Source organism: Drosophila elegans, unplaced genomic scaffold, assembly GCF_018152505.1.
Source record: "Drosophila elegans isolate 14027-0461.03 unplaced genomic scaffold, ASM1815250v1 contig_149, whole genome shotgun sequence".
Taxonomy (NCBI): domain Eukaryota; kingdom Metazoa; phylum Arthropoda; class Insecta; order Diptera; family Drosophilidae; genus Drosophila; species Drosophila elegans.
This window is the reverse complement of record NW_024545513.1, coordinates 2,005,178-2,137,073: the sequence shown is the minus strand read 5'-3', so window position 1 is coordinate 2,137,073 and position 131,896 is coordinate 2,005,178. Positions and strand designations below refer to the sequence as shown.

General features: G+C 35.4%; 2 protein-coding genes across 5 annotated transcripts; both read right to left on the bottom strand.

Annotated features, from left to right (window-relative positions):
* Positions 1-19,773: 19,773 nt before the first annotated feature.
* LOC108137335 (carbonic anhydrase-related protein 10) lies at positions 19,774-102,383 on the bottom strand. Of its 4 annotated transcripts, none has more exons than XM_017258968.2 (10): positions 102,323-102,383; positions 97,196-97,841; positions 69,730-70,016; positions 42,819-42,869; positions 38,323-38,459; positions 38,037-38,249; positions 27,021-27,116; positions 26,362-26,583; positions 23,043-23,226; positions 19,774-21,935 (listed from the first exon to the last, which is right to left on the bottom strand). In XM_017258968.2, the coding sequence occupies exons 3-10, from the start codon at positions 69,785-69,787 to the stop codon at positions 21,913-21,915; spliced, it is 984 nt and encodes a 327-aa protein (XP_017114457.1). In that variant the 5' UTR covers positions 69,788-70,016; positions 97,196-97,841; positions 102,323-102,383; the 3' UTR covers positions 19,774-21,912. The 4 variants fall into 4 exon arrangements, with proteins under 4 accessions (XP_017114457.1, XP_041564259.1, XP_041564258.1 ...); XM_041708325.1 differs by lacking the exon at positions 69,730-70,016 and having other exon boundaries at positions 19,774-21,807; positions 21,866-21,935; XM_041708324.1 differs by lacking the exon at positions 69,730-70,016.
* LOC108137290 (obg-like ATPase 1) lies at positions 99,923-104,501 on the bottom strand. The gene is made up of 6 exons (XM_017258909.2): positions 104,410-104,501; positions 104,300-104,339; positions 103,984-104,183; positions 102,323-102,383; positions 101,358-101,739; positions 99,923-100,720 (listed from the first exon to the last, which is right to left on the bottom strand). Exons 3-6 carry the CDS (start codon positions 104,162-104,164, stop codon positions 100,151-100,153), a joined length of 1,194 nt encoding a protein of 397 aa, XP_017114398.1. The 5' UTR covers positions 104,165-104,183; positions 104,300-104,339; positions 104,410-104,501; the 3' UTR covers positions 99,923-100,150.
* Positions 104,502-131,896: the final 27,395 nt, after the last annotated feature.

Below are 131,896 nucleotides of genomic sequence, written 5' to 3'. Positions count from 1 at the left end.
CAATAATTTCTAAAATCTATAAGGATTCGTACTCTTGTTGCCCCTTAAATTTTACTTTATATTATTTAGCTTAAATATATTTAATATATTCTCTAACAAATCTTTAATTCTGTAAAAATATATCTTAAGGCACAGAAAAATATGTTAGTTTTTAAAAAATTTTGCAATAGCTTAATATTAAATAGATATACTTTTAATTCATAAATTACTATTTATTCTTGCTAAAATGTTACCAAAAAAAAAACTTTTAAAAATTGTAACAATCATTTTTGTAATGCTTTTCCATTTTTTTATAATTTTAGCTTACAACTTATTTTAATGTTATCCCATTTGAATGTTATTTCCTTCTTATACTCAGGCAGATTAATTTCATATTTATTGGACGGTATTCCATGGGAACCTTCCACTTGATTGGAGTTGCCAATTTCCAGGCCACAACTCGAAACGGAAGTTTTCCTGCCCATCGAGATGCGTTTGCTTGGCTTTTCTTTTCTTTTCATTTATTTTATATTATTTTTATTTTCTTTGCCTTCCTGTGCCCTGTTTTGTAGTACTCGGTCTTTTATTATTATTTTTTCACAGCACGCAAAACTTTGTCCAAAGTTGTGACTTAAAAGTGGGCGGTGGATGGGCGTGGCAGGTTAAGTTGTGAGAGGGGGCTTCAGTGATTTCAGTGGCAGGAAGCCAAACTTGAGGCAGAGCAGAAGTATCTGTTGCAATGTCACCGCCGACTTCAAATGGCCAAAAGCAGCGTGGGCGGGGGGCGGTGGGCGGGGCAACTGGTAAACGATAATGAATAATGTTGCTGGAGATAATGTTGCCGCCTCCGTCAGCAACATGAAACTATTCAAAAGGGCCTAGCGATGGCAGCGTGAGTCACTGAAATAAGAAAATAATTTCAATATCTATACACCAAAATGTATTACAAAAAATATTATATTTCCTAAAACTAAAGCTGAATTGAAGCATATTTGCTTAAGTTTTTGATCTCAGAACCTATGAACATTCCTTCATAAATTTAACATAGACAAATGCCTTTCAATATTGTCAACTAGTGCTAAGTATTTTTTTTTCAACTTTAAAAATCAAATAGGTTTTATTTTTGAAAATCCTTTTGTCGCTCTAAAAACGTTTGGGAAAATACACTGGCTCTCACGCTCTCCAACCTGAAGCCCAAACCACAAACCCCAAGCCCCTAACCCTTCACCCAAAAGGGCCAAAGTTAAAGGGAATACTGATAACATTTCAGTGGAATAATTTCAGCTACAATGACTGTCACTTGGCCAGACACTCTTGCACCCCTTCGCACCCCCTAACACCCCCCTTGAACCCCCTCTGGACTTTGGACTTTGGTCTTTTAGCATTGATTCATGGCCCGGCAGCGTGCTTATGAATAACCATTCAGAAATGTCCCCAACTCAACACCCCAATGCAAAGTTTTTTTAATTGAAAATTCAAGTCGTCATCGTTGGGGGAATGGGTATGGGAATGGGTGGCACACTTTTATCACCGCATAAACAAAAATCGAACAAAATGCGCTCGAAATGCGAGAAATAAATAGAATAAAATAAGAATGCGAATGCGAAAAGTAAATAAATAAAAGTTTCCAATTCACTTGAAATCAACGTGTAATATTTATGCCCGAGTGAACAGAAGTCCGGGGGGAGGGAGGATTAAGGACTGCTGGTTGCCAGGGGAGGGTTAAGGTACGTCTGGGATATACCCGATTAAGTAGAATTCGGTGGCAGCATAAAGAAAACAAGCAGCACAAAGGATCCAGCCGAATGTTTATCGCACGCTAATCACAAATCGCGAATCGGAAATGCGATTATTTTTGCACAGGCAAGCACAGTTATTTGGAAGGGGTTTTGGTGTGTTTGGGGAGGGGGGTGTGCCAGGCAGAAGGTCATACACATGCACAGGTGGAACAGCTGGCGCCTGAACAGTGACACCAAAAAAAAGGGTCCATTTACTGAGAACTGTATTTATGGATTTATATAAAAATATAATTAATTACATTTATTAAACAAAATTTAGGACTATATCATCAAAAGACATCAAAAATTCAACGATCAACTAGGCAATTACTATTTACATATATTTCCTTTAGATATTTATAAAAACTCTAAATATTTTAAACAGCTTTAACAAGAAAGAAAGCAAACTTCGGCAAGCCGAAGTTCATATACCCTTGCAGCTATTGCATGAATTAAATACTTTTGAAAACATTTAAATTATGATTTACTTCAGTATATACTGAAAAACAGTGAAGCTATGATGATTTGCAGCTCAATTATTAGATAGTTATTTTATATATTTTTATTAGTTCTATGGGAGCTATATGATATAGACGTCCGATTTTGATAAAATTTAAACCATAATTCTGAAATAATTAAACATTGCCATATGTCGAAGAACTAAACAAAAAATTAAAAAACAGAAAAGTTATAATTTTTTTTCATTTATTTCTCCGATTGTTCCTATGGGAGCTATATGATATAGTCGTCCGACTTTGATGAAATTTAAACCGTAAATCGAAAATATTTAACCATTACTAAATGTCGAAGAACTAAACAAAACATTAAAAAACAGAAAAGTTATAATTTTTTTCATTTATTTTTCCGATTGTTCCTATGGGAGCTATATGCTATAGTCGTCCGATTTTGATGAAATTTAAACCGTAAATCGGAAATATTTAACCATTACTAAATGTCGAAGAACTAAACAAAAAATTAAAAAACAGCAAAGTTATAATTTTTTTTCCTTTATTTTTCCGATTGTTCCTATGGGAGCTATATGCTATAGTCGTCCGATCCGGCTCGTTCCGACTTATATACTACCTGCAATAGAAAGACAACTTTTGGGAAAGTTTCATGCAGATAGCTTTAAAACTGAGAGACTAGTTTGCATATAAACAGACGGACAGACGGACAGACGGACAGACGGACAGACGGACGGACAGACGGACATGGCTAGATCGACTCGCCTAGTGATGCTGATCAAGAATATATATACTTTATAGGGTCGGAGATGTCTCCTTCACTGCGTTGCAAACTTCTGACTGAAATTATAATACCCTCTGCAAGGGTATAAAAATGTTTAAATAAAAAGTTAGAAAAATGTGATTGCCAGTAGTTTTAAACTTTTATCAATTTAAATTTCTTCAAATATCTCAAAAATAAAATTCAACATTTTTTAGTTGTCCTGTTACCGTTTTCGAATTTCTCAAAAATTAAATCCAAAATTTTTTGTAAAACCTGAAATTGAGGTTAAGTTAATGAGCATGCCAATTTTTGTTCCACATAATTGCTTATCATTTTGGAAAGCTTTACAAATTTAAGAAAAAAAATGTATTAGAAAAGGTATTGTTAGTAGATTTTAAGTTTTAATTACGTGACCTTCCTTTAATTTCCAAAAAATTAAACTCAACATTCAGTAGTCTGGAAATTAAGCTTAAATTAATCACCGTAGCAATTTTTGTAATGCATTTTTGATCCCCATTTTAAACACCTTAACAAATTTAGTTTATGTGCAAGTGCCAGAAATTTTTTCTAAAATATAATAGTATTCCTGCCAAGTCCAACCCTTCAAATCAAGTTGTAATTTGGCATGATTATTTGTTTTAAAACTCTATTTATAAAATGCAATATCAAAGACCAAAAGATAGGGGTGCCAAATTTAATTCTGAAATCCAATAGTTCACTCATTCATTTGAGATATATATTTAAGTATTATCCACTACTATTTTTCTTAAATACAATTGTAAGTTTAGCTTGATTATCAGAAGGGTTCCTACCCACTCCCAGCCATCACAATCGAATCCCCCTGGAAACGACGCCCATGTCTGCCGTTAAGCAGTTCAAACACGAGCGCACACACACACACACACACACAGAACACATTTCAATTGTCAACAATGTGCTCAAATGTGAATGCATCAGCTACTGGAACCACTTCAGCCTGCTGTTCCCGCTCCACTTGTTATTTAAGTGGGCTGAGGGGGTGGGAAGAGGGTGGTTTCCAGGGGCAGTCACCCAAAAGGGGGGGTAGAGGGTTCAGAGGGCACAGGTTAAGCTCTCTTCATGCGCGCATTTTATGTTTGCCTTGTGCATAAAACGCGAATGCCGAAATTGATTTCGCTTCGATTTAAATAGACACGACTCCCCACTGATTACCGAGTAAGGGGGTCCTGCATGACGCACACACAAGTGTCGCCAACACACAACCACACACACACACACACACACACACACCCGCACACGCACACGCACACTCGAAGACACAAAGGCAATTGTTGGGGCAAGTAAAAGTAAAAGTGTGCATAAAACGACAGCAGCCAAGGCGAAATAAATAAGCCAAATAAACAAGGTAAAAACGTGGCTTAACATGGGCGGGGTGGGGTGGTTAAAGGGGGGTCTCTCTTTTTTTTTTGGGCTGGGTTGTTGACAATCGAGGCGGAACGCAAAATGTCTCACGGAGCTCATTTAACGGCCTCCTATCCAAGCAAACGATATTTATGTGCTCTCTACGCTTGTGAGTGGGTGTCTTTAGCCCCCAAACCCCCCTCCTGTGCGAGGTGTGCGTGTGTAAAATAATGAGTCATAAAATTAAATTTCATTTTCAACGCCAACTTCGATTTTGCGCCCCAAAGGGCTCTTAAGCATTTTTCTTTCTTCGCAAAAGAGACTTTTCTCCAGGGAAAAGATCTGAAATTTTCCCGCTGACAAAAAAATGCAATTTTTTTTTGTGCCAGGCCCTAATTGTCACACACATCGATTATCGCTGCTTGGCCTGGCAAATAAACACATCAGCCCATTGACACGCACCTTAAGCCAAGCAGCAGCTTTTCCGACTTTTCCGACATTTCCCCCCAAGGTTTTCCCCTTTGTCTTTGCTCATATTTCGAGGTGTGACAAAATGAATATGTTAACTGCGCCGGCAAACGCATAACAACCAACACTCCCTTACTTTTGGCAAACAAAAAAAAAGGTAGAAAGTCTGTGTGCGTGTTTTTCTTTTGAGGGGAAAAGTGTTTAGTAGGCCCTAAACTTTCGCCGTTTTTAATGAGCCGCCCCTGTCGAGGAAAAGCGGAAAGGAAAGTCAAAGCGACAATTGACATGCAACTCGAGGGGGTAACAGAAAGAACAATAGGTATGACAGTCATACTCACGAAAATTCAAAGTTAACTTAAATTAATGCGCTAAAAAAATAATTTAATATATTTACCACACAGACAAAAAAGGAAAATATTTTGTGTTTAGAAATGCACATTTTATTTATGGCTTACCACACCCACAAAATTTATATCTTTTGCGTCTATAATTTTCAATATAGAAAGTGCCAGTACTATAAGTCATAAGTTTTAGTTTATTAAAAATTAATGAGGTTTTAAAAAAAACAATTTTAGAATTCCTTAAAAATTCACTTTTTATTATACTGCAGTAAATAGTACATTTTTAAAAGTTAAGAAAGTTACCATACATCCCTTTCATCTGTCATTGGCAATACAAAAATATTCTTGATAACTGATCGATTTTTGAAATTTAAAATAAAATTTTAAATATGTTTATTATTTAATATATTTTACAATATTATATCCATGAGAAATGTGAATTTGTATATCTGCCTTGTTTTATTTATATTAATAGCTTCACTTTAATAAAAAACAAAACAATTTCAAAAGTTCTTCCTAAATTTATTTTATTGCTGTTTCCATTAAACAAAAAACAACATTTATTTTTTGTTGCGTAACTGTAAGTTTATTAATTATTTGTTATATATTTTTCACGCTATCATCGCTATTGGTGCAGCAAGCGTAACTTGTTTATGGCCTCTTTGTTCCATTTCCTGTGTCAATTTGCGTATGACTGAGTGGCTTGGGCATACTGGATACTGGATACAGGTTAGCAGGGCAGCTAGCAGAGGTCATAATCAAATTTTATGGCAAACACTTGAACACCAAGTGAGTGGAACGGGAAACGAGAGGCAGAAAGCTAGAAGCTAGAAGCGAAAGTTGAGGGAGACAAGTGAGTTTGGGCTTTGCATACTTTGTGGCATCGAAGCGATTGCCAATTGCATAAAAGCCAATTTGCCATGGCTGCAAAATAGCTGCAAGTGGCAATTTATTAACACATTCAACACAAGCATACACACACACCACACACACACACAGCTGCAGTACACAGATACAAAGGATTGTTGCATCAATTGCAAGATGGCAACGCAGCTCGATCGAAACATTTTTACCTGAGAATGGAAAATGGAGAATGGAGAACGTAGAACTTCTCCAGGTGGCAGGCAGCATGTGCCAGTTTTTTCCAACCCCCCCTACCAGTTTTCCCAACCCCCCTCCCCTTCTGTATCCACCATTATTATAAACGCACACAAAATGAGCTATGCAACTCAGACGTGGCTGCTTTTTGCAACTTCTTCACTTGCCACCTGGCAGCCCCGGGTCCGCATACCAGGGGGGTTAAAGGCGGGGGCGTGGCACACGAGACGACCGGCCGCCCCCGTCTGTATGAAATAAGCAAAACTAATATTTCAGCGCCATAAATCATAAAAAGAAATAGAAATTGCTGCAGCCAACGGACTGCTCCTCGATGGAATCATGGGCGTTGGGGCTTAAAGGGGGGGGAGGCGCTTTTAGGGGGCTGAAATGGAACCATAACGCTACAAAAGGGGGCGGGCCCCTCACCTGAAATCAGTTGAAGAGGCACTAAAGTCACACTATGGGTATAGGTCACTTCAAATTGTCTCAAAATATTTTAAATAATTATTACATAGCCCTATAAATGCGTTAAATTTAAAACCTATTTCCCTAACAATTTAAAAATAATTTCAAAACAAACATAATAAAAATGTATTCTTTTTTAAAATATAAAACATTTTTCTTATCGTAACAATTAATTGTAGAAAGTTATTCTTATTTATCTATTTTTATTTGTAAGGTCAATGTAGCTTGTTCTATAAGTTCCTAGGTAAATCTTAATATTTTAAGCAATTTTTTATATCCAAATAATACAAAATAAATTATTTATCAAACATTAAAAGAATAGTATTAATTATACCTAGATTTTTATTTTAAATAAATTGTATAAACTTAAACGGATGCTGGAAAGACCATTTTTATACAAAACTAAAAACGAATTTCAATAATCTCAAATTATCTATAAAATGTAAATTACAAATCAAATATGCATATATGTATACAAATAAAAAAAAGCGATTAAAACCTTAATATACTAAGCTACTTGACTAAGCCATTGAAATTAAGATATTCCAATTAATAAACTTTTTTTTACCTCTTGGCCCTACTTACAAATGAATTCCCGTAATAATTTTGTCAATTATATAAAGACAAAATCAATAAGGCTCACAGCACAATAAACAAACGGCTTGATAATAAATACATTAATAAGTGGCTTTTAAGGACTTCCTTTAAAATCTATTTAAGTCTCCTCCACTTACACTTATTGTAGATCCTTTGAAACGCCGTCCTCTGTCGAGTGCCCACTGTAGCCTGTTTTACACGCAGTTTTGCGAACCTGAACCTTTCTTTTGCTCGACTTCTGCCCCTTGGCATTGCAGGTGGGCGTGACACAGGGGAAGAGGGCGGGGACGGGGGTTGAGGCAACCGGGTCACTTGTTCATTGTCATAAGTGCAGTTTACATTCAATCTAAACACTCACCACTGCCCCACCTCCATTTCCACATGGTTCAATCGATTTCTATCTGGCAGCGCATAAATCGCTTTGCCACATGCCCCTGGTCGGTCGGTCGCCTTTAACCCATAGGCGGGCGCACTGTATCGAAACGACTGCACCCCGAACACCGAACACCGAACATGTGCATAAATCGTGGCGGAATCTGGCCATATATATGTATATGGTAGCAACGGGGTGCAAGGTGGCCGGACTGTGAGGAAATTGTATTTGTGGTAAAATTTAATACCAGAGTCTCAAGTGCTGCAAGTATTACTATACGTATGAAGAGAGAAAGTCATGTTTTATGGGGTCATTTAAACGTATTACTTCAATAAATTGTCCCTTTCCTTTTGCTATTAGATGGCTTTTTAAACTAAGCACTTCATTACTTTAATTATCTTTATTTATATCAAGACAAAAATATAAATTAAAAAACAATAATAATCATAGTTCTTAGACATATTTTTAGTCAAATTGAATTTTGCAATAATTTAATACAAAATATATATATCACAAAATATGCGTGAACCTATATCAAATATTTAAAAACAAAAAGTTATTGATTTTACAATATTAACGAAAATTGTTTTATTTATAAATAGTTTTTTCGCAGAGCTAAATTTGGCAGAAAAATTTTACAAATATTAAAAAAACATAATGGAAAATTTGGAAAATATAATAGTTATAATTGTTTTTAATATTTTAAGGCAAATAGAAATTAGCAATTGAGTTGCCATTATAAAAAGACCAAACAATTTAATAGATTTTGAAGAACAAACCATAAAATTCTTTTTAAGGATAGATTACTTTTGTTTTAACATTACATAAATTTGTTGTTTAATGTACTAAGTGTTGATTGCTTACACGTTTCGTTTGAAGTAATTTTTTTGACTTAACTATTTACTTTTAGAACTTTTTTGTCGAGCAATGTTAATTTCTAAAATGTTTTAAGTCTTTAAGCTTTTCAAAATGTTTGCATGCGTATATTCCTGTTTTTTTGGGTGTTTGGCAATTAAGTCAGTCGTTTAGTGGTTAGTTTAGCAGTTTGCCATGCAGTTGGCCCTACAGGGAATGTATCAGCACTTGTTCCAATCTGCTTCACGGATGTCCAGAAGCACCTGACCCCCTTGACCGACCCCCCATTTACCGACGGACACACCGCCACTGATTAGCCGGGAACGTGACCGATTGGCTGAGTGGGTGGAATGGGCTGGAGCAGTGCTGCCAGCATAGCCTATTTTAGTCTAGATCTAGCATATTTGAATAGCTTATATTATAGTCATAGACCTGGCATTACTTAAAAATGTCCTTAATAATTAAATATGTACACTCAATAGATTTCTTTAATGCTCTTATGTTTGATATCAATAAGCCACACCTGTATCTGTTTGATATATATAGTAAATATGTACAAAGGGAGGACCAAACAAGTATGACAATTTTAAATTTAATTTAAATATTGTATTCATCCGCTTATGAGATGCGCTTTGATGCAATTAAGGAATTCCAAAAGAAATTTGTTGAAAAACAATTGCGTTTAAGGGTCTGCGCCTTGCTTGCAAAATCACTCATACGTACTGTTGCTTGGAGGCGTAGACTTGGGTGAAAAGGAGTTCTAAACTTAGCGCTCCATCCAAAAAAAAATTGCTTAATTGCTCTACATATTTGAACTTCAATTCATTTCATTTGGAAATGGTAAAGACAATTGTTTGCACACAATTCGGACTGGCTTACGTGTGGAATGAGTAATTTTTATGGCAACTTCGAGACCATTAAGCAACGCTTTAAGCTTAAAATAAAACTTTTTGGTTTTGAAACACATTTATTGTGAATCAAACCCTATTATATTGGTTAGAGTAAGGCTTTTTTGTTTGACCAGCGAAATGTGCATATATACTCCTTTTGTTAAATGGATGTTTATTTTTTCTTTTCGTGAAAACCGTCTTAAAAAAATCTGAAAGCCAAATTATTATAAAATTATATTTGTATAAAATTAAGGAAAATTTATATTTATTTAAAATAGTTAATATTTGTTCTTTTTTAAAACTATAAAAAGGTCAAACAATTTAAAACACTTAGGTGTAGCATTATTTTGGGATTAAAATAGATGTATAAAATTAAGGAATAATAATGTTTTAAATTGGATTTATAGCTACTATCATTTAAAACCTTAATGTGTTTTTATGTTTTTTTTTTTTAATTTTAATATAGCTTGATTTCGACAATTATTTTTAGTTTCTAGCCTATTTCAACGATTGGCACCACTGGTTTGGATTTGGACATGCATAAGTATAAATTCCAGCAGCCCGAGGCAATGACTTCTGGCCACCGCACTAGCAGCCGTTGTATTTGGCATTATTTACTGCTGGTAGTAGTTCCTAGGGGCAGGACCCAAAAACAGCAAACAGCGAATGGCAGCACCCGTGACCCCTGACCCGCTGACCTCTGACCCGTAACCTATAGCCCGCAGTCCGTAACCCAAAATCCGAGTCCCAATGTCCGAGATTTGCATATTTTGATGATACATGGCACTCGCGCTCCGCTGATGCTACCTAAAAAGTGGGCGGTGCAAGGCATGGCACAGAAATACTGTATACTGTATACACCCGGAATTTATGCAAAAGTGCGCGGCCCAAAAAACGCGCGAAAATTCAAAACGCGCGGTTTTCGGTCTGCATATTTTAATTTCCTCTTTTGTTTGGCCCCCAAATTTTTGTTGTTTTCTATGGTTCTTTTTTTTTTGTTGTTGTTGCTTTTGGTTTTGTCCACTTCCGGCTGCAGCTGCTGGCCATTAACATCCGGCTTCCGAGGCAGGACTCGGATTTGGACTCGGATTCAGGTTCAGATTCAGTTTCTGGTTCTGGTTGTATCTGGCACCTGGCTGGCACCTGAGTTCGATCGGTTTGTTGATTTGCCACCGCCACCGCCATCGCTACCCACTTTCCAATCCGCAATACCCAATCCCCCAGTTTGCAGTTTTCATATTTCCAATTTGCCGGCCACGCGTTTGACAGCCCTGTGGACCGAAAGCAAAACTGGGGTCCATTTGCTTTGTGGTCTCGGGAGGAAGTGCTCGGTAATCGAAAGTCCGTGTGCTGCTGCTGCAAAGTTGCCAGGCCACACAAACTAATCAGCCAAGAAACAGCGAAACAGGCCTGAAAATACACGCTAGCCATTGAAAATTGCATATAACAAACCAACATAACAATCTTAAACTGGCTAACTATTTTGTGTTGAATTGTCTAATATTGATAAATATTATTTGATAAATTTGAGGAACAACTTGACAAATACAACATCCGTTTAATTTTTAAATTTATTTGTTTTTAATTATATAGTTGGTAATTGTTCTTTTAACTGTATTAATCAATAAACAAAACCCTAACTAAAAACTGAATTAATACCTTTAACAATATATATTGAAATTGTTTTTTGTTTTTAACAGCTAAATAAGTTGCCACTTTTAGCTTAAATGTTGAAATAAAATTTAAGAGTTGCATGTAGCACCTTTAAAAATCTAGAAATTGCTTTGTATATTATTAGATTTGAGTAAATTATTTCTTAAAGCTTTAAAATGAAATTCCAAACTTACTAGCTGCCTTAAAAAAGAAATCTCGTAATTGTGTTATATATTTTAATTTGTAGCTTAAACATTTACATTTTTAGCTAAAATTCAAAATGACTGTAAAAACCTTTAAATTGATTTGTTTATTTTAGATTTAAACAAATAAGCTACCTATTTCTAATTGAAATTCAAAACTCACATGCTGTCGATATAAAAAACTTGTAGATGTAGATTTTAGCTAGCATTTGCAATGAAATTTAGTAAAACTTGGAATTGCTTTGTGTATTTTATATTTAGGCATGAATAAAATTCAAAACTCACATATTTATATATGAATGCTATACACATAATATTGCAGTTTTGCTGTAACTTAGATAAACCAAATGGACTCTTTTGTGAGCTTAAATATGATTTTACACACACATCTCCTTCGACAGAAAGGTCGAGGAAATTCGGTAATCCGATCCAAGTGCATTCAGTAGTTTGGCTCTCCGAAACTTTTCCGCTTTTCCACTTTTCCGCTGGCCAACGATTCGAGTTTCGATTTGATTCTGTGGCGCTTTTTAGTATCGAAATTGAAAATGCAGCTGGACGGGATTCGTTTGTGTTAGTGTTTGTGTTTGTGTTAGTGTTTGTTTTTCCGGGGGGCATTTCCTTTTGGCTCCTTTTTGTTTTGCATGTGTAATCCGATTGCAGGCGAGGAAAAGTGAAATGTCTGGGAACGTCATCATCAAGCGGTTTTTCTTTTTTCACCGATTTTTGTTTTTTGATTTTTTAGATTTTTTTTTAGATTTTTTTGTTGGATTTTTGTTTTTTGTTTTTTTTTTTGGCTTTTGTGTTTGCCCGTGAAATTGAAAACGGCAACCGCAAATTAGAGGGTGAATACGAGGCGGGGTGAGGGTGGGAAATAATCGATAGGCAGACAAAGAATGGCCATTGAACCCGGCCGGAAAAAATCCGGCAAATCTATTAAAGCCAAGACTTGGGATCTCAAGGACTTAGACGGCATCGGAAGCGAAAGCCCCCCGTTTGTTTAACAAATTTGCCGCTGCCCATTAACACGCCTGTTTTCGCTGTCGCATTCTGGGGGCTAAAAAAACAACAACAACAAAAAAACAAAAAATAACAGAGGAGGAAGTTGCGCACCAGAGCCAGGATATCCGGCATTTATTTCGCTACTCCCTGTCGCTTTTCCTCGCCGTTTTTTATGCCTTGATAAGACGGCCAAACACACAGCCTCCCCACAGACAAAAAAAAAACATATGCCAGCAAATTCAAATGGGAAATGAAAGAGATTTTTATCGTCTCGACGGCACTCGGCAGCATAACGCATAAAGTCGGCCAACACGAAAATCCATTTTATCATCTTATTATTATATTTATTTATTTTCCTGGCGGCCCGCCCGCCTTTTGTGCAAAGCAAACTATTAAATAAAATGTTGTTTGTTGTTTGCTGTTTGTTGTTTGGCCTGTGCTCATCGTTTTTGATTACACAACGGAGTCCAGGGATTCACATGGCCCAGTTGGATCATTTTCGAGATCATTCTGGTTTATGGGTACGCTATACGATTCTGCAAATTTTTGTAATCTAATCTGTTATTAAATACAGTATTAAAATGGTTAGATTTTTTTAACTCAAAAATAAATAAACAAGTATGTACAAAAATAATAAATAAATATATGCTCTTAAATAAATGTCCTGAAAATTAAAAGACATATTTGATTATTTGATTGTTGTTGAAGTAAATAAATAAATAGTTACCCTTATAAATATATTTTGAAAGCTTAAAAACAAATGGTATTTTTTTTAAATTTGACCTTAAAAATTGAAGTCTCAGTTGTTTTTCCATAATCTCCACAAAGCAAACACTTACTTACCTTTTTCCTCTTTCTTAACAGCAACTTTCCAGGGCATTTAAAAGTGTCCTTCCTTTTTGCCAATATCGTTTTTAATTTGAGCCTCTTATGAGAAGGACAACAGCGCAGTTTTATTGTTGTTCGGTGGGCGTGGCGGAAATTAGCTTTTTTTTTTTTTTTTTGCGGGACATTGTGTGCCACGCCCCCACATAGCCATTATACTGCGCCTCCTTGGTCCTTTTGTCGTTAAAGGTGAAGGCTTTCGGAAATAAGTAATTGTTGTGCTGTTACAGGTAATTTCCTCCCGTGCCCCCAAATATTAGCCCCCGAGCAGAGAGAAAATAGAAGGAAACGTTTCTATATATATTCGTATATTTGTTGTTCTCATATACACAGATATATATAATTTATATATATATATATATATATATATATATATATAGTTTTACTGACGTATGTATATAATAATTATATATATAATTTGTGGCCTGCAAATCTTTTTACACATGTCGTTATGGTATGTAGCACTATATTCGAGGGATTTCAACACACAACAATGGGGCAAGCTGATTTTAGCTATATAGTAATAATTTGCTTTCCTTTTTTTTACACACTATAGTACACACTTGGTGTTCGCCTTGGTTTTGCTACTTAATTCGTTAAACATACAAAGCAGTTAGTTGGTTTCACTATGTGATGAATATATGCTATATTCGTATATGTTTAATTACGCTATATGCACTATATATAGGATAATTCGGTGGAGTTGCTGTTGCTCCAAAAAAATGTACATGTCTACGCCGCTAAGTGAACTCTTAATTCATTATTTATTTATTCATTTTTGTGTGTATATAAACCTTACAGAGAGTGTGTGCTTTTCTGCCTAGTTACATTTGGGATATCGTCTAGTTCGATAGATTATCATTGGTAATTGGGTGCTTGACCCAAAATTTATCATTTTCCGGCTCGTTTGTGTGTGCGTGTGTGTGTGTTTGGTTTATTTTGAGGCCTACTATATAGGCAAACAAGAAATCAACTGAATTTGCCCAACAATCAGCGAATTGTGAGCACAGTTCGGGTCAAATTTGTTTGTGCGAATTAAACAATTTTTGCCAAATTGAAATCCAGAATTGTGCCCCCTCTTCGCCCTTTACTTTCGGAAGTCTATTATTTATTTACGTGTGAAATGGAAGCCAAACTCTTCACTTCGTACACTTTTCGGTCGGCCCCCTATTTGCTGACCCTTGGCATACAAGGTACACAGAAACATAAATGGTTTTGGAACGAAAAATAACTTATTTATATGAAAAAGAAATATATAAAAACAATACAATTTATTAAAATGTTTAATTTCATTTTTCCCAAATTATTTTAAATTCGCCATTATTTTACATATATTTAGTTATTTAAATTAAATAGTTAAGCGGCATGTCCAAAAAATTATTAATTAAATTATTGAAAACAAAAAAACAAACAACAAACATTTAAATAAAATTTGTATATATATGTGAAGTATGTTACAAGTTAAGTATGTTAAATATTATTTTATGTATATTACTTTTACTACTTGATAAATATATATTTTAATTTTTATTTAAATAAAAGAGTTTTACAGTCTAATCGTAATTCATTATTGAAAACAGAAAAATTGAAATTTTACAAAATTCAAAATAATATAATACATATGCTGCTGCTTGCTTTAACTAATATATGAATGGTTTTTTAAATAAAATAGTTTGGCAGTCTAATTCGAAAAAACGAACTTAAACATTAATTTAAAGTTTCAAATTATTATATTTGTTATATTTCATATTTATTTTATAACTTTTGCAACTTAAAATCTTAGACCACTGTGGTGTTTTATTTTTAGCTGTGTGGGCCAAATATTTGATTTGGCAATCAGGCGCAAATACAACAAATTTGCCACAAGAGTGGGTGTTGGTTGGTGGGTGGTGTTGTTGGATGGATGTGGGCAATTGGTTCCTGGGCAATTGCCTTGTCCAGTTCCTGTGTCAAATGCATGTCACACACACACACACACACACACTCGGGCAAAGTGTGAAATGAAAACACGGCAGCAACCGAAACGCGTTACAAAATGTTAATTTGCAGTGACATTGGCGGGGTGGCGATGCGGTGGGTGGTGGTTGAAATGGGTGGCAAATGGTGATGTTGCGACTGCGGCAGGTGCCTCACTTGACCACAAGGCTGCAGCTTTGTGCACTACAGGCATTAACAAACAACAACATTTGCAATCAGTCGGATGCAGCAGCAACAACAACATCGGCAACAACAACAACAACAGCAGCAACACAGCTTGATGATGACGATGACGAGCAACCGCTAACACCAACCGAGCTGCAACCAAATGACCAATGAGCCAACCACTGCCCACACACACACACTCACACACCCTCACACACATATGTACATGGATAGATGATGAGACAGATAGACAGGCAGACAGAGAGGGAAAGATATGGAGAGTGGGCCATGTGTCAGAGCAAGCTTGTCGCCCGTTATGCCCTCTAAAAAACCACAAAAAGGAGTATAAACTACTGGAGAAAGTCAAAAATTTCTAACAGTTTTAAAACATTTTAAGCTAGTTACAGAGCTTAATATTTTTAAAGGAAAGAAGCAAAAAAAACTAGGCATATCTACAACAACCCAAAACAAGGCATTGAAAAATCGGTTTTTGTATCGAAACCCAAAAAAAAAAAAAAAAAAACACTTTCAAAGTCGGTTTTGTATCAAAACCCTGGGAAATAATGGTCAAATGTTGGAATGTCATACACCGTTGAATTCGTAATAAAATTTCCAATCGAATGGCATTCAAAGTTAAAATATTTTCAGATTGTCAAATTTCTGCAAAAAATGATGATATACCCCCTTACAAAAAAGTCGGAAATTTGGACATAAATAAATTCATCAAAAAACGTTTTTCAAAATTCGTTTTTTTTGTTAAAACTAAATTAATTGTTTTCAATCGATCAGGGATGGATGGCATAGGTTGCCAGCTGTTCAAAATAGCAACTCTTTTGACTTAGGGTCTTATTTTGGCAAAGTTACAACAAAAAGACTCTTCAAAAATAAGTTTGTTTGAAAAATCGCCAAAAATCCCAAAAAACACATTAAAAACTTGGTTTTTTTGTCAAAACCCTGGGAAGTAATAGTCAAAGGTTGGAATGTCATACACCGTTGAATTCGTAATAAAATTTCCAATCGAATGGCATTCACAGCTAAAATGTTTTCCATTTTTCATATTTTCGCCAAAAATGATGAAGTACCCCCTTATTAAAAATGCGAAAATTGGCCATAAAATTAAATTTTCAGAAATTTTCAAAATCGACCACGGATGAATAGAATAGGTCTTCAGCTGCAAAAAACTGTAACTTGTATGTCTGTGCCCATTATTTTGGCCAAGTTACGATAAAAAGACTCTTAAGAAATGTGTCTTTTCTTACAACTCTCGAAAATTAGAAAAACTCTCTAAAAATATCGGTTTTTGTTTAAAAATCCTTGGAAGTAATGGTCAAAGTTGGAATGCCATGCATCGTTGAATTCGTCATAAGATTTCCAATTGAATGGCATTTACAGCTAAAAATGTTCGTTTTTGGTACATTTTTGCAAAATATTATGAGCTATATGAGCTCTTATCGAAAATCGAAATCGAAAACGGTGAAGAAATTGTTTCTTCGACATCCAACAAGAATTAATAGTTTAGGTGCTCAGGTGTATAAAAAATTTGTATTTGGGTGATGTTTCAATAACCAATAAGACATGCTATATAAATTCAAAAAAATTAATCAGTAAACATAACTTTAAATAAAATGTTCATATACTAACAAGCTTTGTTTTAGATAAACTTGCACATTTTGAAGCTTTTGGGAAGTACATATTAATAGGGTTGGTTTACAGGGTATCGCATGGTGCCATCACTGTTTGTGGCGAATGCCGCTGGCTGTTGCTGTCGCTGGGTCAATGTTGATGCTGATAAGTAGCAAAACATGAGGTCGCCTGTAATTATGCGAGTGTTGCAAGTTAATTGCAATTGTGTGCAACTGACGGTAGCGAGATTAATTAAATTCATCCCATGCACGGCACGGCACGGCACTCACCGATTGCAATTGCAGTTGCCCAGCAGCCCCACAGCAACATCCTCGCATCCTCGGGTTGGCTGCCATCAGTCAATGCCAGGACAAGGCAATGGGGACAGTCAATCTGTTTATTTGCTTACCCAGCGATGCCCCTTTTAACCCCCCAATGCCCTCTGATGACCCTTAGCACCCCCTAACACCCCCTCACGCACATGGCATTGTTTAAAGTTTACTAATTTCATGCATATTGCTGGGCGCATTTGTGTTAGTTAAGTGATTTATTGTCGCAAAATTGTCATTATTAAAAATTAATGATGTCATAATTAAGTGTGTTGCTGCCGTGCATGTTGCTGCTGTGCAGTTGCTGTTGCTGCTGTGCTATGCGTTTTATTGTGAAATGATTTACATGCCGTCACGGCCGAAGGGGCGGAACATTAGCTGCTCCGGACATTTTAGCAGCGCAATTTATGAACTGCAAACAACAAATATGCTCGATTCAATTTAATTTCCATAATTTAATTAGTCTTGTGTGGACAGCGGCGATATACGCAATGGGGGTTATGGCTAGGTTGTGTTATTTAAGGGGGGCCATTTGCATAACCAGTCACCGACCGAGGTAAAGTGGTTTGGCCTTGCTCATCTCCCAGGTTCGGGTTTTGAAAACAAGAACGAGAATGAGAACGATGTAGGTCGGAAGCAACTATGGGCAACTATGTTTTGTATCTGTGCAATACTTAATTCCCCATGCAGCTTTAATCCGCTGACACTGCAATTTCAAGGCTTTTGATGGCTGCTCATAAAAATATTGCAACATTTTACACATTTTTTGGGCGTAGAAAAAAAAAGTCGAATTAGATAATGGGAAAATGGCGAATTCATGGAAATTTTCATTCCATATACAATGTATGTATTTATGTAATAGGGAATTCAAATTATTTGTAGATTAAATAAAACACAAAATCAAATATGATAGGGAATTTACAAATATTATTATGATTACAATTTAAATAAAACACACAATCGAAAAGCAGAAAAATAATAATAATAATAATACATACCAATTTGTAGCAAAAATATACATCAACTAATAAAATTCTAATATTAAATCATTAATGTTTATATAGAACACAAAAAGTATTTCAAAATAATATATTGGTTACCCAAATTTAAGCTAGCTACAAAAAAATATTACACTATAAAGTAAAATGATTGTTTTCATTACATAAATCAGTTTAAGTAATTGTTAATCCAAATCACTTAAATTGTCTTCAATATTTTATAGATAAAAATAAATTACTTTAACTGATTTTGGTTGTTTATTTTTTATATATTTATTAAGCACCTATATTTAATGGGCATTTTATGGGCATTTTTTACAGGACAATGCGCGGACGAATTTTCACATATTTTAAAGCTTATTTCCACAGTAAAATAAATGGCAGCGAATTTGTCACTTTTTCAAATTGCAATATTTGCAGGTCTGCTCTGAATGGCTGTCATGATCGATGTTGTCTTTTATCTGGCTCTGGAATAATCCCCCCATCCATCAGTTTACCACCCACTACCCACCACCACAACTTCAATGTATTAAAAATAATCACCAAAATGGCCAATAGCCGAAATGGCCAACTGCAATCGCATACAGAATATGCATGAAAATGAAATGATGTAAACAAATACTCCAGCTTCGAATATATATAAATCTTTTCGCCGCAATTTTTATGGCTGCGAAAAAATGGAATGAAAAATATGCAACAGCGTGTGGATACCCTTTACAGGGGCATTGAAAATAAATTTATTAAAGAGACTTAAGCCACTTGTTATCTTAAAAAATGAGTTAATTTTACCTGCATTTTGCAATCAACATACGGAGTCTGCGGTTGTCACTAGCTCACTGACTGCCAATATATATATGTATATGTGTCGGGTAAGCCCCATCTGGCCAGATTCAGTGGTCATGCCACGCCCCCTCTGCCAGCCGCCCCCTTTGGCTGCAACATAACTTCGTGCAGAACAACTCACCGCAAATCAGTTTGGCCAGAGTTGCACCGCCTCGTTCAAAACCCAAAACCCGAACCCAAACCATTTGATTGATTGAAAGTCAGCCAAAGTTGGAATTGAGTTTGTTGCAAATAAACTGATGGACCGAAGCATGCCCTGGACGGGCTAATTAGGTCACCAGAGTGGCTCTTGGGAATTTTACATACCCTGCAAAAAATGTATCTAAGCAAAAACCCATCTAAAGGTGTGTAAAAGTATTCTAAATTTAGACCAATTTATTAATATTAATAAAATTAAGCCATTTTCAATAAAAAAAAAGAACAAACATGCCCCTAAATAGATTTTTTAAATTTTGTTTTTTTTTGGTTTTTTATGAGAAAGTGTTGAATTATTTTGTACATTTTTAAATAGAGCTTTTTTATTTCAGTCAATAAAAATATACAAATAAATAAGCCCCCTTTAATTTTCAGTATTTTATATACTTTATTCAAAACCCTTTTTTAAGATTTTAGTTGGTTTTAAATTAGTTTTGACCTATTTTTTTAGATTTTTAAATTTAGCTTTTTTATATTTAATCAAAAAAAAAACAATAATAAATTAGCTTTAAAGCCACATATTCTTCAAAGACCCCCCAAAAATTGCAGGGTATCAGACGGCGGCAGCAGCTGCCGCTTGATTCGTTCAAATAAATTACACTTGCCATGTATTAATTTAAGTCATAATTTCCCAATGGCAAATCCCTCGATGCACAAGCCCAAACAAAACAATGAAAAAAAAAAAAAAAAAAAAAAACAATGCATAAACTGAACAGCAACTAAATGAAACAAAGAGCTTGAAAAGTTTCAGTTGAATGCCGGTTTACACAAAAACAACTGCAAAAATGCCAACTTGTGCAAATAATGCAAATATTTATACAAATTATTATGTGATTTTGCTGGGGGAAATTTAGAAGGGTCAGATGAAAAACAAAAAAAACTGATATGCCACAGTTCTCAACTATGTGTCCCTGTGCCACGCGGCGTATACGTAATCATTTTCCTTTCGGCCAGAGAAAAGTTGATTTTTATGCTGGCCAAAATTCGCAAGCGAAGCGAGAGACAGCCAGCACTTTCGCATTTAAACGTGATTTTAAATAACCGCAACAGATTTTGTGGTTTCATGTTGCATTTGCCGTTCGATAAGCGACAGCCCGACATCCCCCTCCTGAATCAGGGGTGAATGGGGGATGAATGGCGGGTGAATCCTGGTTGAGTTGGTTTCGATAAGGTCCCCCGGTTACACAAGCAGTGGATGCTGCGGTCAAGTGCATTTAAAATGCAAAATGCACGCATTTGCGGCAGTGCCTCCACATCGGGATTACCATACGTATTAAAAATGCCCAAATTCATAATTTTAAAATTGCAATTAAATGTGCGAGCATGTTTGTCCCCGGGGAATTTGTTTGACCCAATACAAATTCATCAAGCTTAAATTGTAAAACAAATATGTATATATATAGCTTGCCTTTTGCTTAATAAAAATTCCATTAAAAATTGTAACCTTGCACTTAACATTATAAGTTTAAAAATAAAGCCTGCTCTTATAATGTTTTCCCATAGAAAAATGTAACCATCCATTTGACATTACAGATTGAATCATTGAATCAACAATATAAATATAAATGTATATAAGCAGGTAAAAATTAAGTAATTAGAGCAAAGCATTTTTTCTTCTTTTACCAGTAAATTTAACATCGCCTTGTGCTAAATAGTTTTTTAGTTTTTTGAATCGACAAGATAAATATAATAAAAATATAAATGTTTATCTTGTTGTTGGTGAAAAGCAAATATTTATTTTTTTTGATTAAATGTCAAGAACTAAAAATGCTATAATTATACACGCTCATTATGAGTATTAGACTGAAACTTAAAAACCATGACAAAAATGAATCGTTAATTCGATTCGGCAATAAATATTTATGGAGTTGTGGTAATTTTTTCACATCGATGTGCTCATATAGATTAGCACTTGATTATTGTTAATGTTATTAGCTAATTCACACACAAACACACAAGCTGAGGCCGCTCTATACACATTTTTGGGGGGCATAAGCAAATTTTTTTTATATATCCACCGATATGGTCGTGAATTAAAGTCTGTCTTTTTTGGGTGGGTTTTGCTTAATGCCTCGTATTCTGTATATTATTTTGATCTTTTCACCATCCCAACCTGAAAATATACAGTATTTTTTTGGTTTAACAAATGGCCTTAATGGAATTGTGGGTAATTATAGATACTAGTCATCGCTATTGCTATCGTTATTGTACTTACGCTACGCACACACACAAAAAAAAAGTAACCTCTGATTGATTTTTTTTTGGGGGGAGACAAAAAAATGCACATTTAATGCTAGTTATCGTAATCGTAATCGCTATCCATATTATTTCTTTGTTATTTCTCTGCCTATTTATATGTATATATGTATATGTGTATTTGCGACCGCCAATTTTGGCCACTGCTGCTGCGCTGATTCCAATGTGGTCATGTTCTTTCATGTCCTCCATAATTTCTGCCTTGCAATTTACTGCATCCTTTCCGTGTCCTTTTCGTGTATATGTATGTTTAGTGGAAGCTCCTGTTGCACGCCGCTCGCTACTTACGTCATACGCTTACGATGCGTTACGCTGCGCCATCACGTCACTGACTTTTAGTTTTGTTTCCAACTGGTCGCTGCGAAAGGTCAATAAAAGTAGAAGATTATAAAAGAATTTAGACAATACTTCAAACTAATGCTCTTAAATATAAGTAAAGTCAATTAAATGATTTAGATTAAAATGTAGAATTCATAGCATGAACTTTAGTTTCTAAATACTATAAATGTATGATCTTAAAAATAAGCTAAGTCAATTAAATCATTTATTTTTAAAAACACATTTCAAAGCATTAAAGTTGATTTATAAATTATTAGTCAAACTTTTGTTTTTCTTTTGAAAATCTCTTCTTTAATCAATTATTATTTAATTAATATATTTCTTAAAAAGAGCATGGTTAAGTAAAATGATCCACTTTTATTGATAGCCTAGTTTCATTCTAGTTTAAAGTACGCTTCGAAAGATACCAAATTCTTTTGGATCGGATGTTCCGTTCAAAAGTTATTAGTAAAATACATGTTTCTGGATTTTTAAAAATTAAAATTTAGGCCCCTTTTTGACGGTTTAAATAAAATGTATGGCTGTATTAAGGATCCTTACATTATTTATGATGTGTTTGGTTAGTTCTACGACTTTATGAAAAACTAGCTAGAAAAGGTTAAACTTTGTACAAAAAGTAGCTAGTTTGGCCGAAAATCAGCTGGAAAAGGGTTCATTTTCTACACAAACTAGCTAGTTTGTCGGGAAAGTAGCTAGAAAAAGATCTAATCATTTTTGGTCACAAAATTTGATACCAGAAATTTTCTATGTTTGAATGTGCGATGCTAACGACTTTTTAACCTCGTTAGGAGGTGTTTTTGCTTGATCGTACAATGTCTAGACTTTTTTTAAATACACCATGTCTCTATTTTTATTTTAAAATGGCTTTGTTTTAGTTCTAGCACATGCTATTATTTTGTTATTTTAAATATGGCCTAAAATACCATTTAACCATTCTTTACTAAATATATTTAAATGAAGTATTTCAAATAATGGTATTATAGTACAAGAAATACAAAATAAAAATTATTTGAAAATTCCTATTTCATGCTTCCGTTTACATTGTTTATTTTGTTGCCTTGAAGCTTTAGCTTTAGTTTCTAAGGATTTATTCTTAATATATATTTAAATCATTAGCAATACGCACCTTTGTAGTAGACCTCGCGGTACATGGTGGGGCAGGCGGCCTTGCCGTTCGTCTTCGTCGACTTGAAATCAATGTTGGTACGGATGGGGCGGTGCAGGAGCGGCTGGGGCGGCCGGTAATTGTTGCCCAGGGGCGCCTTCGGGTGGTCGGGACTGCCCTGCATCAGGCGGCGCAGGGCATGCAGCTGTAAACATAAGTCAAAAGGTGTTTACATTTAAATATGTTACATTAATTAAGTTCTGTGTTCCGTTTTTTAAATAAAGTACATGAAACATGTTTTCAAATTAATTATATTAGGCCCTGCAACATGGCTTTCAAGATTCCTCAAAATAATAATTACTCATACGTCACGTATGCTGCCATGTCAAATAACAAATTGCCTACACTGCGTATGAGTAATATACTTTGAAAGTAGTTTGTAGGCATGCAATGACTTAGTTTTATTAAGTTTTTCTTTAAAACAAAAAAAAACAAAGCATTTATATTTATTATTAAATTAAAATCAAACACCAAAAAATGCATAGGCTTAGTTTTCCATTAGTTCTATTATTTTTCCTTCAGAGTATAATATTAAGGGACTTTTGGTATCCATTCTTGTTGCATTCCCTTAAGGGTAATTAGAAGTTGTGAAGTGCTTACTGCCATTCTTTGTACATCCTCGAGACACGGAAGTAGATCAACAATGGCTCGACAATAAGCCAATCCACCGATGTACTATAGATAAGCTGGAGGGCCCAACTATCCATCCATCCGCCTACAGTTAGTCTGTGAAGCCTTTAACGTGCATAATTATAAACTTTTCCGCACACACAACACACAACACAACGTCCATCGATCCGCACTTTGCGAAAAATCAAGCTTGACACAAATTGCAAATCCTAAAAATAAGCACTTGCTAAACAAAAAACAAACTCGAAAATATGAAACCGCAAAGGATACAAACACACACCCACACACACATACAGTTAAAAGTATCGATGAGACGATAGCAACGACAACAACATAAACAACAACAACGAGTCAATAACACTTAATCTACTCAATCTGTTTATCAATTGACTTCCGTCAAAATCGCTTTTCACGACAACGTTGGCCGTGCTGATGTTGATGATTGAAGAGAGCGGGGGGCTTCAGAGGGTTAAGGATTCAATGGGTGGCAAGCAGGAGTGCCCGTTCAAGTGTGAATTAAGTAGGGCATACGTGTGTGTGTGTGTGGCTCTCCCGAAAGTATGCAACACTAAATGGCACTCAAGGATTAAGGCCCCGCTTCCGACTCGATTGTGGTTTTAAAATAAAGATTTTAAGCCAAAAACATGTGATGGTCTTAGCCTGAATTTAAAACAGAAATTAAGAGACACTCAACTGGGAATACAATATATGTTGAAATTGGACTGTTGGCAAATGGAATATTTGACTGATTTTCATTGCACACTAATATTTAAAGTTTTATTTTTTTGATTGATACAAAAATCTCTAGAGGCTGAAAGTCACTCAAAAAAGTGTCTAGAAGTATTATTAAAATAAGATATAAGATATATTCAATTAGAAATATATGCAATAAGATATATGATTATTAACCCAGGGAATATTTAAGATAGATTCCAATTTTAAAGTTAAAGCGAGAGTATTTACTTTACAGATATTTTTAACCAGAAATATATACCATATGTTAAATGACTATTAATCATGAAATATTTGAAAGTGTTTCGTGAAAAACCCATTTTTATGTTGTATAAGTATATTTTGCAATTCTACAAAAATCTCTAGGGATTTTAGGTGTTTAAAAAAGTGTCTAAGTGCCTAAATTTAAAAAAGAAATAAAGATGTATTGATTTAGAAATACTCCAAAAGTTAAATTCCTTTCAAACCATAACCAATTTTAGAGTTGTGCTAGTATATTTGGAAATTCTACAATATAAAGAGATTTCAAAACTTTTAAATAAGTTTATTTAAGTAAAGGTAATAATAATTAATTAAATAATAATTTATTTACTTATTTTATTATTATTTATATTAATTATTCTTTTTAGCTTGCAGCTTTTAAGAGTGATCTTAAACCTAGAAAAACCCTTGTTATAAGCCATTTGAATGCAGTGACTCAGTTTGAATACCCTTAACCCTTTGGTCGCCCATCGTCTTCCCTTTTGCCCTTACGGCCGTGACAGAGCGCACGTTAATGGGTTAATTGCAATTTTTAGCTCATGTCGCGCAGCTTCCTGTGCTTTCAGTTCCCGCCATTTCACCCCTCTTTTTGCCGGTCCGCTGGTGTTACTTTAATTTGGTAAATTATGTTTTGCCAGCAAGGTGCTGTCTGCTCTCTCTCTCACTTCCTCTCTCGCCATCTCTTTCTGCCACTCCTTCGCCGTCTCTTTCTCTCACTGGGTATGCAGTAAATTACGTTACCGGAGAATCGTGGACCGGAGTCCTCCACGGCTGCCACAAGTTGTAATCATGTGCCCATGGGTGCCATTGAGCTTGTTGAAGTTTTTATGAGTCTGCCTGCTGCAGTCGCGTATGCATGTGTATGTTTGTGTATGTTTGTGTATGTGTGTGTATGTGTGTGTATGTGTCCCCTACATTGTTTACACGTATGCCGCTGGCCACCATTCAACCGCTCCAGAGAAACCAAACCAAGCAACCTATAGGTATGGGTTCAAACCCACCCAACCCCCCACATCGCTGGCGTCTTTATTACAGCGCTGCACTTAATAAACATTTGTGTTAAATTTTTTCTCCCTCTGTTTCTGCTCCTCGCCTTTTCCTTTGAGTTATGGACACTATCCACTTTGTTGCTCCTCCAGCAGCAACTCAATTTAAAACTTAAATGAAATTAGCTAATAAAACAGAAGGAGCAGCGGACTACGGACTACGCACTACGAACATCGGAGCACTGTATACTAATTAACAAACATTAAGGTGCTCATCGCTCAAAATGTTTTCTATTTTTCTTTTTTGTTTTTGGGGTCGGTGGGGGGAGCAACTTGATGAATTCGGTTGGAAAAAATGAAAATTACTTACTGACTTTTACTTTGTTCTGGGATTAGTCAACGACTTAGTCTTCTACAAACAAAATAGTTATTTAGGTTAAAAAATAAATGTTTTTGGGTGGAACTGAACCCTAAACAATCTTAAAAATAAAACAAAACAAGTTAGTTTCTCAAGCATAAAATTCAGCCAAGATTATTTGAAATTTAACATTTTTTTTAGCATACTTTTGCGCTATACTAGTTACATTTAAGTAACTTCTTTATGATAATAATAATGTTTTTAGCAAGGTAATAAAATGTTTGTTTCGATTTTTAGATAATGATTTACGAACCTGTTGCTTTGTAATGTAGATGGGCTTGTTGAGCACCACCCAAGTGACTGTTTCGTGGCAGGCCGGCGCCGTTGTCGATCCATCGTAGGTCATATAGTGATCCGTATCCGGCAGCAGTCCGCGAATGGAGAGTCGCTTCACAAAGGCCTCGTCGCCGCCATAGCGAATGCGCTCCAGCTGATCGGTGAGCATGCGCAGCTCCGGGTTCGAAAGGTCACCAAGCTATAGAAATACATTCATATTTAGATATCCATTTATTTAGAAAATAATGTTACAGTAAAATCCTCCAAGAATCTTTTTAAAGCTTCTCAAATTTTATAAACCTTTTAATGTACGTAATAGTAAATACTAAAAATTAATTAAGCAGAAACCATTGTAGTTTGAATATAGAGTTGATTTTTGGAATTTCAAAAGGTATTACTTTAACTCAAATTAAATGGAAACAATTGTAGTTTGAATCAAGGGATGAATTTCTGAATACAAGCATCAAGTTTCCTTTTCAAATAGAAACAAAAAATACCTAAAATACATTTTATATTCGTTCCTATATTAACAGCACTCAAAAGTCCATGATAAAAGTCGTTAAATTATCGTACTTATAATCGCTTTTTGTTTTATTTAATGCTCATAATTTTGGAGTGCCTTTGGGGATTACTTACCTGCAGCAGAATGGAGACGCCCACAATGCCTTGAGCGCGATTGAGGGCATCTGAGAAATTTGCATACAGCTGGGAATTGTATCCGAATATTTGTATCTGCGAAAAGAAAAGGGGAAATAGAGAGATATGGTTTAGGTCTGGAGTATTTCTCTTATTTTCACTGGCTTTTTTTTTTGGGGCTGCTGCCTTCGTTCTTTATTTCTTGTGTGTGTGCTGTGGCCAAAACTTTATTGTTGCTCAATTTAAGCCCAAATGCATACAGAAGCGGTGACAACCAACAACCAACAAGGGGTCAACGAAAGCTTTCGCCTTGTGTTGCATAAATTGCCCCCAAAATAATCCCAACTATCAACAAAATGCGCACAAATCCAAGCACAAACACTAAAACACGTGGGCAAACTAAAACACAAACACACAAACACACATTTGTATAGAAAATCAGGCAACAAAACTGGCAAATATTTTGCTTTTAGCCAAGACACCAAAAGGGCCAGGAATCTTCACTTCCCCCACTTTCTCCTCACACGAACACAACCACACATAACATATATATGCATTTGCACTTTTGTTTCATGTCGACAACAAAACGCCTACAGATGAAGAACAGCCCAAAGAGTGAGAGAGAGAGAGAGGGAGCGGAGAAAGTAGAAAGGGGAAGGAAGGAGTCGACACCACAAAACGAATCCTAAAGCAAATGCTCGAAGCGAGGGTTGCACATAGCGTTTATTGGTTATCGAGAAAGCTTCTTTATAACAAATGTTATCGATAAAACTGGAAAAATAATCAAGGATGTACGATTTTTTTCATTATTCGTTACTGTATACAATAAATAAGGCCTTTTATTATATTCATTGTGCTTGTAGTTTGCTTCTTCATAACAAATGATCTTTTTAAAACTTTAAAAATAAGGATGTAAGTTCTGTTATTATTTGTTTAAAAATAATTATGTAATTTAAAAATAAGGGCTAAGACTAATGATACTAAAAAGTATGGGAGCTATATATTTTACTATTGAATTAATACCTATACTTTTGTAATGTCTGTACTTTATTTTCAAGACACTAACTAAACTTTCAGTCTTTTTTTTTTGTGTTCTTATTTTGGTTAGTATAGTTTATTAAAATTATAACTCTATTGTAATATTTTTAAGTTTTGGCAATCTCTGGGAATTTTTTGTACTAAAACTTCCTTTTTTGTACTAAAACTTACTTTTTAAACATCCCCTGCAATTGTTTGTATGCTTGTGTTCCATGTGTACATGGATTTTCGGTGGGATTTGGGTCTGGGATATGTTTGTTTCTCCGCCTCTGTGTGTGATTCTCAGTGTGTGTGAGTGTGTGTGTGTGTGTCTGTGAGTGTTAGTGTGTGTGTGAGGGAGGGCCTGTAGATGTGAGTGCATTCGCTGGTTGACCAGACCAAACCAGACGCACCGAACGGAAGGAAATGCTGCAGACAATAGTGAAAATAATAATAATAATAATAATAATAGCAGAGAGAGCATACTGATGGGCATGTGGGCGTGGTGGAAGGCGCTGGCCAGTTAATAGTAGTGTATCCCCACCCCCTTCTCCCCTTCTCCCTTAGGACTTGCCACATGTCCTGTGCCGACTTTTAACTCTTATTTTTGCTCTGGAAATTGCACGGTCCAAAGGAGAATGGCTGGTGAAATGAGAAAGGAGCCGGTCTGAAATGATGGGCGGTGAGGCGTGCATTTAAATATTAAAAAACTACATGCTGCAATTTTAATGTGTGCCCAGCAAGGCAAATAAAAATTAAATTAAATTAAAATTTCCCAAAGTTCCTTTTCCCCGAGTGTTTGGTGAAGTTGCAATTGCCAGAGCTGCGCAAAGTGGGCGGCAAAGTGGGCGGGGCAAAATGGCAATGCAACTAATGCAAAGCAGAAGTTTCTATCAAAAATGAAGAACTCGGCAAGTAAGGTGCGTTTCGAAACTAAACATACAGCAAACTAACTAACTAGACAAAAGGATTTTATATACAATTTATATTTTTATGACATTGAAAACTGTTCTTAAGTTCTTCATATCTCTTTATTTTTAAATTTGAAATAAATGAATTGAATTTAAAAATACCAAACAAATTTAACAGCTATTTTTTACAATATTTATGCAGATTATTCAAGACATAAAATTGTATAAAACTTAAAATTAATAAGAGGAATTAATTACAATTAAATTTTTAAAATTAATACAATAAGCCATTCGTTTCTTTTTTTAATATTAAATAAGTATTTATTTATAAAAAATTATATACAAAATTAACATAACATATTTTTTACTATATAAATGCAGATTATTAAAGAGTTAAAACTATTTGGAGGCTTATGTATAAATTATGGGATTTAAGACCTCGAAAACTAAAAAAAAGATAATATGTAAAGAAAATTTACCAATAGGAAAAAAAATGCCATATTATTGTAAAACAAAGGCACAAATATTTAGCAGTTGCGAAACGCACTGTCCCTGCATATATGTACATATACTTAAGTATATTTTAGGAATGCAGATGCAGATGAAATTTTGACGAGACCATGGCAAACTGAAGATGGGGAAGTCCTTATCTTTTTCCCCCTTCTTTTTTCCTTTACAAGGACTGGTCACAGTCCGAGTATAAACTGTGATCATTCACACAAAAAAGTTTATATTTTCTTAAAATCCCAAAAATAGGAGTGAATTCTAGGCGTTAACTGCATGAGCAAACTGAACAACTGATTTAGCCGAGGAGCTTTGCCATTTGAACAGCATATGGCGCACTTGTGTATGTGATTAAAAATGTAAACACAAAAAATAATTTTTAAACTATCAAAATGGGGACAGACTATTTGTGTTGTAATTCTTTTCTCACAACATGGTTATTTATTGTTCAATTAAAGAAGAAATTAGGGAATTAGTTTTTTTATAAAATGTTATCCTTTTCCTACCACAAATTAATTTATTGTTAAATTAAAGAAAAAATTAGAAGATTAGTTGGCCAATAAATTCTGCTCAACTGGACCTTAAAATAAGATTAGTAAATAGATCAATTGAAAGGCCTTCCCGTGCCACAAAGTATAAATTAAATTAACCATTAGTCTGCTCATCTTCTTATGCCTTCACACCTTCGGCCTAATATCTATGAAATTTAATCATAAAGGCAATAAACAACGCCCTCTTTTTCTTGTTGTTGTGTGCTTAGTGGCAAATGCGTAACAACAAGACGAGGAGGAGGGGGAAAATATTATACAATATTTGACCGCAAACTAAAATGTTATATTTCCGTTTCATTAAACAGCCAAGGCCTGTGGCAAAGCAAATAAATGCAAGTTCAGGCACAACAAATACGATACAGGGATAAAGACAACAATACAACAATAGCAACAAAAATAGGAACAACAACAAGGAGAGGAAATAGTGTAAGTACCAGCAAATAGCCGGACAACAAGCTGGCCAAAACGCAAAGAGCCAAAAGCCTAAGCGGTGTTAAGGGGAGTCCCCATTCTCCAATCTCCAATCTCCATTTCCCATTCCCTCATTCTAGTGTTTGTTTGGACAAAGCCAGAGGAGCTGGCATATTTCTTGGCCCACACACACACACACACACACACACATGTCTAGAACAGAATGGCCAACACACACACACACACACACACACACACACACACACACACACACACACACACACAGATACAGACAGAGGCACGCAGAGCAAAGGCAACTTAATCAGATCAATTACACATGTTTTCACTGCATGGATTCCACAGACCGGAGAGCCTAGTCTGTATAGTCCTGTCCACAACCCGTGGTCCTTAGTCCCTAACCCCCTTCCCCTCCTTTTCCCCACCCCTCCACCATCCCTTAACCCCACAGCAGGCAACGGAGTCAAAGAGACCGGCGCGACGCCAGCTGGTGAAACTTTGCCCGGCCAGCCAGTACAGTGGGTCCTACTGCCTCATCAACCTCTCTCATACCACACAAGACCAGTCAATAAGCTGCGCTGCACAGTGGGATTATCGGATCGAAAAGGGATTTATTTTTATAAGAATAAATTTAGATATACATTTACTTAAAAATAAGTATGTTACCAGTGAGCAAATATAAAAAATAATTATAAAACATATAACAAATGAAACAGAAACTGTAAAGTTTTTGAATTAATTTATAAAAGTGTTACTACCCATAATAAACAACCTCAAAAGTTTTGAGATTAAAACCAACTTTAAACCGAATTCACTAGCTTTTTGAATTACTTTATAAAAATTGTTACTTCCCATAATTTGCCTTGGACCTATCAATCTATTTGATAGAACCAACCCACTGTGCACAAATATTTTCCGAGGCAGTGGGCTTATTGGTTTGGCTGGGGCGATGTTGATGTAGATGGAGGTGGAAGGACCAAGGACCACGGACCAAGGACGAAGGACGAAGGCATTCTTGGTCCTTCAGCCGCTTGACTTGACTTTCGTGCTGCACTGACCGGGCACGATAATATTGGCCCTGGCCAGAGAAGCAGGAGCGATATAGTAGCTGGAGCCTGGTCGTTTAGGCCGAGAACATGGCCTCATGTCAACACTTTGCCGCCCATGTCTAGCCCCCAACTACTGCCCCTCTGTGTCAGTTTTCTAGACAAATGAAGCAAATTAGCTTAACAACGCACTGGGGACATTGTCAAACACGCAACAGCAGCAACCAGCAGCAACCAGCAACAGCAGAGCCAAAAACAGAGGCGAAAAAACAGAGGATGGAGCCGATTTACCGGACCCAGATCGCTCCATTTCTGGCCGCAGTTTGCTTGTCATGGTCGTCTGTACTTTACCGGAGCACTTTGCCGATGCACTTGTAGCACTTTCGGCTAATTATGCCCAGCACCAGCAGCAAGGCACAAAAGATAGAGAAGAGCTGCGGAAAAAAGCTGGGAAATGAGCAGGAATTGCTGGCGTTTTGAAAACGCGACCAAACGGAAACGCTGAGAGTGCAAAGGTAGCTTGGCGGGATAACAAGACTGTTAAGTCAGGGTAAACAGCATTCTTCTGCCATATTATATTTTAATGCGTTTCCAAGGGAATAAAGCAGTTTATATTCAATTTTATTGCATCTGCAAGTACTTAAGTAAAAAAAAAAATGCAATTAAGATGTATAATTTTGTTAAACATAATTAATTTATAAAACTCAATAATAATGTAAAAAAAAAAAATACAAATTTTAAAATTTAATAAAATAAAACATAGGTTTTTCTATATTATTTAAACTGCTTTGTTTTGATTTGATGGGGGTTTCTTCAGAAATCACTCGGTTTTTTAAATCACTTATGAAAGTGTCTAAAAGTACGTATTATATAAATTATTAGTATTATATAAATTATAATAATTCAGATAATAGGGAAAAAAATGCAATTTAAATATTAGCAATATATATAATTATATGTTTAGGACTTAACAAACTTTTACTTATTAATTTTAGGCATACTTTTGTGCTATTAAAGCTGTTAAACATTCAAGTCACAGCCAGTTTAAAACATCCAATTAGTTAAAAAGCCACAAAATCAGCTCCGTTTGACCAGGCTAGACATAATTTAAGCCACTTTCGAGATTCCCTTAGCCAGACAGCCGCCTTTAAATGTCGTCTTGGCGCCGTGGCACCTCGGCACCTGACTTGCCTGACTCACCTGGCATCATAATCCAATCAGGAACTTCACCGAACTCATTACCCGCCCGCTGAAAATCCACTCAGGCCCCATTAACGACTTAGTAGCGTTTTAAAAGGTGGAAGCGCCTTTTTTTTTGGCGCGCTTTAATCGCAGCCTGCTGCTGCTGCTGGTTATCCTTTAAATGGATTTTCCGAAAGGGGTTACTATACTATACTATACTACGACATTTTCGTTGAGGGTGGGGTTGTGGTCCTGAAATTACAGCACGACCTCATTAGCAGCAAATATTTTGGCGTTCGTTCGTGCCCAGTCACTCAGTCACTCAGGCATTTGTGGGTGTCTGTGGGCGGATGCACACTGTTTCACTGCCACTTCCACTTCCACAGATAGAGATACAGATACAGATACATTTGTATATTTAAGTACTTCATGGTTAGCGCGTAAATTAATGGTTAAGCCATTGCCGGTTGTTGGTCGTTTGGTTTTGGGTTGTTGCCCCTGGTTGCCAACGGCGATGGGGTTTTGACCATAATGAATGGGGGCTTAAGGGGGTTTAAGGGGGTTAAGAAGGGGGCGCCCACCGATGAGTGCGGTGAAATTCGCTGGCAAATCACGCCCCAAATCAGCGATAGTTGGCCTCACGGAGGCATCGCTAAATCACAGCAAAACCAAAGCAAACACTGATAGAAAAAGGGGTTAGTAAAAATAGATATGTGATAAAAATGGTATAGTACATATAATAACTAACAATTGAGTTCAAAATTTTATATATAATAATTGAAATTAATATTAATGCATATTAAATTGCATGATTAAACATTAAATTTTTTTAATATATATGAAATATATATTAGATTTAAAATAGTTATTATTTGATTTAAATGATTTTTATTGAAGTTTCAATTTTAATTCAATTATTAGATTTTAAACTCTATTGCAAAAATAGTAATGTTTGAATTTAGTAAGTTTTTTTACCAGTGAACCAGTGAAATTTTAGCCACAAGATAAGTGCTAAATTACCGCGGCCCCGAACAAATCAAAATCAGGCAACTGTGCATTGCAAATAGAAATAATGGTCACACCCCAGGAAAATCGCAAGCCCCCTTATTCCACACCTCTCAGGTGTATGTGTGTGTGGGTGGGGGTGTGGCATCCAATGACAACCGGCTAGCGAAATCCAAGACACGGCTGCAATCTTGTGCGGATTTCATGGGGATTAATTAAAATTGCCAATTACGAATTCATTAAGGCAGATCAAATTCCCAAATTCCGAGGCGGGGCCCATTAAGGCGGCTTTCGTTACGGCCGGAATACGCCTTACATTGGCCGGAGACTGGCAACTTCCGGGGAACAGGATACGGCATACCACCTGCCCGTTTCTGTCCCCATTTTCCACACATTAATTGGGGCTATATCGGAATATTGCTCATAGTTTCGGACAGGATTTTGAAAACAATTAACTACGAACTGGGGAAGTTCGGTTGATTCTGGCTTGAGTTGCTAAACAATTTTTCAAATAAAATTCTTAATAAAGTAAGAGACTGTATAAAATAAATTCAAATTAGTTATTTAGTAAAACATTTTATCAAGTGCATTGTATTTATTGTAAATCTTTGTTTTAAATTTATATGGGAAGTCACTAAAATTCTAAAATGTGTGCAATTTTTTATATTTTTTGCTTTTCTTCAAATGTCAAGTTAGTCAAAATACATAGCCATATTAATTTCAATTTGAGACATCAAAGTGTTTATCTTGTATTCATTTAGCATAAAATCAGCATTGATAGTTTACTTTTAGATTTTCTTTTTTTCAGATGCGTTTAAAAACAGCTTTCAAGTGGGTGTCTCAGACATTTCTCCCATTTCGGTTTGTCAATTGTTTGTCACTCTGGTAAAACAGACTGCCAGAATGCGTTTTAATCACCCGATTGTTGGCACAAGCGTGCAAATCGGGGCTGAGCAGTGAATTGTCGGGTTCTCAATGTCCCCAAAGGCGGGGAAAATTGGGGGCAACTTGGGGCAAGAAATGCGGCAGTCGAAGTAATTTAACCGAAATACACGGCATACTTTGTCATCGCGAAAGCAGAGCTCCGTGGCTTCACCCCTGGGCGGGTTTCTAATTAATTTGCGTTGACATTGGCAGTCGGTAGTCGGTAGTCGACAGACGGCATCAGGGGGTTAAAACGGGGGGTCAAAGGTTGCCAGCATCCGCATCCAGACCAACTGCTGACACGCAACAGATTTATAACGTTATTTGTTTGTCGTCTGCAGTCGGTAGTCTGCAGTTTGTTGTGGCAGCTGCGGCTCACTTTTTGATTGCCTGGCAGCAAAAGAAAAAGGAAAAGCAAGAAAATCAGGAAAAGCTGACAAAAGCGCCGCACGACCAAAACGTGAACGCAAATGGAAATGGGACTGAAGCTGCAGCTGCAGCTGCAGCTGCAGCTGAAACTGAAAATGAAAACGAAAACTGTGTCGCACATCACTCAGCCGAAACTCAACTCAACCCGTCTCAACGCAACTCAACTCAACTCGAGTCAACTTGAGTCAAGTCAAGTGGTCCAAGGAGCAGTCAGACGCACGCCGGGATACGGATTAACCCTCCGCAGCGGAGGACTCTTTGCCGGTGAAAGGTTCTTAAAAAAGCGCCAAGAAGTGTTCTTGATTTCGGGAATTTGCTTTGTGGCGGCGGGCCACTTAAGCCCGAAGGCAGCCAAGGCAGATGCAAAAATTGCCCTTAAAGGGCTCAAAGTCTATCAAATATTATAAATGAGAGGTACAATATTCCCCCAAACGAGTTACTTTGCCAATAAAAAATGCACAGTCAAAATAATTGTGTAGCAGAACTAATCTTTTGCGAAAATTCGACAAACTGAAAAATGTTCAGCTGTAAATGACATTCGATTGGATTTTAAAAAGCGTATTTTCAAAAGTTGATTTGATGGCCGATTTTCGCATTTTTGATTAGGGGGTACATCATCATTGTTTTCGAAAATTCGCGAACTAAAAAATTGTTAGTTGTGAATGTCATTTGATCGGATTCAATGGTGTGTGACATTCCAACTTCTGACCATTATTTCTGACTTTTCATTAAAAGTTATTTTGCAGAAATTTGAACATCTGAAATATTTTAACTGTGAATGCCATTCGATTGGAAATTTTATTACGAATTCAACGGTGTATGACATTCCATCGTTTGACTATTACTTCCCAGGGTTTTGACACAAAAACCAAGTTTTTAATGTGTTTTTTGGGATTTTTGGCGATTTTTCAAACAACATTATTTCTGAAGAGTCTTTTTGCTGTAACTTTGCCAAAATAAGACCCAAAGTCAAAAGAGTTGCTATTTAGAACAACCTATGCCATCCATCGCTGTTCGATTGAAAACAATAAATTTAGTTTTGACAAAAAAAACGAATTTTGAAAAACGTGTTTTGTAGAATTTATGATTTTGTTGAGTTTTCGATTCTTAAGTAGAATACCTTAAAAATTCTATTCTCAGTTAATTTGCAATAAAATGTATGCTCAAAAAGTTAGTTTATTTTGGTACTAATTTCTATTTTATATCTTTCTAAGTTTCCAAAAGCTTGTAGAAGGATTTATGAAAACTGAATTTATATACATATCCCAGAATTAATTTACTGTTTTTTTTTTTTTGTTTTAAGATTTTTGTTCAAATTTTGTAAATTGTTGCACGCAGTTGTTGATGGCCAATAAAAGTACTAATTGAGGTATTTGGCCAAACAACAATGTACTGAACTTATATACCCATAAATAACCCAATGGAATTTCTCAATCTGTTCGCTGGCAAAAGTTATGACTCCGTTAACACTAGACATTTATTAATTCGCCTGGGAACAGCTGGGGCCAGAAGAAATGTGTTTTAATTAATGGACATCTGGCCTGTGGAATTTGTCAGGGATTAGGAATGCTGGCCACATCCTACGAAGTCGTAGTCGAAGTCAATGGTGAGCACTAGAGGCAGTTACTTATAAATCTTAGGCCATAAATTACCCACTGAAAAGGAGAACTTCTTCTCCTTCTCTGTTTGATAAAAGAAATCCTTTGTTGAATGTCGCGGCTGTTTACATATTTTTAATAACGTGCTCGCAAATCAACTGAAGCGAGCCTGTGTGTGAACTTGACATCAAAATGAACAAGACAAGGACTCCGAGTGGGAGGTTAAATCATATTTAACAAACAGCAAACAAGGGGGACGGGAGCACGCATGTGTACGTTCCGTTCCGTTGCAGGAGGAAAACCAAAGGGGGTGGAAAACCAGGGGGGGTGAGGGGTTAAACAGACAAGGTGTCTGAGCGAGTCGCAACAACGCCTGCCATCTGACACATAAATATGTCCCTCCTGCTTCCCCAGAAACAATGTACAAATAAAACAATACAAAATCATCAGCCATCAGCAGCAGGCTGCAAAAAGGCGACTGGAAAAACACTTTTCCATATCATTCACACTCATTTAACGGAAGAATAATTATCCCTGAAGTATACCAAAAGTAAGAAATATTAATAATATAATCATTATTTTAATAGAACATATACCTTTGCAAAATAAAGTCTAAATTAAAATTTTTTCTAAAATTTGACATGAAATCTTAAAAGTTCATAAAAGAAATATATTGAAAGCAATTAATATAAATAATAAAATCACTACTGCCTAAGTACCTTTTCTAAACTGAAGTCTTGATTGAATATTTTGTTTCCTCGGAAAAGTGTGAATGATGCGGGAAAGCGGAAAAGTAGAAATGTGGAAAAGCGGAGGCTGGCGGCGTCAAACCAAAGCGCCAGACAAGTGGGGGCAAATATCTCCAACATGTTGAACTCAACCTGGCGACGACATCTTCGCGTTGATGATGATAACTCCAGACAAAGAAGCCGAGCTCTTGACTTTTTTGACTTCTTTTCATTTATTTTATATTCGCCCCTTCTTATGGTTTTTTTCTTATTTTTTTGTGTGTTTGTTTTTTGCCAGCGACAAATCGACATTTGCTGCATTAAATGCTGATCAAATACACTTCCGCTCGTTTATCTGTGTAAATATTTGAGCGGGCGGGCTAACAAGTTTACAGCCACTGGCGCCACTGGGATGGCAATGAAATGACGCAAGAAAAGTTGCAAAGCTCAAGGCCCCCTCCTCAAACAAAAAAAGGCAGACACAATTGAATTGTTAAAGAGGGAAATCTGGAAATCTGGAAATCTGTTGACAGGCAACGAACCGAAATAGCATGGCCCCACAGCAAGTGTCAAAGTGTCCCATGCTAAATTTAGGCCTCACCCAAGGCCGGAAATTGAGAGTGACACACCAGTGGGGGGTATATAAAATATATCAGTGTTCAGTGTATAGTTCTCGAGTGTATATATCTCACCTCCGCGGGGAACGTATACCCCTCGACACTGTGCTCCGATCCGAATTGGTCGTTGAGGCCGTAGTGCATGTGGATCTCGTGGAAGCGGTAGCGGTACGACAGCGGTCCCCCCGAAATATTCACCGGCGTCTGCATGCCGTCGTAGTTGGCCACCGTGTCATTTCCGGCCGTAAAGATGACGCTGTGACCCGTATTAGTGATCAGTCCAGATATCTAGGGGTTAACCGCAATAAAATATTTGTATTTACCACATATTTTTTAGCAGTGTCGCGATCTCTTTACTCACCCTGTGCTTGTCTATGTGCATGGGCCTCAGGTTGGGATCAAAGAGCAGGCGCTGTGGCTCCAGATTGACCGGCGACTGGCGACGACCCTTGTTGCAGAGCGACCATTCCGGATTGATGAGGCCCCAGAAGGCAGGACCTTGGATCGAGGACGAGAACGAAAACGAAACTTTATTAGACAGACTTTCGGATCGATCCCTGTCCAGGATGGTGGCATGGAGATTTATGAACCCACTGCCCCCTCAAACTCCGTTCAAAGTTTCCCAGCCGACCACAATTGTGGATTTTTAGTTGTTTGTTGTTGGTTGTTGGCTGGCAGGCAGAAGGTGTTGCAAAAAGCTGCCACAAATTGCATAATGGCTGAAACAGGGGGCAAAAAGTCAAGGGGGTGACCATTACAATATTTGTCTGCAGATGCATAGGTGCTGGTCTGCGTCGGTTTAGTTTTTTGGTTTCTGCGTCTGTTTGATTCTGGCCACACAACTAAGCCATCTAATACCCCATTGCTGCCTGAATTTCCATGCGGTTTGCTTAGTTTTCCCACCAGCCAAGCCCCACTTTTACGGAGTCAGTCTCAGTCCCTGTCCTTTTGGCTTTGGCCAAACTTTATCTGGCCCGGCAGCTTAATTTATGGCAATATGAAATCAAGCTGAGCTGCCCCCAAAAAAAAAAAAAAAAAAAAAAACAATAGGCCAGCTTTTTTATTGCCAGTTCTCAGGGCAAGTCATTGCTTTTGCCAGCTCGTGTTGCTATTGTTGAGTTGATATAATCTATGGCCCTTGTGTTTTCAGCAATTGAAAGTGTTTCATTTTGGTTTGGCTTGCATCTAAGTTCTCCGACTCAATCGAAAAAAAAAAAAAAAGTTTAGTAGCAGTTCATATAGCAGATTATAAAATTTCATTTCCTTAAAGTATTTTCTATTCCATTTTAATTTACTCTGTGACTGTGTTTATGCAATGACCATTTAAAACCAATAAACAATTTAAAATGAAATTTTTTTTGCTTTCTAAAGGGTGATATATTACTTTTGCTTCACTCAGTTGTATTGTTAAATAGTTATTCTTATCGTAAAATTACTAAAATAATAATACTAGCAGAGCTGCCAGACATGTCAGGCATCTCTGCTTGTTTTTATGCATTCGTCTGTATCGCATAAGAAGGGACTATTGTCTTTAAGAATTCATGAAATAAGATAACTTATTCGATTTGTTTAACTTCTAACAGGTGCTTTCCGCATTTCAAATACCCTCTCCTTAGTTGAGTTTATGGATTTTATTTATATGCTGCGCTTATCCTTTTATTTGCCATGTTTTTCGCTTGCTTGCTCAAGGATCAACCTATTATTTAAACCTCTTCTGGGCGTTTCATTCGAGTCCGTTCCGTTCCAGCCACTAGTAATCCCATTTATGGCACACATTCCCACAGAATTTCGCCCCTCCTCTGTTCTACCATAGAAATGCTTCGCCTGCAGTCGCATTGCGTATACGACACGTAGTCAGCGGAAAAGGGGGGTGGATGAGGCAGAGATGCATGGGAATCAACACGTTCGCTGCGAGGCCGCAATCAGGAGCTTCAATCATAGATATGCCACGTACTCGCGTTTAAGCGATTGTTGACCTCAAACGACGCCATCGCATTAGCCAAAAGAAAAGCCAAAAGAAAAGCGGATAAAATAAAAGGGGATGAGGAACGCGGAAAATAATCCAAAGACTGGGAAAACTAACCAGTGGAGCTGATGATGAAAAACTGGAGATGCCACACGGGCGTGAATGGGTTAAGCAATTAACTCTCTAGAGCGTGGTGATCTAATCAGAAAAAAAGGGGTGTCACAAATATTACTAAAAAAGAAAGTGCCTAGAAGAATGCAATGAAAAATTATGTGTCCGCAAGTCCCTAGGATTTATTCCAAAAGAGGACTTTATTTTTATATGGCATGCTTTAAGACAACCTTTCAAGTTAAATTAAGAACATAGTTAAAATATGACAAGCTTAATTTTTTAAAACACAATTCATTTATTTGTATAATATTTTAAAGCATTCATGAAATTTTAGTATAAAGAAAACTTTATTAATAAAATTGCTGCGTTAAAGTATGCAATTATATATAATGACTCCGAAAATCCTGGGGATTCATTTAATAAGACAACATTCTTTTTATGTTGCATACTTTAAGACACCCTTTTAAGTTGTTTTAAGACCTTTGTTATTTCAACTGATAAGTTCGTAGTTTCAGGTTTTAAAATAAAAAGAAATGTATGCGCATATTTGATTGTGGCAAATAAAGAGATTTTTTAAGGAGACTTTTTCACCCGTGTCACGTGCTCATCACCAGTGCACTTAGCGGAAGGGGAATAAACGTGGGGCAGAAGGCAGAAGTCTTCAGATAGCGCCGAGTAGGATGTTGCAGTCTCGAGTTCGAGTCTATTAAATTGCGGTCTGGCTTCGGTAGTCGAGTCAATGAGGCAATGAGGCAATTGCCAAACGATTTTAGCAGCCATTAACAACATTAGTGGCTTGGCTGACTGGATGTGGATGTGCGATGTGGATGTTGATCCACGATGGGTGGTGTAGCGAAGGTGGTGTTTTTTCAGTGAGCTACTGGTGCTGCCAAAGGCGGTGGCATGAAGCACGCTTCGTTTGATTCCGTTTGGTCGCTTTTATTTGGCTCGTTGCGAGTGCAAATCACGTTAAACAAGTGGCACGTTGCAGCTGCAACTGCAGCTGAGGCTTAGTCGTCTTTTTCGGGGCCTCATCGATTTCCAAATCACCTCCCTTTTAACACACACATCTGCATCTGCGCCCCTGACAAGCGATTTCGGAGTCCTTCAGCCGACATGCATGCAATGCTTATGTAAATTTATTTATGCCAAAAGAGACACAAAGTTCGCCTCGGATTTCGGTTGCAATTTGTTGACAACACGTGTTACAAGACACCCCTGTTTCCAGGCTTTTACACGACGAGAAAAGATGACAAAAATAAAAAAAGGCTCCCTTGGCAGTTCCTTTTTACATAATTATAATCAATTTGAAATTTAGTTCTAAGATATTTCTTTGATATTTCTACTTAATTTTAAATTAGACTCTTACTACAAAATATACACAATTCTTTTTTATATTAAAAAAATGGATTTCAATATAAAATATGATAAACTCAAAATTACTTAAAAGCACTTTATTTTGGTTATATTTTCTATGATAACCTACATAGTACAAACAAAATTCTATCTTTCGTTATTATTTAAAATTCAAAATTGTTTTAAAATTTATTGTTAGCCTACAAATATTTAAGTTCAAGCTGAAAATTATTTTTTAAGTCTTAAAGAACATTTTGGTATCTAAAAAATTTGCAGTTGATATTTTCAATGCATTTAACTAAATCAGTTTGTATAAATATATCTTATAGCACTCTACAGAAATATGTATATCGATAAAACTTTAAGAAACATGTAGAAGTTGGTAAAATATAAGTTGGTTTTCTAACCGCTTTAAAAATTCTCCTAGCAAATCATTTGAAATTCGTGCTGAATTTTGTTTTTGTCACTTTAAATTTGATTTTTTGCCACCTATCTTGCATTTTGCACTTTCTACTTTTCCCTGTTCGCCAAATCCAATTCAAAATTCAAAGCACTTGAACTTATTTATGCATTTGTCTTGTGCAAATGGCGTCGCCGTTGTGTCTCTCTAATAAGATTAAGAAAGATGCTTTTCCACCGAAGTGAGAAGTACAGGGAGAGACGGACAGAGACAGAGAGAGAAGGGGAGAAAGAGAAAGAGAAGGAGCAACGGTTATCGGCTGTCTGCTGTCCTGTCTGGACTTAATCTCCACGGACCTTTGCCCCGATTTCGCCGCTCGTAGTGACACATGGCGAACTGTTCTCCATTTCGGGACTGCCTCTGTCTCTTTCCCCAACTTCTATACCCCTCTCTTTCTCATGCTACTATACCCTTCTCTCTTTCCACGTCTGGACTGCCACTGCTTATCACGTTTCAACGCCAGACAATGGCGAAAAAAGGAAAGTTCTCTATTTCTCCGCTTGGGTCTTTGAATACTTTGTCTGCCTTTCCATTTGACAGCTGCAAATCGGCTTCGTCTCTGCTTTTATTTCCCCACTCCGCTCTTTTTACATTTTCCCAACACATTTTCCCCTTTCCCAACCCATTTTCCCTTTGGCCTTTTTTCCATGCATTTCACGCGTGCAGCTTCAGTCGCTGAGAAAATCGTTTTACACCGGCAACAACAACAACAACAACAACAATCGCCCTGGCTTTTCCCATTTTCCGCGACCCTTTCCTGCTCGATTTTCAAGCCAACTTTGTTGCTGTAGCGACGCGTGCTGCTCGTTGGCTGAAAATTTTACTTTCCGCTTCCGTCCGTGGTTATTGTTGAGCTTTGATTAAAATTTACTTTGTTGTTGGTATTTATGAAACTTAAAGGTGGCCGTGGAAAAATGAGGATGCAGGGGAGGTGAGGGGGGCGGGATTTGACGGAAAAGCTTACCTGAGATGCCATCGTATGTCCACCAATCCTCCCAACTGACGGCGAGCAGAACTGCAAAGAGAAAGCGGTGAAAGTGCATCAGATTTCCACATCGATTTCGAGTTGATGAGTATAAGCCGCGAGAACATGTCAAAGATCCTGATTGGGTCAATATATACTCAGCGGTAATACCTTATAATGTTTGGGGAAAAAACGCAATTAATTATACCGGGAAGTATCTAAAAGATTGCAGGGAATTTCTCACATTTACGACTTAAGACTTGTAAGAAAGTTTAAAAATGGTTTCACTTATTATTTATTGATTATATTCATTAGGATTAAAATTTAATTCTTTTTATATCCAGCGGTATTTTTATTCGACTATTTTGTCATCATCTTTGTTTATAGCTAAAATACTTATTTAATTTGTATATATTCTTATACAAATATTTTAGTTTAATAAACTTTGTTTAATTTTCAAGTCATTAACTGTCTAATCATAACATTGATTTAATTATTGTATAAATATCATTCATACCGTAAACTATCTTGCAACTCTTAGATATTAATATCAAATAGTTATAGACAGCAAGTGGTTTATTTTATAGATTTGTTTGTAAGCACAAATGTATATTTAATATGTATATATATATATGTTTTTTTATTTTTTTTTTTAACGAATATATAATATTTCCCAACAAACAAATCAAAATGTGTAATTTTACAATCATCAAAAGCAACTTATTTATTAAGCTCACAGCTGAAATTTCTTCTATTTTAATGATAGGGCATCAACTGTTTTGGCTGGAAACTTTTTACGGCGAGTCCTTCGTGTCCTGCACTTTGTGGAAATGATTTTTGCTTACTTGCCTTTTAATTTTTTCGTGTTCGAGTTGGTTTTCGCTTTTTGTTCGCCGTTTCACGTTGGCTCGTTTTTGTTTTGCGGCTGCTTTGCTCTTTTTTTGCTCGCCCTGTAAATTCACTTCCGTCACTTGTTAACTTTAACATTCATCGACACTTTTTGCCTTTTTGGCTTTTGGCGTTTTTTTTTTTTGTTGTACCACCTCACTTTTTCTGGCTGGGCGGGAATGCAGCTGAAGTACTTTGTTATTTTGACAGCCGACAAAAAGCGGGCCAATGCCTTTGGCCAGAAGCACTCAACCCCTTCTCGACCAGCAAGCAACCTGCACTCTTTCTTTCCTTCCGCGACTCGAATCAAAGTCAAGAAATGTTGAGTCATTAAAACGCGTTACGAACCCCCTCAAAAAATCTCCTTTTGGTCCTTCGGCTTCCCCACAAAGTGCAGTGCGAAATGCACTGTAGTTTCCGGCGAGAAGTTACTCGTTCTCGGGGAAAAAACCCCAACGAACTCGACTTCCACTCCAGATATTCTTGTGAAACTTTCTGAAGGGTGTTATTAGGTAAAAAGAGGTATATTTGCTAACGAATTTTCGGGGAAAAATAGTTATTGTAGGCACAAATAGGCTAGATTCTGTTGTTATGACAACTATTTAAAAAAAAAATAAATTAAATTTTTAAAAGTGAAAAAAAGGAATCATATTTATAAATATATATAAAAAAAATAGTCCAAATAAAATATTAGTAATTTTTTTCTTTTTAATTTTGATGTTCTATATAATCTAAATAAATTGAAAATAAAGTTTTTTTTTTTAAATGTTATTATTGATTTTGTAACTGAATATATCGCTAGATCTTTCCTAAGCAAATTTCAAAATAAAACTATTTTGTCAAGGCAAACTTTAGGTCATAACAACCCAGAGTTCCCTGCTTTTTTTTACCCCTTTGAAAGTAAAAAAGCATGGATAAAAAAACCTTGAAAACTTGTGACGAGGAAAGAGCGAAAAGTAAAAGGCAACGACAAGAGCAACATCAACGAGAGTAATAACAATAATAATAATAATAATGCAAAGTCATGGGCAATGATTGAAATTAATGGATTTCTAAATGCTCAGCGTCATTGCAGTCGCCCATTCTCGGCTCTTAACCCTTTGACAACCGAAGGGCGGGGCGGTTGGTTTAACCCGCTGTCGATAAATTGTGGCCGGAATGTTGCGCACTGAGATTCATAAAACCCCTTTTGCCATTCGTAATTTTTGTGGCGCACTTGAAGATTTATTTCGTTTTAATGCAGCCAATGCAAACCAAAATGCAGCAAAACCAAAATCCAAAAACCAAAAATGTTGGTTACCCGAATCCTAATAAACTAAACTAAACCATGAAAAACAACAACTTGTTTTAAATAAATAATACTCAAAAAACAAAAAAATAACTAATAACAGCTTTAAGGTATTCTGTGATAAAAATTAACATCTTATCTTGGCGTTTTATGAATTACACCTGTTAAAGCCCATTTAAACTAGAGCTGCGTTTATTTTAACATTCAGTGTCCAAGATTCCGAATTTGCCATTAAGCTTTAGGTGTTTTTAGTCTCCCAAATTTACACACTTTACCAAAAGTTTTTTTTCACCTTTTTTTTCTGCTGAAAAACATTTCGAATAATTTCTATTCAATTCGCTGCTTCTTCCACTCTCCTTTGGTTTTGTTTGTTCATTGAATTCTATTTATAAATTTTCACCTGGCTGCACATCCCCTCCCCTTTCCCCCCTACTACATCTGATCCTTCTGTTGGCTTCTTCTCCATCTCCATCTCCATCTTTTTCTTCTTATTCTTTTTGACCCTCTTCTGTTGGCCTTCTTCCACTCCTCCTTGGCATCGCATTCGCAATCATAAAAGGCAACAAAATGTTGAACAAATTTTTATGGCTGCACAAAGCAACAGAGAGTGACAGGGCAAGAGAGCAGGGCAAAAAGTCACCAGTCCAGAATGCACTACAAAAAAATTCCATTAATTTTTCCTCGGACCAATTAACGTTTATTAAATGTACAAATATATAAAAGTTTTGAATTTTTAAAATATTGATATACATGCCAAATTGTATTTAATAAATAATCAAAATGTATTTATCATTTAATGAGTATTTACTAATATAACTTATGCTAATATTTTTACTTCTTTTTTTTTAAATAATCACTATGGACGGCAGAGCTCCTTTTAAGATAGTTTCATTCTTGTTGAAAATACGCGTCGGAAGAAACCTAACTTGCTTGGATCGTATGCCCCGTTCAATAGTTATTAAAAAGTATTTAATATTTCTATTGATTTTCAAATTGAAAATTGTTGGGTCTTCGTATGTTTAGGCTAATTTTTAGGTCCTCGAATAATTTTATAAAATCGGCTAGAAAAAGCCAAGTTTTTTTTTAGAAAAAGTAGCTCTTTTGGCGGTAAATCAGCTAGAAAAATCTAAGTTTTATACAAAAAATAGCCAGTTTGGCCGGAAATTAGCTAGAAAAAGGCTAAAACGATCCGAATTGCTACTTTGTAAAAGTCTATTTGTTTAGCTGAAAGTTTGTTCATTGTTCATCAAAAAATTTTATATAAAATGTTTTGAATTTTATGAATATTATTAGACAGATAAAAAATATAGATATATATATATAGATAAATATATCATTAATCATTTCTTAGAAACTGAATTAAATGTTCTTAGCTTACTTGTTAAGAAGAGTCAAAAAAATTCTAAATTGAATAAGTAAAATAGACTTTCCATGGATTTGGCATGTTTTTTTCTATTTCTCTCAGTGCAGGCAATGCCATGGCAGCAGAGCCGTCTGAACGCCCCCGCCAGCCCCTCACCCCGCATCCCGCATCCTTTAGCCTTCGTACTCGGCTTGTGGTTGTCGCTTTTGTGGCTACCTCGTATTTTCCCGCCCCGCCTCAGTTTTCCCCCTCTGTTTTCGCAGTCGCGCCTTTTAGTATTAATTACAAATGAAATTTTCTTATCATTTCAGTTGTCGTTGTCGTTGCCGTTGACAACTTTCTGTCTGCTGGCCCGTCTGGGTCCCCCCCTTTTCACCCGTTGGAAGCTCCTCTAGTTTAGGGCCAATAAGCAAAAATAGTTGCTGCTAATTGTTGTTTGCCGTTTATGGTTATGGCCAATGCGTGCTAATTGTCGCCAGCCATCTCCTTTTGGTTTCCTTTTTCGGGGCCTTCAATTTCCATTTCAATTTCAATTTCAGCTTCAGTTTCGATGCTGAGTCTTATTTTGTATTTCGCATTGTGCTTCCTGCAGGAAATTAATGGCGACACTTTAGTTGCGCCCAATATTGTTTGCCTCTCCTGTCAGCCAGTTATTTGCCTTCTTTTCTTTTGATTTCTGATGCTCTAGTTCGGGTTTTATTGGAAAATATTTCTTGTCAAGTCAAGTGGCATTCACTAATGAAAATTTTTAATTTTTGTCAATTTTTTGCAAGAAAATTTGAATAAATACGAAAGTTGGAGAAAAAAAAGCTTAGGATCTAAACTGTACAAAACAATCAATTTAAAGTTAGTAAATTATAACAATGTTAAACAAAATGTTTTGTTTGTTTTGATTTATCGCTTTGATTTTAATTTATTGCTGTTTTTAGTTTTTTTATATATGAAATTTTAAAGTTTTTTATTTGACTATTTTTGGAATGGATTTTAGTAACTGAAGATTTATTTAAATTAAAACTATAATAAAACGCATTTAAATCAAAAATAAAAATTATTTGAAATCTTATACGTTCCACATTAAATAAAATAGTTTAATATTAAAAGCAATTTAATATGCATTGCATTTAATATTTAAATTAAACATTGAATATACAACTTGGAAATTAACAGTCAGATCTTTATTTTTACGATCCCATTTTTTATCAGTGAAGGGACATATTTTAGAAACACTTAGTAATATAATATATATTTATCAGAAGTTTTAAAGTACAACTTATGGGTAAAAGGCTTTAAATTAATAGATATGTATTTCAAAAGTTGGTAACAGAGTATTATACAATTCGATCTATGTAATATATTCCCATTTTCCGGCTTTTTAGTGTCGTATGTTTTCTTTGCATTGCCTTCGTTTTTCGTTGGATATTTGGTATTTGGCATTTTGCGTTTTGCTTTTTTGTTTTTGCCATTTTCTATTTGTTTGCTGTCGTCGTCGTCGCTTGTCTATTTAAAAAGCACGTAAACATGGCCGACTTCTGACGCGCCCAAATCAACAATAACAACAACAACAACTCGAAAAAACATAAACAATAAACAACAACAAGAACAAAGGGGTGGATTAATGGTAGAGGGGAGTGTGTGGGTGGTTGAACCAAAAAAAAAAACAAAAAAAAAATTAAGGCAAAAAAGGATTGACGTGCGCATTTTAGTCACGCTGTCGCGAGTTTTTTTTTGCCATTTTAGCTGACTGTTTTTGTTGTTGTTGTTGTGAGGAGCGTGTTGTAGTTTTGTAGTTGTAAGCGAACGAATACACACGCCATGTGTGAGGGACACGAGAATATCAGGACATCGAGACATGGAGACATGGGGCCATCATCAGGCTCTGCCCGCGGGTAACTTAATATTTTGTTGATGTTTGCCCAACTTGATTATATCTATCACTATCATAATATGTTACAAAGTCCCCCCAAAACCAAACCAAGCCAAACCAAACCTTTCTGGCACTCCCTTTCCAAGACATATGCTAATTTTTCCCAAGACAACCCAAAAAACAAGTGTCAACACAACAGATTGGACGAAAAGGATATGGCTATGGCCACAAAACTGAATTATATGGCCAGCGATATAATGAATATGTGTGGGCTGAGCAAGGTTATGTAAATGTAATCAATGTGGCCTTGAATTATCTTCATGTTAACAAGGCTTTTGGGCATGTAAATTATTTATTTGGATACATTTTTTGTAGGAATTAGGGTTTTACTTTTTGAAAACAGAAAGAATAGTAGTTTTCAACTTCGAAAGTAAGATTTAATAATGTTTTAAAGCTTACTATTTTAGCTCATAAAAACATGAGGTTACTTTACACTAATCTACCTTGTAGTCTGTGCAATTTCGAATATTAAGTATACGCACTGTTTTTGAAGTAAAGCAAATGTACAAAATTAAATACAAATGTTGTTAAAATAAACCATTCAAGTAATCGGTATTAAAATCAATTTAATAAAAATTTTGTAAATTAACATCTATCAAGAGTATGGATTTGATATCACATAAATTCCTTAGGAATTATCAAGTAGACGCACCGTATTTTTACAAGTTCTAGACATCATTAAAAATTCCTATAACTATGGCTTACTATTTAATGATGTTAGTTAAGTTTTAGTTCTTTGACATTATTACGCTTAATTAGTAAGATGTTTATATGTTTTTAAATCACTTTTATAAATTTTTTAAATTCGGTTGTTCTTTCAAGTACTGGAAATCAATAAAAGTTCTACACTATTTAATAGTGTTAGTTAAGAAACCCTTTGATTTAATTAAGCTTAATTAGTAAGATGCATGTATGTTTGCTTTTCAGGAAAGAATATTTAAAAGGAATCGTTTATTTGTGTTTTAATTGATTGTGTTGAACACACTTTTCCTTCTCCACCGCATCTAATTCATTTGATTTTTATGATTTATGGTAAGGAGGGGGGGCTGGGGTAATATGCAAATAGCCCAAGGCGTGTTCGCTGAAATCAGGAGCAAAAAGTTGAAGGATATGGGAAATACAAAAAGGGGAGAGTGATCTGGAGGAACATGACGGTGGTTCCGGTTTTAAAAGCGCAAGCAAGTGAAAGCTTTCAATCAATGTCGCTCGCTCGTCACCACCCCCCCTTTTACCACACCCCCTTTCAAAAGCCCCCCCCCCCCCTCTTTGGGCTGCCTTACACGCCTCTGTTTTTGTGGACAGCTTTGGCTTTTAATTTCTATCGCTACGATTTCATTTTTTAGTTCCGTTCGGTTTGGTTTGGGTTGGCTTGGTTCTTTCGGTCTTCGTTTGGCTTGGCCAAGTAAGCATTTCCATTTGCCACCCACCCACCGACCACCCACCACTCACTGACCACCCCTTTTGCCACACAATACAGAGCCACACCTCGTTCTTTGATTTTTATTAAGTTTTGTCGACTCGGTTTTTGCTTTCGTGTATCCGCATGTCCGCATTGTTCGTTTGTCCGTATCCTGTCCGCTGCCACGCCTTGCTCCGCCTCCTGACCCCTGACCTCCTCTAGCCACTCCCTTTGCCCTTCGCCTGGCTAATGGTAAATGCCATTTCAATTACGTACACAGTACTAAAATTTTATGCGGCCAGTCAACGTGGCCTCCCCACCACACTTGTTCGTCTCTTTTTGCTTTCTCGATTTCCATTTGCGCTTTAAGTGCATTTGCACAATGCGGGTGGGGGGTTTTTACAGGTTTTTGGGGTTGGGGGAATAGGGCATAGCGTAGTCGGGGTGTGGCCATAATCAAACATCAATCGGATGGTAAGGAGGCCGATTTTCTCAACAAAAACCTATTTTCCCTGGAGCAACTACCTGAAATACTACGAGAAATTAAATCAAAAGGACGAAAGAGTACAGATAATATATAATTATATAAAAACTTCTTAGTTTTTATTTTTAAGTGTTTTAAATATACCAACTTTAATTGATTTTTTTCGAAATAAGACTCAGTTATTAAAACAAACATTACAAATTATATCCAAAATAAAGTAGGAAAACTTTCCAATCAAATGAAGCATAATAGCCTCGCTGAAAGAAAAGTAAATATTAGTTTCAAAAAAAAAAAAACATCAACAACAGAGAAAAGAAATCAAAAATGTCCCTAAACCTTTTTTTTTAATATTTTTTTTGTAGGCCCCACGAAATCCCTGTTTTGTTTATTCCCATCTGTTTTTTCTTCGCCCAAGTGACACCTGCATCTTCGGTGAGTGTGTGTTTTTTGTCGGAAACATATGGCACGCAAAACACCTGTCAAAAGAAAAAGAAAATAAGACTGAAAACCAAACGAAGAAAATGCCGGAAAAAAGCGAAAACTTTGTGAGCTCATTTCGGTACCCGTTGTTTTCATTGCCGTTGTAGCTTTTGTCACTACTCTAACTGCCAATAGGCGCGGCAGAAAATCGGAAAGTCCCCAGCGACCACAACGGCAATGGTAACAATAACCGAACACCAAAGTAACTTGAACAAAAAATGAATGCATTCATGTGATCTACGGGGTGGATACCCTGTATCCTGATGTATGACTGAATTGGAAAGTTTTTCTACTTTATTTAGACAATAAGTATGTTATAAATTAATTTATAATTGTCACAAATCTATTTTTAATGTGTAACAAATTATATTATTTAAAACACTTAAAAATAAAAACTTACAATTAAATTATTTGGTCTTTAAAATTTCGGTTCCAAAATATCTTGTTGCATACTTTTGGACACCTTTTTAAAATAATTTTAAGACCCTATCTTTCTATAGACTCAGCTTTTATCGAGTCTGAACACATTCCTAAATAAGGGTATCAAAAAACGAAACAGACTTAACACAATCGTGTTGGGCTGAGCTTTTCGTGCACTCAGCTGACACATGCATTTGTAACCCTACCTTCCCCCCCAATTTTCCAGTCCCATTTTGCACACAGTTTTCCGGGGAAAGAACCAGAATTGCAGAGAGTAACCGCAGTCACTTTGGCTTTGCATTTTTTGTAAGCTTGGGCTTTCCATGGGTTTGTATATATATATATATATATATACATATACATATGTGTGTGTGTGCGGTGATGGAAGAATGTTTTAAACTGGGGAAACACGGAGGAGATGGGGGACTTGCATTTGTCAACAGGTGGTGAGGCTTAGTCCTCGGTGATCTGTTCCACATCCACCTTCTCCGCCGGAGTTTCTCATTCGCTAAGTCCACAAATAAACAAAGAAAATCGCCTGAAAAAAAAAATAAATAGAAAACAGAACAGCAGCAAACGAAAACTCACTTCAAACGAAGAAAAGCTGCGGAAAAATGGAATGGTAGGAGAAGCAAAAAGGTTTCACTTAAATATTAGCAAAAGTTTGGCTGTCGCCACTACAAGAGAGAGAGGGAAAAACAATGTAGAAAGAGAGAATGTCAGGTTTAAGCGTAAATTTTCCACTGACACTGATTTGTTGCCTTTGGCTACAGAGAAACATTTTCGGATAAAAAGGCAGGTGAGATGAGATGGCTACACCACTAGAAAATGTATAGATAACGCTCACAGATCTAAAACTTAACTATATGTACGAAATAACTCAGAAATCACTAGTGTTTTGAAATATTTCCGCAAGGGGTCTAAAAGTATGCAATCAAAAAATAAGGAATCACAGCAAAATTAATGTTTTAGGTAATGTTAGAGCCCCAACAATTTCCAAAGAGTTTGTTAGAATTAGCTTAACTCTTTTAAGTAAGTTATTCAAACACTTTACTTTTGTAATTTACCATTGCAAACTTAATTAGGAGATAATGGAAATTTTAAGTAAGTAAAGTATTCATTATGAAAGACGACGTTCTTTTTTCATTGCATACTTTTAGACACCTTTTTAGGTAATTTAGTTTTTTAGAAAATTTTCCTACTCTCCTAAGGAAGTTTTTCAAACACTCTACCATTGTTATTATTTTTATTTAAGAACATTATTTGTTGGTACATTTTCGCAGTGCCAAAAAATAGCTGAACAACTGACTGACATTGCTTGTTTGCTTCCGAGAGCAGTAAGCTGGCTTCCCCTCCCGTTTCCCACATTTCTTGACTGGCTTTGCACTTAAACTTTGGTAGGTTGTTGTTGCTGCTGCTGCTGTTGCTGCACTCATTATTGTCAAGTTGCCTTTTACACATTCTACTCATTTGGGTTACACAAGACACAGGCACACAACCACACGAGGGGAGAAAGCAGAAAAGCAGTGCCACAATGGAAATCCCCGGGGAAAACGAAGGTGGCTTCTTTGCAGCTGCCTGTCTCGGTAAAAAAAAAAAAATTGTGGTGCATACTTTGGGGCACCTGCATCCATAGATGTGCCCCCGAATTTGTGGATATAGCAATAGCAATCCAAGAGTCCTGCCAGGTGTCCAAGCATGGAGAATCCAGGGGCGATGGCACTCAAATTGTCACTGCCAAATGGCCAGCAAAAGAGCAAACAGTGAAAAGTTAAGCGAGCCCATTTCTGGTGCCATTTTCTTTCCAGCATACCCCCCTTTTTCCCACTTTTCCCAGAGTTTTAATGATGTTGCCCCACAGTCTCCGGCTTCACTTGCAGCTGCACCGCTGAGTGACCGCAACATCAGCAGGGGGTCGAAAGTGACAGGAGAAAGCAGCAGGAGGAAGCAGCACAGTTCCAAATTCCGCCTACTTAAGAGATTTCCAAAATACACCCTCTAAAGAACTCTTTTCATTTTGATTAAAATTAACAAAACTATGTGCTAAAAAGAAGTAGATACTTCTTTTACCACTTTATTTTATTAGATTCAATTACTGATTGTATACAAAAATTTAGTTCAATTATTATAAAAATCCAATTTGGTAATATTGTATAAGATAAAACAATTTAAGGCCCGTTTCCTCGATTTTAAATGTATTTAAAGTTTAAAACTTAATATAAAAGCTTAATAAATATAATTAAGAAATTTAGTTTGACAATTAAATTTTATAGTTTTTTTTTATGAAATATTTTCCTAAGTCAGCACTTTTCAAATTTGATGTAAAATTTAAGAATATGAAGCGTACATTAAAATAATTTTTATAATGGTTTAATATTAATAGTTAAGAAATTTTGGTCCAAATTCAAATAATTTTAATAATGGTTTAATATTAATAGTTAAGAAATTTGGGTTGGCAGCTTAGTTTTTATAAGCGGTATTAGAAAATATTTTCATTTGTCTAATCTTGTTTTACACCAAATGAACTATTTTAAGAAAATTAAGCAGACATTTTAAAGCCAAATCTCCAAATTGTAACCGAGAGCTAAATCTTTATCCCAAGATTTTTGTGAGATTTTGGCCCATGGGCACTTTGGCTTGTCAACGATATAGGGGAGGCGAACATCCGGACAGTTCGACGTGCAGACGGAGGGACAGAAGAACAAACGGTCAAGCGGGCAAACGGACAGGAGGACAAACGGACGGGCAGGCAGCACAGCATCGCAGCAGCCAAGTGACGGCGCAGTTAATTAGTCTAAGTGGAACTGGGTGCACAAACTTCAAGCTCTCCACTCGCCCCCACCAACAGATTTTTGCCTCCAATTGCTACTTTCACTAGCTGCACTTCGCTATTTCTCCGCTCTTTCACCGCCCTTCAGTGCACCCACCCTTCTGTTCGCATTTTGTGAAGCCTTCTCCTCTGGCTGCCAATTGCTGTTCACTTTTTCGGCTGCTGCCATTTAAAATGGGCAGTGAGCGTGTTGCGGCTTCAAATTTGTGCAGGGTGAACTGGTTCAGGAAATTTAGAAATTTATAGGGTAACATGTATAATATGTATTCCAAAAAATCATTTAATCATATAATATTAAGCATATTGGCTTTAAAATAAGTCAGTTCGATGAATGTTGCTGACATAAGAAGCTTAATATTTATATTGATAAAATTCTGAACACAAACTCAAATCGGTATCCGATTGCTTAAATTATGGCTTCTAGAAATGTAAATTTGTATTAGTTTTTGGATGCCATTGAAAATTTAAGAAAAGCTTTAAAGAAAATAGTTTAACAAAATGGAACTTTAATAAATAAAACATTTAATTAAAGCAGATTCATTAAACCTTTTTAGATTTTATTATGCTGTGTTATATAACTATCTAAAACCTATAATAAATTAATCAAAATTTCTAAATTTTTAGTGTTATTTAACTCTAAATTTCCAGGACACCTGCTGTTCGAATACTTATCTAAAACTTTTCCCTATTTTCTCATAATTCATGGCCAGGCAGGCGAACAATCTGAAGTAGATCTCTCGAAAACTCGACCGCTGAAAAGTCGAAGCTGGGGTTATACATTTCTATTCATTTATATTCATTAGACTTGTCTTGCAATTGACTGAATATAAAGGCAAGGAAAACCTCCGAGAAAAGAGTTCATGAACTCACTTCTAGATTTTGAATGTTCCATTTTGAGTAATACAAATGTGATATCTTATTTTATATAAAATCATATAATTTCTAAAAGCCCAAGCTTTTCCATTGGTTTTCTCTCAGTGCCCATAAATTATTATTCACTTGCTGTGTGGGTATTCAAATTACACTCCACACACATGCCCTCGCTTCGATTTAAGCTAATGTTTTCCGAATGAATTTTCACTTTGCACTGCAATTGGATTTTTCCTTCCACCTTGGGGCACTCATAATGCAGTTAACCCCCCGAAACGAATGTGGAATAAACAGCGGGTGTGAGTGGGTTAAACGATGATGGGGGGTTAGACCTTGAATATCTCCACCAGAGAGACCCGCAAAATGTTGGCCAAACATTTGCAATTCTTTTGAAATCATCATTACCAGGGGGGCGGGGGGGCTTAAATTGGTTAAGGGTGGCCTCTGTGGTTGGGTGGTGGGTGGATGGTGGCTTAAGGGTATGGGATGGCAAAGTTTCCCGCAGCGTCGTCGAAGAACACACATTCTTCATTAGCCGCGTGGCACATTTTTCTCCGAGGTTTCCTCCTGCGGCGGGCGCTGCAAAGAATGCTTCCATTTTCAAGGGCCTAAAGGGGCCACTATATACAGTTGCGGGCAAAGAATTGTAGTTACTTTTATCCTAAAGCAATCAAATTTAATAAGCATTTTTTTATAGTTTCGTAAAGCTAATACTATAAAATATATGGGGCAAATATATATATCTACATTTATCATAGGTATAAATTTTAAATATTTATAAACAAAATTATTAAAACAATTTTTTATAAATGTTGAAATTAAAAAAAAATGGATCATATATTACAAACTTTTTTATTGCTATACAAAGTGGAGATGAACAAAAATGAATAGTTATTTTCTTAATATGAAATTTCACATTTTATTATATTATTTTAAAATATTTGTAGAAAAGATTTCAAAAACAAATGTTTTTAAAATTTAAATTTAAAAAGAAGACCACCATTACAAACATTTTGATTTACGAAGTGCAGATGGACGAAGACATATGATTACTTTTTTAAAATATTATAAAATCAGCACAGTATACTGGAAATTTAATTTTAAAACAATATCAAAGATATTTAAAATTTTATTTTGTACTACTTAAATTTTGACCGCAGCTGTATGTGTGTGTTAGTCAGAAGAAGTGTGTGCGTGTGTGTTGGCCATGATAAATGAGCCATTGGCATTTATTTTCGTTTCAGTTTCATTTCGTATGGGGTTTTGGCTGGCAAGAAATCGATGTCTGCTGATTTTTCAGCCAGAGCCCACTGAAAATTACATTTCGCATTTTCCGGAAAGAGGAAAACGGGAAAATGCGCCTGCCTGCTAGTTCATCTAAGCGCACACAGGTGGCGCTAATGTGGCCGCAGCACCTTGAATGCTCTTGATTTGTTGCCAAAGCCAAAGGAAATTATGCCAATTTTTTTGCCATTCCATTTCAGTCTGCCTGTGATTGTGTTTTCCCGTACTATAGTACCATATATATATGGCTGCCACGACCTTGTGGCTTATTTATTTTGCAAGTGGGCGGGCGGGGGCGGTGCGTGGGGATCTGTATAAATAACCGATGAGTTGCTTAAAGTTTCGATTGAAAGTTGTGAGAATTAAATGGGGGTTAAAATGGGCTTAAAAGTTGCCGGTGAAAAATGGATTACAAAGCCAAAATTTAAAGCGATTAAAAGGGTGTGCTCTACTTAGAAAAATATATGTATCATTCAATTATCTTTTAACTCATAAATATTTAATACATATTATAAACTTTAAGCACTAATAATATTTGTCAATTAAAGGCTTGGTATATACACATATATCTATAATTTAAATAATAAATACTTATTACATATTAAAAACTTGAACCACTAACAAAATCAAAAATGTTACAAACTTTAGCCACTAACAAAATCATAAATATTTAATATATATTATAACAGAATCCTAAATACTTAAAACATATTATAAAATTGAACCACTAACAAGATTAGCCAATTATAGCCCTGGTTTCTTTTAGATTTTATTGCTGCTTTGTTCGGGGACTTTGGTTGTCATCAGTTTTTATCTGCATTTACAGCAGAAACGCAATCGGAATCGGAATCAGAATCTAAGAATCCCAGAATCAGAGCCACTGAAGACACTTGGAAATCAAATCGCATTGCTATTAAATTTGACCAGCCAAGCATATCTTGGCCAAGGCAAGTAGAGGAAAGAGAAGACTTCGTTACTTGACCAAAGTGGCCAATGACGATGACGTTGGCACGTCCACAGCCGGACGAAAGGAAAGGCCAGGGAAAAGGAAAAGGTTTTCCCCCGAAAAGCCTCCTTCCTTTTTGGCCAGTCGATCTTTCAATTTTACACATGTTTTGCATGCGAATCTCGCCAAACAAACACGGCAACTGCTACAAATACTACAACTACAACTGCAACTTGTGTTCGTGCCGGAAGTTGGAAATTTTCTCAAGCAAATTTTTGGCATTTTTACAAAACGTACTTGGGCCAATTTTATTAGGCAGCCTTTTGGTTGTGTTTTTTGTGTTTCTTGTGTGTGTGTTGGCTTTTTCTCTGTCTTTTTTGGGGGCACACGCAAAGCAGCAGCAACATCGTCAACATGCAGTCGAAAAGTTGTAATTTTAATTTAGCCTCAAAGACACACACATACACACACACTCGCTGTTGGGAAAATTGGAATATGGGCGGCAGATTCAAAAGTCCAAGGCGTTGAAAAGCCACAAAGTTGCACGTTCGAGGCAAAACGAGGGGAAACTTTGACTCCTGCCTTCGTCACGCATGCCACTGCACCTGGCCAAAAAGGAAAAGGCCGAATTAGAATTAGGCAACCAAATTAAATAAACTAACTTACGTTAGTAATTTTTGTTGAAATTAAATTCAAGCAAGTAATTGAAAGCTGGAGGAACAAACAAAGAAAAAAGCATTTGATAAGAAGGTTTACTAGACAACCTATGAACTTTAAGAAAACTGCAGAAAATCCTTCAGAGTACACAACTTTTTAGAAAAAATACAATAAAAATATGTCAAAGATTATTTTATTAAAATTAAAAAGTTCTAAGAAAGTTCAAACGAAATTGCATGGAAAAAACTTGTGGAAAATTAATTTCAAGCAAAAAAAAAATGTATCAGAACATGAAAGAGTGGGTCATAATACATATGAATTAAAATAAAGAACGCATTTAATATATTCTTTTTTATGTAATACGTTCTATACTTAAATTCAAATGTGTTTTGATTAATTCTTTCACGCTCTCATGTTTTTTTTCTGAAATAAAATGAGAACATATTTGAGCCTGTAACATAAAGTTTAAAAAATAGAGGAGCTAATAAAAACTTCAAACATCTGCCAGAAAATCGACATCTTTATCCATACCACAAGAAACTGCAACTTTAACCGCTTTAAATATTTTAGAAATAGTTTTCACCCAATTTTCATCGCCACTCTTTTCGGCCACTCTGAAAAGCAAACTTTGTTTTTCTTTTTTTTTTGAGAGAGCTGTCCGACTTCTTTCAATCGCCTGCCAATCTCAGTCGCCCTACCCCTGATTTTCCACCGCTTTCCACACCCCCTCCCCCCCTTTGGGGATTTTTCCAACCTCTTCCCCTGTACTTTCACCCCCCCGGCTGTCTGCTCAATAATTTGTTGGGTCTGGAAATCAAAGCGAGCCTTTGCTGATCCCCTTTGAGTGATTTGCTTGCTCGCCTCACGGACATTTGAAATGGAGCGGCAGGAAAAGTGGACTGGGGCGGGCCAGGGAAAAGGTGAAAAGTGGCCGACAGGTGAGGAAAAGCGAGTGAAACTCAGCCGGCAATTAAGGCGCAAATCGTTTTTGTGTATTTCCACACACGACGAATAATTAATGGCCGACTGCAGTTCTGCTCACTTAATAATTGAATCGGTTAATAATGCAGCATATTGCTGCATAAATGATGACCCTACAAATCGTCAGTGGCAATTCGAGTTCGAGTTCAAATTGCATAAACAACGACATTCAAATATTCAAATTTACCATGCATTTTTTAGGACCACAACAAATTGAATGCAATTTAGCATAAGTTATTTTCTTTGCCTTTTTTCTGTAGTTTTTCTTAATAAATATTTGGAATAAATGTTGAAACTGTTTTATATATTTATTTATTTTTGAACTTGTAAATAATTATGGACAAAATAAATGGAATGAAATTTAGCATATTTTATTTTAAAAGGTTTTTTTTCAGTATTTTAAACATTTAAGTTAAAGGTTACGCTTCAATTTAGTTGTTATGCCAAAATGTTATATACAATTTAAATACGTTTTCTGCAGTTTTGTAATTAATTTTTAACTTTTCAATTTAATTGATTTGGATTATCTGTACAAGTTAAGTATCTTGTAAATTTTTGGTATTAACATTGAACCTAAATAGGGATCTATTTATGTATATTTATTTTGAACATAAAAGTATCTGTTTCTTTATATGATATACTTAACTAAACATAATACAAAGAAAGGTTTATAGTATTTAATGTTTTAATTTTTGTTGAAAATTGTATTTAAAGTATTAAAAATATAGCATATATGGCAGCCTCGCTAAATTATTTCCCTTGAGTTAAAGAAGACTCTTTAAAAAGCACTTGCTAATAAAATGTGATAATTGTGTATACTTTTCTGCGCTTAATGTTGTTTGGTTTTAGTTATTTCTTGGGTGCACTAATTTTCCACCGGGCAGTCTGCGGTTTTTCCAGCTAGCTTTGTGGGAAATTTTTTATGGTCGCCACTCCTATTTAATGCTCGGTTTAAATGCTTTCTGCTCGTTGCTACACTGATACAAAAATTAAATAGTAAAAACACAAATCTGACTTTTGAATTTTAAAAATTTAATATATAATATATATATAATTTAAATATAATATCATAATATTTAATAAAATGCATATTATATGCATGATTTAATATTAAAATATTTCAATAAATGTGAAAACCATTAGATTTAAAATAATTCCTATATGATTTAAATGTTTTATCCTTAATTTAAATACTTTTAGTTATTACAATTAATTCCAAAAATGGTCTAATGAAAAATAATTTAAGAATTTTCATATTTTGAAATAACTAAAAGCCGCCATGGGTGAAAATCAAAGCGTAAATTGCTTAAATTGAGTATAAAATGTTTGGATTTGCTACATTTTTTTTACTAGTGTAGCTGCACTAAAAGTTGTCCCCTTGACTTGGCTTGGTTTGAGAATTTGACCTGCTAGGACGTTTTCCAGTTTTTCTTTCAGCTTTTCCGCTGGTTTTTCCCCCACTCGATGCCATTGTGCCGTGTCAAAGTCACACATTTCCTCGCTCAAAACACACACATGGGATGGATGCAAGTGCATTTGGCTGCGAGAACTGAAAGGTTATGACTGCGGATGGCTTGCCCATGGGCAAGGTCAAAAGGGGCGTGGCATTGTGTGTTGGATGGAGCTACACATGCGTGTGTGCGAGCATATTGTCAGGTTAATCACTCGTTTTGTTGGCAATTACCGTTATGACCCCAACGAGAGCACAACAATGGGTGGGTGGTGGATTGGTGGGGGTCACCACTTGACCTTTTGTCGTTGCCAGCGAATATCAATGAGTCCATTATGTATGAATGTCAATGATTATGGCCGCCTGACATGACACAGTGGAATTCCGAGGGGAACTTCGATATGGGAGGCCCCAAATGACAGTTGACAGCGTTTGGCATTTTGGCATTTTGGTATTCTGGCACCCCAAACACCCCCCCTTTTAGGGAGTCAAAGGACCAAGGACGAAGGACGCAGCAGACGACGCCCGTTGACAATAACAGCATCAATTTGCCGTCACCTGGGCGGCCCATTTCCCCGGGGGGCGGAAAGCTTGGCGGGAAAAGCGGGAAAATTTAGGGGGTGGCTGCTTTGCTGCTTTGTTGCTTTGGTAAGTGCCTGGCCTGGCCCACATCATAAAATTTTAGCAGCACGCACTGGCGACGTATCAATGTCAGCCTGCCAGATTCCTTTTTCCATGCACCGTGGTGTGAAATTTATTTATGGTTTTATTAAGAATAATTTCCATGGTTATCCATAAAACAACTAAAAAGAAATACTTAACAAAATTTGTAGGTGCAAAAACAGGCTCGAAATATTGTTAAATATTTTTACTTTTTAAAATGCTCTAGTAGAACTTAGTGTAATTGGTAAATTAGCCAGAAATGAAATTGAATATTTTTGTATATCTTCTTAATGACCTTAACAACATTAGTATTACAAAAAAAAGTAGGTGAAAATGTTTTTTTTTTTTTTTTGTTGATTTAATTTGTATTTTACTTACTTATACTTGTATAAGTTATTGAAATAATAATTTTTAAAAAATCAAGTAATCAGTATGGTTCCACTGTGCTTTTTCCTTAAACTTGTTAAGGGTCGTTTGGCGACGAGGGGTTACTGTACAGAGGAGCCACTTCAGACAGTCTCTCGCATTTTGTTATGATTATTGTTATGATTGTTGCTGTTTTTTGCTGCTGAAGTGCTTTTGTGCTCTTGCGTCTGTGAGTTGAAAAATGTGTAGGCCGTTTTAAGGGTCACAAACACACTCCTACTAAGGCCTAAAACCTACAGAATCACATACACACGCACACAACAGGTGTCTTGGGCGAAATGTTATCAATGCCAAATTAAGCGTAAAATGCTGTCGCACTTTAAAAGGCAAATTAGCCATCCCCTCCGAAAAGCCCAAGGCACAGCCAAATGAGGCGTGAATAATGCACATGTACGGTGGTGTGTGTGTGTAAACCATGTCGTATACGTAACACACACATACATATACATGCACCCTGTGCTGGGAGTTGGGAAAATTATTATGTCTGGCCGGGATCATTTATTAGCCAAGTTTTTCAGCGTTCTGTTTTCCTCCCTACCTCCCCCTTTTATACTCTGCTCATCGATGAGGCGTAAAAGAATTATGCAGGCACAATTGCCACGCCCCCGTCCTAGGCACCCAACCGCCCACTTCCGACGGCCATTGTTGCCATGCCATTGTTCCAACCATTGGGAACAATTAAGCGAGCTTAGAACTCAACTGGAAACTCTCGGCCAGCAAACTGCCAACTGCCAATTGCAGCTGCCATTCAATAAAATTTAAACGTCAAAGCGGCATCGGGCCAATTATTTGTGACCGCACTGGACCCAAAACAGAGACAGAGTGCATAAAAAAATTATAGGGGGTGGGGAAGGGGGTTAAAACACAAAAAAAAAAAGAACAAAAATAATAAAATGGGAATAAAAGCGGCTGGGAGTTAAAGAAAGAAGCGTCCTTTGTCTCTGCGATTCCTTTGTTTTTTGTGCGCCCGAGAAAAAAATATAGGAACAACTGGGAAAAAGGGGGCGTGGAAAACTGGGAAAGGGGGGCGAAAAGAATGGCGGAGAAAAGCCCCAGGAAAGAGTTGGAAAAAAATGATGCTGGGCCATTGTGCAAATTAAAACTGCACTTGATTATTTCTCCTGCTAATTTTCATTGTTCAACCCGAAAACGAAAAAAAAATACGAAATGATGAAGAAAGAGAAAAAAATGTTTAGGAGGGTGGCAAAATGGGTCCACGGAAAGAGCAAATTTTCAATAAACGGAAAGTCGGGAGACGATATGCCCTTGATGTTCAATATCTTAATACAATTAATAGGCAATGTTCCTGAGGTGATCGAAAATTGTATAAAAATAACTAAATATAAATATTGTATTACATTTTATTTTATTTTGGCAAGCTCTTTATAGAATTATACATAGCACAGCTTAATCTTAAAGTCAGCTCATTAAAATTAATTTAACGCAAAACATTTTTTAAATTTGTTAGATTAATATTCGATGATATTTATTAATAAAATTTGTCAAAGCCTATATTGTACTAAGCAAAATTTGCCGAAAAAAAGGTTGATCATGCTTATTAAAGAAAATATGTCATTTAAAATTCAAGATAGTGTTTTAAAATTTTTTGTTTAAATAATTTAAAACAAAATAATTTAAAATAAAACACAAATAAAGTTAATAAAATGTATAAAAGAGGTATATTTAGAGAAAATATGAATGAATATAACATGGAAATTAAGTTTAAACAATTAATGTTGAGGTATTCTTATTGCAAGACATTGGAATTAAATAACGTGCAATAATGCAATAATTTAAATAAATACGTTGGGATTTTTAAAAATGAATACAAAAATATCTTTTAAAGTTATTTTTAGATGGTCACCAATTGCTAAATTTCCTCAAGGCCAGAATTTTATTTCAGTTATATGTTGTAATATAAGTGGCAAAGATAAGATGGAAAACTTTTGAAATTTCTTTCATATACTATTCTCTCGTTAGCGACTTTACAAAGTAGTGGCGGTACCTTCAAAAGAAAGCGAAAATTCATCCGTGGACAACTGGCAACTGGAGTAGCTTTTCATTAGCGCGCGAGGCGTGGCAAGTTAAGCGATTCGGGGACAAGGGGAGGCGGTCTTGAAGGGTGGTTTTCTCTTTCAATTCTGGCCACAAATTGAAAGCAAAATGCCAACGATGAGGCTCTGATGATGATGACCGGCAGGCCAAGCGACTGTGGACTACTACTACTGGCAACAATAATAGAAACAGAAACAGCAACAGAAAAAAACAACGACTTTTCGGCAACAATTGAAACAAAAGGCGGAAAAAAGGCGAAAAAGGGCAAAAAGGGGGTGTGGTCGAGGGGAAGGAAGGAAGGAAGATCGAAAGACAGCAGAAACAGATTGAAATCAGTTTGAAAACAAGCAAAGCGGAAAAATGCATGACCCGCTTCGACTTCAACTTCGACCGAGGCCAAAAACCGGATGAAAGGACAAAAGGTGGGTGGATGAGTGGGTGGCTGTGGGTGGAAAGTGTCACCAAATGGGCGGAAATCAGGAGATGGGGTTCAACAGCAGTTGGCCATGGTTAAGTGCTGGAAATTATGTTATGCTCGTCGGCCATTGTTTTATGTCTCCATTCGAGGATTATTGGTCATGCATGAGGAGTCACCACCCACTCAACCTTCACTGCCCTCCCTCCACTCCCCTTCTACTCCCTGATTAACTCAATAAATAAACAATTTCCACAGTGAGGAGGAATTTGCTGCCACATTGAGACAATATTTTCGGAACTCATACTACACTAGTTTTTGCAAAAAAAAAAAAGTATTAAGACAGGGACATGAAAAAAGGATTTACACAACAAGAAAAAATCAATTTATTAACACATGTTGTAAAACATATATTTAGTATTATATGTGTTATATTAAAATATATTTTGGTTGTATTTTGCTTGTCCATAATTAGCAATTATGTATACGAAGTTTCTTAATTTTATAATTACTTTAAATCACACTTACTAATTTATGAAAGATTAACCAATGTTGCTTGATTTAAGTGTAAAAAAAAAAATTTTCAAAATCATATTGTTAGTTTGCTATTTTTGTTTTATTCCATACAGTTACGTATACGTAATTTATGTGTATCTTACTCTTAAAAGTATGCTATACCATTTTATATTTTGAAAATTGCTAAATAATCCTTGTTTTTTTTTATTAAAAAAGCATTTTTTTAAGTCTGTAATTATAAAAATTTTAATGTAAAAATTTTATAAATATACTTTTTTAGGCATGTCTGTATAATGACACAATTTTTAACAAGAATTTAAAATTAATTTGCAATTAGTTTGGTTTACTGCAAAATACAAATGTATATATATATTTATTTCTCATAAAAAAATGATTTTTTTATTGATGCATTGCAACCACATTTTTAAGGCTTTTCCGCCGTGTACAAAAGTTTGTAATCATAATTCCATCTGTTATTTGGAAGACTGCCCAACTCTCACACACCACCACCAAATCAAAACGATTTTCAAATGCAGCACACACACACACACACACACACACACTCATAGGACAGAAAAATCTGAAGTAAGACCAAACTACACGAGTCAAAAAAAAAGAATAAACAAAAAAAAAAACAATGCTGTGAAAGAATAACAAACAGGCAACAACAAGTACAACAGTGCAAAAATAAGTGAAGAAAAAGTATGATTTCCATTTCAAATTTAATTTTCATTTGCACAGAATCAGAATGGAGATGGAAATGGAGCAGCAGTCGCATATATGGAAAAGTACAGGACATATCACTATGTACGGCTGTTCGCGTAGTGGCGAAGGGCACCAAAAGTGTACTGAAGGCTACTAATACATAAAAATCGGAATACTATATAACCATAAACATCAGATTTATATATACATATATAAAGATCAGACCTCCACTAATACAGCAGTCTACTATGTATTGCACCTTCCACGTAGTAACGAAGCGCCCTTTATAAATTAATACTTAAAATTGCTGAACTGAATTTTGCTGCCAAATTATAAATGTTTTTTAAAAAAATCTTTTTTTATCCTATGTAGCCTAATAATTTATTTAAGCGTACCGAGTTAGCAAATTGTAAAAACTTGAATTAAATTAGCCGAATCAATATTAAGTTTTCGTCATAAAATTATATATCAGAAATTTTGTAATATTAGAGGTCCGATCGTCACGACTTTCTTGCACACTTAAGAGGTGTTTTTGTATGAAATATATATGGAGGAGGAGCTTAGCAGGCACAGATAAGGAGCAGACCTGGCTAAATATTGGGCAAAAGCGAAAATCAATGTCCTGACGCGGCCGGTTTAATGTTTTTGGGATTACAGCCTTGCCGGCGGTTGAGCATTCAAGCCAGCCAGCCTCCCACCTATTTTCCCATTTTCGGAAAATCCAACCAGCCACACACACATATACAAACGTACATGGTCCGACGTGCAGCAACTTAATTTAGCATTAACACACACACTCACAGCGATGTTGTTGCTGTTGCTGCTGTTGTTTTTGTTGTTATGGCCATTGCACAGGAGCTAACAAACTTTGGAATCTCCCCCACTCTCGATGACCGAAGATCCATTCCTCTGCTAGCTACGTGCCACATTACGTAGCCGACTGGTGGGCCCGCCCAAAAAAAAAAAAAAAAGAGGAAAAAAATTAAATACAGAAAAAGCCAAATAAGAGCAGGTAAGCTGCAGCAGAAGAATTTTTCTTTTTTTTCTTTTTAGGTATATTTATAGCAAAGCGGCACAGAGTTGACCACAGATAAGCCAATATATTAAGAAATCCTGTCTGAAATACAAAAATCAAACAGAAATTTGATACAGAAATGGCTTTTACGATGCCCTTAAGTTGAACCCAAAATATACAGCTTTAAAAATAAACATTTCAAAGCGAAACATCAAAGAACACAGTTAATGAAAACTTACAATCTTAATATCAATTTTAAATATATCAATATCAATTTTATGGCCTCAAAAACTATTTTTAATTTGTTGTTGAAACGCTCTTAACTGATAGTTTTTGCCTGAAAATTGTCTTTAAAGACCGCCTTACTCTGATGTAACGCACTGTAGGGCATTCAACTCTTAACTGACAGTTTGTTGTTACCTTGGAATTTTGTTTATTTCCGAGACGACAGCGGCAGCTGTGACCTAGCCAAAAATCATTTTAGAAATGGTTCGTTCAATTTCGCGTTGCCCTATGATTTTCGTGCCAAAATAGTGGCTCCTCGAAGAGAAATGTAAGCACTGAGAAAAAATAGAGCACAATGAATAAAATGAAGTGCAAATAATATCAAAATTGTATACTTCATATTTAAATTAAAAATGAAATCTTAATAATAAATCCAAAGCATATTAAATGGCATAATTTTGTAATAAAATATATAAACTATTGTACAAAATAAATATTCGATTTAAAATGGGACCTATTTGTTTTAAATGCATATTTAAGATAAAAATTTGGCTTAAATTTTTATTAAGATTTTTTCTTATTTAAATCGATTTCGAAAATAGCCATTTTCAATAACTTAAAATCGCAATAGATTTAAATCAGAGCGAAAAATATTTACATTTTCGACCCCCATTTTCAAATAAATTTAAATTTATTGCGGACAGTGTATAAGGGCTTGTAAGTTGTCGAATGAAGGGTATTATTTAATGCATTTTCACTGAGAGCGAATTAATTTATTAAGCCTTGGGTGGATGCTTCTGCTCCTATCTCTTTCTGGCCGTCTCTGGCAGCACTCTTTTGATTTCCCACACGTGCCAGACATACCCCCTCGCCCTACCCCCCTCGACGCCCCTGAAAAGGGGATCAGTTGCAAGTTGCAGGCTGCAGGTGCAACTGTCCCAACGCTCACGGCTGATTTATCGTCCATGAAATTTATGTTTAGTTTAATCGAATGGGGCAAACAAAAATTGTGCAGAGAGCGGCCTGCTTATCGCTGGCCAACCAAGGTGGCCTAAAACGCCCACTTGCCACCCCACTTTTCCCACCCCGCCCCTTCCCCTTTCCTTTTCCACCACCACCACCACCACCCACACCCCTGGAAAAGTTTACTTAAGCACAGGAGGTGCTGCAAAATTAAGCAGCAGCAGGAACCACTCAACTCAAAGTGGGCTGGTTGGTTGGTGGGGGGATGGATTTAAGGGGTCCTCAAGCCCCCTCAAACCCCTTTCTCAATTTTATTTCCTCAAGAAGAAGAGGAGCTTCTCCTCGAGCGTTTACTGCCTGCAACTCGCAGACGCAACTATTGCAAAATTTCAACGTGAATTTATTGCATGAACATTTCTTTTTCCCTGCAACTGCTTTTTGCATTTTTTTTTTCCTCTTTCTCATCTTCGTTATATTTTCCTTATTCCTATACTTATATATATATCTATATATTTTTTTGGGCTATCCTAGCCTTTACCGACGTGCTGAATTTTCAAGCGGCCGTCGGCTATATATTTGTCTATATATATATATATTATATATATATAGTGCTATATATGTCTGTGGCGAGCCTTAAAGTCAATTTATAGAAGTAAATATTAAGTAGTTGCAAATTTTATGAGTGTCGGCTTGAACAGTCTGTAGGTCATAGCCGTGGGGTCAAATGCGAAATCACCTTTGGACAGACAGAAAATATAAAAATTATTATTTAAAAATATTGCCAAGCGCCTAAGTTGCAACACATTAAATATTTATTATTCTCTTAAATACATTTACTACATATTTTGAATATTAAAATTCATTTGTGTTTGCCATAAAATACCAAGAACTTGAATTGCACATTTCACATTTATTATCTTCTTAAATGCTTTCAATATACTTTTAGTTTATTTAAATTCTTGTGTTTTTGCCATTTAATTTGGCAACTAAAAACTGACTCAATATTTAAGCACCAATTGCCACGCATTCACTCCGTCCCGCCCTCTTATTTAATTTAAAATTTGATCAAATTTGGAATGGATTCTCATTTTTTGTGTGCGGGCGCGAAAACTTTTACGCATTTGCATCTATCGATTTGAGTTGCATTGAATGCAAATGAGCAGAGATGCAGATGTCCCCTGTGTCCCTTAAGTCCTCTGATTTCCCCTTCGAAACTTGTCCTAAGTGGCCTCGATTAATGTGCAAACTTTTTGGTCACTTGCATCCGTTTCTGGTAATTTCGGGCTGCCCTTTCTCCTTTTCCCCGTCGTTTTAGCTGCAATTTATTTATTTATTCTGTTGCTCATTATCTGTGCCGGTGGGTGGCAACCCTCGTCCGCAATTAATGTTGAATTTACGATGACAGATCTGTGGCACTGATAGGGCAGCAGGCGGCACTAACCTCAAGTGCACAGGAAGCTTATCGGAGGACGTGACTGCCAGCAAGTGCACTGCAGAATTTTATATACATATTCATTATGGAATACTCTTAAAGAATTAGAGAACTTACAAAAAAAATGGTCAGCTACATACTCAGATCATGCCTTGGCTAATATTTCTCTTGTTTTTTATAAATTGCTTATTTTAAAATGGATATTTTACACGACGGAAAATAAAACTTAACCAACTTCTTTTCAAAATTGCCAGTTAAACTTTAAGCTTGTTCAATTTGATTTTGTTTGGCCATATGATAACCATATTCTTAACACGATTAAAGTTTGAACTCGAATTATTTCATAACATCATTATTATCATTATTAAATTATGAACTCAATTGTAATTAAAAATACATTCGAGTGCATTTTAGTAAGTAATTCAAATTATTATTATTATTTTTAAAATAAATAAAAGTACCTATTTATATCATATGTCTGCACTCAGAAAATAAAGTTCCTTGATTTTAGGAAATAAATTCCATAATTCAAGAAAAAATGAACCAATGGACTTCGAAAACATATATGTATGTTTAGAAAAGTTTATCTTAAAAATTATTTAAGTTATTTTTGAGGTCATTTTGGTCAGGTTCACTTTTATGGCCATTTTTAGTTCATTATTTCTTAAAATAAGAACATATTCCCAAAATCGAGGATTTTATTTTTCTGGGTGAGAGAACAGCAGATGTTTACTTTTTTTATACCATTTTTTTATGAAAATAATTTATATTTAGTATTTGAATATGAATATATACTTAAGCTTTTACCCGATCATGCTTAGTATTTTAATATGAATATATCCTTAAGCTTTACGCAACAGCCCAATTATATTTAGTATTTTTTTGCAGTGCATTGATGTTGCTATTACTGCTGCTCGTGTTGATGTTGTTCTACTTGTTGTTTGCCCAACTTGCAGTGTTGCAAGTTATGCAAGCTCGTGTCAGGTTGATGTGGAAAATTTGCATATCGCATATCGTTGACACGGTTGACACTGACCCGAAAAAGGGGCGTGGCAAGTGTGGGGGGAGGGTGCACTGAGAATGGGAGCAAATTATTCAATTTTTGACTAGATCAAAGCGAATGCGCTGACAGCGGGCAAATATTAACCAAATGGCATGGCTCTTCTGCTGATGGTCTTGAAGGACCAAATAGACGGAAAGGGACGAAAAGGGACGAAAAGACGAAAACTCACCTTGCATCCGGGCCAAAAGCAGGAGCAGTGTGCAGCAGAGGACCTGCTGCAGCTCCATATTTCATCAGCTCTGAGTTATGCCAGTTGCGCCAGCGACAAGGCGACTCCGGCGAAACTTGGCCCGTAACTTACTGCCACTGTCACTGCTTAACGTCCGTTTTTCCGCGCTTTTCCGCGCTTCTCCACGCTTTTCCACGCTTTTCCACCGCCTTTGCCGCTCCTCCGATCGCCGAACAATATGCAACTTAAAAGGCAAACGGCATTCTGCGTAATTGCATGGCCAAGTACTGTAAAGAAAAACCAAGAGAAGAGTAGAGCGGTGCCTAGATTGCGGGAGCGAACTTAAATTAATTAGGACAACACGGCCACAACTAGTTTCAAATTCGAGTTCGAGTGTGGCAACGCACCGAGTATCCAGCAAACAAAGGAGCACAAAGTCCAGAGTGTTTATGGCAGATCAAAATCAGTTAGAAATATTATTTTTACTCAAAAAGGGGCATGGCGAAAAACAAAACAGGGATTCGTAAAGAAATCGACATCAAAGTAACGTTACTTAAAGTACCTATTAATTGTAAGCCTCAAATGACAAATGTTCATCAATGATTTTTAATTTTGACTTTTCTTAAAGGCTTTATTTACCTACTAAGCCAGAAACTAATGTTGGATGTCGTTTCTTGCGAAATAAAACAATTTAAGACATTTTAGTATCTTTTTTTTTTTAAACATGTATATTTTTTTTTATCAAACTTGTTTTCTGCTAAAATGAAATAATTAAAATTTATTTTAAGCCTCGTATGACAATTATTCATCAGAAATTTTAATTTGAGTTATTTATATCCTCATAAACACAGAAAACGCGGCAATTTTTATAAAGTTTATTAGGTCGAAAGCACAAATTGGTACCAGCACATACGCCCATTTTATAATACAGAGTATGCGGCGGCAATTGTATTGGCCATAAACGGTGCAGGGTGCAAAAGTGAGGTGTTTTAGCCCTTTGGGGGCATTACGTCAGAGATGGAATGCACTCGCTGCAAATGTTATTAACAAACACAATGCCATAAATACCAGCACACATACACACATGGGTGTGGGTGGTGGTGGATGTGTTTTTTGGGCGGTGGGTGGTGGTGTGCCAGCAAGGACACGGCTGAGTGACCTTTCTGGTCGTCAAGTAATCGCATTCGCAACGGTAGCCCCGACAACTTCGCATTTTTATGGCAACAAACGTCGGCCATAAACATTTTTATAACGCTGCAAGGCGGCGACGACGGAAAAAGTGGGCGTGGCGGCCAAAGGAAAAACGCATAAGCCACAAGGAAAATGAATTGTGTTTTCACTTTTTGTAATTAGCCTGCACTGAAGTGCTCGAGAGAGCGCGAAGGCAAGCAAACGCCAATGCCCGGAATATCCCGGCTACACTACACTGCTAAAGAAAACTTACTAAATAGGAATATTTTGTTATCAATTTTCCATTTTTTAGATATTTTTAAAATTTTCCTTTGACTATTTTCAAAAGTTATTTAAATTTGAACTACATTTAACTTAAATAAAATGCTTTTAAATCAAATAGGAACTTTTTTAAAAATAATATTTTGAACACTAATAAAAATATTTTTATATTAAATCATGCAATTTAAAATGCGTTATATTAAATATAATTATTTAATATTTAGTTAAATTATTAAATATAAAATTTGGTATTCCATAGTCATGGATTTGTTGTTACTAATCCATTTGTTATATCAGTGTACGAAGTTTTTCTACGTCCGGATCTAAATCATGATAAATACACTTGCTGGGGTGATGGAAAGTGCAGAAAGTAGAGAAACGTAGTCAGTGGCCCTAGAAACTTGGTCATGGCAAACTTTACAGCAGCTGCTAATCGAAGTGGGAAATGCTGAGGACTTCAATCGATCAACGATTACGAATTTCCGCAAAAGAAACTAGGATTTGCAAAGAGGCTGCGAAATAACAAAAGAATTTTTTCTTAAACAGCAAATTCCTTTGAAAACAGGCAGAAATTTGTGTATATGACGGGGAAAGTCCTTTTCTTGCATGTTTTATGGGCTAATCAGCGCCATTGGCAATTGGTTAACAATATACAAAAATATACTCACAGTCCATATCTTAAAATGCTAAATTTTATTTAACTTTCGAAATATAGACATTTTGCAAAACTTAATAATAATTATTTTTTGAACTTGCAGCGTTAAAAAGAGTAAAAAAGATTTAAAAAGTTAAATAATAAATGTTTTATATTTTTTTTCAGTGATATATATGTATTTAAATAATAAGAAAACAGAATCATGAATACAAATAATAAATAATTTAAAATTTGCAAAAACTTATTAACAATCTAATATGGTTATTAAAATCTAAATAGGGGTTTATTAATGAAAAATCTATACAATTCAAAATGTTAAATTTAAATATCTTGATTATAATATAGGGTTGATAATTATTAAAGGAAAGAAAAAGTAGATTTTTTGAAATTTTTTCTGAGCTAATTAAATGTTTTAATCATGTCACTCTCGTCGTCTAAAAATAGAGATGTTTTTTGCCAGTTTCCAGGAGATTGCCTGCCATCCGAGTAAATATTTAATGCCGGTTAGTTTTATTAACATGTGCTTAACTTGTTCTCTTTCCAGAAAGTGTAAAAAGCAGACACTTTAATTAAGCTTAAACTCTGGAGCCGAAAGACAGCAAGAAATTTTCGTAAACCTCAATTTTGTTGGCCTGAAGTTTCTCCTCGAGAACGAAGTGAACTTGAAACTATTCTGGGGGCTCCGGAATTATTTACTCGAAAAGTGCTGGCCGGAAAATAAAGGCAACAAGTTCTCTGGCGAATTGAGCAATTTAGCTTGGTCCGAATGTCCGAGTGTCCCAATGTCCGCTTTAAGTTATTTGTATTCAAAAAATACTTTTCGTGCTGGCCACGTTCTACAGAAGCCGTTGCGACAATTTGTAAACTAGGCCTGAATAAAACATGAAAATGGAAAACACAACGGCGGCAGCGGGACATGTGACTTCGGTTCTCTTCGCTTTTTCCCGGGGACAAAAGTGCACGGTTACATAAACAGGATAATAAGGCACTTAACATGCACTCGTCGCTGTTGGCCAACACACACACAATATACACATTAACTGTGTTTATACGATGGCCATTTCATGAAATGAATTTCATTCCAAACGAAAATTGGCTAAGACTCAAGATCAAAACAAATAAACAAACAATTGAATTAAATTCTTCTCATTCCTTAAAAGTTGCAATTGTCTTTACTTCGTTTTATTGTTAAATAGTTTTCCTGTTCGCTTTGGCAATAAAAAATGACTAATAATCAGCTAAAATAATAATACCAGCAGAGGTGCCAGACATGTTAACTTGAGACTGGTCTGGTAACTCTGATTATATTATTTAATTAATTCGGCTGTTTTGATTTCATGTATTAGAGAATTCATAAAGTTCGTGCCATAAACAAAGTATTACACACACTATATACAGCAGAATGAGCTGGAAAAACCTCGAGCAAGCAAATGGCGAATGCTGAATGCCTGGAATGCCAGAAATGCCGGAATGGCTTCGTTGTAGGCGTAACAATAAGGCGACCAGTCCAAACAGGACCTCCACTTATGTCAGAGCAAATCAAGCGTAACACCCCCTTTTCCCCTCGTCTTTCCCCTCCGTTTTAGACGTTTCTGCCTTAATTTACGTTTTATGTCATGTCACGGGCGTAATTGAAAATTTCCCCCAGCTTTCACATGTTTGCATATGCGAGTTAATCCTCGATCGAAGCTAATGAAGCCATCGCAAGGCTACGGAATTCAAAACCAATCAAATAGGTAAGGATTACTGCCAATTTGCTGAAAATAGAACAACTATTCTTTGCAATTTGGAACCACAAAAGGTTTATTGAGCAAATGAGTCAACTCAAAAGAAAAATGCATTTAATCATTTTATTTTGAAGGAATCAAAAAGCAATTAAATTATCAAAAATGAATAACAATCTTATTGTGTTTGTAAATTAAATGTAGAAATATTAAATGTCAAAAAAAAATTCTTTTTAAGCAAATCATTTTTAAAATACCAAAAAAAAATGCATAAAATCATTTTAATTTGAATTAACGAAAAGATTTATGCAGTAAATTTAAATAATCAAATATAAAATACAGTTCTTTTTATAACATTATAACATTAAATATGGGAATTTTTACTAGGCACAAATAGTTACACATAAAAACAAATCATTCTTAAAAATGCTTAAAAAAATATGTGAAGCAATTTTGATTAAAATAAAAAAAACAAAGCCAAGGGGAAATATAATATGTTAAATAATTCAAAATGTATTGCCAATATAGGCAAATAAAATATTGGAAAAAACACACATGTTGTCTATGCATATTATATAGCCAAAAAATAAAAAATGTCTATTTTTTGATAGCCAATTTTTAAGCTTAACACTACCTGGATATTGTGGTCGAATTTTCATGAAGTGCAACAAACAGCAATTAAAAATAAGGATCTTTGTTATTGAACGACTTTCGGTTTGAATTATTTTCTCGAATTTCCATTTTTCACAAACAAACTGTGCATTCCATTTGATCAGTCAGTTGTGATAAGTGAAATTCATTTGCCAACTTTTGCGAGCACTTTCCTCTTGGGCAATTATCGTGTAGGCCAGTATTTAAACTGCACTTCTCAATTAACTTGCTGGGAAAAAGCAACTCCAGTAGACGAAGGCGAAGACGAAGTTGAAGACGCACAACAATGGCAGCAGATTATGCAATTTGAATGCAGCCTTATCTAGCATTTCAGGCATTTGTCACACAGTTTACACATTGGGCACACATTTTATTTGAATTTTAATAAGTCGCTTTTTGGGCCAGAACAACGACAATATATAAAATGCGACGAGAGTTTAAGCACAATTGTGTGCTGCATTTTATTCCATAAATAATTGAGATGTTTTTTTATGTTGCAGATGTATGGTGGTAGACTTAAATGCATTGCTTTTATTTTGGGCTTTAAGGCAGGTCCATATGGGCTGTCTGAATTGGGGGCTTTAAAAAGCATTTGGTCTTTAATTTTGTCGCTTTAATCGATATTTATTTTCTGGCTTCGATGCTGACCTTTTGCTTGGCCTCAAATTATCGGAAAACAACAAAAACGTGACGATGAAAGCCCTAAATTATTGAAAACATTTTATTTCGGACTACTGACAATTGGGCTTAACTTGTAAATGAAACATAATCCCCTAGGAATATCTGCATGTTTCCGATTAGCCGCAGGTCTCCTGTACTCTGTTCTCTGTACTGTGTACTCTGTACTTTGAAATCCAGAAACACAAATCATTCGCAGGCCATTGGATCCTTAATTTGCTTTAAATAAATTTTATTGGCATTGCCATGCAGCTGAGCAGCTGCAGCACCTCGAAAGCCCTTTTTACCCGCAACTAAATGACATTTATTGTCAGCTTGGCAAAAGGCTCGGAAAACGCGGGAAAACGAGGGGAAAACGAGGGGAAAACGAGGGGAAAACGCGGGGAAAAGCTGGTTTGGGTGGGTTACGATACGATACGTTAACCGAAAATGTCTTTTCATATTTTTCATGCACAATTTCAGCCTTGTATGCGTTGCATTTTCATCTGCCCTCATATATAGTACATACAAATGAAATGAAATTCTTTAAACTTTAGTAGGCATAAGTGTAAATCCACATTTTTCAGAAAAATAATTTTTTTTTTATTAATATTAATAAAAATAAAAAAATGTTTTTGATTTAAAAAATTGTTTAGATATGTTTATGCCAACACAAAGTGCACATAAAATCATTAGCTCGAGTATTTAAAAAAATGGACTTCATATAAAACTATTGCTAGTTTTAATGTTTATTGACCTAACTTTGGGAGCATATATAAAAACGACAGAACTATTAACAGTATCAAAAGTTTTTTAAATTTAATTTTTTTAGTAGTAACTAAACTTTAAGAACGTTTTTCTATGACCCAAAGGTACATTTTTGGAGCACTTTACATTGCCGCTCTACTATTATTATGACCGCAGCTGTATATATATTTTACTTTTGCGTATTTATTTATTGACCAGGTCCAGAGCCATTCCATTCCATACCGTACCATTCCATTCCGGTTTCATTTGCGGCCCGCGAATAAGAATATTGCAATGGCTGACAAATTTATTTCGTTTGCCGCCGGTGGTTTTTCTTTTCCATTGCCGCACCCGCACCCCGCGTTTTTTTTCAGATCCAAAAATCCCCCCTTTGCCCCCCAGCTTTTGTTCTTTTCATTTTCGCAATGTGTCGGGCCCTGCCATGCATATTAAAATGTTCAAAAAAACACACACACACACGCACACAGACACACACACACACACACACACACATAGAGTGAAAGCACCTCTCGCTGGCCATTTATAGTACTGTTGCATATTCATTATTGAAAAGTTTTTCTGCCTCCGCCGCCGCCGCCGCCTACAACTCATAATAAAAATGATAAGCAAATGTTTTTAAATCTACCAACTACATATATATATAGTATACATATATGTGTGTAAATATATTAAATGCATTGCCCTGGCTATACAAACACATGTATGGCGATTTCCTTGAAGGTTCAAATAAGTGCTTCATTTTATTTTATTTTATTTTATTTTATTTTATTTTATTTCATTTTAAACTTATTTGTTCGCCAGCACCGCAAGCAATTATTTCAGTTTCAAATCAATTCATTTACCAATTAGTCGACCAGAAGACCATTGTCCGCAATAACGGCCTAAAGAGATCGTATTTTCAGGTGAAACTGAGATTACAATAGAATTTTGGAAATACATCGTTCACTGTGTGTTGTTTATTGGAAAAAAATTAACGAACATATATTACTGAAATCAATGTAGACATAATAATATTGTATTTGACTTTTTATTTAATTCTTAAAATATATTTTAATAGAAGGGTTGTAATGTTATATATTCGTTTATTTTCTTTTATTGCCTTTGAATTTTTGTGTAAACATATTTTTTAATATTTGAAACCTTGTACAAGAATATGCCACATTTTTTCGTTTGCTGTATCCACAATTTGTAATTGTACTATTATATGTATGTTTCGACAAACTTACATTTTCCATGTCTATTAATGAATGTTTTTTCCATTTTTCGCCAACATTTCACAACGAAATCTGCAGTTAAACTTTTGCAAGCCGAATCCCTTACTCCTTGGCCTTTTCAGATTTTCACAACTAATTACTTTTTGCGACAGCGCAGCCTTAGAACTTCCCTCTTTCCGGCCAAGTTGATCAAACTAGTTTGCTTGGCTTCGCCAATTTATTTTCGGGTCTTTTACGGGATTTGCCACTACTTCTACTGCTACTGCTACTGCTACTTCTAGTTTTACTAACACTTGGTCACAGATCGGCACAGATGATGCACACAATATAAAATGTGTGTGCTGTAATCTGGGGAAAACGTTAAGTGTTTGGCCGCAAAAATCGGTTATAAAACTAAGACGACGGGGAATAATAATTATACACAATGGCGTGCCATGTCGTGCGTTACGACTTTCGGCGTAACACTTGCGTGAAGCATTAGAGGAAATTCCTGGCCATACGTAAAACCTAAACGACTGCTAATTGAAATATTAACACCTAAACGGACGATGACGACGACGATGTCACCGCAAAACTGGCTTTTGTGTGTGTGTGTGAGTGTGTGCAATTAAACGAAACGCGCATAACAATTGGCCAACCACGATATGCGACCTCAAAAACATAAACAACCGCAAATGTTGCGTCATGAACACGCAAATGGATAAAAAAAAAAAACAAAAATAAACAACAAAAAAAGTAGAAATATAGAAAAGGGGACATTTGTAATGTCCCCCATAAAATCACGGCAACGGAAAACAAATAAATTGTATTCCTTTCATTTGATAAATTGGTATTTAAGTTTTAGTTCTTATTGGAGATTCCTATGTAACTTTTCCATTTTCTAAATATTATACCACACAGCATTTCTGTTAACAATATTGAAAATTACTCTTTAGTTGCATATATCAAATCAGTTCATTTTTATATTCGACAGATTGTACGGTTTTCTAAATCAGTATTTTAAGTTACAGTTACTGTCTTTTCTCTAATTACAATAGATCAGAACAATATATTTTTGTAAAAATAATTATTTTAAGGTTTTTTAGCGAACTCATTGAATTACATTTATTATTATTATTATTCAAAACATTCAAAACAGGTAACTAAATATTATTAATTCTGTGTGTTTATTTAAAAATAGATTATCCAATTTATATCCTTTGTACTAACAACATTGCTTGGATTGTAATCCTTATATTAATTTATTAATTTTTAAATCTTTTTCCTTCTGTGCATTAATTTAAAAAATCAGGTAACTAAATATTATTAATTCTGTGTATTTATTTAAAAATAGATTATCCAATTTATATCCTTTGCACTAACAACATTGCTTGGATTGTAATCCTTATATTAATTTATTAATTTTTAAATCTTTTTCCTTCTGTGCATTAATTTAAAAAATCAGTTATCCCAAGTATTTCTTAATTTAAAATAACTGGGCTTTTAAAACATATATTAACTTTGCCTAATATTCGTTTGCAAAATATAAATGACATTTCAAAGCTGAAATTTACCTATAATTCAATTTAGTTCTTAAATTTATCGTCAAAGAATTGCATCTAAAACATTTCTTGGTTTCCTGAAACAAAATCTCTTTGATTTATAAAATTGTATTAATTTGTTGAAATAAATACTCTTTTGTCTTTAATTTTCTTTTTTTAATTTATATTTATTTAATATCCTGACAGAAACTAAAAGTTTAAGCTCATAGAGCACCCGCAAAATTGAAATCTTTCGAAAGCGAACCACTCACAGCCATTGGCTTTTGGAAAACTCAAATAAACCTGGTGAAATGGGGCTCCGAAATAGCAAACTAATGCAGTATTTTGTTGCAGGAGTAGCTCAGCCAGAACAAAGGACTCTAAGCCTGTGTCGATTCAGAGTTCCGGCTGAATGCAACTTGATTGGCGACTGCAATTCAGATTCAAAATCAGAACCAGAATCAAAAGAAGCCGTTCGTTCGGTTCGTTCTGCATGTGCGCAACAAATTTTTATGAAAATTCTTTTTATTAATTTCGTTTTGATTTCGTTTGGCTATTTTTTGGCACACGGCATGAAAAACATGCAAAAAAGAAAAATGGGCAAATAAATTGCCAGCTTGATTTTATTGTCGGCAGACTGATGATGTTGATGGCGACGCCGTTCGGGGAAATTGTTTGCAAATATTTGTGCAATGTCTTGTTTTGTTTTCTGTTATGCCCAAATTGTGTGTGTGTGAGAGACTGTTGTTGTTTGCTCAAAAATTGGCCATTTGATTGATGAAAATTTGATGGAATATATTTGCCACAAATATTCGCATAACGAGCAGTCCGCTTCCCATTGATTACAATCGCTTCGCGTTAACTAATCCGCCTCAATTAAGCCATTATTAAAGCCATCAGCACTGCCGCTTATCAAAATCACTCATTTATTAATAATAATTATCAATTAGCCCTCAAGTGGTCGGCTCTTATCAAGATTTGAAATGGAATATCACATAATCACGGCTGTTAAGTTGGGTATTTTACAAGTGATGTTATTGAAAGATCAGCAATTTGCTAAACTAACAGTGCTACTCAAATTATTCACGATTTTTTAATTATATTCATTGGGAATTAACGTTTAAGGTTTACAAAAAAAAAACACAAACCTTTTACAAAACTTTACAGAGAATTTATTTAAACAAAATGCATATTCCCAAAAAAAAGAACGGTAAAAAAAAAATAAAACTAAACAAAAATATTTAGTGCACTTAAATTTAGCTTTTAATTAATTTACTTGGCAAACTTATTTTTTTGTCTTGACTGTTCATTTTGTTTTTTTAAGCACTTTGTTTTTATGATTTTAATTTCTTTGTGATACTGGGGGTTTACAAGTGAATTTAAAACTGCTTAATTTAAAGTCTTTGTCAATGTTTTTTTTTTTTTGATTTGATTTAAAATATAGAATCACAATTAACTGCTTAATTTAAAGTCATTAGAATTGTTTTTTTTACTCTATTCAAAATAGAAAGACTTTAAAATAATCACTCCACCCAAAAACCAAACAAAATGCTGGAAAACTCTTTACAAACATTTTGGAAACACAAGTGAGTCCCCGTTATTTTGGTTTCTGAAACAATACCCAACTTTTTTATGCACAAACTACGGAACAGCGTAAAATGAATATCAAATTAGAAACTCCTTTTCAAATGCACTCCACTGGAAGCTGACACTTTGGAAGACGGAAATCTTTGGGGATTCCCCTGGTGACTGCACTTCCGTTTCCGGCACTCGAAGTTGCCATTTGAAATCGCAATCGAGAAACGATTAGTCAACAAGCGTTTGGCTTTGTCTTCGATTTCCTGGCATAGCGAAAGGTGGGCGTTTCGAAACTGGCTAATGAAAATTACTAGGCGACGAGAGGGGACAAAAAAAAAACCATGAGTGAGTTTGTTTTGCCTGTTTGATTATAATGAGCACAAATTACGTTGATTTGGGCCACGTTTTTTTTGGCCATGGTTTGTTTACGGCTTCGCTTTGATTCGGTTGCGGTTGCAATTTGTTTTTGACAGAAGTCAAGCCCCCGAAAGTGTGTGTGTTTTTTGGGGTTTGTGTTGTGTGTGTTCTGTGGGAACCTCTCATTAGTTGCTGGGGAAATTTCATTGGCTTTACCTTTTAATTTGATTAATTCTACGCCCCGATTTGCTCTTTTCTTCTTGGCTTTTATTTCATTTAATTTTGAGTTAAAGGCGGCACGCAACAAAAACAACAAAAATAAATCGCTTTAATAGGTTTTTATTAATTTAATTCTTCTTTTTTTTTTTTTGTTTTAAGCCCACTCTCGCTTTCCACTTTGCAATTTATTTTTCCCGCTGCGAGATTTGGTTTAATTTGTTTTCGAGTGACAAAAAAGGGAAACAGGGCCAAGGACGACTGACTACCGCACGTGTTGACGCTTCAAACAAAACTGTTGCGTGGCTGAAGAAGTCGCACTCGAGTCCTTGGCCCTCGGCTCCGATGGCAAAAAAAAACGGCAGCCGAAAGGACCTTCGGCTTTCGATCGGGTCCTTCAGCAATGCCGTTGGCTGTGGAGCAGCACGGCGGCCCTTGGCCTCGCATCCTGCTTACAAAACTGGCCATTGGCGCCTGCGCTCCTTCGTTGAGTTCCGAGCCGAAGGCATGCCGAACAACCGAAAGGACACCAGCCGAACGAAAACGAGCGAAAAGCCGAACCGAAATCACTCTCCTCGTGGTGAGTTTCATTTAGCCGGCTTCTCGGAGAGTTTTGTTTACGTTTTGTGTTTACATTCCAGCAAAAGTCCTGGAAACACGTGGCTATCCTGCCACAACAACAACAAAGAGGAAAAGGACTAAGGACGAAGGACGAGGTAAGGTGTTAAGAGTTCGTTGAATCCTAGCATAGTCAGGTGGAAGTGGAATGCTGGCAAGTGCCATTGAAGATCTGATTTTATTGACTGCCAGCCGAATGCGACTTTCAAAACAAATGCTAAGCATTCAACGGATTGCCTTGCAATTAAATTCGGCTAAACTGGGGGAAAACTATAATTTAGTTTGCAAAATATACGCATAGTTTATTTTAATTACATCTTAATTAAAAGATTAAATCAGCTTATTAAGTAAAAATTGTATATTACTTTTAAAATTAAGAATTTTCTAAATTTTTTTGTTACATTTGGTGTATTAAAAACGATGTGTTATCAATATCTCATTAATTTGCGATTTAAAAGTCAGTCTAGGGATTAACTCTAATTACTTTAATGCAGTAAACAATATGTTTTTATGGTAATTAAAAATAAATATATTATTAAACTGGTATTTAATATTAGCACTCTGATAATATCAAAGCATTAAAGCCATTTTTTTGGTGTAATGTTTCATTAAATAAAAATATTTTAATCCCCTCATATAGTGAAATACCAATGTAAACATGTATTTACAAATATGGTATTTAAAATTGCAAAAAAATCCTTTATACTAAATTTTAAATCATAAAAATGAATGTCAACCCTTTTAGCTAAGTGGAACCTAAGCTGCTAAATATTAAATTGAAAACGTAGTTTAGGACACTGCGTGTATAATTTTGTCAGCTCCTTTCGCATCCTGCGAATGCAAAAGTATCTGGCAGCGGCAACCTGAGTCCAGCATTCTGGAGTCCTGACTTCCGTTCTGCCTGCATTTCGTGCGCATTTTTCCATCTGATTTGACATTTGTGCTAGGTAAACACAAGAATGCCAGCAACTTTTAATAAGACCAAGGAAGTGGAGTGTTGAGTGCCGAGTGTAGAGTGTCGAGATTCTGGCCAGTCTTGGCCAGAGAAATGCTTTTAAGTTTCACTCAGTGTGTGTTTTTGTGTGTGTGTGTTTGTGTGTGTGCCTGTGTGTGTTGGCTCTTTTTTGAGCAATTTAGTTTGCTGCCATTTGCCACAAATGAAATTCGCTTTTTTGGGCCGCCACGGCGTATGCGTCATGTGTTTGCACTGCACTTGTTCCTGCCGAAGGATGAGTTTTCCCATTCCCCACCAAACTGGCTACAAAGTGGACATACAGAACTGAACAGAACTGAACCGAAGCGAAGCGAACCAAACCAAACTGAACTGCTCTAACTAGCTGCCCCGTCGAATGTTTGTTTGTTTGCTCAATTTTAATTAAATTTTTAGCATTGCTCGTGTTTTGCTTGGCACGAAAATTTAAGCAAATTAATTGGCGCCCAATAAGAGAGAAATCAAGTGAAATGTTTGCCAGTCGGTAAGTAATTTTAATTAATTTACCCCACCCCGCCCCCACTCCCACTCACATCCGCGCAGGCAAAGCTAAAATTGCAATTGCAATCAATGCGAAATCAAGTCAAAAGCCCAATCAAGTTGTTCAATAGTGAGGCAGTGGGTGAGTCGCTGGGTGGTGCGACCTGCAGGTGTCAGGCTCATCAACAGGTGCGAGATTCGAATGGTGGATACCCTGGCAGCCAAAATAGAATATTATAAAAACGTATTAAAAAAAACTCCAAATTAGTTTTACAAAATTAAAAAATGTTAAAAAAAAAAATTATAAAAAAAAATGATAATGAACTGTTTCTCAATTTTTTTTTTAATATAATTCGACATAAGTCAAGGGTTTAATATTTAAAAAATTAATTAAATCGGACCAATTAAATATCATAAAAATAGGAAAATAAATGAAAAATATTTTTGTATTGGTAAAACCATTTAGAGTGAATGCAATTTTTATATCATACTACTTAGGAGAATGAATTGAATTAAATTATTAAAATGTTAAAGTTTTATTGTAAGCTCTTGCACTAGGAATACAATAAATACTGTAAATTTAAGTATTGACATATTGGTCAAACAAAAAAATAAGAAAATTAAACTTTTTAAAACTTTATAAAAATTGTTAAGGCTCAAATATTTTATTATTTTCAAAAAACTTTAACCTTAAAATTTGACAAAATTTAATTTAATAAAAATGCGTTCAGCATACACCGCTACCCATTAAAAACTAGCACACACGTGAGACAGGAAACGGCCTTCAGGCCCACATGTCCAAAAGTTCTTTATTACCTTCGTAGCTGGATTATTAAAATTTCATCGAATTACGTGCGAATAATACGAAATCGCTCCAGCACTCTCTATACGTCGCCTTGGCTTTGGCTCTATATTTACCTCCTCTTCGCTGCCAGTCAGTGTACAATTAAGTTTAGCTGCCGAGAAATAACGAGAACCAAGACAAAAGCCCAGGAATCGGTGAACAAAAGTTATCAAATTTTTATTGCATTCGGACATTTAGCTGTCTCAAGGTTGCATTGCAACAAAAATAATAAGATTAGCTATATATACAACGTATTATATAGACAGGGGATATAGAAAAGTATGGCATTTCAGCGGCTTCAGCTTCAATGGTGATGATGATGATGAGTGGGCTGCCCCACAATAAAGCAAAACTTTTTTGATTACTTTATGCTAACGGCAGCTGCGTCGCGTCCACATCTAGTTTTTGGCTTTGGCCGCAAAGTAATTGCAGGACCAACACTGCGAAAAATCAGGGGCACCGCGGCGGCAGGGACTGGCCATGAGGAAATGACCACCACCACCGCCGACAGATGTCTGTACATGGTCTGCCATGCGGCGACTTTCGGGGCACCCAGCCACATATTGAGAGAGTTATGAAACTGGCCAGCAAAAAATGGCATCTGATTTTGCCACAAAGACTTAATATACCCTACAGCGGAAGCATATAGTTGAAATGATTAAAGTAAAATAAATTATGTCCTATGAAATATATAATTGATCAAAGTGTTAATTAAATTTAAGCATGAAATTTGAAAGTATTATTCTATATTTCTATAAGAAATTATTTCTACTGAAAAATATATTTATTTAAAAATGTAAATCAAATTTAAGCAAGCATTTAAAAATATAAAAAAATGAAAAGAATAAACGATGTCTTTACATATATTTTAAAAAACATCTTGTACATTCTTAGTTGGTAAGTATTTAAAGTATTTAAATATTAATTATCACAATACTTCGACCAAACCAAATAGTCCTTCTATTTTCAGGGTATTCAACTAGCCAAAACTGAATGTGCTGCAAATGTAATTAAGCGAAAGACGCTTGAAATGCGCGAGCTTGACCGCTCATAAAACTTTGACAATGCTGACCTGCCACGCCCCCAACCGCCTTTTCTGCACACAGTGAATGACCTTTTTATTAGCCGAGAAACATTTGAATTCAGCTGGTTAACAGCAAAAAAGTACAAGAGACTGGGGCCTGAAAGTGCATGCATTACTCATACGACATGTTGTCGTTCGTCACAAATTAAATTCACAAAGCGGCAGCTGGAGCGACAGGTCGGAATTGAGATTGGGATTGAGATTGGGTTCAGGGTTCAGAGTTCAGAGTTTGAGAACTGCTGGCCCAGAAAATGGAACTGCACTTGCCACACTTGATTGGTTAGCACTAAGCGGGAAATTTGCCGGCCATAAATGTCGGTTGGGCAGTCAGTCCTCTACCGCAATCCTTTTGCCCCGGTTTTTCCTGCCCCACAAAAATTTACATGCGCTCAAATTTTTAGCAGCCGCCTTTTTTCTGTTCATTTTTCCAGCCGCTGGTCATTGCTTGTATGTATATAGATATATATACGAATATATATGTACATCTGCATATATATATTTAAAGCCCCAAATGTTAACTTGGCTGGCCAAAAATGTTCGCAGCCAGCTAAAGTTTCTGCAGCTTCCCTGGCTGCTTCGGTTCGCCTCCCGTTTTTTTCCCCGACCCTCTTGCTTGCATATGTGCCGGTTAAGTGGTTTTTGTGGCTGAAAAGCAGAAAACTCATTAAAGTTTATTTCAAACACCAACAACAACGGCAACTACAACAGAATGGCAGCAGTGGCTCGGACGGAAAATAGGGGGGTTTTTAGCAAACTTCGGTCAAAAATTAAGACATATGCTCAGGCTGAAACCGAAACTGAAACCGAAACTGAAACAGAACAGCAACGAACTTCACAATCTTTGTCCATATCTATACAGTTATGCATGTCTCCGACTTGACACTCTTTCTATATATATATACATATATATATATACTATGTAAGCATATATACATATATTGACATGCACTTCGATGGGTGGTGGGGCCTGCAAAGGGGCCACTTTTGGTGCGGCTTTCTGGCCCAAAACTTTGCCAAGTGCAGCGAGTTTGAAGGGGGGTTAGACGGGCTTGGTTAGCCCCGGAAACAACAACAAAACTCCCATTGAGTCACCCACGAGGGTCAATTTACTCAATTCTGAATATTCCAGTAACAGCCCAATGGCTCAAAGAACTCAAGGAAACTTGTTTCGAGAATTCCCGCTTCAAAAACATTTGGTCCTTCGAGCCGGATCTCGAAAGATTCTAAGATACTAAGCTTTTTAAATAAATTATCGCAAACTTGATACGATTTTTATAAATAAACAAATAATTAAAGTATTTAACTAGATATATTTGATGATATTTAAGAATTCCTTAAACTTTTCTCAAAAGAAAAACAAAACGCCGAGAGTCAATTTACTTTATCTTGAATTTTCTCAGCTACGAGTTTTCACATGACAAGCAGCTTCACTTGTTACTAGTAAAAGACACTGACACTATAAGATAAACAGTGTTATAAAATAAAACAGCAAATTAGATACTTGTAAAATAATTAAATGATATTCTTATCATTTCCAATTTATAAAATATATTTATTTAGGTTAAATCTATAGTAATTTTAAATTTGTTGTAAATGTCAGTTATAGAGCTAGCTAAGATCTTATATGAGATACCCATATTTCAACAATACAAATTTTAAAAGTTTTGAAAGGTATGGTAAATATTATTCTTCCATCAGCTTATATAAGCACTTTTCACTTGTGTTTGTTTTCCTTTGCTAAGCTATATTTTTCTGAAATTAAGCTATTTTAAGCCACGATGAAGGAGAATATATTTTAAATTACTTTATGGATATCTTTAATATAAGCCAACCCCCAATCAGGGACGTAAGCAGAAGAGCAAGAAGCGCAAGGACTGTGTGTGTGTGTTAAATATGACATTATATTGTCTGTGTCGCAGCATGTGTTTGGTTAGTTGGTCATTTGGTCAGTGGGCTGGTCTGCTGCTTTGCTGCTTTGCTGCTCTTGTTGTTGGCCCACTCGGCACAAATTAAACAATCTGTTGACAACTATTGGCCACAAAATCTTTGTTAATTGCCTTTTTGTCTGGCCTCAAGGCGGGTGTGTGTAACTAATGGACCACCCACCGTTTGCTAATTGCTTTGACCCCACCGCCCCTTTCGTGTGTTACGGTACGGGTATGCCGAGCAATGATATGAAATTAATATAATCGGTTGGTGTTTAAACTGCTATTTGGTAAATTTAATTACACTTCAACCGCACACACATTTCAAGGGTTTCTCTGGACTCGAATTGAACAGAAAAGTCGGTCTCGCCTACTGGTGTTTATACACAATGCAAAAATTCCAGTCGACTGTTGATAATATTGAAAATTATTGAATACACATTATAAATATATACAAAATATAATACTTATTTTTATCTGAAATACTAAATTTATTGAGTTCATAAAAAAATACTTTTCTAAAAGACAAGATCATAAATACTTCAAAACCCTAAATATAAGAATATAATAAATAAATGTAATTAAACAAAAATACAGAGCATACACTTTGTAAGAAATATAGAAAATACAAAAAGTCAAACCATAAACGATAACGAATTTAAATATATGTATATATAAGCATCGCGAAAATTATAGCCAATCTGATCGGAGTTCAAAGGTCAATCGAGCTCTGAGAGCGACGTGAAAATTAAAACACGACTTGAGACACAAGTCCGAGTCGCAATAGGGACACTGAAATGGAAATATCAAGGCAAGAAACAATCTAATTTAAAGTTTACAAGTAACGAGCCAAACAACAAATGCACATAGCCAAGAAAAAGCGAAAGAGATGGTGCGAAGAGCAGAGCGAAAGAGAGCGGTATATGGGGCGGGCGGAAACGACTTGCAACATGCAATTTGTTATCTCAAGTATGCAAAATTATGAAAGTTTATTTAAAAGTTATGCCACGGCCCGCTCTTTTGGCTGCCAGGAAAGCCAGCCAACCGAGCAGGATAATAATTGTGCCGCCTCCAGAAGCGGACGCAGAGATCCTTGCCTCCGCACACACAGATACTTTCCGCACACAGATACTTTCTCCACACAGCACTTGCCCCACACACAAACACACACACACTCACACACAACACACTCTCACACATTATTCAAGTTAGCGGCGACAATTTATTAGTTTTACAATACAACTTGGCAAATTGGTGTATAAATCTTGGTGCCTCGCGAGGCTTCTTCTACTGCGCTCCTTTAAGACCGCTTCTCTGATCTTAGCTAGAGTTTCGAGATGTGTCGGGAAATCTGTAAGCTAAACAAGTGAAAATTATCATCCCAGCAATTATTATTATTTTTGGAAACAACTGAAAGCAACTTACTTCGACAATTCACGCTAAAATAAAATTTGGTCCTTCGAGCCGGATCTTAAAAAATGTCCGGTGCTACTAAACTCCCAAACATTATACCATATTTATGTTCTGACCTCCTTCCTAGAATTTATGGATACGCATCCCCTATGGGTCATATCGCACTTAATGACCAATGGAGTCCGACTCTTTTGGGGCTTTTTCGGAATAGCCATACTTTCTGGATGAAAAATAATACTCCACAGCAGAAAAATCATTCAAAATTTAAAGAAAAAATTTTGCAATCATAATGAAAGCTACAATTATACTGGGATATTTGTAGAGGACTCATACTTTGCGTTGTTTACTTGATTTCTCGACTGATTGTGCATATTTATATATACACAACTCTTGTGTCTACTTTATCAGAATTCAGGCAAAGTAAACATAAAATATAAAGCATTCTATATTCATATTAATTTAGTAAATATATAATTTATTCATTAAATTATACGTTTCGCCGATAATGATAATAAACAACGCTAACGCATAATAATAATTAAAATATTTGTAAAAAAAATCATTATATTTTTGTTGATAAGAGAAAACTAAAGACAGCATAGTGATATTTGAAATTCATACTAATATATATACATATATAATATATATATTAAGTAAATTCAGGTTAGGGGGAAGTTCTTTGATGAACACCCGTTTGGTTTGCTATACGGATTTTCCATTTCCAATTTCGAGAAGGAATGCCTAAGGCCGGTAATAGTATAGTTGGGAGGATGTTGTCCTGAAGATCGTTGTCCTGAATGTCCTGCCCTGCAATCTGTCCCACGAAAGTCAAAACAATAATTCCAAATATAATCGAGCGCGGTGCGTCCATACTGAAGGATGGAAAGTCATCGACTAAGGCAGCAAGAAGAAGCTTTCTTTATATACTTAAAAAAAAAACCCAAACAATAATTTTTTGTAATTAAAAATAAATTGAAGATGCGATAGGGATTATATTATTTGATTCATTAAGAAATAAAATGACGTAATGAAAAGTCATACAGACGTGCGTTGCTGTGTCTATGTCTTGACTTACTATTATTGTTATGATTATTATTGGTGTCTATGCTTGCCTATAATTTAAGTACTTTTTTGTTCCATTGTTTTAATGTGCTTATTCCGCAATTCGACCTTGAATGCGATTATTGCTCTATGGGCATTGAATTATTTTTCTCCGACGTCTTCAAAATTTTTTTCTGATCTTGGATTGTTGAACTCAATTAACACTCGCACAAATGGACACTTTAGTCACTCTGATAACCCCTTCATGAATTTCTTTTTTCCCAGAAAGTTTTCCAACTTCTTCAATCAAACACTGGAAAAAAACACACACGACATTTAAAAAAAAAAAACTATAAACAAGACATGGATTTTTTAAAACCCTGTTTACTACTAGTAATTCAAAAAACTCTAAAGATTATTACCCATCTTTCATTTTTATCATGTTGCTGGCATTTTATTTTGGTTAGAAATATTTTTTACGTATGTACCACATATTGTTCCAGAGTCAGGGTTAATTTAAAACACCCATTTATAAGCGTTTCATTGTTATTTGTTCCTTTCGAAAGGCCCTAATGTGGGAGAGAACATCAGACGGCGGCGGCAGCTTGTGCTTTATGATTTAATAACGTTGCATGGGTAAGCGCCCCCCTTTTCAGCCCCCTTTTCCCAGCCAACCATGCACATTATCAACAACAACGTTGTCGTTTGCCAGGCTCTCAATTGGGTGCACTGAGAGAAACGTTAAACATTTTTTTTGGATATATGAAAAAAAAGTATTTCTCTCTACATAAATGTTTGATTGTAGTAAAGCTTGCATTAACACAAAAATCAAAAATTTGATCATTTTTATTAATACTTAAAGTTTAAAGTCTTAGTACTTTAAAAAAATTTTTGCGAACGTGTAGAGAATATGGTTGAAAAATGCATTCTACAGCTTGGAATAAAAATTCGTTTATTAAATAATTATAAATTCAAGTTTTAATAATTATTATCGTTATATTTGGGAAATGGTTATTAATATTAAAATATATTTTTTAAAAGATCCAAGTATTTGATTTAAATTAATATAAGGTTTTATGTTAAGAATTGAAATCGAAACAACATTTGTTAAAAAATAAACAAATAAATAAAAAAAAAGAAAAATAAACAAGAAAAGAAAAATAAATACACTAGTTATTTTAAACTTGAGTTTATTTGCTTTAAACAAATTTATTGGAATATATTTTGAAAAGTTGTAAAATCAAAAAGATTACTTTCAAGCTATTATTTTTTGCACTATCAATTGTGCAGTTTTTGAATGAATTAGTTGTTGTGTGGCAACATATTTTTCCAGTGTTCTTTTGAGATGGCTTTGAACTGGGCGTTGTTTCCATCTTGGGCCTCGTCGAGCGCTCACATTATCTGGCTCTGGTGCATGTCATCGCTGGGAAAAGTTGTCTCCGCTCCGTCTTCCTTTTTTCCCGCTCTTGTTTTCCCCCTGCTTTTCCCTGCTTTTCCCCGCTTTTCCCTCGCTTTTCCGCACAGTGTCATCTCCCGTTGTCCCTGTCGTCGTCGTCGGGCCATATTAAATTGTGTTAAAACACTTGCGCCATGCATGTCACACGGCACCAAGCCCTCGTCCTTGGGCCACCCCTTCCCCCTCCGCCCGTTTATCCACCCCCTTCCCTCTTTTTTTTTACCACCCACTTTTGTGCAATGGCGCGTGTTTTGCCATGTAACTCGTTTTGTCTCCAGCTCCTTTGCTTCTTTTCTCTGCATTTCTGTTTTTTTTTAAATTTTTTTTCGTTTTTGTGTGAGGTAGCTTTTTTATGCCCGCTTCATTTCCGGCAAATTAAAACGCATACGGCGCCACCCGAGTAACATTCTGGTAGAAAAAAAAAATAATAAACACTAATTTCACAGCCGTGACACTCGTAGTTTTCGCTATTTTTCACAGTATTTCCTCGGGGGTCACATAATTTCTGGTTCAGTTTCTGCCCAGTTTCCAATTTATTTGTTTGTCAGGGGATTTGCACTCGGCCCTCTCAATGGGTTGTCTTCTGTTGTTTATTTTTATTTTGTATTTTTTTTTTGTTCTCTATATGTGTTTGTGTAAATTTTCGCCATTTTCTGTTTGCACCTCGCCTCATAATTAAAAGCTGCACTACGAATTTTTCAATAACGGCCATAAATCAGGCATATGGAAGCCAAAGGGAGTTGGCCATAAATAACTTTACAGCAAGCACACACACATGGCCATGGCCATCGCAATTCGAGGGCGTACAAGGCAGTAAAGGGGGCGTGGCAGGGAGGTCTTCGAACAGCTCCATCGATGACCCAGTCAAGCATGAAAAGCCCCCACTTGGCTCCTTATTAGTCATGCCTGAGATCGTCCGACGACACTCGCGGTAAATGCAATCGAAGAGTCGAGGAAAGCGAATTAAAACTTTAATAAGGAGCCTGCTGGGGAAAGCAGAAATTAAAGGCAATGCGGTAGGTCAATTTAAAGACAAAGAAAAGTCTTGAAAATATTGATAGAAAATTGATAACTTGACCAAAAAAAAAATACAGCTTAATGGCTTAATTTTTGCGCAGCTAACGAACTAATCTCACTGTAACATAAGTTGCTTATTCTAGTGGCAGTAGGTTATAGAAAAAAAAACAAATCAACTTCCATTTTTTTTTTACCTAATAAAAAATGTAAAAAAATATAAAAAAAACAATACCCATCACTCTTTAAAAAACTGTTTTGTTTTTTCCCAAAATTCCCATTTTTAATAAGATACAAGTTCAACGAAATATGACATTTAAATATTTGACCATTATTTTCAATTTAAAGTCCAAAACACTAATAAGTTTATAGGATTTTTGTTATATATATATAATATTATTGCCAAAATAATTATAAATCCATGGATTTCTGTTTAAAAAAAAATATATAAGCAATAATCAAAACTCAGGTATAATTGGCCATAAATTGGAACAAACTGAAATAACCTAATTTAATAAATGGAAGTCTGCCAAAGCCATTATTTAAAGTGACAGAAAGTGGTTACATTTGATGTTTGACTGTAATTTCATTTAATTTGGTCACAAAATAGTATAATTTAGTATCTAGACTATACTACCCAAGAGTATTATTTTATATTCAATTGACTTATTTTGAGTAGTTTGTATAAGACTTTAAAAGATAAATTTAAAGAAGTTCTTGAAAATATTTGTTGGTGTTCAAATATAGGTATTTTGTGCCAAAGGAATTCCATTGAGATTTCAATCATTTATATAGGCACCCCGCTTTCATGCAGCTTTAATAAGTTGTTGAGTGACTTTGTTGTACGACAAATTGCATTATTTCCATTACGGGGTTCTTTGTACCTGTGCTACTTTTAATTATGGGTTCCTAAACCACAAACACATGTATACTATGTAGGAGGGGGTATATATCATAACTATAGATTGCGGTTGCCATATTTGCTGTTCCTCCTTCTTTCATAAAATGCACATGTATAACAGGAAATTAAAAATATATACGCTGCATTTGGGCACCTGTGTGTATGTGTGTGTGTGTGTACACTGATTAAAAAATGGAATTGTAAACTTAAATATTTTAATATTGAAATAAAAATGTTAAATTAAGTTTTAAATCATAGCATTAAGTGCAGTGCATATTAAATTGAATGATTTTATTTTTAAATATTTTAATTATTGTGAAAATGGTTAGATTTAAAATAGTTCCATATTGATTTAAACGCACGCACACATACTAAAATAAATTCCAAACAAAATTTCAATATTTTTAATTTTTAGCATATTTAAGAACCGCAATGTTTAAAAATCAAAGCTTAAAACATTTAAATTAAGTACTTGGGTTTACTACATTTTGTTTAGCAGTGTATTTGTGAGAATGCATAGGTATTCGTGTGTGTGTGTGTTGCCTACTTTTTGGCGTTCTGCTGGTTCTTTTTGCTTTTGTCTGCTCACTTGTTGGTTGGGTTTTGTTTGCTTGTTTGCTTTGTTTTCCACATGGGCCACATTATTATGATGTCTCTTCTCTTTTCGCCTGAATGAAGTGCATCGCACATAAGGGAGTCGAGTGTGTGTGAGTACGTTGGTGTGTCAGTGTGTGTGTTCGAGTCCCAGAGATGGCCAACTATTTGCAGTCTCCAAAAGATTTTCTTATAGATTTAAAAAATCTAAACTCGTCCAATTTTGTACACTTAAAGCAACAAATTGAAATCGAATTATATACAAAATAAGTTAGATTAAATGCCATGAAAATTTTTTTTAAAGCAGTAGCTACAGTATTTCACATATTTATGCACTTTCCATGTCTTAAAGTGACAACTTCAATTGTTTAAAAATTATATATTTAAATTGAGTTTTTGCATAAAAAGTATAGTCGAAAAAAATGAATATCCGCTATAATATGTTTTACATACACCTAACTTGCTTTAGATTGTTCAATAATATTGTAAATATTTTAATTTCGTTTTTTTTTAAAATGATATTTAAAACAAAACTATAAGCAGCCTTATTTGACTTTTTAAAAGGAATATTCCAAGCATCTTTATTTTCTTTCAGACGTGTAATATTTAAATAAAATATATATATACTTTTAAATCAAAGTTTAAAGATCCTCTTGTACAGATATCGTCACTCTGCCATCTCTAGTGACACACACGTTTCAGAGGTCGACTGGCAGCGTCAGCTTCGCGATTTTTCATCAAAGTCACGGCGGGCAAAAGTTGGCGAGAAGCTGCCCCATTGTTGCCTCTGACACTGACACCGGAAATGAACACATTTTCCGGTGCCATACGTGTGTGCGCGTCCCTCTGTGCGAGTGTGTACACACACACACACACACCACCCACACAACACACACAGCTACAATTACGATCAAAATAATAGTACTTGAACAATGTTAACTGCTCGAAGTCATAACTTTTAAAGCATGGATTATCCATTATTGCTTACAGAAATTTGGTCCTAAAATTAGGGCAATTTAGTTTTCTGAGTGTACAATACTAACAATAAACAAAATGAGTAATTAAAAATCTTATTAAATTTTGTCAAGGAAAATTAAAACTTTTAATAATTCCTTAAAATTCACTTTTCAATATACTATAGCTAATGATTTTGTAACAATTTAGGAAAACAAGCACTTTGCATTGGAATAAAATTGTTGGTAATATCTGATCCATTTATGTCATTACAAATAAAAAAAATTAGTTCTTCCATTTTTTTTTAATTTAAAAAAAATATTTTTTACGTATATTATATGTGGATATTCATTTTCGCCCCATTTAGTTTAATTTACAAAGTAGCTTTCAAGCAATTTTTGATTGCAATTTTTTATTGCAATTTTTTTAAGCTAAAAAGTAACTATTAGTTTTACCGCAAGTGTATGTATTGTGAAACCACCCACTGGGAGATTGAAAGTCGCTTAATGTATTGTTTTCCAGCGCTGACTTTCGGCTCTCAGCTTTCGACTTTCGGATTTCAGCGTTCAGATTTCACATTCATTTCAGGAGACAAACAAAAAATACCCACGGATACCATTTGGATACCCACGAACCGCCGGCTGATCTCCCACTTATTAGTGTTAAAGGTAAGGGCGAACGACAGGGCTTCCGTCCGACGAATTTAATTACTCGAGATTGCTCGCGACCCCGGCGAAAGGTGTTAATGAGATTGCTCTGCCGACTGCGGCTTTGCCAAGCCAACTCGGCAACTAGGGACTCTACAGTCCTGAAAGAAATATGCAAGTAAGTGCAGCGGGGCACTCACTTGGATTAGATCAGGTCTTTCATTTCTGGGCCAATAACTTGGCCCACTTCAATCCAAAATGTCATAGTTCTAAGAAATAATAGTTCACTAACAAAGAAATGGAATAGTATAAATAAATATCTAACCATTCAAAAAGTAAAATTCCAACTATAAATTGTATAACAAGTCTTAATATTAAATTCAATGCACATTAAATTGCATGATTTAATAATACAATATTTGTAATAATGCGGAAAATATAAGATTAAAAAAAGTTCCTATTTAAAGTGCATTTTATTAAAGTTAAATATATTTTAAATAAATAAACAATCAAATTCAGTCTAAATATTTAACTTAAAACTTGTGGTTTTAGTATTTAATCTGCATTCAAAATTTCCCAATTTAAAGTTGAACATATTTTTGAGCCATTTTCATGTTAACCATTTCTAAGCTCACTTCCAAAGTCCATAACTTGTACTTTTAATACATTTATCTATATGAACCTTGTTTATAAGTGTTTTATATATTTATATAAAATAAATTTATACATATTTAGCTGTTGCAGACATCACTTTAAGCCAAATTTGAATGGACTTCTCATTATTCGTTACTTTGTAAGAGATTTCCGTAGCACAATTTCTACTATCCACAGTCGATCAATTGATTTGAAAGCAAGTGTAATAAGCTGCAGTGAATGTTTGAAAAAAGAGACAGATAATTTCTGGCTGCTGCTTGACTATTTTTCTTTTTATTTTTTATTTTTTATTTTTTCCGCAGCTTTCTCTACTTTCTCGTCTTTCTCATCTAATTTTCCTGTGTCTGATGGCACCTTAATTAGCTGTTAAAACGTTTCGGCAGCTGCCAAAACAATTACACGCTTTATTTCCATGAAACGGCATTGCCACCCCTTAACACCTGACCCATGAACCCTGACCCCTGACCCCTTGTTCCGCCCCCTGTAAACTCCTGTTGCTGCAGCTTGGTATCTAATCCAGGTCTCAAATCGTTTTACGCTGTCGTCGCATGTGAGCATTAAGTTAAATGCCGGCATAGACGACAGGAACAATGATGATGGGGTCCTGCAGCCGATGATAATGATAATGATAATGATGATAATGATGATAGTGGTGGCCATGCTGGTGGTGGGCGGCTAAACGTGATTATGACGTTAAGATTGTGGAAGCCCACCGAGAACATCAGCACAATCTGCTGATTTATATTATTGTCACGTTTATGGGCAGATTGGGATTGAAATTGAGACGACAGCGACAGCGTCAACGAGAAGATGGGTAAAATAGTTGCCTGCTTTGGTGCAATGCACTTTTTTAGCAGGCAATTAAAGGTACTCAGCAATAGAAGAAAATATATATGTTTAAATCATGAAATACGAATGTCTAGAGACAGCTGCTGTAAATGAATAATGAATGCCAATTCAGCGAAAAATATATATTCAATTCAATTTCGATGCGTCACTCGAACGCCGCTGTCGCTCATTAATTTATGACAGTCATTTTTAACGCTTTGCTGCCCACGATGCCCTGCAAGTGACAGTTGATGTTGACGCCGATGCTGATGCTGCCACGCCCCCCTAACCACCCACCGCCCCCATCTAACGCCCTCCCTTTCGCATGCGTCAAATATTCCTAGCGCCATTTTTCAATTGAATTGAATGAATTTCTGAATTTTTCTGAACTAAGTGCATGAATGACGGAGCCATAGGACAAGAAAAACAACAATAAGCCACGCATCTACGACTAGCTGGCTATGTTTTCGTTATTTCAAAAAGATCGGGAGAATTCCCTTTAACTTGGAGGAAATTCATTAAAAATTAGCTAAATTGCACATAAAAAAGTAATAGGTAAAAAATGCAATAACCATAATGTTAATGGTAAACTTGTAAAAAAAAGGCGATAACCACTGTTTATGTTATACATAAACGATCCAGTAAACGTTACAAAAAATAAAGCTTAATTTAAAGGGAGATAAATTAAATTGTCTAGATTTATTCTGATGCTATTTCTATCATATTAAAAAGCTAGCTGACAAAAGAAATATCAATCAAATAAATTTTAATTAAGTGTAATTAACTGTAAACAAAAGTAACAAATTATAATTTTGTATACAACTTGTCGAAAAATCTCTTGCAAAATGTTAAATAGATCATAAATGATTGAGTTTAATCCCTTGTGCTCTAAATATTCTTTTATAATATTTGTTATGTATAGAAATTTTTATAAAATTGTAGGTAATTTTAAATAAGTGTAAGCGAAAGTAATAAATCATAATTTTAACATGGCTCACTGGCTCATCAGATAATTAATTCGGGTTAAATTAAATCTGTAAATAATTGTTGTTACTTTTAAATAAATGTATACAAAAGTAATAAATTTAGTTCTCCGAAAAATCTTTTGGAAAATGTTTAATATATCTTAAATAAGATATTACAACTTAATTTAGTTACTTCTCTTGTTCCCTAAATATTATTTATCTAAGCATTTTAATATACCCAAAGCGTATCGCTCGATTCGCTCACCTGAAAATCGCCATTTTGCCGACTTGTTGTTTGCCGAATGATTTGTGTTTGGCCCCTTTGTTGACGTGCGTTGAGGACCGAGCATTTCGACGGCAAACGGCCCTTTTGGCCGGACTCTAAAGTGGTCATATTTCACGCTCCTCTGATGGGCCTTGTCAACGTTTTGGCACCCTCCTGCTGACTTTTCTGTGCTCCTCCACCATCCAATCCAATCCGATCCAATCCGACCAATCCAGCCGTACATGGGCAGACATTACACTTTAATTAACTGCAAATCCACTGGAATTGCCTTTCTCCATTTCTCCATTTCACCTTACACAACGCCCCCTTTTTTGGCTAGTTTTGAGCTAATAAAACATTCCAAATATTTTTCTCGGCTCGTTTCTTGGCCGGAGGAGTGTGTAATTTTGCACATTTCATATGAAAAGTTGTGGGGCTCACGCAAAAAACTTTTGCAGCCAACACACACACAAGGCACAGTGGCACCGATGGCTGAAATAACAAGGTAAAATTAGAAGCAGTTTTGCACTTAAATTACATATACAAAAGCCTTGTTTAGTACTTATCCACGACGTCTTCAAACATTCTTTACAGTTTTTAAAACAACCAATAGTGTTTTTTGTTGAAGATTGCATTTTTGGTAAACCTTTGAAAAAAATCCAGAAATATGATGAATATGATTGTGAATAACAAGAAAAATTTGTATAATTTCTAAAATTTTTATTAATATTCAAAAGTTTTAAATAATTTAAGATATAAATGTATAAATACATTTTAAGGCCCCAAAATGATATGCTTACATATTTTCTTATGTTCTTATATTTATATATAAAATATTACCAAAAACTAATATAGAGCTGAAAACGATTTTTAATTTCTGTGACACCCATTTTTAAACCATAAAATATTTGTTCAATTTCAGAATCAACATGAGATTTTAAAAAAGCTTATTTGGCTAACTTGAAAAACTGGTTTTGAGGATGAAATGGGTTGAAAAATCAGGCAAAAAATTACTTAACAAATTTTGTTTCTAAAATCTAAGCAAATTAACATCAAAACTTATCAAAAACTCTTCAGAATCTGCAAATGCCTTTTTTTGTTGAGTTTCAAATACTGTGACACCCATTTTCCGCACATAAAATAAATGTTGAATTTCAAAATCAACACTAGATGCCAAGATTTGCACACAGTGCTGAGGAAAAGTTGCTGGGCAAAGATTAACAGAACCCAGAGTAGGCAACAAAAAGGGGGGCTTTTTCGAGGATGGGATTTTGGGCGGGACGGAATGTGCGTGTTTCTGGCGGCACATGTTTGGCAATGCGGTAAACCAAATTATGTGCTTAGCAAGTTGCCGCTGCGACCAAAGTCAGTGCAACCGAACCTTTGTGTACTGGATTGCAGTAGAAGCAGCAGCAGCAGCAGCTGCATTTGCACAGCACATCGCCACACAGAAATGCAGAAATGCAGCAAATGCAGAAACGCAGTCTTTGAGCCTCTTCTGCTCCTTGCACTTGACCGATTTTACTGCTGGCTCTGGTTTGGTTTGGTTTGGTTCGGTTTGCACAGGTGCTTTCAGCAACTTTGTTTCCAGCAGCATGATTAAAAAGTTTCACCCCAGCGAAGCAATAGAAAGCCGAGATTGTCAGTGGCCCAAGAAATGTCAATACGCGTTGTTTTATTTTAAGCAAGGACCAAAAATGTAGCACAACAAGGCGTAGATCTATAGGTTTATTAAGGGGAAACAACAGTGTAACCCTTAAAAGAAAAGGCTACTTTTGGGATTGTTGGGAATCCATTTCCAGAATCTGAAGAGTTTTTGATAAGTTTTGAACAAAATTAGCTTATTCAGCAGAGACAAAAACATTTCAATACAAAGCTTAAGTTTATAAATACACCATATCTGCTACTTTATTTTTGTAGAAAGTATACAAGTCCATGTGCAGCTTACAATAAATTTGCAAGTTTATCAATCTATTCCTTTGGGTATAAGGTTTTTCTCAAGAGAAACAAATTCAACTACGAGAATGCTTTCTTTGTATTTGATAAGCTGTTTAATTTCAGCACAGCCAAGTATCTCAACTCCGAACTCCTTACTTTTTACCTGTTTAAAATAGATAAATACCAAAATAAAATCCCAATAACTGTACATTTCACAAGTGTGAAATCGAACTAAGTCTTACGCAGCACACAATGCAATAAAAAAATATTTTGTTTTCTCTTAACAAAAATAAATAGATGTAGCGGTATGCAGTATAAAGGTAAAACAAGAACACTTCCGAATTTTTCTTCACAAAAAAAAAAACAACAAATCCTGTAGCTTAAGTTGCTTTTCATAGTTACAGTAAAATACATTACTTTCTAATTTTTCTTCACCATAAAAATGAGTTGAAAAACTAATTTCTTATAATAAAAATAAATTTCTTATCGAAAAAAAAGCTGTAAACAAATCCTATAGCATAAGTTGTTATTCAGATTAATAGTATGTTATTGGAAACACTACATAAGTTCCTTAATTTTCTTCACAATAAAAAAAAAAAAAAAGAGTTCTTATCAAAAAAAAAAAAAAGTAACAATAATTAAGCTGCATTTTAAGTTGCTATTCATAGTTACAGTAAAAAGACATCACTTTCTAATTATTTTTACCATAGAAAAAAAAAAAATTCGTATACAAAAATAAAATAATAAAAGCTGCAAAGAAATCCCGCCAGAAACAGTAAGAAACAACGGTTGAGTGTGTGTCATAAGCGTGTTTACATAGCGTACAAAAAAAAAGGAAATTCAAAATGCATTTTCGGGCCTCGAACATGAGTGTGGATGTTTGGGTATTGATTGGGGAGGGGATGGGCGTGGGGGGAAAATGAGGAGCTAGCCTCTGGCGAAGCGAAACATCTGGGAGTATAAGATCAAGTTAATGTACAGAACGGTGGACATGGCGATAAGCATGGCCAGACGGTATCATTTCTTCTTGGCATCCTTGAGGCCGGCGCCGGCGTTGAACTTGAAGAAGATGATGTCGCCGTCCTCGACGGTGTAGTTGCGTCCCTGCTGTCGGTATTTGCCGGCCGCCTTGGCATTGACCTCGCTGCCCTCGGCCTTGAAGTCCTCGAAGTGCATGACCTCGGCCATGATGAAGCCCTTCTCGAAGTCGGTGTGAATGCGGCCGGCGGCCTGCGGTGCCTTGGTGCCCTTCTGGACGGTCCAGGCCTTCACTTCATCCGGTCCGGCGGTGAAGAAGTACTCCAGCTGCAGCCCCTTGTAGCCCGTTACAACGATCTTCTCCAGCATGCTCTTGCACTTGGTCTCCGTCTCGTAGGCCTTGCGCTCCAGTTCGTCCTTCTCGGACATCTGCTGCTCGAAGGCACCCGAAAAGGGGATGAGCAGTGCCCCGGGATCGTTCTTGTCGATCCACTCCTTGATCTTCGGCAGCCACTTGTTCTTCTTGCGGATGAAGTCCTTGTCGGAGAGGTTCACCAGGTAGATCACCGGCTTGGAGGTCAGGAACAGATACTTGTTCAGCGCCTCAATCTGAAAGAGTGGCGTAGTGGTAGCGTTAATAAGAACGGGATGCCGAATCCACACGGGTCACACGAAAAAATCTACAAGAATGTCTTTTTTGATTATGGGAGTATATAAAATATACAAAACATTGTTTATGCAAATAGAGCATAAAAAAAACACAAACAACATGTAATAGCAGTAATAGTTTATAGTGTAAAGTTTGTAATAGTTTGTAAGCAAAATCTGAATTGATAAATCATATTTCTAAGAAACAGAGATGTTTCTTTTAAGAAATAACAATTAATAAAATAAAGTTATAAACATAATTTATACAAACAGAGCACAGCAAACACAAAACACATGTTATAGCAGTAGAAACAATTAAAACCATTCATAGTTAATAAGCAACATTTTAATTAATTAATAATATTTCTAAGAAATATAGATGTTTTAAAAAAGTAAATATTTAAAACTTGACTTTTAAGAGGTCAAAAAATATTTTAAAGATATTTATAAGTTTTTAAAAATTCAAAAAAAAATTTAAGATACGGTCATTGCCATTTTAAAGCATATTTAAAATACGTGGAAAAGGAATACAACAAAAGCAAATATCAAAAAAGGTTTATTTAAATGACATTCTCGACGTGGATTTTTTCGCACTTACATCATGGGCATTCCAGTCCTCGAAGCGCAGATGACGCTTCTGGTCGATGAGGATCTCCTTGATCTTGAGCATCGAATCGTACTCGGGCTTCAGCTTCTTGTCGCCGCCGCGGGCCACCACCTTCTCCAGCTTGTCGAGATTCTTGAGCAGATTCTCCTCGTCCTTGAGGCGCAGCTCCTCGGAGATGATCTCCAGATCGCGCACGGGGTCCACCTCGCCCTCGACATGGGTCACATCGGGGTCCTCGAAGGCGCGGCACAGGTGGAAGATGGCATCGCAGGCGCTGATGTGCGAGAGGAAGTCGTTGCCCAGTCCCTGGCCCTCGGCGGCGCCCTTCACCAAGCCGGCGATGTCCACGACGTTCAGATAGGCGGGCACCACACTAGTTTTCGTAATTTTTTTTTTTGGGTTTCATATTAATTGTATTTCTTGAATGGTGAACTTAAACGAACAGTTTTGCAAGCAAAGAATGGAAATTGCGAGTTCCGGAACTTGTTGTGTGTGATTGTGTGTAGCGCATATGGTGTGTGTTAAAAAAATGTTTTCTTTTTAATGGCTAATCCAAATGAAATTGTTCTTGTTTTTTTTTATTTTTTTTTATAATTTTGTTGCTAAATCCACTGCCATAAGGCATAAGTGTTGATTACCCCTTGTGTATCGCATGTTATGTATGATATATAATGTATGTAATGTAATGCATAATAAAATCATCGCTAATCCATATAAAATATATATTTCTTCGATTTGTAAACTTAACAAGCAGTTTGGCAAGCAAAGAATTTAATTTATGTGTAATTGTGTTTGTCGCATGTTGTGTGTGATCAATAAATGTTTTCTTTTTCCTCGCTAAGCCAAATAAAATTGGTTTCTCTATTTGTTTTTGTTTTAATTATATGGCTGCCTTAATATATGAGTTCAAAGCCATGCCAAACTAAAAATGAGGGAATTCTGGATTTGTAGCTCACCTGGCCGGCTTGTGGTACTCCACCAGGTAATCGAATCGCTCATCGGGCACCGGAACACGACGTGTGGGCAAGGCAAACAGGCAGGCAGCACGGGAAAAACAAAAGGGGAAGATGCATGTTAGTCGGGTTTATTTGGCTGCGCGATGCAAAAATACAAAATAAACGAAAATAAAATAAGCAAAAATATATATAAAAAACAAAATCCTGCCCAGATTGACTGACTGCCTGGCAGGCCGGCAGCATCGACGGCCAATCATGGCAATTTTGTATAATTTTGCGCCATCCGCAAAGGGGCAGCGAAACCAAAATGAAGTCGCTCACAAATAAAAAGCCCAGGAAAATGAAACCGAAGCGGACCGAACCGAAGGCGGGGGCAATTTGCATATTGCAAACTGGATCTGATAAAATTGCTAAGGCCGCGACACGCCCCCAACTCGAAGGACAGTGGAACATTGTTAACTAATGCAGCGATTTCCTAAATGTTAAAATAACCTGAAGTTGGATTACAGTTCAGAAAGTATAAGTTAAAGTATACAATCTTTTTGACAACCATTTTCCTAGACTTATGTGAACCAAAACTAGACCAATGCTTAGGGTCTATCTGCATATATGAAATATAAGTTTGTAATAACTTTGTTTTGGTTCAGGGTTTAAATACATTATTAAGTATAGTTTTTGAGATTAATAATAAAGAAGTGTACTGTCTTTAAAAGAACTAATTTTTCTAGAGCGAAACTTCAGGTCCTTGAACAATAAATATTATAAAAGTGAGATATAGCATAGTTCACTTGAGTAAACTGCTAAAGGTTTCTGCTTTTTTCAAGGTTTATATACATACTGATAGTTTTTAATAGTATTGTCACTTGTAGACGAAAACTTGCACAACAGATGGCAAACAATAGTAGTTAGTGGCTAGTTTTGCCATCTTGTACCTATAGGTAGCAGCTAAACTCGAAGGCTTATCCTGTTTTAAAGTGGTCTCTCTCATGGAGGTTCCACTGTGACTGTTTTGGAAGGTCTTTTCCCTTCAAAGACACTTTATCTGAATATACGTTAGCCAAAACGTATAGAACAGATAGTATTGTGTTTAGTTTAGCCATCTTGTAGTTTAGGTAACTGTTTTAAAAGGGTATTTTTTATGGAGGTTCTACCGTGCGTAGTTTAGAAGATCCAAGTCCTCTTAAACACACTTTCTCGGGATATATGGAATCCAAAACGTGTGGAACATATGGGAAAGGGCTTAGTTTAGCCATCTTTTGAAGGGTTTTCGCCTGTTGTAAAGGGAGCCTCTTATGGAGGCTTCACTGTGGCTATTTTAGAAGGTCCAAGCTCTGTTAAACACACTATCTGTGGATATATGAAGTTCAAAACCTGTTGAACAGTTGGTATATTGTGTATATTTTAGCCATCTCTCGAAGACTGGTTCCTGTTCTCCTATCGAGGCTCCACTGTGGCTATTTTAGACGGTCCAGTCGACAGAGCAATTTGAAATTAGAAGCGGCGGCGACTGCTCCTGCAGGCCATTGCTGCATCGCTGGCATAAAAATTATATTCCAAGATGATTACAATGATTGAGGAAATTGCCGCCGCCTGCAGCTACCACATATATATATGGTGTATATAGATGACAGGGGGGTGGGGGGTGTTGGGGGAATACTTATTCTCATTCGGCTTGATGGTGCAGAAGGGGAAATTCTCCGCGGGGGCGGCACTTTGGGTCAAAACGTTGAAAAAAGTCGACTTGCCCACGTTGGGGACGCCAACAATGCCGATTCGCAGATTGGTGCCGATTCTGCCGATCAGCGGCTTGCGTTCCGGTTCATCGTGTTTCTTGGGCGGCATTTTTGTTGCTGCGATATATCTGCGGGATCGGAAATACAACATATATCAGATGTATATCAATTAAAATATGCAGACAACTATTTTTGGGCCAGCCGGACATAACCTCACTTCTCGCCGGCGGCTGCTGAAACTCACCGTTTTTTGCTTAAATGCTATCCGCTGAACTCAGCTGCAGCTGTCGAAATAAGTTTTAAGCTAAGTTAGTTTTGATTGCCCAGCAATTTCTATTATTTACAAATATTTACGAATATTAAGGCGTCCGCTGTGTTTTTTTTACACTGACGGCGTGGATGGAAAGAGAGCGAGGGAGATAGCTATCGGGGCAATCAGCTGTCGGCGAGGCAGGGATGCAGCATAGTGAATAGCGCCCCTAGGCGGCGGGCAGTGGAAGCTGTGTTTCGTCGCCGCAGGCGGCAGGGGGCGCCATGGGCTGTGCGCGCGATTTGAATTTCGCTCGAGGCTATGTTATTAAATTACTGCAGTATTTGCTCTTAAAACTGGTTTTCATAGCATATTTTTCACAAATTATGCATGTTTGAAGCCTTTACAATAAATAAAGATTTGATATGTATCGATTATATTTTCATAGTTTTTTATCAGGTTTTTTTTCTCAATATACGTGTTTTTTAAGGTTTGTAATTATGGGACTTTAAGTAAAGGTTAAATAAGATTTAATTTCGATTAAGTCTATTGACAAAAACAATCAATAAATCCACACTGATTCAAATACTTTAATTTACAATTATGCAATTTAATAAGCATTTTATTTAAGATTGTGATTTTTATTTTTAAAAATAATGTTAACCTTAAAATGTTGAATTCAATTTATTTTTCTAAACCATTTTTATATGACTGATTGCTTTTTCTATATACAAAGCTTTTGAAGGATTTATGGCAATAAAATAATTAAATTTTTGTTTGAATACAAATTTTTATGAGGTCTGTTGATAAAAAGCATTATTAAATTCAAATCCCATCAAAATATTTTATAAAGCTTATAAAGTTTTTGACAGTCCACTAATTGATTTCATTAAAGTGTACAGATATTTTATTGATGCTTTTATACCTTAGAGTTGATTTTAAAATATTTTGGAGTTGTTAAAAAGCAGTAAAAGCACTTCCAAGAAGATTAGTTATTATTAAGTTCAACTTCTTGAAATTAAATGCATTAAAACAATACAATGCTGTTAAGTTTGGCACCAATTTGATGGTTTATCGGCTTCTTCACCACCTCTCTTCCTTTGCCACCCCAAATGCACATTTTTGGGCCAGTGTTCCCAGGTAAAAGGTAAAAAGGTAAAAAGGTAAAAGCGATCGAGTTAACTGTCAAGGTCGTCGTTGCGATGCACGTACACGCAATTTGGCGGTTTAGTGAAAAGCCCGCAATAATCAATAATTTCGCATAATTAGCGAGCCGATCGGCGGATCGATCCCTTGGCCATATCGTCTTTATGACCAACTGAAACGCAACTCCTTCGTTTTGGTGGGTAAAGTATACAAAGGGGGGCAAAGGAAAGAGGCTATGATCAGGTTTGTTGATCTTTCAGCGATCCGCGATGATTTTCGATTGTTGGCAACCCATTTGATTGATTCCCTGGGCCGCGTTTATGGCCCTAATTAAAAGATCCGTTATGCGTGATCGGTCTACCTTTCGATATTCCAAGCGCCCTTCCCATCCGAGTTCTCCAATCTCGTGTGCGTGCTAGAAAACTTACTTATAATTTCACGCTGTCTTGCCTTTTCTTGTTGTTAAAAAAAAAGAAAAAAGGGATCTCTGCGGTTGTCGGACCGTTTAAAAACCCATTTGCAACTGACCCTGGACAACTGTTTTTCCACTGGAGCATGTAATACCTGTGTAACGCAAAGAAACCGCAGAGCAAGTGATCCTTGCGGTCAGCCTGCTGACGATCGGAAGTCCTTCGATGGTGGCTTCAAATGTGGTTTTATGCCCAAGATACTGAACTGTATAAGCAAATACTATACAAAATTAAAATATTTTCCTATACTAGTTTTATAAAGATTCCAGTTCACTATTTTTATACCCTTGCAGAGGGTATTATAATTTCAGTCAGAAGTTTGCAACGCAGTGAAGGAGACATCTCCGATCCTATAAAGTATATATATTCTTGATCAGCATCACTAGGCGAGTCGATCTAGCCATGTCCGTCTGTCCGTCTGTCCGTCCGTCTGTCCGTCTGTCAGTCTGTCCGTCTGTCCGTCTGTCCGTCCGTTTATATGCAAACTAGTCTCTCAGTTTTAAAGCTATCTGCATGAAACTTTCCCAAAAGTTGTCTTTCTATTGCAGGTAGTATATAAGTCGGAACGAGCCGGATCGGACGACTATAGCATATAGCTCCCATAGGAACAATCGGAAAAATAAATGAAAAAAAATTATAACTTTTCTGTTTTTTATTTTTTTGTTTAGTTCTTCGACATTTAGTAATGGTTAAATATTTTCGATTTACGCTTTAAATTTCATCAAAGTCGGACGACTATATCATATAGCTCCCATAGGAACAATAAAAATATATAAAATAACTATCAAATAATTGAGCTGCAAATCATCATAGCTTCAATGTTTTTAAACATATACGAAAGTAAATCATAATTTTAATGTTTTCAAAAATGTTTAATTCTTGCAATAGCTGCAAGGGTATATGAACTTCGGCTTGCCGAAGTTTGCTTTCTTTCTTGTTGAAACAGATTTTTATTTACTTATCAACGATTTCTATGCTGTAACACAAATAAATTAGTTTTGCAGACATTTTAAACAAATTATTAATATTGGTTATCATTTCAAGAGTATTTTTTGTCCAAACATTATTCTATAAATAGTAATCATTAGAATTATATATTAAACCCATTTGTATTTCAATACAAAGTGCAGATGAACCTTAATTTAGGGTTATTTACTAAAATTGTTTTAAAACCATTTGCTACAGTATATTGAAGAGTGAATTTTAAGTAACTAAGTTTAACTTTAAATTAAATTGAATTAAAAACTAATAATAAGTATCAATATCAAATTTTATGAGCCTTATTTGGTTTGTTGGTTACTAAGCATTATGATAAAATAAAAGATAAAAGGTGCTATGCCTTAATTGAATTTTTTTGAGCACTTTACACTTATCCATTTCTATCTTTTTATTTATTTGTTGTACATAAAGCTTATTAAGCAATGCGCTGACTAACTTGATTTCCCAGAAATGCTTAATTAAATATACAATTCCAAGGACTCCGGCGCTGCTCCCAAAAATGTGTATTCAATTCACCACCATGATTATCCAATGCTAAGCCGGCTTCTTTTGCATATTGTTTGTTGGGGGTTAATTAGGCTGACTTTTAATTGCCTTTTATTGCACTTAATTATTGGAGTCGTCGAATCTAGGGGCCCGCATCGTGGATCGTGGGTACAAACAAACAAAAAAAAAAATTAGAATGGGGCGTATGGCGAGGTCTCATAAATTCATATATATATGACTGGATAATTGCCTTTGCAGCGGAATTAGCCCAACGAGCCACCACGCATCTCGATTTCTCGATTTCCACTCCCATTCGCACCCACATTACGCGCGGGGCGTGGCCAAAAGGAAAAAAAAGGGGGCGTGGTCAGGGGGGCAGGTGATACAGAGTTCCACCAAACTGAACTGAATGCATAATATCAGCAGCGCGCATTCGTTTCCAGCTTGTTGATCCAATTAAAAAAAAAAAGTGGTAACAGAAAGAAAAATAAAACACAGAAAAAATAACTGGAAAAGTGGCTAAAACGAATACCAGCGAGCCATTCATATTCATATCCATTTGGCGGTTTTTTTTATAGCCTTTAATTATAACGTGAGCCGTATTCAAATTGTTCTGGCTTGGAAAATTTTCAGAAGCAAACAAAAGACTTAGGCAACGAACTCGACTGATCTTTAAGCGCTGCTTTTCTGGGGTGAGGGGAAAGGGGAAAGGAAGGGGAAGGGAAATGAAAAAGTATGCTCTTTTAATATAGACAAACCCGAACAAGAGTTAATTAGCAGTTATTAGTTTTTAAATTTCCATAAAGTATATCAATGCAATTAAAAATAATTCTATTTACATAAAAAATAAATTCTAACTTTAAATAAAATGTATTTACAAGGGAAAGTAATAGTAATAATGTTTAAAAAGATATTTTATTCAGCTTGAATTTATATACATTAATTAAAATGCATTTAAATTTTATATTTTTGTTTTAACCATTTTGTGACAATTTAATATATCAAAAGCTTTGAAAATTTCCCAAAAAAATACTAAACAATTTTGTGGCCAGTTTTAAATGATACATTCATGAGCTAATTATATTTATGATATGACGAAAATGTTTCTCACAAGCAGTTAGAACAATGATAATATTTAATAAGGCTCAGATGATCAATATCGGATTGTTCCTTTGATCCCGAACCCGTATAAAACCCTCCATTCTCTTTGATCCCCATTTTATCCAGACCATTTGCATAACGATCTCAACGATCTGGGGTATTCACATTCACATCCACATCCACATCCATTTCCATATCCATGTCCAGGTTTTCAACGTCAAGTGCATCCTCCCTAATAACCGCGACCGTCATGCAAATTGCAACTGCTGCAAGTCTTTTAACGATGTGCCATCAATGCATCAGCTGCCAAATTACATGTTGCAGGCCACCGAGAGAAATTATGAATTATTACGGAAAATAAGAAAAATAACGAAACAAAAATACATAAGTGGGGAAAATGCATATGGAAACTGCTTCAAGACAAGGATCTGCAATGGGTGAAATGGTTAGGGGAATGTGGATTTTTTCGGGGCAGAGGAAGTGGCAGTGGAAGTGGAAAAGGTGCCGCAAAGAGGGTCGCTCGTGTGTCATTGTTATACAAAAAAAAACGCCTGACACCGGAACGGGAAAAAGTATTCTAGTGTATATATATAAATTCCTTTTTTTTTTCTCCTGCATATGAAATATATAAAAGGGGGCGTTGCCCTGGCCACACCCCTAGCCACACGGCCCGAAAATGGAAATCGTAATAAACGCAATAATAATCATGAACTGGGAAAACAACAATGCAACCGGCAAATAAAAAAATATATACGTATATATATATATGGGGAAGAGAAAAAATTGGAAACCCAAAGGATATGGTAAACGAAACCCACCCTTGGCATTTGATTTGGATAAACGAATTATAAACACATAGGTGCAGCCAGCTTCCCACACTCAAAAAAAAAAACTGATAAACGTTTTTTATAATTTTCAAATTTATAAATGATTTAAAGTAGCTTGTTTTTGGTTTTCAATTTTGAATTTAAGAATTATAAAAATCACTAATTTTCAGTAAATGATGTAATATAAATTAAAATATTTATTTTAAGGAAAAACTGAACATCTCCCAATTTATACTTATTTTTAATTGCTTTACTGGGTTATTTATCTTTCTCTTTACACAAAAAAAAAAACTGAAAGTTTAGCTTTAATAAGTGTAACTTGAAAATAAACTAAAAATAGTTTTAAAATACTTATATTAATCATTTCTTTTTTTGGTGCAAGAAACAAGAGCACGTGATCCCCATTCGTGGCGCCCTTTTACCGAGTTTCCCCTTTGAAGTCCCCTAGTTTCCCGAGTTTTCCCGAATTTTCCCAGTCTATCAGCCATTTCCCTGTTGTTGTATTAAGCGATTATCACCGCAGGACACTAATCGAATCGGAGACGGGGTAATTGTGGAGCGTGCTTGGCCCAAAGTTCTCGTCTTTCCGTCTTTTTTCATCATTTTCCACGGGCAGCTGCGATCTGAATGGCATTTTCCCGCCCTTCAAATAGCGCTGATTGGATTGCTGGGAGTGGGCATCGATTGCCATTGATTCGGAAAAATATCAGAAGAGAGCGCCAAGAAAACGATTGCCCGCGAGGAACTTTACAGGAACATGGATGGGGAGTCTTCAGAGGAATGGCAATTTTCAATTTTTTGAATAAACAAAAACATTATTATAAAATCTTAAGAATAGGATTAATTTTAAAATACAAAACAACTATTCTTTATCGTTTACTTATTATTATAAAATTATAAACAACAATATTTATAGGAATTATTCTTAGAATACTAATACTTCGATAATCATTGTACTATACACTGTTTATTCATTATTATAAAATCGAAAATAAATATATTTATAAGAAGTTTTCTTAGACAATTAAGTGCTTTATGTAGCAAATTTGTGTTCTTCAGGAATAGTATGACATATATTTATTTAACGTTTAAAAAATAAAAAGGTTCTGTTTATTATTATTAAGACTAAAGGAGTATTTGCACTCTACTAATAATTACGGTCTTTAATTAATTTAAATTTAAATATATTAATTAATTTAAATATATGAAAAAATAGTAATTGATTGCTCAAAAAGCACTGTTTTTTTATTGGTAACGATTGCCTGGCTTATGAATATATAAAAAAATGTATGCAGATTCTGCGGAGGCAACTGCTCTTCTTGCGAGATCTCCTGCGGGCAAATGGCGCATAATTTCGATTTGGGACGGCCATTTTTGCAGCAGCAATTACTTTGGCAGCCTGAACCTGTCTCGGGGAAGCCCCCTTAACCCCTCTTAGCCACCCCCTTAACCCCCTGGCGCCGCAAACAGTTTTGCAGCGAACGCATTTCATTCGCTTTTTGCATCGGCGGAAGCACAAAAACCAGCAACAAAAAGCGGCAATAAAAATTAAGTTGAAGTCGAATTTGAAATTCAGATGACGACGACGACTACTTGCCCAATTATTATTAATAATAGCAACAACAACAGCAGCAGCAGAAGCAGCACAACTTGAAGAAGCAGCAGCAAAAAAACAAAACAAAATAAAGGAAAAACTGGAGGGGAAAAAAAAGTTAATAGGACTGCATTCATTAAATCCATTTAATGCACAGAGAGGCAAATTATTGCGCTAAAAGAAAAGCAACAAGAACAACAAGAGCAGGCAACACACTTGCAAAAAAAAGCGAGCAGAAAAAAGCGAAATAATTGCAGTTGGCCGAACACCCCGAAATGGCCAAGAAAATACAAGAAAAAAAAAAAAAAGAAGTAGCAGAAAAAAAGAACGAACGGCGACGTTCGGTCGGCGGCCATTAAAATGGCCAACGAATTGGCCAAAAGGGGCGGAGGGGAGGTGTTTTCGGCCAAGTCCAACTGGCCATGTAAACTGGCCAACTCCCCGGGCTCCCCAATGCGAGCGAAAGAGACGGGCTGTCGCGAAAAAAGGGAGTGGGAGAGGGAGAGCGAAAACCGGTAGCTCCACTTTAATGAGCGCCAAACGCAAAGAATGAAAAAATTCCAGTCAAAAGGAGCAGCAGTACAAAACAGTAGGGTATTCCTGCGGGTCTCTTGAGGGTTACAACTATAAGTTCACCAGAAATTCTAAAAAAAAATATTATAAATCGGGTTTACCAAATTACATTTTCAACTCATCATAAATGGTCTAAAAATAATTATATTATAACATATGTTACCTGAGTATTCTTAAAACTCATTCAAAACTGTTTATTATTCACTCATTTTTTTATTTTTAAGAAGGTTACATCATTAAAATGACAAAAAATGTGACAAAAAATTGGACCTACACTCAGAACAAAAATTTACAAAACAATGTAACTACAAACACTTTAAAAGTTTTCACATTCAAATCAGAATTTAATACGTCAATTTATGAGTTATTGGAGTTCAGTTTTGAGACCTTTACAAGAAAGTCACCAAATTCTATTTTCAATTCATAATAAATTGTCTAAAAATTAGAAGCATTACAAAATATATTAGCTCCCGCAATTAGGCTTAAAGAGTAGTATTATCTTTTATTCAAAACTGTTTCTAAAAAAAAACTTGTATCAACTTTTTTTTTTGTTTTAAGTCTTTATGTCAAAAAATATAATCAAAAAATGAAAACACAAACATTGAAATGCATTTAATTTTAAGTCGAAATCCAATAGGTCACATTATGCGCTTTAAAAATAATGTTGTGGGTTTTCCACAAGTCATAGGAATTGTAAAAAATGTCTAACTAACTAGTTTTGCTAGATCGTTTTACCTTATATCATGTGTTTTTCCACGGACTTATGAACCCACTGGGTAACTTTTTCTTCGAGAGCCGGAAAAGCCCGCATTAATTACTTTCTGGGAAAACATGCGCGCCATTTTGGTTTGTTTTTGGGGTGGGGTTTTCCTCAACTCCAGTTAAAATGTAATTTTCATTTGGCTTTGGCTCTCCATTTTCTTTGCTTTTATATTTTTTTTGGCCCCAAAAGTTTAGCCTTCTCTTTCTTAATCGTCAAACAATTTTCAAATCGCATGCAATTTTCCAGCCTTCTGACTTTTCCTCGTTACTGCCTTCGTGTTGTTGCATTTCCTGTTGCCAGCGGATCCCCTTTTTCCCCTTTTTTCCCCCCTTTTTTTCCCTCCGCCCCTGAACATACGATATGCCCGCCATACGTTTTGTATATTACATGATCATTAATGAACTGCTCCACTTATAGAGAGCGAGAAGAAAAATTACAGAAAAGAAAAGAAAATATATGTGTGTGTTCATATCTGGATTTCCATATTGCAAGAAGGAAAAATGTGGGGTTGGGCGCGCCTTTGGTCATTTAAATTGTTGTTTTGCATGTGAACTCCACATTTTCCACACCTTTTAATTGAGGGGCCCGCAGCGAATCCATTCGAGTCCAGGGGGAAATGAAATGAGCTGGGGAAATGGACAGGGGAAATGGGAAAATATGGCAAAATATGGGAAAGATGGCAAAAGCGGAAAGCGCCAACTGTCCGCAGCAATTTCTGTGACTTTCCGCCGCGTTTCCGCCGCCAATTGGGCCACGTCATCGGCATCGGCATCGCCATCGGATTATATTTTCCAGCGGAACCACGTGGATCCGATGCACCAATTGGGTGTCCATAGCTCTAGAGATTCAGTAAAAAAACAGGTGGAAAAACAAGAAAAAATTCTTTTGAAGGACACAAAGTGTACGCATTTAAGAAGTGTGCAAATACCTACTTAATCAGACATTTAGTTACATTTTTATTGATATTAAAAATAATGTATGTAGGTAATTATATTACCTAGATTATTATGTAAAATATTCTTGATTCTGTCAATTGACTATTAAACTTTTTTTACCTTTCCTTTAGAACAATATTAGATATTTAAGAGTAAAGACATCAATAAACTTAATGTAACAAGTTTTTTTTTAGGTTCAGCTGTTTTTTGGCATTTGATTTATTTTAAATCAATGATATTTACTGTTCATTAGTTTTAACACGCTTTACCATTTTAAAAATGTTTAGGAACGTGCAAAAAATTATAAATTTTATAAGAATTAAATTGGAAAAATGTAGTAATCGAAATAAGGTTAAGTTTTGCCAGATAGACTTTAATTAATTTAGATTTAATGAAAACTATATTTTTGAAAAAAGAATAGAGTTGAGTTTACTTATAACGCATGATATAAATATTAAATGTAGAATTTCAGTGTTCATTGGAACGAGACAAATAAAATAAAAATTAATGAAAAAAATATATGATTCTCTAGAAAACTTTGTTAATACATTTAAATGTAAAGTATAATTGCAATAATAGTAATATATAAATATCAATGCAAAACAATAAAATATGAAAACAAAATAAGGTTTTATATTTCACTATGAAACTTTAAAAATAACTTGTCAAACTGTCAAACAATTTCAGTTTATTCATAAGAAAACTTACTTATTAAAAGTGATGCTAATATAATTGTGTTTGCTTAGATAAGTTTTAGTTTTAATTGTTTTTGCAATAAAATAAATAAAGTTATAATAAACTAAATAAATAAACTAATTAAACTAAAATTAATTGAAACTCAAAGTACAAATTGTAAAGCAAGGCATTCCGCAATTGAAACTCAGTAGCACTTTAAGTCCAGCCCATTGGCACTCAATCAGAGATCTGTTTGATCTGAAAAACCAGCGACTGGAAACGAATTCCATCACGTAAGACTCGATTGGCACCTGCGATGGAATCGATACTCGATATTGGATATTGGCTATTGGCCGGAATCGATGGAGTTGGCTAAGAGCTAAGAGCGAACTAACGGTTAGCGGGCCATTTCGCAGGTAAGCTAATAATGCCACAGCCCCCGGGAAATTGCAGAGAACGAAAAGCCAAGGCATTCGTAATTGAGCTTATTATTAATTTTTTGTGTTTTTTTTGTTTATTTTTTTTTTTGTTGTATTTTTTGTTGTTGTGTGATTACGTTTTAGCAGCTTTCTTTTCGCTGGAAATGACGCATTTTGGGCCAGCAAAATGGCAACAATCGCCAAGCGTTCGAAAGAAAGAACGAGATGGAGCGGCGTTTCGCGATTGGATTGGAAGAAAAAAATAATACAAAAACGATACAAAAACCGGCCCCGCCAGCAACTGGCAACTGGCAACATCTACAGCGGCAACTAGCAACCAGCAAGCAGCAACATGCAGCAACAACACGCGGACAACGCCTTTCAACGTGACTGATTGCCACTTGGCACGCAAGCGAAAAACGCAAAAAACGAAAAACGAAGCCAACAACGTTGCCAAAGTTACTGCAGTCAGTAGTTCGCTTGAAAATAAAACACAAAAAAAAAAAAAAAAAAAATATACAATACCCCCCCTTACGTACGCCATTGCAGCAAAAGCAATGGCCGTCAAAAGCTCTATGTGTGTGTGTTGTTTACCATTTTGTGCGTGTGTGCTGCGTTTTATTTGCTGCTGGCATGCAAACTCAAGCCCCTCAGACACATATTAGTCTACCCCCCTTCGACAAAAAAAAAAAAATAAGGAGAACTGGTTACTATAGTTGAGATGCTCCGCCAAGATGATTGACTTCTGCTGTTACACTTTAAGCAGCAGCCATTGCCATAACTCGAATGTATTTGCCACTTTCTTTCAAAGATTTTTGAGTAATTCCAATAAATAAAATAAAATATATACTCTATTTTTATACATTATATGTAATAGTCAAAAATTTCTGCTAATAGGAAATAGAACATGGAAAATCACCTATGCTCATCTGATAGATTTAAAGTTTTATTTGAGTTGAGATTTTCTTAAACTAAATATATTAAATTAAGTATAGATAATGATGGTAATTGTTTTCAATAAAATTCTAAAGTTCACTTTTTAAATGAATTATAGGTAATTAAAGGAATAATAATCAAATAATAATTTTGTAAATAGAAAACAGAGCATGCAAAATCATATCGAAAACCAAAAATACAATTTCTCAAAACTTTAGTTTTATTTGAGTTGAGATTTCGTCAAAACTTTTGTCCTCAAAAGATGTTTTAGACTCATTATTCAATTCAACTCAATTGTAATGACTTTTTGAAGAAAACTATTGTAAAATTTAATGGATTTATTACTTAGAATCTTAATGTATACAAATTTTGCAAATAAGTAAACTATTCAACCATCTACTAGATGTTAAAAATCTTAAATGTTATAAAATGCATACTGATTCCATTTTTACAACCATCTAATGGATTCTTAGTATAATTTGCATTAAGAATTTCTTATAATTTTTGTCCTTTAAAGATTAAATAAATATTTACATCTTGACATAGATTAGTGTTAAGAAAAAATTAGTGTTAAATTAAAAATCTTATTTATAATAAAAAGAAAGGTAATGCTTAATATTAGAATTTTCTGATATGGAAATAAATTATAAGATTGATAGTGCCTTAAATTATTATCATCTATTGTTATTTTAATTTATTCTATTACATATTCAATACATCTTTTTGGTTTTTGATTGCTATTTTTTGAGGGTATAAAGAAGTTCGTCTTGACCACTTTGGGGATGCTTTTGGATACCTCCGGCCAAGCTGGCTTTTTGTCTCTGCCTGATTCCCGATCGAGTGCCCACTCGCTGTTGTTATTGTAATTTTATGATAATTTGCGGAATTTTGTTTGCTGCCGTTGAGCGTGATTACAAGCATTGGCCAAGACTCTTGGCCATCGGCCAGCTTTTTGGCCCGAAGGCTTTGGGATCTGGCGATCTGGGGATCTGGAGTGGCCAGTTTCCAGTTTTCAGTTTCCAGACTTGGGGCCATCGAAGCATTGTTATTAGGCGCATCTTATCGACAGGAAGCGATCATCGCACATTGGAATGGCTGCAGTGGAAGAGCCACCCCCCTTCACCCCTTCCCACCCCTTTGGCAGCTACAAAAGCCCCTTCATTAAGGCCCTGTTTTATGGCCAACACTGATTGCTGGCTGTGCACTTGTGCCGCTGCCATTTGCAGTTGCTTATTAAATGGATTTCGTTGTATTATTAAGTTCTCTGGCCGGCATTCGTGGAAATTGTTACTTACCCAGCAAACTGGTTGTGCTTGTTGTAGTTGCTGTGCTGCTACTGCATTGCAGTGATACTCTGATACTTTGATACTCTGATATTCGCAATTTTCCATCTCCATTTGGCATTGTTCGTGCCCAGGCAATCCAAGCAATCCAACAATCCAACTGGGCCAAAACAGATGCCAGATACATTTAGTGGCTCGGTTTCACTGGCTCCCCCGCCAAAGTGTGAATAAATGCATATTAATCTGGCTCTGTTTTAGCCTTAATTATTTATCATTACTTGGTTTAGGCCAAGTAATTGCCTGCACTGCGGTTTTCCTTTTTTTTCTTTTTGCTGCGAAAATAAGCGAATAGAGACATTAGATTTGGTTTACAGATTAAAAAAAAAAACCAAATAAAATCACAGAGGAAAGTTGCAACTTAATTTTGGGTTTGCTGCATTTTTCTAGCTACTTTTTGATCTCAATTAAATATGCATTTTCGTATTTTATATGCAGCCCTAATCGTGTAAATTGAAAAACTGTTGAATTAAGGGTTCATATAAAAATTAAATAAAACTGAAATGTTGGTTTATTAAAATAATAAATGTATAATTAAAGCCTCTAATCTCAGTTAAACCTTTGTACTATTTTTATATAAATATACAGGTTTGAAGAAGGTTCCCATTTACTATGTATTGTTAAGAAATTTTTACATTTTTTATTTAAGGGACTTACTTAATTTCCAAATTTGACATTCGTGCTTTGAATAATGTTATGTATTTAAATAATGATCTCAAGGCTAACTTATGACTGTATAATGACTTAAATAAAACGGAATATTTGGATTAGTAATAATTTAACTCCTTGTTGAATTAATATTTTTAAGTGTTTAAAAAATAGTATTATTATAAGCGTGTTTTTATAACATTTTGCATACAAATTAAAGGCATCTTAGAGTTTTAAAAAAACAACATTTTTTTTTTGACTATTATTAACTACTTACAAAATAATTATTATTAATTTGAATAAATACATTTTTTTTTGTATTTAAAAAAAAAAGAAAAAACAAAATTTAAACCGGAATTGAGTTTTATTTTGGCTTGTCTTGATTCGATTAACAAACTTTTGAAAATGCTGCACAGACATTTTTTTGATAAAAAAAATTATTATTTTTTGTTTGTTTGCTAAATAATAATTAATAAATTGTGATTTTAATTTTATCATTAATAATGATTATGGTCCCTGAAAAATAGCCTTGAGCATTTTCCTTTATATTTTTAGGGACTTTTCCATCATGACAGCGCCGGCGGATCAATCATCCTGCTATTTGCACACAGCTTGAGATTTGAGTTGAGGGCACTATGCTGAAGGACCTTTTAGCATCCTGAGAGGTCCTAGCACGTGCTCTTCGACTGACCCCCTCCGGGGTAATCAATCTTTCAATTACTCAACACGGCGCGCGAAAATGTCGACGTTTTTCAGTTTGCAACCCATGTGGGCACTCGATAATAATAATTTTTTTGAAATCAAATTATTTGCCAACTGGCAACTGTTTTACGAGGCAGCTGCAGCAAGGACATAGAAGAACACACAGAAAACTGGGGACAGGATGCTTGAAAAACGATACTCGGCGCATTGTTGCGATAATTATATAGTGCGTCGGTTCAGCACCCAGTTTTTCAGATTTTTAGACTTTCAGATTGTCGCGGCTCCTGCGCAATGTACCGATCCATCCATCCATCCATCCATCAGTGAGTTAGTGAATCAAGGACATGGCTTCCGCTCGCCAGGACACTCAGAACGCAGTCGCAGCAGCATCAAGCTGAGATTTGGGTGCTGTGAAAGCGCTTCCGGCCGGGCTGTATAATTATATTTGTGGAACTCAATGCCCGAAAACTGAAAACCGAAAAAAGGGTGCACAACACGAGCTAGCGAGGTCCTGCGTAATTACGACAAATCACAATCACAGACAGCTTAATAGAATTCCAGTAATAGAGCGAGTTACGAATTCTACACCCAAAAAAATATTCTATAGAAACTAAACTATCTTTACATAAATTCTTAACTATTGGTGTGAAAAATTTCCGAATGGGATTAGTATTAAATTAATAAAACGAAAGTACTTATGTGACTTAAAAAATAGGCCCAGACAACAGTTTTAGACCCTTCGGTTTTTAAATAAATATTTGTATTTATAATTAGTGTATTCAAAGAAATTGTTAAAAATAAACAAATCAATTTTTTCAATTAGAAGCAGTAAATTGATAACTTTCTTGAATTTATTGCCAACAAAATATATATTTTTTTACAACCTTTTTAAGATTATTTAAAGATTCTTAAATATTCACTTTGTTTTTATACAACCATATTAACTTAATGAACTATATTTTATATTTATTAACCCATTTGAAATGGAATACAATTTTTACAATTTCTATTTTTATCTGAAGTTTTGGTATAAGTTATTTAAAGATTTCTTTATATTTTTTTTGGTTTTTATTTATTATAGAGCACAAATTCGCTGCACTAAGCCAATTAGCCAAAAATGTACCCTTAAACCATTTTGCAGCAGTGTATTATTTGCCTTTGGTTTTCGCACACTTCCGGTTTGACATGTGACAGGCAGCGTGTCCTTGCCCCTCTGCCTCCCCCCTTTTCACCATACCCATGTGCTGAGTGGGCGTGTCACGCCCGCCCGTCAAATGAATCGCTGCCTCCACCTTCTTTTTTTTTCTGTTTGGGATGCAAAAACAAAAAGCAAAGGCAAAGAAACAAAAAAAAATATAATAATAATAATAAAAACTCGCGCCAGAAATGGGCCGGCTGTCGAAGGTCCTGGCCGCTGCTCTTTGGGGGCGTGGCCGCATTCGGGGTTTTGCACCTCGTCATCGCAGCGCTCCTGTTTTCCTCTTTTCCCGTTTTCCAGCCTCTGCTCTGCTGCATTTTGAGCATTTTAAAGGAGCGCTCGCGTTTGTCGCTCGTCGCACAATTGGCACGCCCGTCACGCCTCCGCCACCGCCTTCGAAATGCGCCGCCCTGCATCTCGCTGTCCAGCATCGCCCATGTCCTTTGTCCTTTATCCTGTGTCCTGTGTCCATTGTCCGTTGGCCAGGTTCCCTTTACTGCACAGCAAAAAAAAAACATGAATTACCTGTACACCAGTTAAAAATAAATCGGAGTACTTCATACCCATTTTACACATTTTTCATATTTAAATATGAAAATATTAGTTTTTTAATATTTCATTAGTCGTTTTTCGAAATAGATTTTAATATATGAAAGTTAAATTTAAATTTAAGACGTATTAAATGGAAATATAATGTACTATAAAGTATCCATTTTATATATAATATTTCCCACAGTAATTTAAATTTTATATTCATAAATCATGCAATTTAGTATGCAATTTATTTCATATTATAATTTTATTATTAAGTTAAATATGAAATGAAAAATTTGGAAATTACTTGCCAGATTTGATCAATTTCAGATATGTCAATGTTCGATCAATTATAAAACTGCCATTAAACATAAATTAATTTTTAATTTGCTTAAGAACTTTAAAAAAAAGTAAAGTTTCTAAAAATTGAATACTATTCTTGATTACATTTTTTTAATTTTTTATTACTTTTATTTCTTAATGAGTAACTATGAATATAGATTTATATATCTTAGAATATTATTAGATAGTTCCACAAAGGTAAGGAATTTTCATTTATAAATTAACCAAATAAAAGTGATAAATTTGATGATTACTAACAGTAGATCAAATATACTCTATATAACTAAGGATTTGTAAATAAAAATAGTCTTAAGCAACAAATAAATCTGCTAACAATCATTTAGGTAGCACAAATTTATTCCAGTGTATCCACACAAAATCACACGAAAAGAACCAAGCACAAGAGTTGCCTGGAACGTGTCAACCTAATCAGCTGCGCGTTGTACTCGTAATCCTTTTTAAGGATATACACATACAAATATATATATACGAGAATATATATTCATAATGCAGCACACCCGTTCCGCCCTTCCGCCCTCTTTTAGGGGGCGTGGCCAGTTGGCTGCGTAATTGTGTGGGCGCTGATACACTTAAAAATTTGGCATAGAAACGCATTTTGCAGTATTTTTTTTGCTTCCGCATTGGCAGCTAATGCGGATCAGATCCTTAATGGAATTTCATCCTGGGGCGGAGTTTCTGTTGTGGGTGGGACCCAGTTATGACAGCCTAATGGGAAGGATTAAGGGGCACATACCCAGAAATCTTCTACGAATTGGTTTACGATGGGATTTGGTTATCAACATTGAATGACAGCCGTTTAGATACCCCGAAAAAAGTGGGGGAATGCCAAAAGGGGTGTGCTAATGCTGTTTCTGAGAGCTCTTCATCACTATGATTCACACATGAAGGTGTCATTATTCACTCTTAATATAACACTTAATCTAATTTAGTTTTCTTTTGTTGCTTAACATAATGATTTTAACATGCAAGATATTTAAAAGTTATGGATACTAAATTTCTTCTTATGTATCTTTAAGTACATTTTATTTGAAGTTAATGAGTTACATTATGTGTAAAGAAAATATTGTTATACTTAACATTATATACCAAAGATTGGAATCTTTTTAAGTAAGTAGTTTTAGAATAATATTAATGTGAAATAGGTTAAGTCGTTCCCAACAAAAATATCTCTCTAATATAACTAAAAATAAAATGTTACACGCAAGCTACGAATATCTGAAAAAGCTATGTTCATAATCCATTAAAATTTGTTAAGTGTTTAAGTAGCTAAAATGTTTTGTCAACTAGTGTATGCAAATTTTTCAATTTATTTTCGCATTTCCACTGCAGTTTTAAGTTAATTAAAGTATATTCCAATCTTTAAAAGTGTTTTATTTGACTATTTTCAAAATTGATTTTAAAATCTAAACATTTAATTTATGTTTTAAACATATTGAGTTTTTTTCCATATAAGCCACAAGTACATTAGATATTTATTCTGTTAACCCCAACGAACAGAATCTTGTGCCAACTGTGGACATCTGGGAACAGTCTGCATCCGCTTTGAATCGATTGACTGACTGCGGCATTTGTGGCCAATAGCTTCGACTTGGCCTGTACTTATCGCAATTACACGATGGCAAGTTGGCAGAACAAGTGGCACGTTGCACAGAAAAGTGCGTGTGTGTCGCGCAGCAAATAGTGCAATGAAAATATTACAAAAAAGAGCACAACAGTACAATAAAAAAGGGTTGCCAGGTGCGTGACAACGAGATGAGGATGAAAATGCTCTTCTGCCCCATTGACGTTTTTCCATTGCACGCACATCGCTCGGTTATTATTTCTAGTTCTAGTTTTTCTACCAATGCGTTTTTCAATTTGCACTTAAATGGCAGTTAGAAAAGTGCACGCAAACCCTGTGATACTACCGTTTTTGACTTCTCCGTTGACCGCAAAGGCGATTACCAAGGTCCATCAAGCATGGCCAGCTGAAAAAATGGTGGAAATAATATGGAAAAAATGAAAAAAAAAATAAAAAAAAAACGAACAAATAGGTCTATGGAAAGTTGGGGGCCCAAGGCAGATGGCCAAACAACAGATTGGTGGCCAAGAAAAGCGAAGCCAAAGCCAATCGGCGGTCGCTGTGCGCCACAACAAACAATCGTTGGCTGGTAGCCTAGGGGTTAAGTTGCCATCTGGCCCTCTCTGTCGCACCCTTGTGCTAGCCCTGCTCTCTCGCTCGCACACGGTCTCCAACTATGCGTATCATCCATGAGAAATAATACAAAATATTGTAGATATATATATATATATACATATATAAACTGATTATTAACTTTAACCGCGTAATTACAGGAGTAGGCGGTCCAGTGGGCGTGGCACTCGTTCCGTTGACAGTTTTTTATTTCTATTTTTTTTGTTGCATATTTTTTTTCTATCTTCACTCAGCCATTGTCATATGGTTTGGATATTATACCATATTTGGTCGGCTCATTGTCCCATTCGCATTTTTCACATTTTCCATTATAATTTCTCATTCGTTTTCGTTTCGTTTATTTGCCGTAATCACATACGCGACGAGCAATGTTTATTAAATTTTGCTCATTGTTGTCTGTTTATTATTATTTTTTTTTTCGTTATGGTTGTAATATAATCAGGGGGCCGGGGCACGCCCACTTTGGTCAGCGTTTTGTCGAACATTTTGCACACAAACGTTTAATTTTTTTCATATTTCTTTTGTTATTCGATTTATTGTGGCGTTTTTTTTCACGATGTTTGGACAAATTATATGTTGTATACAAATCACACATAAAGTAATACAATCTTCCATTTGTCGGTATATAGTTTAAGGTTTATCTAAACCAGTAATCAAAAATCAGGGGGTAAAAAATGTCTTAGAGCTTGCGAAATGAACAACAATATTTAAAAGAATTGATATTTTATTTTTTCAAGTTTTCTTCTATTTAAAGGCATTTGATTTATGTATGTAAATATAATATGTTAAAAACTATTTTTTCTTTTATATATTTTTATGGAATATTCTTTATGTATACATATAATTTTTCTAATTTTGATCATAGCTTCTTAGTCATTCAAACCACTTCATGTTATATAAATATTTAAATATGTAATATGTAAATGTCTTAAAAACTAAAAAAAAAATATGATTCCATAAATTTGCTATATTGGAAAAATGGTTAATATCTTAAAATTGTTTTAAAAATATGTATAATTTTTGTTTGTTAGGAAGGAAGCCTGGCCTTTTAATCATTCGAATCGTGTTACAATAAAACTATTTTATAATAATAGCATATTATGTTAATTAAGCTCAAATGTTGGCAAACTTTGGCTACTCAGGCGATTCGTTTTGCCCGAAAGCCAACAAAATCGAATTATGAATTATGCAAAATATCGAGGGGAAGGGGGAGGGGAAAGGAGAACCTTTGGATTCATTGGAGTGTTCATAATTTGGCGGTGCATTCAGAGGAAGTCGCCCGAAAACGGGGATAAATGCCAATTGTGCTGAAAGTTCGTTAAGCAATTAAAAAGTTTGACAAAACACAACGAAATGCGAAATTAACGCACAAACACATCAGGCGCGATTTTCAATTTAAAGTTGTGTATTTTAACATTATATATATTCCCCTTCCTTTATATTATTATTGTTTTGTTTTGTTTGGTTTGATGTTGGGTTGCGTTGCGTTCGCTTGGGTTTTTGTGAATGTGTGTGTGTGTGGGGACCACATGCTGTGCGTGCTGAGTCCTTTCTTCCAGGACACTTCTGCGGTTAGCCAGAGGGGATGCAGCATCATGCCAACTGCAATCTGGCCGATCAATGCCATCAATGCCATCGATTCAACCGATTCCATCGATCCAACGATCCATCGATCAGACAAATGCCAGGCGACCGAAAACTGACAGCCATTATCATCGTTTATGGCGATTTACGAGCCTCGATGCCATTGTCCTGCAAAATGCTCAGTTTTAGGGGGGTTTTCCATTTGGGACTGTGATTTGTGAAAATTTGTCAGCGCATGTCGCGTAATTAGAAGGCCTCGGACACACACACTCTACACTGGTAAAAAAAAGAAAACGTTTGTTGGTTTGCTATAAATGTTTCTAGTGCTACAAAGTTTAATTACATTTTTAATTTAATTTTAAGTTGACTTTTAGATTACCAAAAGCTACATTCAGATTTTGTGATTCGTGACTTGTTTGCTTAGTTATGTAAATGTATATATGAAATTGAATTTGTAATAATTATATTCATTAAATATAGTTTTAATTGAAACTTCTTAATATCTAATATTTTTCATACTAATGAAAATACATTTAATAAAACGATTAAATATTCAAATTAAATACTTAACACAAAATGTTGAATTCAATAGGAAGATTACTATTATTTTACCTATTCAATTTTTTATCAGTGCACACAACAAATGGGAGGGAAATGGTAAAGGGCAGCATTTCCGAATTTCCGAATTTCCCAATTTCCTTTAATTGATAAATTGTGTCGCATGCTGCGTTGTCCTCGACGTCGACCGCATTTCCATTGTAAGAAGTCAGGATTCAAAATTCGGGATTCAGGATTCAGGATCCCCGAACTTCGATCCCCGGTCCCCGATACCCAAACTCATTGTCAGTTGCGTAAAGTTGACATTTATGCGTGTTATTGTCTCGAATTTGTCCCCTTGGCAAAGTGAGCGTATCAATTACTTGGGCAAACAATCGACTCCGAAGCCTTCATAAAGGACTTTGACTTCTGTCTGTTATTTGTCCTTTTTTTTTGTTTCCACTGTCTTTCCTTGCACTTTTTGCCTGGCCAATTGATGGCCGGTCCTTTGTGCGGCCAGAAGAATCTGTATCTCTTCTTATTTTATTTTGTTTTTTGTTTGCTCACCCGTAGTAACTACTTCCTGGAAGTCTATATTACACTGAAAACTTACTGGCCACAAGGCGGCTCCTTTGAATGGATATATATGGAGTGGGCAAAGGGGCCAACAAAGGCCTAAACAAACTTTGTCTCGAGTTGCAACAATTAATTGGTAAATTGCACACATTAAGTAAACAATTAAAATAGCAATTCCCATTCCCTTTCGAATCAACCGATTAAATAGGCTAAAGTTTGTTTACATTCAAATTATAGCTACTTTATTGTTAATTGAAGAAAAAAACCTACATTTTAAAAGTAAAATGATTGACGGAATTTTGCGGTAAACTTATGTAGTTTAAATGTTTAAAAAAAAGTGACATAATAAAAACGTTGTTTGTTAAATGTCAAGTTTTTAAGTAAACAATTTAAATATTAATTAATTAATAAGAACACATTCAAATAAAGTTTTTGTTGAGTCAACATTTCAAACCTCAAAACGTCGTAACATGATTTAAAGAATAAAAATCAGTTCACAAAGAATAATATTTGAAATGTCATGCCTCGTTGAATTTGTCTTTGTTAAGATTAAGAATTAATTAGAAAACTGGTTAAATATTCCGATAGGGATTTTTTTAAATGAAATACATCTACTGGCATTTAAAGTTGAACATTTTTTTTAATGGACAATTATTATGTTTAGAAGTTTGAGGCTTTTGTTCTTTAAACAAACCAATTATATCACATATGCATGATATGTGTAGTTTGCAGAACTTTGGACTATTATTATTTCTAACAAAGCTGTGCATGTGTGGAAAGTCAGACACTCAGATAGTCAGATACTCAGATACAAAGTTTGCGGGGACATTTGTGCGGCGGCCTTTGGCAAATTGCAAGGCGAATCGAATCGAAACGAAACGAATTCGATTTAACTACCGCCAGTGCGCACAAAACGCCAATTGCCGATCATTTTCTAATTAAATCATTAAACTTAATAACCACTTGTCTTAGAAACGAGTGGCCGAGCAGAATGCCAACGACATGAGTCGTAGTCATTTTAAAGTGATAGCAGTGGAATATAGGAATAGAATATAGTAAAATCTGTAGAAGGGGTTGTGAAAGGTCCCCTTTTTTCGAGACAGGACATTGGTCGACGGGAGTCCAGGTAGCTCAGCACTCCACCAACTCGAACCCACATTTCTTGCCCTGATTAATGCCAAATTGCGTAAAGGCCAACGGGGTTTTTCCTTCCCTCAGTTTATTGTCCTCTGTGTGACTGGCAAATTAAATTACTCGAATTTCTAACGATGTTTTGCCGAACTTTACTTTAAATTAGCTGGCGGAACGGTTGACAGTCAACGCAGAGATTTCCGGCGCAAATTATTCTGCCCGAACGGCTCTCGACAAATGATTTTCATTAGGATGGCAGGATGGGGATATGTAGGATTTGTGAGCAAAGCACGAGGGCAGCAGCTATGATATGTCTGACTTAAAAATGGTAAATAATAACTAACATAACAAATACTGTAAAATTTTTAATTAAATGAGATTACAAAAACAGCATTTCAATCTAATTTATCATAGTTTAATTTCATTTTATTTTATTTAATAATATCCTAACGCTAAAAGTACAGAGTCAAATATATTGCGTAAGTCACAATAGCTTAAAAATAATAATTAAAAAATAGCAATTATATACTTAAATATAAGCAATATTGATTTACACAATTTTAGTAAAAGGTTTACAATTTGGCTTATAAAAACAACGAAAGTTAAGTTTTTGGAATAATTAAGAAATAGTTTTTGAAGACTAACTCAGTCGAACCAAATTTTAAAAAATATTTAAAACGTATTTACTTCACAAAAACTTTATGAAATATTATTTTTTTTAAATTTTTTTAAAATAATTTATAAATTGCTTTTTTTCAAACCAAATTATATTGAATTTCTTTGTTCAGAGCTGATTTAAATTAAGAAAATTAGTTTTAAAATATTCCCAACGTTTTAGAAAATTTTTGTATGGTAATTTCGCTAATCCTTCAATCATAAAACAGGTGACCAGGTGGGCGGCTTGACGAATCCCAACGACGGCAATTTGTTGCACAATTCTATACTATATTTACGTAAGCAGAGCCGCTGACTGCAGGCGAGGATCGAGTCGACACGCGATATGCCTCTATGCTTTAATGCCGATATGCAGTGGAACCCACACATCTGTTGACAGAACATACACACAATATGGAGTACTGCCTGAATTACTAGGATTGCGATTGGAAATTGGAAATTGTAAATTGTAAATTGTAAATTGTAAATTGTAAATTGTAAACTGTAAGTCAGACAACTGGCATGGGTTCTCAGGGACATACAATTGACGAGGAGCTGAAAAGTGGAGGCACATCGAAAACTTTGGCAGCTCTATAATTTCTATATGTGTACTATAGAAGAAACAGAAAAAATAATTATTAATGCCATCGTTGTTTTTTATTTCTTTTTTTTTATTATGGCACCTTGTTGAGGCCATCGAAGCCTGCTGAATAATTGACAATGTCCTGCGGCTGTGGTGCGAAAGGCATGTGTGCTACGATTTATAGTTTCCCAGGACACTCTTATTCTGTCTGGGTACTTGCATTTTTCCAATCAAAAACGAGAATTTTTTAAATTTTAAGAAAATCCTTGTAGAAATGTATCAGTTATTCTTAAACTGAACTGAAAAACAAAACTGTAAATGGTATTATATGTTTGATTACAAAATTTGTTTCACAAAAGCATTGACTTTATTGAGAAAATGAATTGAAAATTTATTAATTAATTTAATTGCCAGTAAAATTTATAATATTATAGCTTTAATTAGTTTTATATTTGGAAATTAATTTCATTTGGCTGACAATATATTTCTGTTGGCATTGGCTATTTTAGTGAACCTTAACTCGACTTTAATGATTGCTAAGAATATAAAATTAAACATTAAATATAATTCATCATTTGCCAAGACACTTTTAAGTATTTTCTGTTTTCTGATAGAAAAAGACTACATTCAAATTAACAAAAAAGAGTTAAAGCATTTATTTAGATTTTTCTAAAAGCTCGAAACTAATTAAGGTATTTATTATACAGAAATAAATGTTGTTTTAATTAAACTTAAGTTCTGATTTTAACTTATCTAAAAATTAAACTTTACTTTATTATTAGCCTTATGCTTTTTTAAATTATAAATTAAGACACTAGTCAACAACAACTAGAAGTTGAAGAATTATGGCTTAAAATATTTTTATTAAGCCTATTTTATAAACTTCTTTACAATATTTAAAGTGAATTTTATTGAACCTATTTTCTAATTTTCATTATACAATTTAAAGTAAATTGTTTGATTTAATGCTAGCAAATATTTCCAATACCAGCAAGAGTATCAATGGATTTCCGACTTCTGAGCCTTCGAATGTCTACCTTGTTTTGCTTTTTGTTACCAACTTTTACTTATTGTTTTACCATAATTATTTGTTGGTCTTAACAAGCTACACGACAGCAGCGTCAAACCGCAAAATGTCCGTGAGGACACATCATGTTGAGCCAAAAAAAAAGAAAAAAACAAAGGAGAACAAAACTAATTGTAATACCTTTCATTTGAAAAATATTAATTATAAAGCACGGACATTTTTTTAAATGCCAGCTGTGTGTGGACATGTGGAATTTTTGATCCGTTTTCCGCTTTTCGGCGTAGAGTTATTAATTTTTTCAGTTCAGTTTTCCGTTTTCAGTTTTGAGTTTTCACGAATGCAATGTTGACAAGTGGGCGTTTCCCGATATGGGAAAAATAAGAGTAGACCAAAGTGGAATGGAATGGGGCTAATTGTGAGAATTGGACAAGTTGTGTGTAAGCGGGAAAATCTGATAAAAACCAACCGAAAAACACATGTTGCCAACCTTTTTTCTTGGTTTTCCTTATTTTCCTTATTTATTTTTTTTTGTTGGTGAAACCGAAGACTTATATTAGCAAGGAATGGCATTTAGAATCATCTAATGTGCGGATGATGGACAAAATAGCTCGACACTCTCGCACTTCCTGTGGCTCCCTATTTTTTTTTGTTTTTTGGTTTTGGCATCCTTTTTCGGCATCTCCCATTTCATGAATGGAAACTATTATTGCAGCGTGGGAGCTCCAGGATCGGACCGTAAACAGGTACTCATTTGGCACCCAGACGAGCGAACTCACACGGAAAAAAATGATAAAGTTAAAATATATAAAATTTAGAATTATTATTTTCACATTGAAATTATTCAAGTGCAATATTACAATTTTTGAATATATGTGAACTATATAAAGTACTAATTATAAGTTTTAAATATTTAAGTTTAATATGGCTTAAATTTAAATTACACTTTCTGATAATAAAATCCTTTCCGCAAATAGGCAAGTAAATGTATGCAACATAAAATAATATTTCCATATTAAAAATAGCTTAAATCAAAGCGAAACATATACATACATACATATGTATTCAATATTAAAAAAAAAATATTTTTATATATTATACCTATGATAAATGTGAAATTTTTTGAATTTCAAAAATAGCTTCAATGCTAGTTTTGATTGCTATTTCCATAAGCTTAAGCTTCCATAAGCTTCCAGCTGCATAAATTTAGTAGGATATATTTAAACTTACCAAAATATGTTGCCAGTGCATGAGTGGAAATTCGCTCAGTCTGACACACGATACCACTTCAAATGGCAGCAGCAAAACTGAAGGAACAGAAAACAGGAGACAGGAGACACTGGGGCGCAGAAAAAAGGATAATAACGAGGCTAATAGACGGTATCGAATTTAACTCTAGCAGATAATCATCTCGGGCCAGGTAATTGTCTAAGGATACTTGACGCTCAGCCGGCAAGTGTCCTCCGTCGAGGTTAAGGAACTCCCAGTGTTCTCTTTCACAAACTCAGCTCAACTCAACTCAACTCTTTGTGTATCCTCCTGCGGATCCTTTGTCCTTTTTTTTTGTTGGCCTTGCGAGTCCTTCGGGAAAAGAGGAGCCTTCTTCCTGCCAGTTGGCTGCAATGAACCGATCCAATGAGCAGATCCAATCTGACGTAATTAAATGCAACAACTATCAACTATCTGCCATCAATGGAGGCGCTGCTGGCAGGGTCCCTAATATCCTTCCCATCGATTGCGTGCCACAATTAAATGGCATTTGGAGTTCCAGAGTTCCCAAAATACGCGCTCAATTATTTACATACAGTACAGTGCAAATGGGCTTTGAGCAATGTTAGAAAAATAATACACAAATGTTTTATTTGTTCAAATTAAATACGAAGTTAGGGTTTAAACTCAGCATAATCTGAAAAAATTTCTTTAACATTAAATATTTTATATTGAAACAGTAGAAAAGCATAAATTTACAAAATCAAATCAAGTTTGTATTGTTCTATTTGTATTTGTTCTATTAAAATCCTAAAAAGTAATGAGAAGTAAATTTATTTCCAATCGTTTGTGTTTTACTGATTTAAAATTTTATTTTGAATATATCATGATATAACCCCTTTGAATCTCTCTATTAAAACCCTGAGAATTAAGGATTTGTTGACTCTAAATTATTTTTAAGATACGCTTTCTTAAAATTACCAAATTTCTATACAAAACCCAATTTTTGACAGCAAAACGTTGATCTAGAATCACACAAGAAGATGTTCCACTAATTTAAAATTTATTTTTAAGCCCCCTTGACCTAGGCTTCACTGTACTTGCACTTTCTCAGCCGAAAAGGAATGGGAACTCAACCCTTTCGGTTGAACTTCCGCTCAAACGCACGCAGTCCAAAATGAAATGATAGGTTCGTCAATTGGAGACGCAGTCGAAATTAAATATTACCAATTCGAAGAGTTGCTAACGAACTTATTAGGAGCTAAAGGGGAGTGCCGCACAAGAATATATATATATATATATATATATATACATATATATATATATATATATATATATATATATATATATATATATATATATATCTTATATATATATATTGCCATTGAAGTGCCCCAGAGATAGATAGTACATTAAATAATTGCCATATAAAGGTAATGGTGGTGGTTGGTGGTGGGGAGTTAAGGGGTTGGACAAAAGGGGGCGGAGGGGGTGTGGTTACGGTTCGGGCTGTGTCATGTGGCTGGGCCAAGCGGCTAATTGAGCAATTAGTGGCTAAAAAGGCAACAATTGAGGCCATTTGCTGGGAAACCTGTGGGGAATTCGTAATGACTGCAAATGAATGGGAGAAGCCTTTTCTAGCGCACCTTAAAGGTTGACAAGCTTGTCTAAAAACCCCGCTACTAGTTGTAATTAATCATTTCGGTAACCTCATTAGAGATCCTTAAATACAAACAGTTTTATAAGATGTATAAAATAACTAAGTTATAATATCCTTAGTTAATAGTTTTGTCATTTGCAGTTTTTTAACACATCTTTATAGCATTTACAGAGGCTTTAATTTAAATAATTGTTACCAAATATCCAAATAAACTGCCTTACAATATTTCCTATTCAATTTTAGAACCTATTTTGAATATGTGAACCGAAACTGCCCTTCAAGATCAAATAATTTGTTAAATTGGATAACGATTTCAAAGTTTCATTTCTCTAAATATTTGTGGCTAAATTTTCGAATAAAATCGGTTTTACAATAATTTTATTTTAAGGATTGGTATATTTTTTGAACCATTTTTATGTCAACTAATCCCAAAAAATATATAAAAAATGGTATGCGTATCCTTGTGTTTAATAAATTATCTATCCCTCTTTGATCAAATAATGATATATGTATGATATAGGAAGGGGCACGTGACCCCGTTCCCTTTTCGCGGTGAAAAATAGAAACCGCAGGATAACAAATGCAATTTGCTTAAATGTTTATCGCAGCCACAACAACACAACATTTGTAATCAGAGGTCACAAAAAGGGAATGGGAATGGGAAAGCGTTGAAATCGCGTCGACAGTTAATGAGATTAAAACACCCAGCGGGTATCCTTTGGCCTGGTCG

Coding starts and splice junctions, on each gene's coding strand:
- LOC108137335 (XM_041708324.1), bottom strand. CDS start 97,439: ATGTACGGCTGGATTGGTCGGATTGGATCGGATTGGATTGGATGGTGG. Junction 42,870..97,195: donor GGCAAAATGGCGATTTTCAG/GTGAGCGAATCG, acceptor TTCTCTTTGCAG/TTCTGCTCGCCGTCAGTTGG. Junction 27,117..38,036: donor GGTATACGTTCCCCGCGGAG/GTGAGATATATA, acceptor TTCTTTTCGCAG/ATACAAATATTCGGATACAA.
- LOC108137290 (XM_017258909.2), bottom strand. CDS start 104,164: ATGCCGCCCAAGAAACACGATGAACCGGAACGCAAGCCGCTGATCGGC. Junction 102,384..103,983: donor CACCATCAAGCCGAATGAGA/ATAAGTATTCCC, acceptor CCTTGCCCACAC/GTCGTGTTCCGGTGCCCGAT. Junction 101,740..102,322: donor GAGTACCACAAGCCGGCCAG/GTGAGCTACAAA, acceptor TACGAAAACTAG/TGTGGTGCCCGCCTATCTGA.